The 144179-nt window shown below is 44.2% G+C and overlaps 1 protein-coding gene, 1 non-coding gene and 2 pseudogenes across 2 annotated transcripts; 2 read left to right on the forward strand and 2 right to left on the reverse strand.

Annotated features, from left to right (window-relative positions):
• Nucleotides 1-8702: 8702 nt before the first annotated feature.
• Nucleotides 8703-8821, forward strand: LOC133388163 (5S ribosomal RNA). The gene has a single exon (XR_009763665.1). It is a non-coding gene; the product is annotated as a 5S ribosomal RNA (ribosomal RNA).
• A 23314-nt stretch (nucleotides 8822-32135) lies between these two features.
• On the reverse strand, nucleotides 32136-111517 carry SLCO4A1 (solute carrier organic anion transporter family member 4A1). The gene is made up of 12 exons (XM_061631051.1): nucleotides 111435-111517; nucleotides 72803-73792; nucleotides 68796-68886; nucleotides 65511-65632; nucleotides 62079-62190; nucleotides 50013-50167; nucleotides 47580-47775; nucleotides 44773-44938; nucleotides 42473-42645; nucleotides 41421-41485; nucleotides 38460-38608; nucleotides 32136-36221 (listed from the first exon to the last, which is right to left on the reverse strand). The coding sequence occupies exons 2-12, from the start codon at nucleotides 73614-73616 to the stop codon at nucleotides 36051-36053; spliced, it is 2214 nt and encodes a 737-aa protein (XP_061487035.1). The 5' UTR covers nucleotides 73617-73792; nucleotides 111435-111517; the 3' UTR covers nucleotides 32136-36050.
• Nucleotides 111518-112940: 1423 nt separating this feature from the next.
• LOC133388214 (5S ribosomal RNA) lies at nucleotides 112941-113059 on the forward strand (annotated as a pseudogene).
• A 29934-nt stretch (nucleotides 113060-142993) lies between these two features.
• On the reverse strand, nucleotides 142994-143112 carry LOC133388264 (5S ribosomal RNA; annotated as a pseudogene).
• Nucleotides 143113-144179: the final 1067 nt, after the last annotated feature.

The raw sequence follows: 144179 nt of genomic DNA on the forward strand, positions 1-144179 counted from the left end.
TAGATTAAAAACACAAATAGATTAAAATGCCTGGGAGAATAAAAAGGTTTTAACCTGGCGCCAAAAAGATAAAAGTGTAGGCGCCAGGCACACCTCATCGGGAAGACTGTTCCATAAATCGGGGGCAACCACTGAAAAGGCCCTAGATTTTGTTACTACCCTCCGAGCTTCTCTGTGAGTCGGAGCTCGGAGGAGGGCCTTTGATGTTGAACGTAGTGAACGGGTAGGTTCGTATCGGGAGAGGCGTTCCGCTAGGTATTGTGGTCCCGCGCCATGTAAGGCTTTATAAGTCAAAACTAGCACTTTGAATTTGGCCCAGAAACAAATAGGTAGCCAGTGCAAACGAGCCAGAACAGGTGTTATATGTGTAGACCGCCTAGTCCTCGTCAGCAGTCTAGCAGCTGCGTTTTGCACTAGCTGTAGTTTCCGGATTGTCTTCAAAGGCAGCCCCACATAGAGCGCATTGCAGTAATCCAGTCTAGAGGTTACCAGAGCATGCACAACTGAAGCGAGGTCGTTGCTTTCCAGATAGGGACGTAGCTGGGCTACCAACCGAAGGTGGTAGAACGCATTTCTTGCCACCGAGGCCACCTGCGCCTCGAGAGACAGGAATGGATCTTGAAGGCCACAGACTATAGACTGTAAGCTCTGTAGGATGGGGGGGGGATCAGGAACTTTGGCTGTTAGTAAAATTCTGGTGCTGAATCAGAGACTGCAGGAAGATAATAGAACCAGTAATCACAGCAGCAGATGGGGGAATATATATCAACAACAAAAAAGAGACAAAGGTCAATCTTAGCACAACATTGCCAGTTTCGATAGCAACAAATGCAATTGCTTTAAAACATCCTGTGACTGATCCAAAGGGTGGGCAAACCAAGACTGGTCTCCCTCATAAGAAAGAAGAGAGTGGATGACCACCTCTTACGGATGCTGTAATTACATCCTACTTTGCAGATCCTGCATTGAGCAGGGGTTGGGCTCCAGGACCTCCAAGTAACCTTCCAACTCTACATTGTTCTGGTTTTGGTTGGATCGGTTTTATTATTTTACATGTTTTTATAACTGCATTCTATATCGTTGTAACTAGCCCTATATATATACATACAGACTATACATACAGACTATACATACATACTATATATTGTATATAGGCCACTTGAAGGCTTCTTCCAAAATGCATCCAGGGATGCCTGCCTTGCCTTCCTTGTCTTTTACCACCACCCTGTTCTTGCTCTCTCTCTCTCTCTCTCTCTCTCTGTGCCATCCTCCCCTACACTTGAGCAGATGCATCTGCAGTAAACAACACTTCCAGGGCACCCAAAGCACTGTTTACTGCTGAGGTGCTGCACTACCTGGCAAAGAGTGCTGTTCCAGACATTTGTGAGAGAGTTGCCTGCAGCAGCTGCAATCCAGTAGAGAAGAAGACACAGTCTGATTATGTCAGAGTGTGCCCCCAAGCCCCCCACACCCAAAAAAGACTTTGTTAAAAGAAACTTCTTTCCCTGAAGATTTGTTAACTGAGGTATTACTGTATAATAGGGTTGCTGTATAATAGAATTCTCCCTTCCCTTGGAAGGCCTCCCAGAGGTCTTCTGTATCTTTAAAAGTTGTGCAGGGGGAAGGGAAAATTCCACCTTGTGGTTTTTCCCATCACAGTGTTGCAAGAACACCTGCACTTGGCTGACTTTCTCTTCTCCTGAAGATACAGGATCAGTCTCAGGCCCTGAACCTGGCAACCCTACTGTATAATGATACTATGAAAACCAATGTTTGCCCTAGCATCTGCCTACAAAGAGTGAAACTGTATTTATACAGAGATCTTGACAGCTGTGTCTGTTCATTACATTCCTCAAATGGGAATAGATGACATCAGACTGCAGCCCTTTTCACATGTTCATTGAGTGTGTGGAGTTTGAGAATGGGTAGGATGATCCTGCTTATCCTAGTGTCCAACCTAAAGTGTTTGTCTTGATGTTTTAAAGGAGTCCCACATGCACATGAAACTCAATGAGCAGTTAAGACTCTAGCTTTTGTAGGGCTGTTCCCAGTCATCTGAAAAGAGTTCATGTATGTACACTTTTTCAAAAAAAGAGGCTCTGTTCAGACCTTCAGAGGGAGCTCCACGGAGTCCAACAACATCTTTAGGGCCATGGCTTTCCCACCCCAGACTCACAGGATGCTGGATGTGTTGTATTCAGACACGGTGAATACAATTTTGCTTTAAGTACAGCCCAACATCCAGGCTCCCCCTTCCCTGTCTACCTTTGGCCTAAGGGAAACCCTCTGCAGGCTTATATTAAAGAGCTCTACTGGGTGACTGAACAGAACCCAGTTTCATAAACCTGCTATGTTACCCAAACTTCTGTGGAGTGTGAATTCAGTAATCAACGTTCGACAAACAGTACCTTGCAGCAGCTAACATGGTTGACTGTCTGCCTTTTGTAACAATCAATGCTTGTTTTAAATTGAAGATACAGTTTGCTGCAAGAATGTGATCCTCCAGGAACGCTGTTATCTTATACAGTGGTGGTGAGATTACTGGCAGAGAAACCGAAACATTTCCTCGCAAACCCCAGACATAGACTTTGTACAGTTATTGGCAAGATTAATCATCTGGACCGTGGGGGAAGATGCATCTTAACTCCTAAACTACTTCCAAGGTGTCAGTGGAAGAATGATTACTTGTTGCAGAGGCACAGCAAAGTTCGCCTGGCACTGATCAAAGACAAGTGGCTGCTAAGTTGCCGGCTGGCTGTGGAGTCACAGTTGATTGCGATTTAGGAATCTCAGCCTGCCCAACATCCTCCCTGGAGAAAGCAGCTCTGGGATTGGGGGTGGAAGGGAAGTTCTACAGCCTGTACTGCAACTATCATTGCTTATTAGGGCCAGTCGTTCCTGCTTTCTGGTACCCATCCCAGGTGAATTGTCGTCCCTGTTTGGAGGAGAGTTGCTGCTTAAGGAGCCTACTCTTTAGGAGCTTAAGGTGGTATTCCACTAAACAATAGTGCTAGCTAGGGTTGCCAGGTTCAGGGCCTGAGACTGATCCTGTGTCTTTAGGAGAAGAGAAAGTCAGCCAAGTGCAGGTGTTCTTGCAATGCTGTAATGGGAAAAACCACAAGGTGGAATTCTCCCTTCCCCCTGCACAACATTTAAAGACACAGAAGACCTCCTGGAGGCTGGGCCTGGCAACCAAGAGGTCTTTTGTATCTTTAAAAGTTGTGCAGGGGGAAGGGAGAATTCCACCTTGTGGTTTTTCCCATTACAGGGTTGCAAGAACACCTGCACTTGTCTGACTTTCTTTTCTCCTAAAGATACAGGATCAGTCTCAGGGATTGAACCTGGCAACCCTAGTGCTAGCACAAGGATTAGCACTAGTGCAATGGGACTTCCCCCCTCCTTCCCCCATTGCATCTTCTAAATCTGTTCTGGGTTCCTCCACCCCCCCAATCCTCTGGGGCAGATTTTTGGCTTGTGCAAGGCACATGCAGGGGGGAATGTCCCATTGTGCCTGTGCTAATTCTTTAGCTAATGCTATTATTGAGTTGAATATAACCCTTTGAGTTGTATCAGCTAAGTCCTACTCAGCCCACTGAAATTAATTGACCTATGTTAGTTATGTCCATTATTTTCTTTTTTTTTTTTCAATAATTTTTATTCAGATTTTCATAAAACATACAAGACAAAATCATAAAACATTCAAAGACAAAAAACAAAATCAAAAATAGTTAAACAAAAAGAAAAAAAGAAAAGAAGAAAAAAAAAAAAAATAAAGAGTAAAATATTGACTTCCCATTTGTCAAAGATCAAATCAGTTATAAGTCTATAATATATAGCAATCCTGTCTCTTAAGTCATATTATAAAATCACTTTCCTCCAGTAGTTATCTTACTTAATCATCAAATCTCATAAACATTACTTTATTCTTTCCACAAAAAGTCAAAGAGAGGTTTCAATTCTTTAAGAAATATATCTATCAATTTTTTTTTCCAGATAAGCATATCGATTAATCCATCTCATTACTAATTATGATAATCTTATTGTCATAACCATAGTCAAAATAAACATTTCAATTAATCCATCACATCAGAATCTGTTAGGTTCAGTAATTTCAGTAGCCATTGTTCTATTATCTCTATTAGTTCCATTTTCCATCTTCCATCTTCAGTAGTCTTGTTAAGTCCAGTAATTTCAATATCCAATCTTCCATTATCAGTATTCCATAATAATCTTGCTGTCAAAGCCATAGTCATATAATAAGAGTCTGATGGGAATTACCTCTATCCCAAATATTTTCTTGCCATCCATTCTGAATAAGTTGCTGAAATACTGCTGTAAAATCATATCTCTGTTCTTTTTTTCAAAATACACTGGGTCATCTCTTAAAAGTTTTTCCATTGTCACATGGCTGCAGTTAATTCCATAGATTTTCTCTATATTGGGCTCCATCACATCATTCCAGTCCAGAAGATAATCCATGCCATTGATAACTTTATCTCTAGAATCTTCATTAATTTCTTCAGAGATAACATTGAGTTCCAAACAATAGATTTTATTTCTAAAGTCCATAGACTCCAAATCTTGTTCCTGTTCCACGTTTGTTCCAATCTCCGGGATCTCCTCTCTCACAGGGACCCCTATTCCAGTCTCCAGGGTCTCCTCTCTCACAGGGACCCCTATTCCAATCTCCGGGGTCTCCTCTCTCACAGGGACCCCTTCCAGGGTCACCTCTCTCACAGGGACCCTTATATCTTTAATCTCCTGCTTCATTTTACTCAATTCAATTTTCGTTATCTCAATCTCATTCATTATTCTCTGAAACATAGTTATTTCCAGATTCTCAGCCACTTTCTTAATTGCCATTTTAAAAGAAAAATATAGGAAAACCACTTCTTATTTCAGCAACAATTGGGTTAATACTCCAAACTTGGTGACATCACAGTATAAACAGAGCAGACAGCCTTATCTCTCCAATAGTTAAGTAAACAAAATGCAGTTCCCAGGATCGAAGCAATTAATGGCAATCGTCAAGAAACAGATTCGTCAAAATAAAATAGACCAAAAAGAGAGTAGTCTCAAAACAGTATAATATTTTTCAAAATAAAAATCTGGAATAGAAATCCCTCTTCTGTGTGTATCTTTAGAATGCAAATCCAAGACAGCTTTTTGCAACAAAAACAGAGATAAGCTATTAATTAGTGCGTAGCAGAGAGAAGTTACAGCTCCCCAGTGAGATGTCAAAAACCGATCAATCTGGCAAATCTCTTTTAAACAGCAACAATTTAAGTCAAGTAAAAGAAAAATATAGAAAGAAGGGTGCTTGCCTGTTAGTGCGTTCTCTCTTAGAAGATAAGATGAACGTTCGCTTTAACAGATAGAGCTTGCTGTTGAAAATCCGTCCCACCTTCGTCGGCTGGACCTCGTCCCATAAATTAATGAGATCTGGTCGTCCCAACAAAAATAGGCTTTGAGGTTAATCTCTTCGTTTCTCCCTACCCGGGAGAAGTTTAATCAGTCAAAAAAAAAGAAAAAACTGACTGATATATCTGAATAAGCTTCTTTTGAGGCAGGAGCCCGTCTCAAAAGCAGGCACAGGCTAAGTCACCCTTCCCGGAAGTCCAGTTATGTCCATTATTTTCAATGGGCTTACTCTGCAAAGGGTACAACCCTTTGGAAGCTGCCTTATACACATCAGCTTGACCCACAAGACCAGTATTGTCTGCCCTGATGACCAATAGCGACTCCCCTCCATAGTTTTGGCAAAGGTCCCTTGCTGCTTAATCCTTTTTTGAAAAATGGAGATTCCGGGGATTGAACCTGGGAATTTCTGCATGCAAACCACATGCTCTCCCTCTAAGTTACGATTCTTCCCCAAGGCAGCTGCAGTTTCAGTTTCCAGTGCTTTCACCCAGGTGTCTTGGTGTTAAATCTTTGAATGGAGAAAGGCAAGGATGCATGTATGTGCTTAATCCATTGATGAGGAACCTGTGGCCCTTCAAATGCCGTTGAAATACAACTCCCATCATCCATTGGCTGTGATGGCTGGGGCTGATGGGATTTGGAGTCCTAAAACTTCTAAAGGGCCACAGATCCTTCAGGCCTGCTCTGATTGCTAGAACTCTGGTATGTGTGTTCTGATGTGTGTGGCATGTGTGTGAGAGTGTGTGTAGGATGGTCTTGCCCACTTATTGGCCACCTTGCAGCTCCTGGAGAGGTTGCAATGGGTGATGCAATTGTTGGGTTGGAAAAGTTAGCTAACCCTGCTGTAATACATATACATGCAAGTGCATGCCCATGGACCCTGGGCTCCTACTGGGAGGAAAGGCGGGGTACAAATCTAATAAATAAATAATAATAAAAAATACTGATTGACTTCCCTGACCCCAATAACTGCCTATCTAGCCAGCAACGGTTGCTGAATGGAATCAGAATTCCAGCTATTCTATTACACAAGCATGTCCATTTAGGATTAAGCATTCCATTAAACAGTTTTAAATTAAAAAATGGTTATGGTCAATTTACTAGCTCAGTGTGCTTCAGAAGCCAGAGTAATGAGGATAGCACAGGCACAGCAGGTAGAGAAGTGATTTTAGTAACATATAATTGTGTGTGTGTGTGTGTGTGTGTGTGTGTGTGTGAGAGAGAGAGAGAGAGAGAGAGAGAGAGAGTATACATTCAGACAATGTTCCTTGATGTAAGAATATTATTTATTTATTTATTAAATTTATATCATGCCCTTCCTCCCAAAAGGAGCTGAGGGCAACAAACGGGTGATAAAACCACTAAAAAAACCACTACAAATAGGGGGTGTTACAACTAAGGATGGTGGAGAAATTCAATTCAGTTCACATTTAAAGGCAAACTTACCTAATTCACACTTTCTGAAACAATACAGGAGCCAAAACACAGGCATCCTTTGAAATTCTCTGCCAACTGGGAGGCAACTGGGCTCCTTGGGACCCTGCAGCTTGCCCACGGCTGCACAGGTGGCAGGGCACGTAACCCCTGAGCCACTCCCTGTGGGGGTGATCTTTAGCCGGCCCTTGATACCCAGGAGACATGAGCGGGGATTTGAACTCACAAACTGTGGACTCCCAGCCAGGCTCTCCTCCCCACTGTGCTATACCAGCTATGTTTTAGAGATAGATAGAGAAAGGGATATACAGATCAATATATCGTGAAGTCCTGTACTAGGGTTGGAAAGTTCTGTCAAGTTTGGTTCTCCCAGTTTCTCATTTTTCCAATATTAAATTCAGTTCTCCACATTTCTGCAGCAATTTGCATTTTTTTTAAAAAAAATCCTCATGAAAATTCTCTAGCATTTTAGTGCAAATTTCTCCTAATAATGGCGTTTCTGCTTCGTGCGGGGGCGTTTGCCGCCACCCCACTGTAGAGAAGGCTTGGGAAGGTTCCCGAAGGTTTCAGATTGGTCAGGTGGGGTAATTTGACCTATTAGATGAGGGATTGAGCAGCTATAAATAGTCTGCTCCTCCCTAAAAACTTGCCTTTTTTGCCTCGTGGCATCCCCCCCTTGTCAGTATGGGCTCTGCTAGTCACCAAATGGGGCTGAGTAGGAATTTTTTTTTGGACATCCTGATTTCAGAATCTCTTTGGTTTTGCCTACTCCATACTGCTTGGTTTGATTTGTTTGGCTTGCCTGGGGAGGGTGTTGTTGTGGTGATTCCAGTTTGGCTGGCATGGAATTCGGGCAGGTGAGGTAATTGGGGTTAAAAATTGAGGCGGCTGAGGCATTTTGGTAAAGGGCACTCCCTACGGAAACATCAGGGCGTAACGTCTGGTGTGGATCTGGGGAGTGTCCACATGGGACCGGCTTTTGCATCATGGTGAACGCCTGTACAGTGGGGCCAGGATGCGGAGGTTGGAACCGCATACCTGACTCCTATGGCAAGAAGGGATAAGTTTTCCCACATCCTTGACTGGGGAGATATAGTCCGACATGACTGACTTGACTTCTGGATTGGAGGGTCTATACCCTCCCAGATAGGTTGAGCCTCACCTGCCCGAAGTATTTGATGTACAATTAATTGGCTGGTTTGAATTTGATTGATTATGTGTTATATTTTAATAAATATAACATTGCTCCATATATGTGTCACGAGTCTTCTTTGGTGTGGTGGCAAACACATTTTAGCCTGGAGTTTTGACTAATTTATACATTTTTGCAAGCAATTACTCATAATATAATGCATTTTTGTAAACACTGTTCGTTTTTCAAATGTATTCATTTTTATGCACACTGTCCCCTAACATATGCATTTTGTAAACATTATTTGGCTGGTGAACTGCATTGCAAAATTAGAATGAGTGCGAAGTTTGAAGGATGGCTGTGTTTCAGTTTTCATATTCGTTTGGAAAGTGCAAATTTCATAAATTTGGCTTGAAATGCAAACGGAATTGAATTTCTCACCCATCCCTATCCTGTACCATGATGGTGAAACTTCACTTGTCACCATCATGATACAAAATCATGCAGATGGCCCTGGCTGTTTGGGTGGGAGATGAAGTGCCTGAAGACTTTAGGGTGCTGGGATGTAGCCTACTGGGCAAAGGTAAAAGACACAACCATTGTTCTGACCACTTTTGCCTTTGGCCCTGTTCTCCACTGGCATGTGGCTCCTGAAAGTTTCCCCACAAAGAAGAACAGCCCTCAGGATGGAAAAAAGTCTTTCCTCCCTTGCCCTGCCTACAGCCATACTACCCTGAACACGCCCAATCTCATCTGATCTCGGAAGCTAAGCAGGGTCAGGCCTGGTTAGTACTTGGATGGGAGACCACCTGGGAATACTGGGTGCCATAGGCCTAGAGGAAGGCAATGGTAAACCACCTCTGAATACCTCTTACCATGAAAACCCTATGAATATATCCAAAAAAGATTCATAGGATTGCTGTAAGTCATAATTGACTTGAAGGCATATAACAACAACAACCCTTGCCCTAGATAAAATTGAAATGATGGGTGTATCATCAAGGCTGTAGATGGGTATCTCAGCCAGTCACATCTGATCAACGCGAGCAGCCTTTGGTGCCTCAGTGAACTCTACTCCATCTGTTCTATTAAACAAACAAAATCTGCTGTTACTTGTTCGGAGGCAAATGTTCAAAGATGTCTGTGCAGACAAAGAGGAGGCAGAACAAACTCCTGGTGCATCATGTGCCTCTGATGTAAACACAGAACTTAAAACCAGCTATAAGAGCTCTTCTATTTCATTTTCCATTCCTCTACCAATGAAACATGGCCATGATGATGTGGGGGCAGCAACTTTGTCTTTGCATGGCTTTGTTTGCAGAGCAAATCAAAGAATCTCAGGTTGGCTATGAGGGGGCAGTACAATGCAATCGAAAGCACGGCATTCAAATATTTCCATTCTTCCTTCTGTTATTTTTAAAAATGTTTTATCTACATTGTACTGTCAGTTTAGATCAAACATGGGTGGAAAGGGTTTCCATCCACTGACTAATTTCCCTAGTGACTCTTGAGATTTTCCCTGCAGTATGAAAAAAAAAGAAAAGCCCCACTGGATTGGGTCAAAGGCCCATCTAGTCCAGCATCCTAGCAAGATGCCTTTGGGAAGCCCACAAGCAAGACCTGCGTGCAACAGCACTTTCCTCACTTGACCCAGGCATTTGGATCAAACTGAGTGCTGGTCGTTCAGGTATACAACTCTGCTGCTCCTGCTTCTTCTTCTGAGAGATAGTTGGATAGGACGTGATACGTTTTAGACTATAGGTATTTGCAATGCCTCCTTGATGGCTTTCCGCCGATCTTTGAAGACCTGGCTATTCAGGCAGGCCTCTGGGGTTTCTGGGGTGGGTTAGTTTTTAATGCTGCTGATTACATTTAAGAGTGGGCAGTTTAATTATTGAATGTTGTTGTGGTGGTTTTATATTGTATTTTATTGTGCTGTTGTACGTCGCCTAGAGTGGCCGTTAATTCAGTCAGATAGGCGACTCAAAAATAAAATTTTATTATTATTATTATTATTATTTTAAAACATTAGGCCACCCTGTGTTTCCTACTGGAGGAAGGGCAGGGTGCATCAATGATGTGTACATAAATAAATAATTTTAAAAAAATCATTTTTCTGTGTTGCACAACTTCCCACTAGTTTGGGAATCTTGTTATGAAATGCTTCTCAGGCAAGAAACAACAACTTTGCCTAATACACACATTTTTTCACAGTTTTTCACTAGTATGTGCATTTTTGTCTGCACTGATTTTTGTCTGCATTTTGGGGGGTTGGAAAACTGCATTGCAAAGTTATTGGTTTTTTATTTTATTTCCTTATTTAAGGTATTTATTACCTTTATATACCACCTTACCCCCAAGGAGTTCAAGCTGGGATACAAACATGGTTCTCTTCCCCTCTATTTTATCCTGAGAGGTAGATTAAGCTTTGAGAGAGTGACTGGCCAGTGAACTTCATGGCTGAGTGGGGATTTGAACCCAGGTCTCCCAGGTCATAGCCCAAGACTCTGGCAAAGGATAGCTGTGTTTTGGTCCACGTATTGGTTTGAGAAATGTGAATTAGGTAGGTCTGCATTCAGATGTGAACGGAATGCATTTCTTCTCCAGCCGTGATCCAACCACACCCCTTCCCATGACCTTCACTCAGCCAGCACCTCCACCTTCAGCCATTCAAAAGCCTCCTGCTCCTCAAACAACTCTGCCCTTCCTCTCTTGCTGCCTCAGATGCATTGACTTGCTGCCCAGAATAGTACCTTTTTTAACCCTTGAAACCCCTCCTCAAAAGCCAACTTTTGGGAAGGCCGTTGCTCAGTGGTAGAGCACATGCTTGGCATACAGAAGGTCCCAGCTTCAGTCACTGACATCTCCAGGTAGAACTGGGAGAGAACCTCACCTGAAACTCTGGACAGCTTCTGCCAGTCAGTGTAGACAGTACTGAGCTAGATGGACCTATGGCCTGACATGGTAAAAGGCAGGTTCCTGTGTTCCATGAAGTAACCCTCTAGACACCCGGACGCTACTGTAACTAAGTCAAAATGCTCTAACTCCAGTAATTGCAGGTTCATCCCCTGTTTCCCTCCACACCGTACGTTGTCTCCCTTGTGTCGTATTCTAGATTGTAAGCCCCTTGGGACAGAGACCTGTCCTCTCTTTCTTTACAAACACCACCTAGATGGATGCCACATAAATGAATACATCAGCCAGAAAAGTTGTCAACCGTGCCCACCCCCAATCCTCACCCCTAGAAGAAGAAAAGGTCCATTTGAAATGAATTAAGTGACACAGCTTCCCAAACCAGACCCATCCCACTCTGTACATTGTAATGAGGAATCAAAATATTGAGGATTTTTAATCTTTGATTCATCTCAGTGAACCAGAGTTTGAAAAGGCCTGCAACAGCAAAGATTCCTGGGAGACAGCCCCTCTGTGACCTCTGAGTACATATCTTGCAATGCCTGAAGGTATAGACTTCCTGACTCGTGGAAATTTGGGATTTGTCACCCAGTAAGAATAGCTCCTTTCAAACTAGGAGGTGTTGTGCATTTCTAAGCCTTTGGAGAAGACAGGATAACCTCCTGTGAAACAAAGAAACTGTTTTACACAAGGATTATGATAATCTTAACCTTGAGGAATCATTAGGAATCTACAGCAGGGAGATCACACCTATCATCCGGGAATTTATCAGGAAATGAGTGGGTTCCCACCTTCCTGATCACATTTACACTGGGTTTACTTTGGGGTCAGTTTTAGTTAGGAAAAGGTATAAAACATGAGGAGTGAGAAGGGGAGGTGGGTGCCTCTTCTGGAGGGCTCCAGCCGCTGCTTCACTTACCAACGCACTCTAGCATCTTTGGGACAAATTGCAGAGCTTCAGAGCTAAGGATTGGGTGAGATCTTTCAAATCTAGCGCTGGTTACACAAGGGCAGAGCTTTTGGCTCATTGGACTAGATACGAAAGGTCTCTCTCAGTTTTAGGCTTGCAGCCACTCTCCAGGAAAGGTATATGCAACTATCTGGGCCTTTTTCTGTCCCTTTTTTTTCTTTCTGTGTGGGTGAGCTTAATGTGAAAGTGTTCATAGGGTTAGTCTCTTTGCTTTAGTCTATCCAGTGTTGTTGAATGAATGAATGAATAATAGTTAGAAAGCTGCTCATTGTTAACTGCAATTGTATACTGCAATATTTTTTTCCTTGTTCCTTCTCTTAATAAATCCACTCTTTATTTTACTTTCAGTGTATGTGTTATTGGGTTAAGGGTAAAATTATACATGCTCTGGGGGTGATGTACAGGTAACTCCAGCAAAAAGATCCTGCTGCTCTTTTTTGGGGACTTGGATTTCTAGTGAGTTATGCTCATGAGGAAGTTCAAGGTCCTGTCGTAACAACATGTTACATTTGCCTTTATCCTAAAGGTATGTCCTGAGGATGATTCTGCAGTGCTTCTGATGCACTTCCAAGGCCTTCAATATGCACAAGCCATGAAGATGTAGGTATAAAGACAGAGACAGAGATTTAGGCCCTCTTTGTTGCTAAAGCCAAGAATGCAGCCATAAAGTTGTGCTCTAGTCTTGGGATCACTGCTTCAGAAAAAGCCCTCCTCAGTTGACAGCCACGTCCTGGAAATTCCTTACTATCAACCACTCCTCTTCCAAGGAACATCCCAAAGGGACCACCACTGAGAGTCCTCAGCTGATCCCCAAGTATCTTGTTGGTGCACAGGGACAGAAGGAGTCCCAAAGGAACATGCAGTAGCCGTATGGGTTGAATGTGTGGAGGAAAGCAAAGGGACTGCATCTGGATTCAGTTAATCCAATTAGACAATATACATATATATAGTAAGTGTTACTCTTACAAAAGGGGGAGCTTTGGTGACCCATGGGTAGGGTTACCAACTGTACTCTTTTAATGTACTCTTTTTGAGATGGTGCAACAGCATACTCTTACTTTTCACTTATCGAAGCCAAATGTACTCTTTTTGAAATGACAAAATGATGGTAACCCTATGCCATGGGGGGAGCTCTGGCAATCCCACTTTTGGGGTGGGGGGAACTCTGGTGACCTATGGGGCAGGGGGAGTTCTGGCAACCCATGGAAGAAGAGGGCTGCTTTGGTGGCCCATAGAGGGGAGGGGGCAGCTTTGGTGACTCATGGTGGGTTAGGAAGCTTTGTTGATGGTAGGTGGGGTTGGCAAGCAAAGTGAGTAGGGGTGGTAGCCCCTACTTTTGGTGTCGGTGTAGATGTGTGTAATTGTGATTAACAAAACAGGTTTCTATTCCTTCAGGTGTATTTAATGAGACAGTCTTTGTACAATGGGCTGAGAGTGGATGACCTCTTTCTTGAACACTTGACATATTGGATTGTTCTCTGGAATAAGACACCAGAATAAAGGACAACTATTCCTAAAACTGTTTTATGGTGTTAGAGACGAAGAACTGATGCCTTGTTTGGGTGTTCCCCCTCACAAGCTCCCCATCATGTAAGAGAGGAGAACAAGGAGGTGCTCGTTGGTTGTGCCCTCATTTCTGATGGCCTGCTGCTATCCCCAGTTGGTGCTGCACTGCTGCAGAAGGAAGGTCACCCTCTGACATTCTTCCTGTACAACTGAGCATCCTGAGCACGCAGGGTTCTCAAATGCAGAAGGAGCCTATATGAGCAGAGCAGGCTTCCCACTGCAGAAGCTCATACAGCAAGGTTGGGCCATCAGGAACACACCAGACAGTTGGGGCCAATAATCACATCCTTGCTCCCTCCACTTTCATGTAACGGGAGAAGTGTGAGGGGGGATGCTGGAACATGAAAACATAAGAAGAGCCCTGGTGGATCAGATTAAAGGCCCGTCACGTCCAGCATCCTATTCTCAGGGGGTAGATGGGAATTCTTATTTCTGAATATATGTTGATGACATATACATGCGGCCTATGTTTTATGCTTATTGAGCACCCATGTGCACTATACATTAAAAGCTGCATCATGCCACTTTAAACTGTCATGGCTAGTCCAAAAGCATGTTGGGAACTGTAGTGTGTTGGTGAAATTGTACATTGCTTCAGGCTTTAGTGAGCCTTCCAAAATGGCTAGGCCTCAATTTGTTTAGAATAAATGCTGAAAATGCTGTGCAAGGAACTAAGGCAACAGCTGAATAATATAAAGTATTAAAATGCTTGCTTGCTTGGCATATTTTGTCAAGAGAGTCATAAAGGAAATGAGGAGGGGTAAAGAGAGATCTTTGTTTGAAAGGAAGTGGAAAAGTCAACTTGACATTGCATATTTTCCTAGAATTGTACTTACTTGTTTATGCCAAGGATTGAGAAAGAATGCCAATGAGTGACATATTGTTATGTATTATCATGTGATAATTGTGTAATCATGTAACCTTGAAAAAGTATATAAGTTGGTTGAAAACTCATGTCGGGGGGCTTGTTTTGAGAATTGTATCTCTGGACAATGCTGTGATTAGTAGGAGCCAGCATGGGTTTGTCAAGAAAAAATCCTGTCAAACTAATCTCATCTCTTTTTTTGATCGGGTCACTAGCCTAGTAGATGGTGGAAATGCTGTAGATGTCATCTATCTAGATTTCAGCAAAGCGTTTGACAAAGTCCCCCACGACCTTTTGATTAGCAAACTGGTCAAATGTGGACTACATGGAAATACTGTCAGATGGATTCACAACTGGTTGGAAAACCGTACTCAAAGAGTGGTCGTTGGTGGCTCTGCTTCGGACTGGAAGGAGGTTTCGAGTGGAGTGCCACAGGGTTCTGTCCTGGGGCCGATACTCTTCAACATTTTTATCAGTGACTTAGATGATGGGGTGGAGGGAAGCCTTATGAAGTTTGCGGATGATACGAAACTGGGAGGGATAGCTAACACAATGGAAGACAGGAATAAAATCCAAAGGGACCCGGATATACTAGAAAATTGGGCTGAAATTAATAAAATGAAATTCAATAAAGACAAATGCAAGATTCTGCATTTAGGCCACAAAAACAAAATGCACGGGTACAGGATGGGAAATACCCGGCTTAGCAGTAGTGCGTGTGAGAAGGACCTTGGAATTGTAGTGGATCGCAAGTTGAACATGACCCAGCAGTGTGATGCTGCGGCAAAAAAGGCAAATGCGGTTTTGGGCTGCATAAACAGAGCTATAGTTTCCAGGTCAAGGGAAGTAATAGTCCCACTATATTCTGCATTAGTCAGACCTCATCTGGAATACTGCGTTCAGTTCTGGGTGCCTCATTTTAAGAAAGATATAGACAAGTTAGAGCGGGTTCAGAAGAGGGCGACGAGGATGATAGCCGGTATGGAGAACAAGTCTTATGAGGAAAGGTTGAAGGAACTTGGCATGTTCAGTCTGGTGAAGAGAAGGCTGAGGGGTGACATGATTGCACTCTTTAAGTACCTGAAGGGCTGTCACATAGAGGAGGGTACAGATTTGTTCTCTGCTGCCCCAGAGGGTAGGACTAGGTCTAATGGTTTTAAGTTGCAGGAGCGTAGATTCAGATTGGACATTAGAAGGAACTTCTTGACAGTAAGGGCAGTTCGGCAATGGAACCGACTGCCTAGGGAGGTTGTGGGATCCCCTTCGCTGGATGTCTTCAAGCAGAGGCTGGACAGCTATCTGCAGGAGATGCTCTAGCTGTGGATTTCCTGCTGTGAGCAGGGGGTTGGACTCGATGGCCTACAAGGCCCCTTCCAACTCTATGGTTCTATGATTCTATGGACAACCTCCCAAGCAGCTGCTTGAAATAAAGCTATCTAATCAAAGCATCAATTCTGTTTCTTGAGACTGTTGGTGGATAGGGCCTCCCAGCATTGAGCTTAGCAGGGGTAGCCCAGTTGGGCTCCTGCGTCAAGTGTGTTATGGATTCTGAGAGTCATTAAGAGATCCCTAATCTCCTTACAGAGCTACAATTCCCAGAATGGTTTAACAATCAATCTCTCCCCAGGGAACTCTGGGAATTGTAGTTATGTGAGGGAGTAACAACTGATAATTCTCAGAACTCTTAACAAACTACCATTCCCAGGATTCTCTGGTGGAATCCATGGCTGTTTACAGTGCTATGATACTGCTTTAAACGTATAGCGCAGATTGGGCCATAGTGTCCGCAGCCACGGCTTTCAAGCTTTCCATTTTCGTGGAGCTCTTTCTACTTTGACTTGTTTGACAGAGAACCTCAGGCTGTGGCATGTTCTTGCAGATGCATGCAGGCATTTCATGTGGGGCACTGTCCCGACCTGTTGGGTTTCACAGCTGCGTTCACGAACAGCATTTCCATGAACACATACAATGCTCGCCTATGACTGCAGATGGCAGGAGAAGATTGGTTGTGGTGAGTTAGCCATCTTCTGCGCATGTTTGTCTGTGGTGATTGACGTTCTCACTGAAGAACTCGGATAAGCTTCTGGGGAAACTGAGAGTTTCCAAGGACAGAGTTTGAAACCCTCTTATTCTATACAGAAACTTTACTCTTTTCTCGTTACAATTCATGCTCTTCTCCTACACAATAAAAAACCCTGCCATTGTGTTGGCTGATGCCTCATAAGCAAAGTCACTTTGCAAATTTCCTTTGGGTGAATTTAATGAGGGAGTCATGGGTGTGATTTTATTGGCAATATGTTGCGGTGGCATATAACCTTTGCAGACTTTCCGTTCCTCTGCATTATTTATCTTTGAGTTCCCTGCATTCACAGAAACATTGCTATTATGCTGAAGCTTACACCAGGGATGCTGTTCTGGAAGAAAAGCAAGGAAATCTGGGCTAGAATTAAATGTGGAATTTGAAAAGATTGTCTCAGGACACACAGGTCACACCCACACCATACATTTAAAGCACATGGATTCCCCCAAAGAATCCTAGGAACTGTTGTTTACCCCTGACACAGCTACAATTCCCGGCACACTTAACAAACTACAGTCACCTGAATTCTTGGGGGTAAGTCATATGCTTTAAACGTATGGTGTGGATGTGACCACAGATAACCAAATTACTCCAACAGGACCTGTAGAGCAGTTGTCATCTGTGTAATCTGACTAAGATGCAAGAGGGATTTTGCCACACATCATACACAGGTGTGCCATAACAGAGGTGGGAAACTGGATCTAGCTGATGAGTTATATCCTTATCTCCACACATCTCTGTGGTCCAGGTTTGACAGGTAGGCGGGATTATTGATATTTATTAATTAAATGTGTTCTTCACAAACACAAACTCAAAGGGACTTACAATCAATAAAAAAAGTTAAAAACAGTATAAAAACAAAAAATTAAAGACACATAAATATAACAATTGTAGAACACCCCACGCCCAAAAGAAGCTACCACATCAAGAGCCCTCCAAAATTAAGAGCCAAATGCCTGGGAGAAATGTTTTTGCCTGGTGCTTAAAAGTAGATAATGATGGCACCAGGTGTGTCTCCCTGGGGAGAGCATTCCATCAGTGGGGGCCACAACTTAGAAGGCTTGCTCTGTGTTGCCCCTACCGCATTTCCCTCAGAGGGGGCACACAAAGAATGGCCTCAGATGCTGAACACAGGCTGTCAGGTGAACATTTTTTGCTGGTGCAAAACTCCACAGGCAAAAAAGTGTGCTCAGTGCTTTCCAAGTGCTTACGATCAGGTTAAAGCAATGATAAGATAGTTGTCCATACGTATGTTTCTCTTGACAGACCAGAAGGAATGGAACTTATATACTCCTTATATACCCAGTCAATCACTACGGTCTGCAGGTGAGGGCCTCCAGCAGATACCATCTTTTCAGGAGTTGCGTTCCACACAACATAGGAAATGGACCTTTAGTGTAGTGGAACCAACCCTTTGTAATTCCCTCCCCTTGAATATTAGACAGGCGCTATCTCTGTTATCTTTTTGGTGCCTACCAAAGACTTTCCTTATTCAACAAGCCTTTTAAGTAGAGACCTTATCCCAGTCTGTGTCTGTGTTGGAATTGCTTTTTAAGAAGTTTTTAAAGCTTTTTTAAAATGCATTTTTAAAGATGTTTTGTTTTGATATGTTTTTAAAGGCTCTCGGTATCAGGGTAATTCAAAGAATAGAAATTACCTTTGTTGGGAATATAGAATAGCCATCTGCAACATGGCAGATGTCTCCATCATGGTGGCATGGATAGCTATAGTAAAGTGCATACTGAACTGCATGATGCAAAAATCAGAGTCAGTTACAGGAGCAAGGAAAGGATAGCTGCGTGGTCCACATGGCGATGCTCCTTTGCATTGTATTTCTAATAAGACCATCACAACACAATGTTGATTGGCTTGATGATCCAAGTCAAGTAGAGGAGCCAACACTATGCTTGTTGATCAGGTGTGGAACTTTTATCTTCCTGCTTTATTTTTCATGGGCTGCATGACATGACAGTTTGTTGGGGAGGATTGGATTACAGTGGATGCAAAGTTATTTGGCTATTTGAGGACTGATGTTGTTGGAGAGCTGTCTGACCTAGGTTGTATTGGGAATTAACATTTGTTCATCCTGCTTGGATGCTTTGGGTTTTGATGTACATGATTGTTTTGTTGTTGTTGTTGTTACGTGCTTTCAAGTCAATTACGACTTATGGCGACCCTATGAATCAGTGACCTCCAAGAGCATCTGTCATGAACCACCCTGTTCAGATCTTGTAACTTCAGGTCTGTGGCTTCCTTTATGGAATCAATCCATCTCTTGTTTGACCTTCCTCTTTTTCTACTCCCTTCTGTTTTTCCCAGCATTATTGTCTTTTCTAGTGAATCATGTCTTCTCATGATGTGTCCAAAGTATGATAACCTCAGTTTCATCATTTTAGCTTCTAGTGATAGTTCTGGTTTAATTTGTTCATAAAGGAAGCCACAGACCTGAGCTTACAAGATCTGAACAGGGTGGTTTATGACAGATGCTTTTGGAGGTCGCTGATTCATAGGGTCGCCATAAGTTGTAATTGACTTGAAGACACATAACAAGGTTTAGATATTGGCACACTGCACTTGCTCCTTTCATGGCTAGAGATGTTTTCTGGGCCAGAAGGTATATAATTAGTTAATGCCTAATATTCTGTGACTAGTTGCATTGCTATATAAGTGATGTATGCAATGTTTCCTATAGCACGTGTAGTTTATTTTATTTAGGGGCTTGCACCCATGCTTATAAGCCATTATATGAGGTTTATATTGTTAACCAGAGCTAGTAAGTAGAATGCCTTCCTTGAGCTAAATCAGTTTCTGCAGGTCTTCACAGTGCTGTCCTGTGATCTGCAAGCTCAGCACTCAGCTTGAGAGACAGTGCCAGATAGCAGGTGTCTCATCAGTATGTTATGACTACAGCAGTGTGAGAGCTGGGACAATAAGGTAAATAACGAGGAAATGTCCCCTTTTGCTGCCTCCCTTTGATGTAGACCATTTGACCCTTTCAGATGTGAGCTCATTTTCTCATGCTCTGCACACGTTGTTTAGAAGTGGCGAGAATCACTAGTCAGCTACAGATCTTAGCTACTTTTCATGAGTTAACATAAGCATGGTTACAATAATCCAGACAGCAGGTGTGGCTTATGAGCATCTAAGAGTATAAAAAGCCCTGAGAAACCATCCCATAGTGGAAGTCAGTGTAGACAGAAGATCCTAAGATGGCATGCTGATTACCAAAGCTCCGACAAGGGACTGCTTCACTTTCTGTATCTCTATACATTGCTTAGTAGTTAATAAACCCGTCACTTTTTATCCCATTTGTGTTGTTATTGTATCAAAATCCACAAAATCCCTTGCCCTTGGGCATTACATGTTGGCCTGGATAAGCATAATACCCAGTTTAATAGGCTCAATATGACTGCAATTCTACACATACCATTGAGCACAGTTGTGCTGACTTCTGACTGCATATGTTCAATTTGTAAAACACACTGAACTTTAACAAAAGTTCTTCAGCCAGCTCAGCTGCAATCTTTAGTGTTTGAATTAGAAATGGAAAAAAAAACTTGTAAAAATGTGTTACTATTTAAACTGCTACCATGAAGTAGAAACCGCATCAAAGGAAAGAAGTATCCTGTCTCTGTATGATTATTTTCCTCATCCTCTGACTTCCTCTAATGCTAATCTGTTATAAACTTGAAAGACTCACTTCATTCAAATTGCCAAAGTGAGGAATGTCCATCAATTACCCTGGTACTCCAGCAGCTGATGTCATTGCACCTACTCCGGAGCTGTGCTATACATGCCTCATTCTTGCTGCATTATGACACTGAGTAAAAAAAATGACATTCTGCATTTCAGGTACAGAAGCATTTCCTAGCAACATTAACAAAATCATTCTGCAGAGGATCCAGATGTCAGGACAGTTCATAACAAGCCGTACAAAGCTTAAGCATGTGGGCACCAGGTTTGCAGGTACTTGGATGGGAAGTGAGCCAAGGCATCATTGCAGCTAATTCTAACCTGTTGCTTGCACCCAGTCATAGGCACATTCCTTCCTATTTTTTGGTGAGCTTCTTTGAACGAATGCACAAAAAGTTCAAATTTACATTTGTGTGCACTATTCACGTAAACTTCATGGGCTTCTGCCTGGAGGAAGGGCGGGATATAAATCAAATAATAAATAAATAAACTAATTAAATAAACACACACCTTTTTGATGTTTTTCAATGCATTTGTCCACAATAGTGGTTCTCAAACCTTCCCCACCCTCCCAGGGGCCACTTAAAAATTGCTGATGGTCTTGGTGGACCTCTTAATGATTTTTCTGCAATTGCAGTAGCAATTGTAATGTGCTATGCTAGATTCTGTATGATTCCATAGAATTCAAACTGCAATACAATAAAACACAATATGTGAAATCAAAGAAGCACTAAAAGTACAATTACAAATAAATATGAATATTTAATGCAGATATGCTGTGGACCACCTGAATGAAGCTCATGGACCACTGGTGGTCCATGGACCACAGTTTGGGAACCCTTGATCTGTAAAATAAGCATTTTGTGTACATCTTTTATGTAAAAGACATATGTTTGTATGTCCCTTTTGTGCACCGAAACCACATTGCAAATTCCGGAGAAGTGCATGACCTGATGGAGAGGTACTTTGCACAAGCAAGCTCCAGAGTGTCGAATGGGGTTGGTCCACTGCAGAAAGTAGACCTGACAAATTCCTCCTCCATCCTATATGCTTATCGCTGACCTACTTGCCTCCTCCCCCCCACAGAACATTAATGCTCTTAACTGTTGCCCTCCAATCAGCAGACTTCCATCAGCCCCCTGTGCGACCTGCAGTAATTAAATAGTCTGCCAAGTGCTCACATTGGCTATTATGGTAATCCATGCTTTCCACTCCACTTTCAGCCAAATCCGTTCCATTATCTCAATGAGATAATCTTATTTTGCCCTACAAGCAAGTCTTCTCCTTCTTCTCCAGAATATCACATTTCACAATGCTGAAAAAGAGGGATGCCAAAGCAAGCACCAAAATCTCAGTTGCAACATTGTTTTTAATGCTGTTTTGTTTTAATGTATTTTAAGATCTGTTTTTATGATGTTTTAAAGCGTTTTAGTGCTTTGTTTGCTGCCCTGGGCTCCTGCTGGGAGGAAGGGCGGGATACAAATTTAAATAAATAAATAAATAAATAAATAAATAAATGAATAAAATAAACTTAGCACTTGAATGCAACTATGGATTTTTGCAGCGTTTATCTATTGCTCTGAACATGCATATGTTATTCAGTGAAGAGCCTTTCCGGGTGTGTCGATGGCTATTCTCTATCTACTACCGCAGCGGTGAGTTTTAATGCTGCACGTTAGAGGAATCCAATGCAGCAGTTGTGCTAGGAGAAACTTGTTGCATAACAGATTGCGCAGTCTATTGTGCAAGCCAAGTTACCAGTAAACTGCTTGTGCATTCTCGCACCCAGCAGTGTACCACCGGCGTGAATCATTTCTCCAGTGGAACGAGCATACTGCTAAGTAACTTTAACGTGGTGCTTTGTTGGCTGCAACCCAAAGAAGAGTAAAAACAAGCAAACCCACAAATGCATAAAATTGTATTTTCATTGAAAGTTGTTATTGTTGCTTTTTAATAATGTTATTACCTCGTTAGTTTTTGTAAATTGTACAGTTTTTATTGATAAGTATTTCTATATTTGTGTTTATTTTTTGTATTTCTGTAAGCCACCTTGAGGGCCTTTGGGCCAAAAGGTGGCATAGAAATAAACCATGATGATGATGATGATGATGATGATGATAATAATAATAATAATATTCTGAACAAAACTTTTGAAATCAAAGGGTGCAGGCAAAAGAACACTTTCCCTGATGCCATGATTATGTCAGGTGATTGACAGGTGAGTGGCTCCACCCATCTCTGTAAGTGGCTCACAGGCTGACCTGCTGGCCAGATCCAATTTCCTACTCCTGGTGTAGGGAATACTGAGTATAAGGCCATGGTCTGATCTTAGAATAAGGCAACCTCCATTGTTCCACTTACTTAGCACTGAGCCAGAAATACAACAACCCTCCTTTGCAGCCCCATTCACAACTTGCAAAAATGTGGTGAGGCTTTCATTTCTTCTTCTTGTTCTTGTTCTTCTTGTTCTTCTTGTTCTTCTTCTTCTTCTTGTTCTTCTTCTTCTTCTTCTTCTTCTTCTTCTTCTTCTTCTTCTTCTTCTTCTTCTTCTTCTTCTTCTCCTCCTCCTCCTCCTCCTCCTCCTCCAGGAGAGTGAAAACAGAGACATTTTCAAGGGATGGTGGTGCCAGTACAAGTAGCAAAATGGAAATGGCCTGCCTTCAAGTCGATCCCGACTTATGGCGACCCTATGAATAGGGTTTTCCTGATAAGTGGTATTCAGAGGGGGTTTACCATTGCCTTCCTCTGAGGCTGAGAGGCAGTGACTGGCCCAAGGTCACCCAGTGAGCTTCATGGCCATGTGGGGATTCAAACCCCGGTCTCACAGGTCGTAGTCCAACACCTTAACCACTATGCCACACTGGCCCTCCAAGGGTAGCATTTCCCTCTCTATTTTATTTTTTATTATTTTTATTTTACCAAAATAAAATAAAAACAGAGATGGATGGCAACATTACAATGACAATACACAGTCCAAAAGCAAATTATGAGTCCCAGATTTTCCCTCTTCATTTTAAATAGTAGTTTGGCTTCTCCAACCTGAACAGCAACCTGAAGGCTGCCATTTTCCCTCACAACAACCTCTTTAGGAGCAATGCTACATCATCCTGGGACATGGGGTTTTTTTGGGGGGGGGGAGAATGGGGCCCCCCAGCAGGTGTTGCTATTTTTTCCAACAATGCCCCTGGGAGCTGCATCATCTACAAGGGGACATTGTGGGGGGGGAATGACACAGTCAAACTACAGATAAATAGGTAGGTAAAAGAAAAGGGTACTGGTACCTATGTGTCCTATATGTCTTGATTTTTCACCTGTCCCCTGGGGAGGGAAGACTAGATTTCCCCCCTCTCTTTTGCCACCACCCTCCTAACCCCACCCCCATTTCTGAAAAGTTCTGGATGGAACTCTCAGCTCATCAGCATGACTTGTTACTCACCCAGAATTGGTTCCATTCTAGAGGAAATGCAAAGGTTACACCAGACTTTCTTCCAACAAACACATAACAACAAACACATTTTTCATCATGCCGACACAGGCATCTTGAAATTTCTGTGTACATACATCTGAGACCTATGGTGCAATAACAGTGAAGGCTGGTCCATTAGGGCACATGGGACACTGGGCCACCACCTTCAATCTGCTCTTAACCAGCTCACACCTACCTGCCTTCTTGCTTATAACCATTCTGGAGAGTGGCCCTGGCTGTCGGCTTTCTCCGCCTTAGTGTTGCCATTGTACAATTCAGCAGAGGGGTGCAGGATGGGGACAAAACGAGAAGTAGTTGGCTCCGCTTGCCATTGGCCCTGGTTCCACCTGTCATTGGCTCTGGCACCACCTACTGTTGACCTCCCTGTCTTCTGCCCTACTAGTTTCAGTGCTCACCAGCCATCACTGCTCGATACCCAAGCATGCATGCACATGGGTGTTTAAAGAAATATATATATGTGCATCAAGTCCATGTGTTACACATTTTCTGCCAGAAATCATGGTTTAACATTATAACATGATGTTATTTAACATAACATTTAACATTATGTTTCCTGCAACAATTAACAAATGTGTAGAGCTGTTCTTTTGTCTCAATAAACTGATATCACCCAGGGTTCTAAAGCCCTAAACAGCCTTAACCAAATGTATCTGATGGACTGCAGACCCTAGTTAGAGGCAGTATGCTTCTGAAAACCAGTTGCCGGAAGCCTCAGGAAAGAAGAGTGTTCTTGCACTCGGGTCCTGCTTGCGGGCTTCCCCCAGGCACCTGGTTGGCCACTGTGAGAACAGGATGCTGGATGGGCCACTGGCCTGATCCAGCAGGCTCTTCTTATGTTGTTATGTTCTTATGATCCTCTGCCTTTATTTGGCTCTTTGGAATAAGTCTTGCTTTGGAGTCAACATGAGGTTAGAGCAACAGGGGCTTAGAAAGTGCTTGGTAGTGGCACCACATCCATGCAATTCTCTCCCCAGAGAAACCTACCTGGAACAACTTTATTAAGAGAAGGGCCTTGGATCATTGGCAGAGCATCTGCCTTGTGTGCAGAAGGTCCCAGGTTCAATCCCTGTTATCTCAAGGTAGGTCTGAAACCCGGAAGAGCTGCTGCCAGTCAGTGTAGAGAATACTGACCTAGATGGACCAATGGGTCTGACTCAGGATAAGGCAGCTTCCTATGAGCTGTTGCTTTTTAAGTCAAAGCTGACTTTTCAAAAAATTCACCAGGCTTTTGAGAGGCTGCTTTTATTTGCATGTATCCAGAAGGATTAACTTGGTTTTATGTGATGTAGGGATGAGGGAGAAATTTAAAAGCAAACTTATCTAGTTTGTACTTTTTGAATGAAACACTGCTATCTTTTGAAATTCACTCTACTCAGAATTTTGCAATGCAATGCCCTGGCAAAGTAATATTTACAAAATGCACAAAAGTGTGCATAAAAATACATATATTCAAAATAGAGCATAAACTATTCCAGTTTATGATTTTGCATTTCTACTCCTAATGCAGAGGAATACATACTTTACATATATTATGCAGCCAAAAGAGTGGCTGTATACTGTAGTCAGAATGGATTTTTTGCATTCCGCAATGTCAAATTGAAAATACCCCCATGCCATTCTGATGCTTCCCATAAGCTCATTTCAGAACAAAACCTTGCCACCACTCCCCATATGCTCAGAGGCACATGTTACCAAATTCTTCCAAGCTACACAGGCAGTGGGTCGGACTGTGAAAGAGCAACGCAAATTGTGTTTGCATTTTGACAAATTTGTAGGGCAGTACAATATCTCAGAAAGGCGGTCAGGTCTCTGGGTCCTCTTGTGCATTTACTATAGCCCAATTTCCGTGCTTTTTAAAGTGTGATAGAACTATCTGTTGGCTATAGGTACATTCTTAAACTGCCTATTAGTGAATTATACACACCCAGTTACCCAAATAGGACAATATGATGAAAACATTATATTTGCTGCCATCTTGTGGCAGCATGGAAGCACTGCAGGAATAGTATTCAAAGGTTTAGGTAGATTATACAGCTATGAGACTGGCTGTACTATAGCCAGCGTGGATTTTTCACATTTTGCAATGTTCAATTGAAAATACCCCACATGCCATTCTGATGCTTCCCATAAGCTCATTTCAAAACAAAACCTTACAAAACTGGAATCCTGCTGGGAGAAAGGGCGGAATCAAATAATAAATAAATAAATAAAAACTTATAGTCCTGAGCTCAGATACAGTTGCTTAACAATCCTCTAAATTTTCATGGCAATATACAAAACAGAGAGAATAAAAAGTTCAAAGTCTAAAAAGAGAGGAAAAAACCCAGACCCCTTTTGGACTTTTTTCTCTGAGAGTTCTCATAATCTGTTGAAATTCATTAAAAATCAGCCATGTTCATAGAGTACCTGTAATCCTGTTACTGACCTTGCCCCATACTCTGGCTTTCATCTTCTGCAGTTTAAAAGTTAAAAAAATGCCTGGCTGATTTTTAATTAATTTAAAAAGTTTTTCATTGAACTGAATGATAATGTCGGGCACACTCAGTAAGAACCAACTGTCAGTGTTCTAAAAGCCAAACTCACAGTTGCTTGGCTTGCCTATTCAGGGGGCCATACCCACATTAGACTTTGATTTCACTTTAGACAGTCATGGCTTCCCCCAAACAATCCCGAGAAGCATAGTTTGTGAAGGGTGCTGAGAGGAGACTCCTATTCCCTTCACAGTCAGCCACTCTGATTGAAGGTCTGTGAGGGGAACAAGGCACCTCCTAGCAACTCTCAGCACCCTTCACTAACTACACTTCCCAGGATTCTTTCAGAGAAGCCATTACTGTCTAAAGTGAAATCAAGGTCTGGTGTGGATGTGGCCAGGGGAAGCTTTGGTTTAAATTTGGGTGGGAGGCTACATGTGCCTGCTGCAGAATAAAATGGTGGGGGAAGTGCTGAAAAGGAATTATACTGTTCACAATATTTTCCTTTTGGAAAGAAAAGGGGCTTCCCCTCTGCCCAGTGCCCACCCACCCAATCTCCTCCCCTCCCCTCCCCTCCCCCTTCCTGCCCCTCTCCCAGGTTCATGTTGGACTACGACCTGGGAGACCAGGGTTCAAATCCCCACAGCCATGAAGCTCACTGGTAAAATCCCCTCTGAATACTGTTTACCATGAAAACCCTATTCACAGGGTCGCCATAAGTCGGGATCGACTTGAAGGCAGTCCATTTCCATTTTCAAACATGATTGCACAGAAATAAATCCCACTGAATCCAAAAAGTATACAAATGATCAAACCCACCCTCTCTTCTCCCTCCTATCCCCTCCCTCTTGCCCCTTCCCTCCCTATTCCTTTGCCCCTCTCTACCCATCCCCATCCCCTTCCAATCCCCTTGTTCCCCTTCCCCTTCCCCCTCCTCTTCCTCCTCCCCATGGTCAGTTTTACTTATCTTAAGCATGATTGCATGGGAGTAAATATCACTGAACTCTATAAGCATGCAAGTAATCAAACATGCCACCCCTCCCCTTCCTATACCCCCTCCAATCTGCTCCTTCCCCTTCCCCCTCCCCCTCCTCCTCCTCAGTAAGTTTTACCTATTCTAACCATGATTGCATAGAAGTAAATCCCACTGAACTCAATAAGCATGCAAATGATCAGATCTGGTTTTCCTCTCCTTCCCCTCTCCTCTCCCTTCCTCCTCCCCTCCCCGCTTCATTCTTCCTCCTCCCCTGCCCACTCCAGCCCTCCCTCCATTCCCCCGGGTCAGTTTTACCTATCCTAAGCATGATTGCTTGGGAGTAAATCCCACTGAACTCAATAAGCATGCAAATGATCAAACCTGTCCTTCTCCTCCCCTCCCCCTCCTGCCTGCTCCCCTCCCCCTCCTCCCCTCTGCCCCTCCTCCTCCTCCTCCTCTCCCCACCCCCTGTGGTCAGTTTCACCCACACTAAGCATGATTGCAGGGGAGTAAATCCAAGTAGAAAGGAAGGTGGAAGGCATTCAATGGCGTGCAGAAAAAAAGGGTGTAAACCCTGAATGCCTAAGGAGGGAGTTTCAATGTATTTATTGTATAAATTATTTGGTTTAAATTTGGGCATTTTATACTATAAGCTATTTCTTCAAATAATTTATACAATAAATACATTGAAACTCCCTCCTTAGGCATTCAGGGTTTACACCCTTTTTTTCTGCAGGGGAGTAAATCCCACTGAACTCGGTAAGCATGCAAATGATCAATCCATTCTCAGCAAACTTGCACAGGATCCCATTTCTTACCTCCTGGACTAAAAAGCAGAGAAATTCACTAATAGGCAAAACCCCTTGCGGTTTAAGAACATACCTGTAGTCCACAGATGTTTCTATCAAACTTTAAAAAGCAGGGAAATTGGGCAGCTATAGTGAATGCACCAGGGGAACAGGAGACCTGACCTCCTCTCTGAGATATTGTACTGCCCTACAAATTTGTCAAAATGCAAACAAAAAGGGAGGAAGTCCAATCACTTCCTGTGTAGCTTGGAAGAATTTGGTAACATGTGCCCCCAAAAGCAGTCGTTATGTAATTGGATGTAAGATTGTATCAGCATCTTGTGTGTGCATGTGGTGTTTTACCAGTGAGCAGGGCCATATGCCTGTATCAGGTTACCACTGTACCAAAAGCATCTTGATGCATTTATGAATACGATCACATCAAGATTGCTTGTTTCATTCCTTTCGGTGTTTCATCAGTGTCATACGCACATCAGGAAGACAGGAAGGGGAAACTTTGCAAAACAACCAAAGGCAATGAAATCTGCAACAAACTATAGACACACCCTCAACATCCCCACCTTGGAGCAGGTCTGGAGCAGGATTCTTCACCTGCTCAGCTGAATGCTCTTAGAATCATCTGTGTAATTGAGAGTTCTGATCATCCATGTTTCCCCAATCGCAGAAAGGCTTCTAAGCACATCCAGCCAAATAGGCTGGCAGTTCTTCTTCAGAGCTTCCTGTTCACTGCAGGAGTGTTAGGGAGGAGCAGGGTGGGGGTGATCAGGGTGGATGAGGAACATTGGTGGCAGGGCCCTATGCCTTTATATACATTATCCCTGCAGCTGCCCTTTTGGCATCCATAGAGGACTTTGGTAAACTCTAATTCCGAAATTAACATTTTATTTGTTTTTCTGCAAAAAAAGAGAGGCAAATTCTATTGTAGGCTACATTCACATAAGTATAGTTTCCCCATTGTGTGAAGTACTAGTTCCCCTCTATTCAGCACTGGTTAGGCCTCATCTTGAGTCCTGTGTCCAGTTCTGGATACTACACTTTAAGAAGGATGCAGACAAATTGGAATAGGTTCAGAGGAGGGCAACAAGGATGATCAGGGGACTGGAAACAAAGCCCTATGAGGAGAGACTGAAAGAACTGGGCATGTTTAGCCTGGAGAAGAGAAGACTGAGGGGAGATATGATAGCACTCTTCAAGGACATGAAAGGTTGTCACACAGAGGAGGGCCGGGACCTCTTCTTGATCATCCCAGAGTGCAGGATACGGAATAATGGGCTCAAGTTGCAGGAAGCCACATTTTGGCTGAACATCAGGAAAAACTTCCTAACTGTTAGAGCAGCATGAGAATGGAACCAAATATTTGGGGAGGTGACGGTCCAAACATGTAAAACCGATTCTGGCCCGCTTGCACTGGCTGCCTTTATGTTTCCGAGCTCGATTCAAGGTGCTGGTATTGACCTATAAAGCCTTACACGGCTTGGGACCACAATACCTGATGGAACGCCTCTCCCGATACGAACCCACCCATACACTATGTTCAAGAGCAAAGGCCCTCCTCCGGGTGCCTACTCCGAGGGAAGCTCGGAGAATGGCAACAAGGGAGACGGCCTTCTCAGTAGTGGCCCCCAAATTATGGAATGATGTTTCTGACGAGGTGCGCCTGGCACCAACACTGCTATCTTTTCAACGCCAGGTCAAGACTTTTCTCTTCTCCCAGGCATTTTAGCATGTGCTCTATATTGTTTTAATTTTTAAAATTGTGTTTTAAATTGTTTTTTAAAAGATGTATTTTAAATTGTATTTGTTTTTAGTTATTGTAAACTGCCCAGAGAGCTTTGGCTATGGGGCAGTATACAAGTTTAATAAATAAATAAGTAAATAAATAAATAAATAAATGGGCTCTCCAACACTGGAGGCCTTCAAGAAGCAGCTGGACAGCCGCCCTTCGGGTATGGTTTAAGCTGGATTCCTGCATTGAGCAGGGTGTTGGACTCAATGGCCTTATAAACCTCTTCCAAGTCTACTATTCTACAATTCTATCCAGGGATTCAGACAAGGGACTTTCCCAGTCTTAACTTGGAAATGCCAGGAAATGAACCTTTTGCATGCAAAACAGATACTTGACCACTGAGCCACTGCCCTTCCCTGTAAACATGTTTGTACAACACATATATATAGAAGAGACTTTTATAAAAGGAGAAGTTAAATAGCTAAAACTATTACAATTATAAAACACATACAATTCAAAATGGAGCAGAACAATGTAAAATCAGGAAAAGGCGCGAGTCCCACAAAACAAAATGCCACAACTGTAAAAGGCCAGGGAATTGCAGCGCATGCACCCCAAAATGTATGTATGTCTGGGGTGGGGATGCTCAGGCACAGGGACCAAATGCTGCCCTCTGGGCCTCTCCCTGGGCCACACCCCTCACTGGCCTTGATCTGCACTTTCCTCAAGTACCTTCGTCTGGCTGGCAGTAGTGCAGTGGCAAATTCAGAAGTGCAGGGTCCCTTCACGATAGTCACAGCCATGCCCCTGCCCCTCCCTCTCCTTTTTTGCTGCAGGATTGACAATGAGATCCTTGCTAATGCCTTCTCCTACAACAACAGACATCCCTAGGAGCCAATAAGCATGAAAGAGAAGTGTGTTAGCTACTGAGAAGGGTCTTCTCGATGGCTGACACTTCTTTTCAATCTGATTGGCTCCATTCAGCAAGAAAGGACAAGGAAGCATGTTAAAAGACTCTTCTCAATGGCTAACACTCTCCCCTTTCATATTGATTGGCTTATAGGATGCTGGAGTCTTAGATACCTTTCTGGGACCCTGCTCCTAAAAAAGTAAGGGGTCTAAGACCCCCGCCCCTACAAGATCCTGGGTGACTACACACCTTCTGGCTGGAACATGTCCTTGAATTGTAATAATGCCTGTTTGCTTGCCTGGATGGAGGTGTGTTTATGGAAACCTCTTGCTGGCTGCCATTCTCTCCCCCACCCCGGCAAAGTCTTCAGAGAACATTGCTCCCATCAGGGCTTACAAGCAACCCACCATTTTTTCTCTCTCAGAAGCAATGTGTAAGAGTAATGTAGGCATTTAGCATAATTCCTGTGAACTTTGGGGCAGAATGGCTGCTGGGAGAAGAGCCCCACTACACAGGTGAGCTTTTCCCCCCCCCTTGCAAATGAGGCTGCAAAATGGAGGGTAGGGATCTGGGGGGCCCTTTAGGATGCCCACCTTAAAGTGATGAAGGGGTTTGAGAGTGTTGAAGAAGCTGAGAGCAATGCCGTCAGGAGTCTAGACCAAGAGGCTAGACTCCTAGCAGGTGCACCCAAGGCAGAATGGTCAAAGCTGAGACACCAGACTAAGATGCATCCAAACTCAGAGGAAGGCAATGGTAAACCGCCTCTGAATGCCTCTTACCACAAAAAACCCTATGAACAGAGTATCCAAAAAAAAAGTGGATAAGAGAAAAATAAACTCATTTGAAATGTGGTGTTGGAGGAGAGCTTTGCGGATACCATGGACTGCAAAAAAGACAAATAATTGGGTGTTAGAACAAATTAAACCAAAACTGTCACTAGAAGCTAAATGATGAAACTGAGATTATCATACTTTGGACACATAATCAGAAGACCTGATTCACTAGAAAAGACAATAATGCTGGGGAAAACAGAAGGGAGTAGAAAAAGAGGAAGGCCAAACAAGAGATGGATTGATTCCATCAAGGAAGTCACAAACAAGATCTGAACAGGGTGGTTCATGACAGATGCTGTTGGAGGTCACTGATTCATAGGGTCATCATAAGTTGTAATCGACTTGAAGGCACATAACAACAACAGAGGGATCTGGGGCAAGCCTTACACTAGTGTTCATATTGAGTGTACAAAAATGCATAGAAAGTGTGCATTACAATGCATCTTAAGTGGAAAAATGTGTTACATGAGGAGAAATGGCTTGCAAAATGTGTATATGAGGCAAAATTGCATATAAAAAAGGGCTATATCATCAGATATGCACGCTAAAATGCTGAGGAATTTTTGCGAGGGCTTTTTGAAAAATGTAAACTGGTGTGAACATGTGGCAAGACTGGAAAAATGAGAAAGTGAGAAAATGGAAACTGACAGCTTTGTTCATCCCAACGCCCAGCCACTCCTCCCTCTTGCCTTTGTGACAGGAATGTGGCTCGTTTAGCATTAATCCCCAGTGGAAGAAAAAAAAAATCCACAACCATTCTGATTTTTTTCCATGTATCTAAAAACACTTTCTTTACAGAGTAGAGCAAGCCAAACATTGCATAGATCCATGTTTGTTACATGTTCCCCAGTCGAAACGTCAGCATAGGTGACCGCACAATCACAACAAAGCCCACCCTTTGTTACAGTACATTAAAACCAGGTGTCCTCCTTAAAATAGGAGGACAAAAGCAGATTGTGGCTACAGATGGTTGTTGTTTTCGAGAGTCCTGGGAGAGGGAACCGGGATCAGAATCAGAAGTGGAAGACCTAAAAGCACTTTGCTGGGAAGTGGGTGAAAACAACGACCACTGGCATTCAAGTTTTTTGAGAGGGTGGCATTGTGCAGGAGCTTCTGACCGGCTGGCCAGAGAACCCTCCCCCTTCTCTCACACTTCTTCCATTGCAATGCAACACGAAACGATTGCGATTATATGTACAATATAAACAAAGAGCTTAACACCGGTGGAGGAAAAACAAAGGCGGTTGCCGGAGTGTGGAAAGAAGGGAGGCAATTTCATTCATCCCTTTTTGCATATTGGGAGGCAGAAGCTTTGCAGTCCAGAAGGTTAGCCTGATACAGGGATGCCTGCTCAGACCTAACGCTGCCTGGTGAGCACCCTATATAGGTCCTGCTCTTGTAAGGGCCTGCAAAGATGGTTGTATGGCTCACCAGGAGACCCGGGCCACATCCACACCATGCATTCAAACCACTGTCATACCCCTTTAAACAGCTAAGGCTTCCCCCAAAGAATCCTGGGAGCTGCAGTTTGTAAAAGGTGCTGAGAGTTGTCAGAAGACCTTTTCCCCCCTTATAGAGCTATGATCCCCCAGGTTCCCTGGAAAGAAAGATTGATTGTTAAACCAAACTGGGAATTGTACTCTGGGAAGGGAACAGGGATCTCCTACCAACTTTCGCCATCCTTAACAAACTACAGTTCCCAAGATTCCATTACTGTTTAAAGTGGTATAATAGAGCTTTAAATGTATGGTGCAGATGTGAACCTCAACTGGGTGGTTTTAATCTATGGACCAATTACTGACACCATCAGCGTAACTGTGTGCTAAAGTATTATCTGCTCTGACTGGCAGCAGCTGCCCAGGGCCTCAGGCAAAAGGGCCTTCTCATCATCTGCTATCTGACTGTTTTAACCAGAGATGCTGCGAAGGACAGAGCCTAGGCCCCTTTGCATGCAAAGAATGAGTGCTACCACCAAACTAAGGTCCCACCTCCATATGCAAACCCTAAGCATCTTTCATTGCTTCCCTGCATATGGAAAAGTAACATGTCAAAGGGAAAGGGCTCAGCCTAGCCTTCTCCCTGCCATGCTAGTTACAGGCAAAGTTTTGTTTTTTAAAAAGAAAACTGAGGAGTATTTAAACATGCCACCCCCTATAGTCTGAGGAAGGAGAGTCCAGCATAGTTTTATCACATGGTTTGGCTGTTTGTGTAAACTAAGTCATTGCAAACACCTGATCCTAGTTAAAGCAAACAAACAAAATAAACAAGATGGAAACACTCCCTTTAAAAAATAAAATAAAATTGGCAGTTCTGAGGGTGGGCTACTTCTGAAAGAATTCAGCCCGCTCATCTTTTCTCCCACAACTCTGAATCCCCACTGAAATGGGGCTTGGCACAATTTCACCTAGTTTTGAAATTCACTGTGGTATTTTTGAGCTGTGAAGTACAATACCCATTATGTTCTCTTACCTAATCTTGTGAGGAAGAGAAGCTGGGGCGTGAGTGGGTGGATCCCTCACAAAACTTTATTCTTCACCATGATCTACTCCAGGTGTGGGGAACCTGTGGCCAGATGTTGCTGATCTACAACTCCCATCATCCTTGGCCATTGGCCATGCTTGCTGGGGCTGATAGGACTTGTAGATCAGCAACATCTGGAGGGCCAACGATTCCCCAGCTCTGATCTACTCTGTCTCTTGAGAGATGTCATGGGTGTTCATGCTGTTTCACAGAACACAGAGCGAACAACAGTACCAGCTCCTGGTTGGAGGGGGGCCTCCGCAATGTGTCCTTTGATGAGCCTCCTCCTATGTCAGTGGGGGCCCCTGGTGGGCTTAAATAGCAGTGGCAATGGGCAACAGTAGTCCTCTGATTAGCACCGGGCAGCAGGGCTTTGGGATCTGCCATTTTAATGTTTCACAATGCCCCAGGGCATCATGGGAGATTAAAATGATGGCTCTAAGACCCAGTGGCCTTGTGCTGATTGGAGAGCTGGAGAAAAATCATTGGAAAAAGGGGACCAGAGCAGGCATTGAATTGGAAGCTCAGCAGCTGCCTGGAAATGCAGTGTGCTGGTGGCCAGGCCTGCCTAAAACACTGAAATCCCAGAGGAGGTAAAATCCCAGAGAAGTGGAAAAAATGGCCATGGAAATGTGAGAGGGAAGGATTTGTCCTAGTGCTTCTTCTCACACCAACAACAGTTGTACATAAAGCCGAAGCCTGAAAGGGAACTGTGTGGTATCCAACCAACAGGTCCTGTCACCGCAAGGGATTGCCACTAGCGCAATGGGACTTTTCCGCCTCTCCTCCTGCTGTGCAGGCCCCGTGCCCTCCCCAAATCTGCTCCAGAGGATTGGGTAAATTCCTAGAACAGATTTAGGGGGTGCAGGGGGAAAGTCCCATATTGCTAGCGGTAATGCTTGCACAGGTGGGATCCTGACTTAGCACTGTGTTAGATATAGCCCACATTGGATTCAAGCCTGCCTCTCTGCTCATTCTCTTTCTCTCTCTCACACACACGGGAGTGAACAGGGTGGGAACAGGCGTACAGAAGCCATAAAATGGGAATGGGATGCCACCTCCAACCACCCAGAGGACTTATCAGCGGACAACTATTATAAGGCCTTCCTTTGCATACAGAGCCATTCCGGTGAGCTGCCTTTCTGTGGAGTGTTTCCAGGTGAGGATGACTGCGTGGGAAGCCACTCTCTGAATGAGCACCAAGAGGCTTATTCAAGGTCAAGAAAGGGGCAATTCATCACACATGTCTGTCCATCACTCAGTGACTCAGGGTTAAACATATGAATGGCTTCCATTGGAAATGAGAGTGTTTTGAGGTGCTACATAGTGATATGAAAGGTCTGTGTTATTTGATCTATGGGAGCTGATACACACATACACATACGCATATGCGAGTCACCACAATGCTGCAGCCCTTGAGTGATGAACAGGAAGAAAAAAGGAAGGGGATCTAAGAAAGCTCTCAGAGCTTCCTGTCAAGGAGTAGCAAGAGGCCAGCCAAATTTCATTTACACCAGAGAAGAGCTTGCCCCAGCTTGGGTGCATAATCCACAGGGTGAACTCTAGTTGCCTTTTTTAAGTGCTTTATACTTAGGAATGGTCTGAAGCTTTGTCAAGCCCTTCTTTACATAAATTAAATTAACACTGTGATGTTGGTAAAGTTGACGCTACAAATCTTTGATGCTAGGGTCGTGTTGGTGTCTAAATGCAAGGTTGGGCCACCTCATGAACTGAGTGTCCCTCACTTGGACTAAGAAGGGAAAGAACACATCCCAACGCCCCACAGAAGCTGCCATCTTGATTTTTTTTAAAAAAAAATAAATCCAAAATGGTGGTGCTCCATTCCAAAATGGCAGCACTATATTCCAAAATGGTGGCACTCCATTCCAAAATGGTGGCACTATATTCCAAAATGGTGGTGCTCTATTCCAAAACTTCAGCAACTGTATGTGGGAAACATTTGAGACTGTGGCCATGCCCCCTCTAAGATCCTGGCATCTCCATCCACCTTGTGGGAAAAAGTTCCCAAAAACTAGCAACATACCTGCTTCAAGATGGAAAGGCCAGTGCACAAGTTTTGGAGTGTGCTTTTGCTGTTCATAAAATACTAAATTATATACCAAAACTTCATTAAATTCTTCTTCCCTGAAGGGGGAAAATGTGAACAAAAACCATATCAAAAATAAACATAGAGAGACTTAATACATGTTCTTTTGACATGGTATCTTGGAGACTGTGTGAAAGTCACTTGTCGTATCCATCATGCTCCACATCATCTTGAGACTGATGTGGACATTTACTCTCTTGGAGGTCACAGTTGCCGTTTTCAGAGGCATCAGAGCTGCCCGGAACAGATTCAGGTGGCGGCGGTTTGTAGAGCACACAGGCAAACAAGAAGAAGAAGGTTCCAATGACCTGCAAATATGGGGGGGGGAGGGCAGAGAAATTCAGTGCGGTTCACATTTAAAACCCCAATTTATCATATTCACACTTTCTGAAGCAACATGAGAAATGAAACACAGCCATCTTTCAAAATGTGCACTTTCCTGAATTTTGTGAGGCAGTTCAACCATTGCTTACAAAAATGCATGTATTAGAGGAAAGTGTGCATAAAAATGAGTATATTTGTGAAAATAACATACAAAAATGCATTTTATTAGGGAAATTGCTTGTACATTAGTCAAAACTGCATACAAAAAATACAAAAATATGTTTTATTAGGAGAAATTCACACTAAAATGCTGAAGAATTTTTCATGAGGATTTAAAAAAACCAATCAGTCACAAATTGTTGCAGTAACCCGGAGAAATGAATTTAAGATAGGATAAATAAGAACATAAAAAAAAACATAAGAAGAGCCTGCTGGATCCTGTTCTCACAGGGGCCAACCAGATGCCCATGGGAAGCCTGGAAGCTGGACTTGAGCACAAGAGCACTCTCCCCTCCTGTGGTTTCCAGTAACTGGTATTCAGAAGCATCCTACTTCTAACTATGGAAACTCAGAGAACCAAAGTTGACAGATTCTTCCATCCCTATCTGCAAGACACTGAGACTCGGGTTTGTGAAACTTTCAGCTTAAAGCACTTTTCCACTTTGTCCTGATCTTCTCAGGACAGGACAAAAATAAAGAACACTTGACCTGTGATCTGTTGCCCCACAGCAGCCTTTCTCAACCCAGTGACCTCCAGATGTTTTGGACTACAACTCCTATCATCCCAGATGATAGGCTCCCATGCTGGCTGGGGCTGATGGGAGTTGTAGCCTACATCATCTGGAAGGTACCAGGTTGAAAAAGTCTGCTGGAGAGAAATGGCTCAAACAGTTATTGCTTGTCCAAGTTTCAGCAAATCTCTTACCTTTGGTTCCTCCTGGTCATGGCTGCCAAAACTTCCATGCCTGGCATGGGGTCCTTGCCTGGTCAACAATCTAATTATGGCTTTGCCTGGTTTTGTGCCTCCAACTACTTGCAGTCCTTATAACCCCTGCCTATTCCCCAATTTCTGTCTGCCTGACTTCTCTGTCCTGTTCACATCTCTTGGTAACTGTGCCATTGCAATTCTTTTGTTTTCAACCTGTGGTCTCTTGGACTTTTAATTCTAGCATTCCTGCCCGTCTACATCCCAGTGATGGCACATTTAAATTTGTGCAAGTCTTTGCAGTCATCACTGCTAGGAGTCATCATTGCTAGAGAAAGTCAGCCTCTGAGTACCCCAATGCTACAGTAGTGGTGGTGGTGGTAACCAGGGACTAGGTATTACTTTCAAGCTCTGCTTTTGAGTTTCCTACTGAAGGACCAACGAATGACCAAGGATACAGGAAGCAAGCTCAAGAAAGGCTCAGCGGGAACAGGAAACTCATTATAGTCCTCTGTGTCCAGGAGGATCTAGTCACCATGCTGGGTGGACAGAGCCTGGGTGAGCAAAGTCACTCCAGGGCCTGAAGGTACTTAGCTGGGAAGCTACCACCAGCTGTTTGGTGCGTCACCACACAGGAGAGCTGCATCTAGATCCATGGCTTCATCCACCAAGGACATTTTTGTGCTCTTAACTCTAGGATGTAGTGCAGCTTTTAATATTTCAGCTGAAGGATCACATATGTGTGAAGGCACACCTTAGGCTTCTAGGTTGTAGACTGGAGAAGTCTTCCACTGGGCTCTCCTTCCAATAAATACTGCTAAAACACCTGGTATGTTGTTCAGTGGGAGACGTTCAAGCTTTGATGCTGTCTGATTTTCCACAGAAGTTGGAGCACATGACCTGGGCCTGTTTCTCACACAGGTGGACTCTACCACTTCAGTCAGCAGCTGGGGGACAATACTCCATCATACATTAAAAAAAAAGGCTTTGCTCTTGGAAAACTGGCAGCTCAGTGAGAAGGGTGGGTGAGAACCCATTTCTCACTGAGCCAGACCATTGGTCCATCTAGCTCAGCACTGTTTACACTGACTGTCAGCAGCTCTCCAGGTTTTCAGACTGAAGTCTCTCCCAGCCCTACCTGGAGATGCCGGGATTGGACCTGGGATCTTCTGCATGTAAAAGTGGTGTTCAGCCAACCTATGTGACCAGTCCACATGGCCTCCATCCCTACAGAAGCAGGATGGAACAGAAAGCTGGGAAAGTTCATTAAGTGCGAGAGAGGATAATTTGGGACTACCTTGTATGTAAGACCAGCGATCAGGGTGTATCGACTCATGGCAAAGTTCTGGTAGACATAGCAAGATCCTTGTTCACCACACTGGTCCTGCCAAAGGAGACATGACTGGTCAATCATTGACCCAAAAGCAATTGGTCCTGGAATGCCACCTATACAAAAAGAGAAATGAAAGAGACATCTGCTGCCATATACACATCAGACTCATCATGTCCCACCCAAACGGATTCTTGCATATCTGGAAATGCTGGTTCCCTAGAACTCTGCAGGATGCTTTCCATTGTGTGTGTTGGAGTCTGATTTGTTCTGAAAGGTCCTCTTCAGTGATTAAATGTAAATAATTACTGGGGAAGACTTAAGTAGACAATACCTGCTTGGGTCATTTTATGTTATCTTTAAAAATACTCCTTACAAGACCAGTTTTTATATGTATACAAGCACACTCCCTTGAATAACAGCATAAATGAGTATTCCTCGGGTGAATTAAAGTTCCCAATCTGCTCATCTTTAACCCAGCACAGGGATCTCTTCTCAGCACATTAAAGTGTCTGAAATGCAATAATGCTGACTAGGAATACAATGAACGTAGAGTGAGCTGAACTCTAGGTCCGAGTAACCCAATCTAGGGAGACCTCTAAGGCATCGCTGTTTCAGAAGGGGGGCAAGTATGCTATGAAGACTGGCCCAGTGCTCAGCTAAGCATGGGCACCGTGCATCAAAGGCTGCTGCTGTGCACCTCCCACTCGCTCCATGATGATTCGTGGCGCTCAAGGAGAATGTGTAGCTGCTCATGGTGAAGCGTTTCAAGATGTAGGCCACCTCCGCACCATACATTTCAAGCATGCTAAGCAGTCATGGCTTTCCCCTAAAGAATCCTGGGAACTATAGTTTGTGAAGGGCGCTGAGAGTTGTTAGGACACTTCTATTCCCCCCCCCCCAGAGCTAAACATCCCAGAGTTGTCTGGAAACAGGATTTATTGTTAAACCTCTCTGGGGAATAAGAACCATTTGTTCCTACGATGGTGGTGAGGAAACTGTGAGGGTAAAATTGGAGAGTGGGGGCTGAATGCCAGCCCACTATAGATGACTTGTATGGGTTGCTTTTGGCCTCCCCAAAATTTTGACTCCGCAGCATCTGATTCCTGCTTCATAGGAACTAATGGAACCAATATGGGGAGTATAAAAACATTCTGTGGGTGGAATCTGGGGCTGAGGTTGGGCCTTTTCCCCACAACTCCCAATTCTGTCCATGGTGGTTATTTTCCAGCAAATGCAAATGAATGAAGCTGCTTCACTTTATTAGTTTGCATTGGCGTGTGTGTGTGGTGGGGGGAGGAGATAGATTTTGAGCATTCAGAAAGTAGTTTTGAGGTCTGAAGCTTCATATCCAGTTTGGAGTCAGTTCTTTCAAATCCTCTGGATTTATAAATCGGTTAAGTGTGGCGTAGTGGTTAAGGTGTTGGACTACGACCTGGGAGACCAGGGTTCGAATCCCCACATAGCCATGAAGCTCACTGGGTGACCTTGGGACAGTCACTGCCTCTTGGCCTCATGAAAACCCTATTCATAGGGTCGCCATAAGTCAGAATCAACTTGAAGGCAGCACATTTACATTTAAGTTCCCTTGAGTGAATTTACTTGGCCTGTGAATGAATTACTTGAGTGAATTTAGAGGGACCCTTGACTTGACAGGATGTGCAAAAACTGGGCAGGGTCAATATAAGAACTTAAGAAGAGACCTATAGCTGGATCAGGCCAGTGGCCCATCTAGTCCAGCATCCTGTCCTCACAGTGGCCAACCAGAGGCTCATGGAAGCCCACAAGCAGGAGCCAAGTGCAACAGCACTTTCCTCACTTCGGATTCCCATTGGATGGGTGGCCACACAGATGATCAAGTTTGGTTATGTGATGATGTCATAAAGCCAATACATGCAGCCCCTGTTTCCCTCTTCTTCTTCCTCCTCCTCCTGGGAGAAAAAGCCTGGAACCCGGACTACATTCTGCACTTTATCTGCTGGTATAATAATCTTCAACTGGTGGGTCACGACTCATTACTGGGCAGCAGCCTGACCTATTTATTTCTTTATTATCTCCCACTCGCCCCCCCCAAAGAGCTCAAGGTGGTGTATGTGTTTCTCCCCTCTTCATTGTATCCTCACAACATCCCTGTGAGGTAGGTTAGGCGAAGAACCTGCAACTGGCCCAAGGTCATGCAGTGAGCTTCATGGCTGAGTGGGGATTTGAACCCTGGTCTCTCAGGTCCTAACCACTATGCCACAATGGCCAAGTTGGGTCCCAACAGCAGCACCATCACCATACAGACTATCAGTGGCTACTGGCCATGATGGCTGTGCTCTGCTACCATCATCAGATGCTTCGGAAAACCAGTTGCTGGAAGCCACAGGAGGGGAGGGTGCTCTTGCACTCAGGTCATGCTTGTGGGCTTTTCATAGTGGGCATCTGGTTGGCCACCGTGAGAACAGGATTTTGGACTAGATGGGCCACTGTCCTAATCCAGCAGGCTCTTACTTACTTACTTACTTACTAAGCTTATATCCCGCTCTTCCTCACAGTAGGAGCCCATGCTCTTAGGCACTGACCTGATCCAGCTGGCTCTTCTTATGTTCTTAAAAGATTTTTTTTTAAGTGGGTAATCAAAGCCATGGTTGGAGTTTAAAGTGAGTAGGTCTGAAAAGGCTGAATAATTCTTTTCTTGTATATTTCTCAGTTACCTTCTCAGTTACCTTGTTTATTTGAAGTAGTTAGCAATTTTATAAGAAAGCCAAAGTCAAAGCATGCCAGTTGCCTTCTAAGAGGCTGTGGCATTGTTGTGTGCGTATATTAATACTGCTGTAGACATCTAGAACTGCTTCATAACCTACATGATTTTATCTCAAGGAAGAAATACGCCAATAAACATCATATGTAAGGGGATGATGATTAGATCTTGGCTGTATACTGTACCTAGTGTCCTCACTACGATCCACTGGATTCCTAGAGCAAATGATCGCTGTCTGTCCGAAACACACCTAAGATGCATGAAACAAACATTTAGGAATGAAGGCAAGCAGGGACAACTCTGGAGCAATTCATAGTGCAGCAGTTCTGTATCCATTATAATCGCCAAATTGTAGGTCTCAACAATTAAGGGCACAGTTGTCTACTTCAGGTTAAATATTAAAATGCCTCTAAAATTTTAGTTTTAAAATACATGATTATTCAAAGTCATGGTAGTTGCATCCATCTACCAGAACAAACACAACACAGATATTTGGTCCAACATGTGATCCAAAATTCTGGAAGTTGCATCTTTCAAGTTACACAGAACTCAGAAAATGCCCCCTGCGGTGCTGAGTCTCTCTGGCTTGGTTGCACATAGTCTTGCAGCCAACGTTAAACTGGAATGTTAAATCAGGGTGGGGAGTCTGTGTCCCTCAAGATGTTGGACCCCAACTCCCAACAGCCCAACCAGCATGGTGAATGGACAGGGATGATGGGAGTTGCAATCCGAGAACATCTGAAGGTTCACATGTACTCCATCCCCAGGTTAGGTAATGTGCATATCAGCTGGGCCTCATCATAGTGGAGGGACATTGTGATTCAGGCGGGAATCAAATTACAGAAAAATCAACTCATTTGAAATGTGGTGTTGGAGAAGAGCTTTGCACATACCATGGACTGAGAAAAAGACAAATAATTGGGTGCTAGAACAAATTAAACCAGAACTGTCATTAGAAGCTAAAATGATGAAACTAAGGTTATCATACTTTGGACACATAATGAGAAGTTGTGATTCACTAGAAAAGACAATAATGCTGGGAAAAACAGAAGGGAATAGAAAAAGAGGAAGGCCAAACAAGAGATGGATTGATTCCATCAAGGAAGCCACAGACCTGAACTTACAAGATCTGAACAGGGTGGTACATGACAGATGCTATTGGAGGTCACTGATTCTTAGGGTCACCATAAATCGTAATCAACTTGAAGGCACATAACAACAACAACCCATGCCTTACCGTAAAGTGGCTGTCAGAGCAGGGATACTGCTTAGGAATGTGAAGAGGATAACCACAAACATGAAAAGCAGGAGGAGGGTCCTTCTTTCACATGAAGATGTACACTTTCCTGTGGTCGCCAAGCCAGATTCAGTGGGAGCATACACAAGGATGCAGCTGCACTCGTGGTAAACCTTGTCAAGCATACAACAACAGCAGATATGATTTAGAATCAGTCTGCACAACCTGGCAAAGCATGCTACTTTTCCATATGCTGGGAAGCAAACAAGGATGTTTTTTGTTTGCATGTTGAGGTGGGACCACAGTCTGGTGGTAGAGTCCACACTTTGTATGCAAAAAGTCCCAGGTTCAATCCCTGACACCTCCAAGTGGGACTTGGAAAGCCCTCTGCCTAAAACCCCAGAGAGCCACCTCCAAGCAGCATGTACAGATGTTTTGGACTACAACTCCTATCAGCTCCAGAATATCTGGAGGGCACCAGGTTGGGGAAAGCTGATATTGACAATGCTAAGGTAGCAGGACCAATGATGCGACTTGGTATTCCTATAATAATTCCACCCTCTCCCCCCCCACACATACCATGGCTCATTGTATCCTTTGTGTTAACCAAACGGAATGAAAATTAAACACGTATACAAGGGGAAATGTGCTTGAGACTCCCACTCTCTCCTAGAAGAGGCCCTCCCTGGACCCAAAAAATCTTAATAACTATAGGCCAGTAGCAAATGTTCCATTCCTGGGCAAGGTCCTGGAACGAGTGGTTGCAGGCCAGCTCCAGACACTCTTGGATGAGACCGATTATCTGGATCCATTTCAGTCGGGTTTCAGGCCTGGTTTTGGCATGGAAACAGCCTTGGTCGCTCTGTATGATGACCTTTGTCGGGAGAGAGACAGGGGGAGTGTGACTCTGTTGATTCTCCTTGATCTCTCAGCGGCTTTCGATACCATCGACCATGGTATTCTTCTGGGGAGACTAGCTGAGTTGGGAGTGGGAGGTACTGCATTGCGGTGGTTCCACTCCTACTTGGCAGGTCGCCTCCAGAAGGTGGTGCTTGGGGAACATTGCTCGGCACCCTGGACTCTCCAGTATGGGGTTCCGCAGGGGTCAGTTCTGTCCCCCATGCTGTTCAACATCTACATGAAACCGTTGGGTGTGGTCATCCGGAGCTTTGGAGTGCATTGCCATCAGTATGCTGATGACACGCAGCTCTATTTCTCCTTTTCATCTTCTTCAGGTGAGGCTGTTGATGTGCTGAACCAGTGCCTGGCTGCAACAATGGACTGGATGAGGGCTAATAAACTGAGGCTCAATCCAGACAAGACTGAGATGCTGCTAGTGGGTGGTTCTTCTGACCAGATGGTGGATGTCCAACCTGTTCTGGATGGGGTTGCACTCCCCCTGAAGGAGCAGGTTCGTAGCTTGGGGGTTCTCCTAGAACCATCTCTGTCACTTGAGGCTCAGGTAGCCTCAGTGGCACGGAGTGCCTTCTACCAACTTCGGTTGATGGACCAACTGCGTCCCTATCTGGACAGGGATAACCTGGCTTCAGTTGTCCATGCTCTGGTAACCTCCAAGTTAGATTACTGCAATGCACTCTACAGGGGGCTGCCTTTGAAGATGGTTTGGAAACTGCAGCTTGTGCAAAATGCAGCGGCCAGATTGGTAACAGGGACCAGACGGTCCGAACATATAAAACCGATTCTGGCCCACTTGCATTGGCTGCCTGTTTGTTTCTGAGCTCGATTCAAGGGGCTGGTTTTGACCTATAAAGCTTTACACGGCTTGGGACCACAATACCTGATGGAACGCCTCTCCCGATACGAACCCACCCGTACACTACATTCAAGATCAAAGACCCTCCTCCGGGTGCCTACTCCAAGGGAAGCTCGAAGGGTGGCAACAAGGGAGAGGGCCTTCTCAGTGGTGGCCCCCAAATTATGGAATGATGTTCCTGAGGTGCGCCTGGCGCCAACACTATTACCTTTTCGGCGCCAGGTCAAGACTTTCCTCTTCTCCCAGGCATTTTAGCATGTGTTTTTAAATTGTTTTTATATTGTTTTGAATTTTAAAATTGTTTTTTAAATTGTTTTTAAAATATGTGTTTTAAATTGTATATTTGTTTTAATGTTTCTGATTGCTGTAAACCGCCCAGAGAGCTTCAGCTATGGGGCGGTATACAAGTGCAATAAATAAATAAATAAATAAATAGTTCATTTTAGCTCTATTCACAGTCTGACCAGATGTGAACTGGGCTTAATGGCATTAACAAGACAGAGCAGATGTTCTCTGCAGAACACACCTTTTTCCCACTGTTGCGGCTGGTCGATACCTTCTTGCATCCAGCATGGCAGGGGGAGTAATACATGATGCCATCGTTTCCGCACACAGGACTGTACATCTCTCGCAAACAATCACACTCCACGTTGCAGGGGGCAGACAGGTTAAGACGTCCTTCAGGTAAGACGCTGAGCAAAACACAGAATTGGCCAACACATATTACATTTAGCCTCTTGAAGACTCCGTGGATGTCTCAACTTGGTATTCATAGAGAATCTGATACAATGATATTACCACTAAGCAGACCCACAGAACTAGGGGGTATTAATGCATCCCATTGGTCTTCAGCTGTGAGTTGGGACCAACAAGTAGATCACACCACATTTGGTGCCACTATGCAGCATCTTCAGATGGTTACCAAGTTCCCAGCACCATGACAGCATTCACCTGCCATTGGCCCCACTAGAACTTATTTATAAGCAGTCATCACCAGACAGAGACCATTTTAATGTTCCACAGTGCCCTAAACATGGCATTGCTTTATGGCAGGGGTAGCCAATCTAGTCTCCTCCAGAAGTGGTTGGACTCCAAATCCAGTCATCAGTGACTTAGGGATGGAAGGATCTGTTCATTTTGGTCCTCTTAGTTAAGAACATAAGAACATAAGAAGAGCCTGCTGGATCAGGCCAGTGGCCCATCTAGTCCAGCATCCTGTTCTCACAGTGGCCAACCAGGTGCCTGGGGGAAGCCCGCAAGCAGGACCCGAGTGCAAGAACACTCTCCCCTCCTGAGGCTTCCGGCAACTGGTCTTCAGAAGCATGCTGCCTCATCTTCCCAATCTTAAATTCAGTTCTGTACATTTCTGCAGTAATTAGCTTTTTAAATAATAATAAAAAAATCCTCATGAAAATTCTTCAGCATCTTAGAGCACATTTCTCCTAATAAATACATTTTTGTCACAGTTTTCACTAATGTATACCTTTTTGTGTGCGGTTTCTCCTAGCATAATGCATTTTGTATGTTATTATCACTGATATATTCATTTTGATGCACCCTTTCCCCTATTATATGCATTTTTGTAAACATTGTTCGGTTGGAGAATCACATCACAAAATTTGGATAAGTGTGAATTTCAAAGGATGACTCTCTTTCAGTTATCATATTGTTTCCGAAAGTGCGAATTTGACAGATTCAGCTTTAAATGCTGAATTGCATAATTTCTCCCCTGTCCCTATCCACGACCATTGGCCATGCCGGCTGGGGATAATGGGAGCTAGAGTCCAACAGCTCCTGAAGGACACCAGACTGGATATTTCTGCTCTGGGGCAGTAAGCAGGAATTAAAAGTGGGGTCCGCTGCACACTATTCGAAGAAGCATCATCACCGGGTAAACTCCATTGGGGGGCAGCACTAACGTACGAGAGAATCCAGTGCCATGGGTCCTGCCATTGTGATGGTAGATGGGTTACACCAGCGGCAGAATTACCATCTTATTTTTGCTGTTGTTTAGCTTTATTGGGAAAAAAACAGAAGAGCAAAAGAAAAGTGTCAGATGCAAAGTAGGTTCGGGCTCCTGTGTCTTAGGAGCTGTGTAGAAGAAATGATTTCAGCAAGTCTACTCTTTCTTATTTTTGCAGAGCAAGTTGCAGAAATTCCTTCATTTACGCAACTGTCAAAGGTACAGGAGCCCTGCCATCCTCTTTTGAAATGAATCATTCTAGGACAGAGATGGGGAGCCTTTTTCAGCCTGAGGGCCACATTCCCTTCTGGGGGCCACATGCCAGTGGTGGGGAGAGCCGGAGGCAAAAGTGGGGAGAGCAATGAACGCAAATTTGACCCTTTGTACAGTAGGCGAGTTTCTCCACACACCCCGCTCTATCAGTAGTGCAGTGGTACATTCGGAAGTGCGGGGTCCGTTCATGATAGTCACAGCTACACCCCTCCCCCTTTTTTTGCTGCTGGGTTGAGAATGAGATCTTTGTTAATGCCTTCTCCCACAACAGACATCCCTAGGAGCCAATAAGCATGCAAAGGGAGAGTGTTAGCTACTGAAAAGAGCCTTCTCAGTGGCTGACTCACCTCCCTTACACTCTGATTGGCTCCAAACAGCATGAAAGGACAAGGAAGCATGTTAGAAGACTCTTCTCAATAGCTAACACACTCCTGTTATGCTGATTGGCTCATAGGATGCTGGAGACATAGGGTCCCTACTGGGACCCTGGTCCTATAAAAGTAAGGGGTCTAAGACCCTCTGAGACCCTGGACGACTACACCGCTGCTCTCTATCCTTCATCCAGGCAAACCAGAAGCATCATGGGAGTTCAAGGCATGGGAGTTCAGGCAAAAAACACTCAAGGAGGACGTAGAGCAAGGCTGGAGAAGAGGTGTGGCTGGGGAGGGGGTATAGCCGAAGGGGAAACTCTTTGGGCGAAGAAGAAAACGTAGCAATTGGGTTGAAAAAGGTTTCCCACCCTTGCTTCAGACCATCCAGAGAGCTTCCAGCCTGTACGTAATGCTCTTCCCGAAGTTCTACATCAGCTCTCCCAAAGCAAAATACCAGCCTGATCCTAAACAGGTTAACTTGGAAGTAAGACCCAGTGATCGGACTTCTTAGTAAACGTGAATGGTACTTTAGCACTATTGTGTTAAATACAGAGCAACGTAACATTACATGGATCACTAGCAATAAGAAAACCATAGTGGAAGTATACGGGTCTAAACTGGGCAGGATCATACTCCTGGCAGCTTTGTCCTGGATGTTTTTCCATGCTGCATCTTCAGGAGCAACGGCTTCAGCAAAGCAAGATGGTCTGTTATCATGCCGCTTACCTTCTGTCATACATCTGGGTCACTCCAGCCATGGGCATATTGGGGCAGTCAATCAAAAAGATGAAAATTGCCAGCAGACTTGACAGGGTGCAAAACAAACAGAACTTGATGATTCCCGAGCAGCGGAGCTTAAATTTGTTCACAAGGAACCCTCCGAGGAAGGTGCCTCCTCCTCCTGCTGGTACCACGAGGTAACCTTCCGAGGAAAAAGAAAGAGGCAAGGTCACATATGTGATTAAGGTGTGTCCCTTGTCTTTGCAATCACCAGCCTGAAAAGACAGAGGAGGATAGTGACAGCACAGGCCACGGCTCATGCAAACAAGCAAACAAACATTTCGCGATAGGACAGACCTCCTTTTGATCTTGAACACACACTGCAAGAGATTGCAAAAATACCGAAAGGCAGGAGAGTTTCTGTTCAATAAAACAAATGGCTGAGAAGGCTTGTGAAACTTTTGGGTCCTTCCAGGCTGGTGGCTTTTTTTGGGGTGGTGGTGGTGTTGCAACATGTCATTGATGCAATAATAGTGCATGAGTGGTGGGTTTATACGGGACCATTCAAACATCATTCTGCTTTATGAGTTGTTCTGTGATGCTTTCCCAATGTAGGCTAGAACCAAGAACCCTTGAATTGGCACTCTGCTGCCCCAAACCCCAGGCTGGGGGCAGGAAGGTTCCTCCAACGGAGCTCCTAGATTCTGGAGTAACTCTGTCCAAGCCAGGCAGCCCTTCCTGAGCTGGTAGGGTGACATAGGCTTCCAGTTAGGGGGTGGTATTCAGTGTTAGTCCTACCCAGAGTAGACCCATTGAAGTTAATGGATACGGCTAACTTAGATTCATTCATTTGTAAGGTCTACTCTGAGAAGGACTTCATTAAATACAACCCCTTAAGGTGACCCCTTAAAATGTAAAGGTAAAGGTGTCCCCGCACTTGTAGTGCAAGTCATTTCTGACTCTTAGGGTGATGTCTTGCGACATTTACTAGGCAGACCGTATATATGGGGTGGGATTGCCAGTTCCTTCCCCGGCCTTTCTTTACCCCCCAGCATATGCCGGGTACTCATTTTACTGACCACGGGTGGATGGAAGGCTGAGTGGACCTTGACCTCGACCCCTTTTACCGGAGATTCGACTTCCTCCTTCCGTTGGAATCGAACTCTGGCCGTGAGCAGAGCTTTGGCTGCGTTACCGCTGCTTACCACTCTGCTCCACAGAGGATCTTAAGGTCACCCCTTAAGCATTAGCAAAAAGGGAAATAGAGAATTCATCATCCCCCACCACCACCAAGAACTAAGTCCTATTCAGGGTAGACCCACTGAAATTAATGAAACTAAGTTAGTCATTTCCATTAACAGCAGTGGGCCTACTCTGACTAGGACTAGTGTTGAATACAAGCCATAATATTTCAAACTATTCCAGGCTATTAGGAATCTGCCAGAATTCCGCCCAATTCAGATTTGGTACAGAATTTTCCATTAATTCACTTATTCACAATTGCTGAGGATCAGATTTCAATGTAGTGAATTCCCGTGGCTATTTTTGAAAACAGTCTTTTTTTTTTTTTTAAATCTGCCTCTAAAACATTGATTGTAAGAATATTTCCTTTTAAAATATTAACATTTCCTTATATCAATATTTTTAAAGGAAATATTAATATTTCCTTCAAAATATTGTTATTTCCTTTAAAATATCAGTATTAATATCCATATTTTTATCTGAGTGAAAAAAAACAGATTGGTAAAAGTAGCGGCTAACGAATACAGAACAAACTTGAATAGATGCCAGCCTGTGAGATCCACAAAATACTTTCAGATTGGCACCAACCAACGGATCCGATCCCTACAGACTGTTACTCACCACTTTCCCCTTCAAAGTCCAGACCAGGCTTGCTGTTTCACTTCCATCCTAACCTAGTGCCCTTTAGTTCTCCAGTTAAAACACACACCTGGAGAGCAACCATGAGGTTTGATCTTGGTTGCGAGCACATGGTTGGTGAGGAGAGAGCTTAATCATGAGCCCCGGCTGGACAACACACTAAGTCAAACCTTGCCTTAGGTCAGCACAACATGGTAGCAAAACGGACTGGGGAATAGCAAAGTGGCTGCAAGCTCCTCTCCAGAGACCCACACTCATACCATCTTACCAATAGGCTCCCGCTGGGAGGAAGGGCGGGATACAAATCAAATAATAAATAAATAAATGGAGACTGGTGACTCCAATGTCCATGGGACAGTGAATCCGATCCACGTTTTAGCTCAAACTTTGAAGGAGCTGTCTAAGATGGATTCTACCGCCTGCTAACATCAGAGCCACCTGTCTCCACTATGTCTCACTAAGCCAAAGGTTGGCTTAGCATGGTTGTACATACACACCCAGCCGTTTAAGAAGCTGTAAACAACCCAGAGCACCAGCTATTATCAAATGTTTCCTTACCGAACAAGGTTGCAGCTTCTGAGGCACTTAAGCTAAACTGGGATTCGAGAAACTTGGGACCAAAGGTGGACATCCCAGCAATGAGTGTGGCCTCTGTTGCTCCAGCTAAGCAAAGAAAGATGAAGGTTGGGTTCTTCAGCAGCAACAGTACTGACCTGCAGGATCCAGGAACAGAAGGAAACAAGCATGCTGAAACAAACTCACTTTCAATTGTTTGAAGGGGCCATATTTATTCTAAATGCTTTCCCAGCTAATTCTACATGACCATCTGATTTCTCCCAATTTCTTGTTTTTTAAAAAAATCTTTTTATTTATTCCATTTTTTTCCTATTTTTCTTCCAAGGAGCTTGGTCCTTCCCCTACAGAACAGGCTTGCGAGGTATGCTAGGCTGAAAGACTTTGATTGAGTTTTCATGGCTGAGCTGGGATTTGAACTTGGGTCTCCCCAGTCACAGGCCCTATCTGCACTTGTTTAAAGCACAGAAATGGCTTCCCCCAAAGAATCCTGGGAACTGTAGTTCATTAAGGTTGCTCAGAGTTGTTGGAAGACTCCCTATTCCCTCACAGAGCTACAAATTCCAGAGTGGTTCAACAATCAATCCCTATCACACTCCAAATGTTACACCATACTGTCTTTCCATCACGATTATCTTCCATCATTTTGATGTTCTGAGCGACACCTGACATTCTGCTGGGAAATCTCAGAGCCACTGAGACATATATGAGGGAATCCATGAAGTGCTGGTGCTGATGCTATCCACCAGCTGCTCAGCAAGGAACATTGAGAAGGAGATGGGCTTTGATGTTGTGCAAAGTGTGCAGTTGCAGTTCCTTCCTCTGCAAGAATTTCTGCAGCGAAATGGTCAAAGTAGAGGGGGAAATATCTCAGCAAAGAGGGAGGCTTGTGTTCTTTGTTGTGCACCAAAAGTCATCCATGCATTTTGTAACTGCATGCATGCAAATCTGGGGATGTAATTATATTTTGAAGCTTAAAGTTTTGGATAGCAGGGCTAGCAGTGTTCCTTGATCATATTTGCATTCTTCTACAGGTATTTCTTAGGGGTTTTGTTTCGTTTACTTTTGCACCTCCAGGAAAGATAAAGAGTTTTTAAACAAGCAAGCAAACAAGCAAACAAACTCAGTTTGGGGGGAAAAGGTGGTGGAACTTAAGTGAATTTACTAAGAATTAAATATATCATCACCATCATTTATTACCTGCTCTTCACCCGAAGATCCCAGGATGGGTTGTAACAAATTTAAAATACAGCATTAAAAAAAATTAAGAACAGCCTAAAATCACAAAATAGGGTGTGTCCTAAAAATATATGTCTCTGTTTCGATGGAAAATAGGGTTTTTTGCATGTACATGTGTCTGAGTTAAGAATGTATGGTTATGTTTGAGTCTGGCCCCTCACACTTTTTGGTTTGACTACTAGTATGTGGACCATGACAGCTTTTCATCCTGGTAATGTGGCTCTCTGCCCCCCCAAAGGTTCCTCACCCCCAATTCAAAAAAAAGAGAGAAGAAAATACAGAATTACAGATCAGTTAACCTGACTTCACTACCTGAGGAAATCAGCACAAATAATTAAACAATACCCAGAAACAAAAGCCACGAATAAGCCCTGCAACAGGATGGGTGCTGAAAGATATTTGAGCATATATGACATGTGGCAATGATTTGTCTATTTTTCTTCAGAAAGTGGTTCAAGCTGTGACCTTTTCTCCTGAGTACAGAAAAGGCCTTGGGGGACGAAGATGCTCCTAATTATCCATCCATCTCTAGGATATTAAGGCCAAGCCCAAATTCACTGGTATTCCTTCTGGACCAAGTTGAATCTCTTGGTTGTACAACTTTATGAAGTCCTATGCCCCCTTTGCAATGAAAGGGACAACTCAGTTCCAGCCCAAGGAAAACCACTCACCAGATGTTCAGAGGCCCATGTTACCAAATTCTTCCAAGGTACACAGAAAGTGGATTGGACTATGAAAGACCAACCCAAGGGGATTGGACTGTGAACAACCAACCCAAATTGTGTTTGCATTTTTATACATTTGTAGGGCAGTCCAATATCTTAGAGAGGGGGTCAGGTCTCCTGCTCCCCTGGTGCATTCACTATAGCCGTCCAGTTTCCCTGCTTTTTAAAGTTTGATAGAAATACCTATTGGCTGTAGTTATGTTCTTAAACCACAAAGGTTTTTTGCGTATTAATGAATATACTCAATGGTAATGTGAACTGGCTGTTGCTCTAGAATAATGGCAGAAGAAGAGGTAGGCAAGGCAGATCTACATGAACTAATACATATTTGTGTGTGTGTGTGTGTTTTCAGTATGAAACCATTATTTGATTACCAGCCTTAATGGCCATGGGCATTGTATTGGGCACGAACCATAAAGTTTTGGTCACAAACTATACAATCAAGCACATGTAAATCCTTCTGATTTCCAGAGTAATGATTTGTAGAACTGGTTAACATGAAAATGCTAAACTTTGGCAAGACAAGAGTAGTGGCCAGTAGGACAGAATGGAGTAGGGCAGCATTGTTGAGCTGGCTTCTCAACATGGAAGTCGCTGCTGGCAACTGAGAAGGGAAAGGGGTAAGGTGGGGGAGGTCACAGTGTGGATGCAGTAGGGGAGCCAAGCTGATGTTCCCGCCACTGTGCCTGCACCATAGTCTGGCTGTCTCGCTTCTCCCTCTCTTCCTCTCTGTTACTTATAGTGACTTCCATGTTGGGAAGCCAGGTGAACAACGCCACTCCGCCCCACTGGCCGTTACTGCTAGATAGCTTTCCTCAACCAGGTGCCATCCAGATGTTTTAGACTACAGCTCCCCATCAGCCCCAGCCAGCATGTTTTGGAGATGTAGTCCAAAACATCTGGAGGGCACCAGGTTGGGGAAGGCTGGGCTAGATCATGCCCATTGTTATTAATGTAAAAATGTGCAACAATGACTCCCTTCTGTGTCATTTTTGTCTGCTCCGGTAGACACCATGTGCAGGAAAATGAAAGGAAAGATAATGTCAGGTTTTTGGTGATCAGCTGAGAAAAAGCTGGGAGGCGGCTGACCTTCTCCAGGACTTTATGATGATCTTCTGTAGCAACAATTGTTGAACTATTCTCTCTCCTCAGGCATTCTCCCAGAGACATGTGTGGCTTAGGAACATAGCATCTGGTGAGAATCTAACCAGTTAAATCTGCAGAAAACTAATCTTGTTCTTAACTGTTACTTTGAGAACGAGATTAGTTTGTATCCGATTTAACTGGTTATTTGTGCTTTTGTGGATTGTGCTTTGTGATGTTTCAGTTTCGTAGGAATTAGCAGTGTGAGGCATGTTTCAGTCAAAGCAGAGAAGGTGACCAGAGTGTGAGGATGTTGTAACATGTGGGCACAATATGGCATGTTGCCATTAGCATAGAGCAGGGGTAGGGAAACTTTTTCAGCTCAAGGACCACTTTCTTTTCTGGGCAAACTTCTGGGGGCCACATGCCAGTAGACCCCCTGTGTCTGGAAGCCAGAAGAGCAATGGAGCCCTACCCACACTGCCTCACCAGCAGTTCTGTACATCCACCCCTACACATACTTTTCTTGGGAAAGCACAAAAGCAGGACTACAGCTGAACATCAAGAAGACTACAGTAATGACAACAGAAGATTTATGTCACTTTAAAGTCAACAATGAGGACATTGAACTTGCCAAGGATTATCAATACCTTGGCACATTCATTAACCAAAATTCAGACAATAGTCAAGAAATCAGAAGAAGGCTAGGACTGGGGAGGGCAGCTGTGAGAGAACTAGAAAAGGTCCTCAAATGCAAAGATGTATCACTGAACACTAAAGTCAGGATCATTCAGACTATGGTATTCCCAATCTCTATGTATGGATGTGAAAGTTGGACAGTGAAAAAAAGGGATAAGAGAAAAATCAACTCATTAGAAATGTGGTGTTGGAGGAGAGCTTTGAGCACACCATGGACCACGAAAAAGACAAATAATTGGGTGTCAGAACAAATTAAACCAGACCTGTCACTAGAAGCTAAAATGATGATACTTTGGACACATAATGAGAAGACATGATTCGCTAGAAAAGACAATAATGCTGGGAAAAACAGAAGGGAGTAGAAAAAGAGGAAGGCCAAACAAGTGATGGATTGATTCCATAAAGGAAGCCACAGACCCGAACATACAAGTTCTGAACAGGGTGGTTTATAACAGATGCTATTGGAGGTCACTGATTCATAGGGTCGCCATAAGTCGTGATCAACTTGAAGGCACATCACACACACAATATTTTTGCTTATCCCCAGGTGAGGTTTATATTTCACTATTTTATTTTGCCAACCTTTCCCATTAATCTGCATTCTTTCTGTTGGATCCTGCAGTCATCTCCCAACAATTTCTCAATCCCACAGATTCCTGCTTGGATAGGTAGCGATAATATTCCCTCTCTTTCTTAATATTTAGGATAAATTACTACATAGTAACATAGCAAATCTTTTAGCTAGTTTGTACTGGTGGATGTTTTAGGGCCGGGGCAAATGAAAGTAGAAACAAATAACATTTTAAAATATTACTAGTTTTGCATGCACTAATTATTGTTTGTAATAGTTAAGTTGCATATTGTTCCCGTGAGTAAAGTTTAAAAGTTAGGGTGCATATTAATGTTCTATTTTGTTTTCCAAGTAATCATTACTTGCACATACTGTTCTTTTTATTTCTCCCTTCCCAAAGATTAATTAATGTGTAATAAGCTGTTGATTTCTCTTTGATATTATTAAGCTTATATCTTTTATAAACTGAAATGCATTCCCTGGTCTTCTGCTGATGTATTTAAAATAAGTCTTTCCAAATGGATCCTAGCCACTTTGCTCATGTTTCGTCAACACCCCCTTGTCCACTGAAGTAAATCAAGAACCTCACTTTCATGGGAAAGATAGGAACAGAACTCATTCCATCAGCTCTCCAGAAAGGTAAGCTCCATCAGGCACTTCCTGCCCATGAATTGCAACCTAATCTTCCACCTGAACTTTATAAGAACTACTATTTAAGGATTGGTGCCCGAGTCTGCTTTTTTCCTCTTCCCTTCTTGTCTCCATTTGAGCCATATCTTTTGGACTGTTCTAGTTTTAATTGATTGTATGCAAGCCACTCTGGGAGAGTTTTTGGCTGAAGAGCGGGGTACAAATGACCTAAATAATTTATTTATTTATTTATTTATTTTATTCAGCTTATATCCCGCCCGACTAGCAAACAGCTCTCTGGGCGGCAAACATAGAAACATATACAATAATAAAATTACAAGATCAATATAACAAATATAAAAGTACATCATCTAAAATACCAATTACAACATTTACATAAATAACTTAGATTAAAATGCCTCAGAGAAGAGAAAGGTTTTAACCTGGCGCTGAAAAGATAATAGTGTCGGCGCCAGGCGTACCTCCTCGGGGAGATTATTCCACAATTCGGGGGCCACCACTGAGAAGGCCCTAGATCTTGTTACTACCCTCCGGGCCTCCCTATGGGTCGGGACCCGGAAGAGGGCCTTCGTAGTAGACCGTAGTGTACGAGCCGGTTCATAACGGGAGAGGCGTTCCTGCAGGTATCGTGGTCCCACGCCGTATAAGGCTTTATAGGTTAACACCAACACTTTGAATCTGGCCCGGTAGCATATTGGAAGCCAGTGCAGGCGAGCCAGAACAGGTGTTATATGCTCAGACCGCTTAGTTCTTGTTAGCAGTCTGGCCGCCGTATTTTGCACTAGCTGTAGCTTCCGAACCGTCTTCAGAGGTAGCCCTACGTAGAGCGCGTTGCAGTAGTCCAAACGTGAGGTTACCAGAGCATGAACCACTGATGTAAGGTCCTCCTTACTCAGATAGGGACGTAGCTGGGCTACCAACCGAAGTTGGTAAAACGCATTCCGTGCCACCGAGGCTACATGGGCCTTGAGTGATAGGGAAGAGTCTAAAACGACTCCCAAACTACGAACCTGATCCTTTAGGGGGAGTGTAACCCCGTCCAGGACAGGGTATGTATCCACCATCTGACCAGAGAAACCATCCACCAGCAGCATCTCAGTCTTATCCGGATTGAGTCTCAGTTTGTTAGTTCTCATCCAGTCCATTGTCGTGTCCAGACAACGGTTCAGCACATCGACCGCCTCACCTGAAGAAGATGAAAAGGAGAAGTAGAGCTGCGTGTCATCAGCGTACTGATGACAACGCACTCCAAAACTCCGGATGACTGCACCCAACGGCTTCATATAGATATTAAAGAGCATGGGAGACAAGACCGAACCCTGCGGGACCCCATATTGGAGAACCCACGAGGTCGAGCGATGTTCCCCAAGTATTATCTTCTGGAGACGGCCCGCCAAGTAGGAGCGGAACCACTGCCAAGCAGTGCCTCCAACACCCAACTCCGCAAGTCTCTCCAGAAGGATACCATGGTCGATGGTATCAAAAGCCGCTGAGAGATCAAGGAGAATCAACAGAGTTACACTCCCTCTGTCTCTCTCCCGATATAGGTCATCACACAGGGCGACCAAGGCCGTCTCAGTGCCAAAACCAGGTCTGAAACCCGACTGAAATGGATCTAGATAATCGGTTTCATCCAATAGCGCCTGGAGCTGGTCAGCAACCACTCGTTCCAAGACCTTGCCCAAGAATGGAACATTTGCCACTGGTCTATAGTTGTTAAAGTCCTCTGGGTCCAAGGAAGGTTTTTTCAGGAGTGGTCTCACCGCCGCTTCTTTCAGACAGCCAGGGACCACTCCCTCTCGTAAAGAGGCATTTATTACTTCCTTGGCCCAGCCAGCTGTTCCATCCTTGCTAGTTTTTATAAGCCAAGAGGGGCAAGGATCAAGTACCAAAGTGGTTGCACGTACCTGTCCAAGCACCTTGTCCACGTCCTCGAACTGAACCGACTGAAACTCATCCAACAAAACATGACTAGACTGTGTTCCAGACACCTCATTAGGACTGTCATAAAATGGGAATCTAGGTCCCGACGAATGCATAAGATCTTATGCTGGAAGTGCTTAGCAAACTCATTACAGCGGGCTACCAATGTATCTACCATGTCCTGTGGGCCAGGGTGGAGTAGCCCTCGGACAACTCTAAAAAGCTCCGCTGGGCGGGAGAGAGATGACTTAATAGCGGCGGCGAAATGTTGTTTCTTCGCCACCCTCACCGCACCTACATACCGCTTGGTAGAAGCACAAACCAGCGCATAATTGCATTCGTCGGGAGTTCGTCTCCAACTCCGCTCAAGCCGTCTCCTATCTTGCTTCATCACTCTTAGCTCCGGAGTATACCAAGGAGCTGTATGAGCTCTACAAAGGAGAGGGCACGCAGGAGTGATCGTGTCCACTGCCTGGGTCATCTCTGCATTCCACAGATTAGCCAGGGCTTCGACAGGAGCGCCAGTCCTATCAGCCGGAAAATCCCCCAGAGCCCTTTGAAAAGCATAAGGATTCATTAGTCTCCGGAGGCGGACCATTTTAATAGGTCCCCCACCCTTGCAGAGGGAAAAGGCCACTGAAAGTCTAAACTTCAGCAAGCAGTGATCTGACCATGACAAAGGGAGAGATGTAAGACTCCCCACATCCAGATTACTATCCCCATGTCCAGTAGTAAAAACAAGGTCGAGAGTATGCCCCGATGTATGTGTTGGGCCACTAACACGTTGAGACAGCCCCATGGTTGTCATGGCGTCCATGAAGTCCTGAGCCGCCCCAGACAAAGAAGCCTCGGCATGGATGTTGACATCCCCCAGTACTAATAGTCTGGGGGATCTCAACAATACCTCCGAGACCACTTCCGTCAGCTCAGTTAGGGAAGCCATTGGGCAGCAAGGTGGGCGGTACACCAAAAGAATTCCCAGTCTGTCCCTCTGGCCCAACACAAGGTGCAAACACTCCAGACCCGTAACTGCATGGACATGGTGCTTGGTGAGTGAGATGGAACTCTTATAGACCACAGCAACCCCACCTCCCCGACCCTCAGATCTCCCATGATGCTGAACCAAATACCGCGGTGGGCAGAGCTGGGAGAGACTAACTCCACCCTGCTCGCTTACCCAGGTCTCGGTTATGCATGCCAGATCGGTTGCCTCATCCATAATCAAATCATGGATGAGGGAGGTTTTATTTTGTACCGATCTGGCATTAAGAAGCAGCAACTGGAGATCTGAGGGTTGGCTGAGAGGACAACCAACAACCCTGTGGATATGAGAGGGACCGGAACAAGGCACAGCCACTACATGTCTGGGCCACGTTCCCCTTACCTGGCATGTCCCTCTCATAACACCATACCTCCCTCTGCCTGTCACTATGGCAATTGGGGCCCCCTCTAGTCTCCCCACTTGATAGAAAGATCTCTTCCCCAGGCACATTGTAAACTATAATACAAAAATACAAACAACCATATATACAAACATACACACTCACACACAACACACACTCACTATACTCACTATATACTCACTATACTCACTATATACTCACTATACTCACTATATACTCACTATAAAATAAATTGTGAGGAAAACTCCCAGAGGCTAGAATGTTTGTAAATCATTGGTGTCATGGTAGCTGAATAAGCACTTAAAGAAAATCTAGAGTGAAAAGTAAAATAAAATTGAGTTGTCAGCTTTTTTCACGTCCTTTGGTTTGGTCTTAGCATGGCCAGCATTTAAATGCTATTTTTGAATTTAATTTCCTTATAGAAAAATTGAGTCGTAATCTTGGAAAGTGGCACAAAGTCAAGAATTTCACTCAATAACCAGGCAGAAATTTCTTCAGTATACTCATTCGGCATAATTCATACAAATTGCCTGGCTACCAATGCAGGATGGCCACAGGCCAACGCAGGCTTACATGTGCTTAAGCCCACTGGCACCCTACCTTATCCTCTGCTATTACTTATTTCATTAAGGAACAGGGTGGTTCATGGCAGATGCTCTTGGAGGTCACTGATTGATAGGGTTGCCATAAGTTGTAATCGACTTGAAGGCACATAACAACAACAACAAATTTCATTAAGTCAACCAAGACCTAGAATGTAATTCCCTATATCTGTTTTAAAAGTTTTACCGATTTTCATCTGTGTTTTAAGGTCACTTATTGTGTGTAGATTTGAGTCTGGGTTTTGTTTTTGTTTTTAAATAGCTATTGTGAATTTTAGCTGTTTTGTCTACAGTTTTATGATGTACACCCAGTGGTGGCTGCAGCTTATTGAAACCAGAAGGGTGGAATTCAGGGTGGCCAACAGGAGGAGGAACCAGAGCCGGTAACAGGCAGAGCCAGAACCAATGTCACTGAGACACAACCAATGACAGGCAGAGCCAAATAACATCATTTTGTCCCCCCATCATCTTCCTATCTGAGATCTAAAAGGGCAACACTGAGAGTATGAAGGAGGAAGCTGACAGCCAGTGCCACCCCTGGACTGGTCGCAAGCAGAAAGACAGGTACGTGTGGGCTGGCTGAGGGCAGACTGATGGTGGTAGGGCAGGGCCCCATTGCCTCTAATGGATCAGCCTCCACTGTGTACACTGTTTAGAGATCTCTTTGACTAGGGGGTTTATGCAGCTTTCTAAATAAATGAATAATATGGGGCATTATTCAACTAAAAATGTCCAAAATGGAGACAATAGTCAAGAAATCAGAAGAAGGCTAGGACTGGGGACGGCAGCTGTGAGAGAACTAGAAAAGGTCCTCAAATGCAAAAATGTATCACTGAACACTAAAGTCAGGATCATTCAGACCATGGTATTCCCAATCTCTATGTATGGAGGTTAAAGTTGGACAGTGAAAAAAGGGGATAAGAGAAAAATCAACATTTGAAATGTGGTGTTGGAGGATAGCTTTGTGCATACCATGGACTGCAAACAATACAAATAATTGGGTGCTGAAAAAATTAAACCATAACTATCACTAGAAGCTAAAATGATGAAACTGAGGTTATCATACTTTGGACACATAATGAGAAGACATGTCACTAGAAAAGACCATAATGCTGGGAAAAACAGAAGGGAGTAGAAAAAGAGGAAGGCCAAACAAGAGATGGATTGATTGCATAAAGGAAGCTACAGCCCTGAACTTACAAGATCTGAACAGGGTGGTTCATGACAGATGCTCTTGGAGGTCACTGATTCATAGGGTTGCCATAAGTTGTAATTGACTTGAAGACACATAACAAGAACAACAAAGTGCAACAGGATTTCCCCACCTTGCCTCCCCTCCAACCTCATGCACGTCCTGTACTATACCCAACTTTGCTCTGGAGGGTTGGGGGAATCCCCAGAACAGATTTGGGGGTGGGGTGGGAATGGGGGAGATTGTTCTGTTGCTGAAGGAGAAATCCTTGCATTGTGGGAATGATCTGCTTAACACTATGTTGAATACAACCCAAAATAAGCAAGGTGCCTGAGACAAGTTAGCTCTGCATGGGAGTGTGGGTGTGGTCACGTAGGCATCTAAAGAATGGTTTATATGCTCAACTACACTGTCAAGCATCATTTTTGGTATGCCACCCAGTGCTTCAATGTGAGGGATGGATCAACTGGCACATTAGGGATATGCTAGAATTTCAGATTTGGTACCGAATTTTCCATTAATTTGCTTATTTGCTATAATTGCAGATCAGATTTTTATGTAGTATTTTCCACTGCTATTTTCAGAAGCTTTTTCTTAAAAAAATCCACAGCTAAACTATTTTTATCAATATTTCCTTCAATTTATTGCTATTTCCTTCTATTTATTGTCATTTCCTTCAATTTATCAACATTTCCTTTAACAATATCGACATTTCCTTTTAAAATATCAATATTAATATTGCTTACCAACCCAATTCAAGGTGTTGGCTTTGACCTTTAAAACCCTATACGGTTTTGGACCAATCTATCTGAAGGAGCGCCTCCAACATCGTCAGGGATGCCACTCAACAAGATCAGCCTCAGAAGACCTTCTCTTGATCTCACCAGTTAAAACAGCTAGACTGGTGAGGACCAGAGAGAGGGCTTTTTCAATAGTGGCCCCCACCCTATGGAACTCTCTCCCAAATGATCTCCGTCATGCCCCTTCTATGATGAGCTTCCGCCGGACCCTGAAGACTTGGCTCTTCAGGAAGGCCTTTGGGATGGTCTAGGCTTTTATTGTAGGTTTTTAACTTTACTGTTTAATGTATTGTTTTTATCCTGTACGTCGCCCAGAGTGGCTGGTCTACCAGCCAGATGGGCGACTAATAATAATAATAATAATAATAATAATAATAATAATAATAATAATAATAATAATAATAACAACTATTTTTTCAGGAGGGGGGGAGAACCTGAATAGTAAAAGCAGCAATTTGCAGACAAAAGAATGAACTCAAATCAATACCAGTCTGTTAGGTTTGACAGACTGTTTTCGAACCAGCACCAGCCAACAGATTCCATTCCTATAGTATATATATGGAGCCTCTTCACATAATGGCCAAAAGTACAGAGAAGCAGATGGACTACTTGCAGAGTCTGGTGACCCCTCTCACATGTTCTCTCACTGTGTTTTGCCCCAGGGTCATCCAAATTCCCGTCATGTCCAGGGATTATGCGCCTTGCTTATCTTGCTAGTCAATGCCTCTCTGAAGCTCTGGCATCACTTAGCCCAGGCTTTACCAACCTGGTGCCCTCCAGATGTTCCGGACTACAGTTCCCATCAGCCCCAGCCAGGATGTGTTTGTAAAATCCTATACTGCATTAAAGGTTTATAAATAGTCATGCAAATAAAGGTCCTCTGCTTAAGACAGGCTTTCCCAACTTGGGATCCTCTAGATGTTATGGATTACATCATCCCCAGTCATCAACATGGCCAATGGTCAGGGATGATGACAGTTGTAGTCCAAAACACATGGACGGCACCAGGTTGGCAAATGATAAGTAACAGAACAATCTTAATTTTAACAAGGCTGTTACAGCATTTGAAGACAGTTAAGAAATACAATGTTAGGAAAATCTGTCCACCATCACCACCAATCCAGTGCAGAGTTATTTGAGTAACAGGTACAAGAAGTTCTCACCGTGGCAGGTCTTTCACCGTCTTTCCAAAATCAGGATCTGAGGCTGTTTTGTGGCTACCATCTTTGAGCTGATGGGCTTCCGAGACCCTCATGACTATGTAACGCTGGGATCCTGAAAGCAAACATTGCATCACAAAAGTCAATATGTGATTTACAGCCAGAGGATTTGACACGATTGAGTGCTCACCTCAAACGGCATTCAGAAATGCCCTCCATGCAGCCCTTGAATGGGTGGAATGACAAATGCCACTTCCGACCTCTGACTTATGTGCTTTTTGAACCAGTGTGGTGTAGAGGCAAGAGTATCCAACTGGGACTGGGGAAATTAGGGTTCAAATCCCCACTTGACCATGAATCTTATTGGGAGACTTTAGACCAGTCACTATCTCTCAGCCTAGCCTACCTCTCAAAGTACAACTGGGCTTCAAGACAAGAGAGATTTAAAAAATCAGCTATATATGGTGGTCCAACAGGGACTCAGCCAAAGTCCTGGTTTTGCTAAATACAGAAAATGTGTGTGTGAACCATCAGATAAGCTATAGTACATTGCTGATGAGATATATTTGACTTAGTGGGTCACAACTAATGCAGACCTAGGCTGGATTGGATTAAAAATTAGCAAGATTATGTTTTTCATTTGTGCACATTTGTATTAGTGAAAACATATGTAAAGTTTTTACATCATACATGGGCAGCTGCCATACTGAGTCAGCCCATTGGTCCATCTGCGCGGTGATGTACACCAGAGATGGTTAACCTGTGGCCTTCAATATGTTGTTGGACTCCAGCTCCCACAGTTTTAGTCCAACAACGTATGGAAGGCCACAGGTCTCTCTTTCACTGTCTCCTAGTCTACACCACCTGACAGACGCACTCCAGGGTTTCATGAAGGGCCCTTTCCTAGCTCTACTTGAAAATGCCAGGGATTGAACTTGGGATACTTTTGCTTGCAAAGCATGTGCTCTGCCACAGTGTTCTTCAACCTTGGGTCTCCAGATGCTGTTGGACAACAACTCCCATCATCCTCAGTCAGCTTAACCAATGGTGAGGGATGATGGGAGTTGTAGTCCAGCAACATCTGGGGATGCAAAGTTGAAGAACAATGCTCTACCACAAAGTTACAGCCCTTCCCTATATAGTTCACCATCACACAGAAGAGTTCCGATGAAACGTTCTCTGAAACTCTGGAGTTTGCATGTGTTCCAGCAGTCCAAAGCAAGGTACTGACACACCAAATTTACAAATCAGAAGAAGGTTAGCAGAGAAAAGTGGAACAGAAGGCAGCAGCAGGGAAGGTCCAAAGAAGAGTTGAGCATTTCCATGCCTTGACAGTTCTAAGCTTGGATACTCTTGTGTCTATCCAAAAGTACTGCAAAAATTAAAAGGGAGGGTGGGGAACTCTTGGGACAGCATGTGTCATCAGAAAAGTTATAAAAATCCTGCCGTTTGTTTCAGGGTGTTCATAATTATTTGGGGCAAGGCCCCAAAGGGACACAAAGGCAAACAAACAAAAGAGTCACCAGAGGAGGAAGATGCATGGAGAGAATTTGCATTGTCTTCATTTCCACTTGCATAGGCAAATATGCACAGCATGACAGAGGCCCACATGATAACACAAAGGAGATAACTATAACAGATCAACAAAGACATACTGTATTGAAAATTCTCTATCCTTTCCCCTCCCATCTTCCAGGCTCCTGTACTCTGTCGGTCTAATACACCAGCCTGTGTCATGGTGAACTGGGATGCAGTTTTTATAATCGTGATATAGGAGCTCGATTTTGTTGACGAAAATGGGGTATGGCCAATGTTTGGAGAGGGAGTCAGGATCACTCCTGCTGGCCCCATCCCTCACCTCCACACATCTATCTCAGCTCTGCAGTACCAAAACCTGTAAGTTAGAAGTAGTCAACATGGTGCCCTCTAGATGTTGTTGGACTACAACTCCCATCAGCTCCAGCCAGGATGGACAACGCTAAGGAATGACTGGAGTTGGAGTCCAACCACATGTGGAGAGCACCAAGTTAGCTATCCCTCCTTGTAAGTCTGGGGAGGTCTTGATGGTAGTGTCATCTGTGAAAGAAGCTCAACTATAGCACCCTGGTTATGGAACACACTCCCTCATAAGAAGAGCCCTGCTAGATCAGTCCAGCAAGTCCCATCTAGTCCATCATTCTGTACTCACAGCGGCCAACCAGATGCCTAAGGGAACCCCATGAGCTGCACCTGACTGAAACAGCACTCCTCTCCCCCTTATGATTCCCAGCAATTGTTAATCAAAGGCATGCTGTCTCTGGCTGTGGAGGTAAAGCATAGCCATCATGGCTAGTAGCCACTGGTAGCTCTATCCACCATGAATTTGTCTAATCTTCTTTTAAAGCCACCCAAACTGGTGGCCATCACTGCCTCTTGTGGGAGCAAATCCCATAGTTTCACTATGTTCTGCATGAGGAAGTCCTTTCTTTTGTCTCTCCTGAATCTTCCACTATTTGGCTTCATCGGATAGAATCATAGAATCATAGAGTTGGAAGGAGCCTTACTCGTGGATGTCCACGAGTTCTAGTGTTATGAGAGAGGGAGAAAAACTTTTCTCTGTCCACTTTCTCCATGCCATGCATAATTTTATACATCTCTGTCCTGTCTCCTCTTATTCACCTTTTTGAAAATTTGGTTGGCTCCAACCAGGTCTAACTTTAGACCCCAACTGAAAACATGCAACTTTCAAGAGGCCTGCGATACACAATATGCCTGGGCCACAGAACGTAGCGAACTAGCAGTTTGTATTAGGGTTTGTCCTATGGTTTTATGGCTTGCGAGTTGTTTGGGAAAGCTAAACCGTATGCTCGGGTTCAGATGGCATGTTAAGCCAGGCTTTGCTGAGTGCAGCAGCAAAATTATTGGAGAGGAGCTTGTGCATTTGCACTAAGCCATGGTTTCACTTAATGTATCTTGCCAAGAAGGCCATTGATTATACTGTATTTTGGTTGAATGATAAGTAGAACCAACTCTTTCCCAAGCCTCACCTTGAAAGGCATGCCACTGTTTGTTATGCTGACAGTATCTACATTATCTAGCCACATAATAAAAGAGAATGTGACCACATATTTAGAAGCATCATGGAAAACTGTCTTAGACTGGGTCAGACTATTTGTTAGTCCAATATTGCCTACACTGGCTGGCATCACCGCTCTGAAGTTTCAGTCTGGAGACACTCCCAGCCCTACCTGGAGATGCTGGAGAAGTAAACCTGGGACCTTCTGCAAGCAAAACAGATGCGCTATCGCTGTGCTATGGTCTCTTCTAATTAGGAAGCAGTTGAGGGGTACAACACAAGTCTCCTTGCCAGTTGACATCTCCCCCCAGTCTCATTGGGGGTGGGGAGAGGGCATGGCTGCTTCTCTAGTGAGTTTGGTTGGGACACTGTTGACCTACCTGGCAGGCGGTGAGGGTAACCCAAGATTGGGATTGCAATCAAAAGGGAACCAGCCCCTGCCCCCAAGAATCCAATCCACCAAGCTCCAACCCATAGCGTATTGTCTGGCGTGAGATCAATTCTGCAAGTAAAGCAAAGAGGAGAAAGGTTACTCTTTTATGAAAATTAAACCATTCAGGTCTCTTCCGGTATTCTGACAAACTGGTGCTAATCAGGGCAGATCTACACAAGAATGTTGAGTTTGTCGTGGTGCCCCTTCTTCCCTAACATTGGGAGGGGATGGCAGCATTTTACAATGGTTAGAAATTGGGAAGGGGGAGGAATTTGTTGCCATACTTTGAACAAAGAGATAGCCTCCGCTGCTGGAATACAACTCCCATCATTCCCAGCCAGCATAGCCAATGATCAGGGATGATGGGAACTGTAGTCCAGCAGCATCTGGAGAGACACAAGTTCCCCACCCCTGCCCTAATGGGAAATAAAAGACATAACAACCAATGCTGTCCTGAAATAGGCTGATTGACCAAACTCCTGTTGAGAAGCGACTTCTCCCATCAGATGGAGAACTCAACACATATGTTTAGATCAGGGGTTCCCAAACTGTTATCTGCAAGCTTCATTCAGGTGGTCCATGGCACATCCAAATTAAATATTTGCATTGATTTTTAACTGTGTTTTGATTGCTTCTCTTGTTTTTAGTTTATTTTATTGTATTACAATTTGAGGTCTACAGAATGCAAACCGGAATACTATAAAGTACAATGTAAGAAATAAGAAAACACTCAAAATGCAATTAAAAGTCATGCAGCACCCAGCACAGCGCATTACAATTGCTACAATGGGCAGAAAAATTGTGAAGTGGTCTGTCAAGACAATCAATCGTCTTCAAGCAATTACCTAGTGGTGTGGGGGGGGAGTTTTGAAACCCCTGGTTTAGATACAATGTACAATGTTGTATGCCCATAGAATGATAGAATCATAGAGTAGTAGCGTTGGAAGGGGGCTATAAGGCCATCAGGAATTGGAATTTCTGTGTCCCAATGCAAGAATAGAACTTAAAAGTATACCCGACAGGTGGCTGTCCAGCTGCCTCTTGAATGCCTCCAGTACTGGAGAGCCCACCACTTCGCCTAGGTCATTGGTTCCATTGTTGTGCCACTCTAACAGTTAGGAAGTTTTTGCTGATGTTCAGCTGAAATCTGGCTTCCTGTAACTTGAGCCCACTATTCCTTGTCCTGCACTCTGGGATGATCGAGAAGAGATCCCGGCCCTCCTCTGTGTGACAGCCTTTCAAGTACTTGAAGAGTGCTATCCTATCTCCCCTCAGTCTTCTCTTCTCAAAGCTAAACATGCCCAGTTCTTTCAGTCTCTCTCATAGGGACAATGTGTTGATTTTTCACATTTGCCATTGTTTATTGAAACCTACTAAATATTTACAATTCATATATTATCATTTTACCATTTCCAGTCTCAAGGCTGGAGAAACAACAGAGTGCTTGGTCAAAAAAAGCGGAGGGGCTCCAATGAAAGCAGTGTGGGTTTTGGTAATTCAAACCCCAACTTCAGCGCATGATTCTGCTGTCCCAGAACCACAAAATCAATTCTGAATTCCACTTTAGATGGAACTCAGCAGCAACCCTATGCTGGTAGAGCTGTGCTCACTTCAAAGCTCAAAGGCCCACTCCAGGCTTCAAGATTAAATTGCAAGCTTACTTGCTTAAATTAATTTAAGATTAAAGATTCTATTCAAGATTAAAGCAACGAAAGAGAGAGGGAGGGAGGGAGAGACAGAGGGAGCAAGGTTTTTTAAAGCACTGATTGCAGTTATAATACCTGCCAATAACTTTAGCAAAATTATCAGCACAGGTCAAACAGTCTCTCTTTCTTTTTAAATGCAAGGGCAATTTAATTGCCTTTAATGCAAAGGACCATTTAACCGTGTACTACTGCAGTAATCACTGTGTGCAGCGTGCTGGCAAGAGATAAAAGTACTCCTGAAAAATAACAAGACTTAGTTCTCTTGCCTTCCCTATTAGGTGCCCCTGACCCCAGGCCAAACCTCTACATCACCCTTAACTTGCACTAAAATTTTGGATAGGACAACCAAGCCATATGAACAGATAACCCTATCAGAGGGAACCATTTGCCCCTCTAGACAAATATTTCCAAGCTTTTGACTGGTGGCTCTCCAGGGACACAGGCAAGTCTTTCACTGCCCAACTAGCTAGAAATGCCAACCACTGCATATGTAACCTTCTGCATCTAAATCATGTGCTCTGCTACAGAATAATGGTCCCTCTTTTAGCATCTGAAGAAGGTGAAGGTGTCCCCGCACTTGTAGTGTGAGTCGTTTCCGACTCTTAGGGTGACGTCTTGCGACGTTTACAAGGCAGACCGTATATATAGGGTGGGATTGCCAGTTCCTTCCCTGGCCTTTCTTTACTCCCCAGCATATGCCAGGTACTCATTTTACCAACCATGGATGGATGGAAGGCTGAGTGGACCTCAACCCCTTTTACCGGAGATTTGACTTCCTCCTTCCATTGGAATCAAACTCCGGTCGTGAGTAGAGCTTCGGCTGCGTTACTGCCACTTACCACTCTGCGCCACAGAGGATCTTCTTTTAGCATCTAGAATACCACAATTCCACTGTCATGATTAGGATTCCATAGTAGCTGGAGTCTATCTGAACAATGATGTTTCTGATCCTGATTTGTCTGCTTATCCTGATGGCTCTCCAGTCCTGATGTTCTCCAGTCCTGCTTTCTGCTTTATCCTATGATCTTGATTGCTCTTCATTCTGGCCTGATACAAGGACTGACCCTAGGACTTTCTGCAAGGAACATAAGAAAAGCCCTGCTGGATCAGGCCAAAGGTCTGACTAGTTCTCACAGTGGCCAACCAGATGTCTGTGGGAAGCCTGCAAGCAGGACCTGAGTGCAACAGCAGTCTTCCTGCCTGTGATTTCCGGCAAGTGGTGGAGGAAGAACACAGCCATCATGGCTAGCCATCATGGCAAGCATATGCCCCATCACTAAACTACTGGGGCTAGAAAGATGCTTTTGGGTGAGTGCATCTGTATCATATCTGAGCTTACACATAATGTGTGAAGCGATTCTCTGAAAATGCTGGAGTTGAGCTTCTTTCACGTTTGAAACCTCTTTTGACTCCAGCAGGACGTCAGCACATTCCAGGTTTCCTTCTTTTTTTAAAAAAACAAACACAACCCTAGATAAAAGGCTGAACATGAATTTGCTGTGCCAGATAAGGAATGATAAACTCACTGTCTTCCAATTTCGGTGTAAATGTTCAGAAAGACTCCTCCGACAAGGTAGCCAGCTGCAGGGCCCAATATGGCAGCAGTGTAGAAAATAGCTGGAAAAGAAAGGCATGGAGAGTGACCCTTGGAAAGGTTCAAAGTTCAAAAAGTCAATTCTGAATTCTGAAGTTCTCCTCAAGTTTAGATTTATGCAAAAACAACAGTCATTGCAGCTGTACTGAGCAACAGATGTCCATTTGCCCACCTCAGTGCTGCAAAGAGAGAACATTTCCTTGTGCTTCTGCAACATGACTTATGACATTTTTGCCATAGGTGGATCTCTAGAATCATAGGAAGCCACCTTATACCAAGTCAGACCATTGGTCCATCTAGCTCAGTATTGTCTACACGGCTGGGCAGCAGCATTCCAGGATTTCAGGTAGGAGTATTTCCCAAACCTGCTTCAAGATGCCAGGGATTGATTCTGGGACCTTCTGCATGCAAGGCAGATGCTCCAGCACTGATCTCTGGATGTTCATAGAGCAACGATCGCCAGCTCTTTCAGTCTGGCAGGTTGGATTGTTCTTGGCAACCTACCAAGAGGTTACACTCCACACACACACACCCTTGATCATACATTGCCTCTGGGCTAATTTATCTTGGTTAAATTTCCCAACGGGGAATATTAATGTAGAAAAGCAAGATGCAAATTATCTCCTTAGAGAAGGGACGGGGAGCCCTTTTTGTCTAGTAGGCCAGATCTTTATCTGTTCCCACCCCCTTGGGGCAACTTTGACAGGTTGTCCCACCTACCTGCCAAACTTCCCTGCGCAGTGCTTCCCAAGCCCCTGACAGCCTGCTGGTTGGGGTGGTGGAAGTGTGCTCAGGGAACACCAAGCACAGGGCTGGCAAAATTGCTTTCCGTCAGGATGACTGAGTTTCCTGTGGGGAACTCAGCCGTGCAGCCGGTACAACCATTTCTCTACCTACCCCGCCCTTGACATCACATCACATCTGACATCAGGTGTGGGGCAGGTGGGCATGATTGGAGAAAACGGCCTCATGGGGGAAATTGGGATCTGGGCTGGGCCACCTTTAGCACACAGGCCAGAGGTTCACCAGCCCAGCTTTAAAGTATTGATTTCCCCACCTATTGGCCAAAGTTCTTAAGGCAGCTTACAATATATTTAAGATTCAACAAAATAGACAAGAGTTATTATGGAAGGACAAAAGGGGCTGTCCAGATTCCAGATGTTACCCACTGCAACCCTGTTCCTAAATCTCTAAATAGCTGCCATAGCAGCTGGGCATTAGGTCACACAGGATGGGACCTACTGCTGCTGCTGCTGCTATTATTATTATTATTATTATTATTATTATTATTATTCCCTTCTCCTTGAGGCCCCAGGATAAGTTACAACAGTTTAAAATACAACATAAAAAGAATTAGAACCAACTTAAAATCACAACACCACACACACAAAATAAGATGGGTCCTAAAAATATACATCTCAAGATGCTAGAGGCACTGCTCCTCAGAATGGGGTGGGCAACATTTTTCAGCACGAGGGCCGCATTCCCCTCTGGGCAACCTTCTGAGGGCCAGATGCCAGTAGTGTTGCGGCCAGAGGCAACAGTGAGTAAACAAATGAATTTAAAATTTCACCTCTGTACAGCATCTAGTTTCAACACAGACTCACACACATCTCTCTATCCTTCATCCAGGCAAAGGGAGGCATTTGTAGAGTTCCAGGACACATTCTGGCCAGGGAAAAATACTCAGTAAGGATACAAAGAATGGCCTGGAAAGAGTGGTGATCCCTGAGAAGAGGGATTGATTGATAAACTACTCTGGGACTTGTAGCTTTATGGGGGAATAGGGGTCTCCTAACAACTCTCATCACCCTTAACAAACTACTGTTCCCAGGATGGTTTGGGGAAGCCATGATAGTTTAAAGTGGCATGATGCTGCTTTAAATGTATAGTGCAGATGGGGGCCTAGAAATTGGGTGCTAAATGTCAATGGTCCCATGCTGTGGAATATTCTTCCCTGGAGATTTGGCATATTTTCTGGTTACAATTTTCAGGTGTCTCTTGAAGAGTTTTTTTATGCTGACAGGCGTATTAAATTGTTTAAACTTTTTCAAGATGAGCCAGTTTTTTAAATCATTATTACTGTTGTTGTTGTTGATGATGATGATAATAAGGTCCTCAAATGCAAAGTTGTATCACTGAACACTAAAGTCAGGATCATACAGACCATGGTATTCCCGATCTCTATGTATGGATGTGAAAGTTGGACAGTAAAAAAAGCAGGTAAGAGAAAAATCAACTCATTTGAAATGTGGTGTTGGAGGAGAGCTTTGCAGATACCATGGACCGTGAAAAAGACAAATAATATCCGTTAGAACAAATTAAACCAGAACTATAATTAGAAGCTAAAATGATGAAACTGAGGTTACCATACTTTGGACACATAATGAGAAGACATGATTCACTAGGCAAGACAATAACACTGGGAAAAACAGATGGGAGTAGAAAAAGAGGAAGGCCAAACAAGAGATGGATTGATTCCATAAAGGAAGCCACAGACCTGAACTTACAAGATCTGAACAGGGTGGTTTATGACAGATGCTCTTGGAGGTCGCTGATTCATGGGGTCGCCATAAGTCGTGATCGACTTGAAGGCGAAGAAGAAGAAGAAGAAGAAGAAGAAGAAGAAGAATTGTGTTTATGATATTTTATGTTTATTGTACTGGCAATTTTATATGATAAAATATAGTCTATATGAGGGGCGGTCTATAAATATATATACAAAACTAAACAAAACAAAACAGGGTTTCTTCTCCTAGTCCAGTGAATGGGCGGGGTGGATGTAGAATCTGAAAGCTAGGGGGAACTGCACAGTTAATTCATTGTGCCTGAATATCCAAGGGTTTGCCCTATCTGTTGATAACAAGAGGAAGGATGCGTCTTGTCTACAGTATGTGCTAGTGAATGACGTGGAGGCAATCTCAGAGGGAAAACCATTAACTGCTTTGCATTATGCACCTGGCTAATAGCTACACCTGTGACTGATGCTTCCTTTTTTGTGTAGTATAATTAAATGAGATATAAAAGAAGAGCTGTGTGTAACAGGGGTGCAAGGTTCAGGCTTGACACAGGCCACGAGATGCCTTTTGGTGCACACACAGGAGTAGGTAACAGAATTGATTGGGTGAGTACCTGTATTTTGCATGTGCCACTCCTTCAGAAATGTGGTAAAGTCAGCTTTGGAGGCCTGAAGGCCCAAAAGTGGTTTATAGACAAATAGTAATAATAATAATTTTATAAGGAAGAAGTACAGATTGAAATAACTTTTTAAAGTAAGTGCAGTCGGCAAAGGTGACATTTGACAAAACACAGTTGAAATAAATGCTACTATTAAGCAGTTCTACAGCCGCACTCCCATCACATTTATTCCACTATTATTCCACTTTAAACAGCCATGACTTCTCCCCAAGAATCGTGGGAAGTGTGTTTTGTGAAGGATGCTGAGAGTTAGGAGATGCCCTGATCTCCTCACAAACCTACAATTCCCTAAGTGGTTTAGTAGTCAGATCCTCTTCCTAAAGAACTCTGAGAATTGCAGCTCTGTGAGGGGAATAGAGGTCTCCTAACAGCTCTCAGCACCCTTAATTGTACTTATTTATTTATTTATTTATTTATATCCCACCTTTCCTCCCTGTAGGAGCCCAGGGCGGCACAAGCTACACTTTCCAGGATACTTCAGGGGAAGCCATGGCTGTTTAAAGTGGAATAAATGTCTGGGGTATATATAATGATATACATCTGACCTATTTTTATAGGGTTGTATGAAAATAATTCTTACTCAGAGTAGACCCATTAAAACTAATGAGTCTAAGTTAGTCATGTCTATTAACTTCAATGGGTCTACTCTGAGTAGGACTAGCACTGAATACCACCCATAACCTTTTTGTATAGGGGGGGGGGAAGAGAGAGACCAGTCCTGACATGGATTATACAACTTACCAATATACACAGGGGAATAGTTGGACTTGACATTTTCATCCAAATAGGTCACTCCAAGAGTATAAAGCGGTGTTGCTCCGATCCCATGTAGGAACTGTCCGAGCATGAAGACAAACCGATAATTCGACAGGCTGGAGACCCTTTCCGTGCACCCTGCACTCTGATTGGAGGAGCACGTGCCAATCGCCTCCGAGAAATGTACTTCATATTGGCTGGTGGTGAACTGGGGCAATGCAAAGACAATGGACCCAATCCCCATGACCAACACTCCCCACCCAAGCCACCGCAGTTTATGCCCATTCCCCCCAAAGTAACTGACAAATGTCAAGCACACACAGGCGGCAATGTCATACGAGCTGGCAATTAGTCCACTCTCATAGCTCCGCAGGTCGAAGCGTCGTTCTATTGAGGTGATGACCGTATTAATAAAGCCATTCACAGTCATCCCTTGCAGGAAGGAAGCCACACAGAGGAAGAACAAGACCCCCTTTGGCGTATTGAAAAATTGTAAACAATTCGGAGTGAAGGCTCCCCATCCGCACACAAGCACCTCTCCTTCCGAGGAGACGTATTTAATGCCTTTGCTGAACTGGCTCTGATCTTCAGATCCCCCCTTGCAGAGGGGCTTAATGCAAGAGTCTGAAGGGCTGTTTGCATTGGAGTATAAAGTGCCATTGCACACAGAAGTGTCACAAGAGTCCTTAGAACTGGTTGTATCAAAATTAAGGCTGTTCTCCACTGGGTTGGATGTGCTAGAAAAAATAAGTTTCTGGGTAAAGTTGAAGCCATTTTCTCCTGCCAACTTGTGAGGCATTTCCGTCAAAGAGGTGCTAGTTGCTAAGTTGTGCTTTCTCTCTGCCCCCAACTTCCCAAAGGCTGGTTTGGGTCCTTGTAACAGTGGGTCGAGGTCTTGGCTTTCAGAAGGAGAAAATTTGCTATAAGTGCATAAAGGAGTAGATAGACAACACTGAGACTCTGAACCGCTTCATTCTGGGAAAAGATCATCAAAAGGAATTAGCAGGCATATTTTTATTTTATTTTAATGCATTTTTATCTTGCTTTTCCTCCAGACAGCCCAGGGAAATGTGCACATTTATCCCCTGCAACACACACATACACTTTATCCTTACAACCTTCTGGCTGGAAGTATATGACTGGCCCAAGCTCACTGGTGAGCGGTCACCAGCTTGGATGGCTTTGAGAGAGGGTTAGAAACATTCAAGGAGGATAAGCCTATCAATGGGCGCTAGCCATGGATGGCTATGTTTTATCTCCACTGACAGAGTACCTCCTCTGAATACCTGTTGGTGGGAACTGCATGTGGGAAGTGTGTTCGAACTCAGGTCCTGCTTGCAGGCTTTCCATGAGCATCTGCTTGGATGCTGCGAGGACAGAGCGCTGGACTAGATAAGCCTTTGGCCCAAACCAGCATGTGGACTGAGATGGCATTTGAATCTACAGTCACATTCACACCATACATTTAAAGTACATTTAAGCACATGGCTTTCCCCAAGGAATCCTGGCAATTGTAGTTTATTAAGGGTGCTGGGAACTGCAGCTCTGTGAGCAGTCAACTACACTTCCTAGGATTCTTTGGGGGAAGCCATGTGCTTTAAATGTGTGTCAAATGTGGATGTGATGTTGGTCTGCCCAGTTCTAGTCTACCACCACACCACAACAGTTCTAGCATATATTATATGCCAGGGCCGGTGCCAGGCATCCCAGGGCCCTTGGGTACCAGCCTGCCCTGAGCCCTGGCACCTGCACTCATGCCCCACCTACCTTTCCCTTGAAGTTAATGCTGCCTGCGCTGTAAACGCATGCTTGCCATCAACCAAGATGGCGGCCGAGGTTTCCCTAAGGGGCTGATGCCTTTGCCACCATCTTGGTTGATGGTGCACATACCTGTCATCAACCAAGATAGCAGCAAGGGCATCAGCCCCTTAGGGAAACTTCGGCCTCCATCTTGGTTGATGGCAGGCATGTGCCTGCAGCGCAGCCAGCATTTACTTCAAGGGAAAGGTAAGTGGGGCATGCAGGTGGGTGTTGCAGGCCTGCGTGGTAGTGTGGGAGTGCCTGGGGGCTCCCTCTCTGCAATCCGCAGCAGGATCTGGAGCCGATGCTGCCGTGGATCAGTGAAGGGAGCACTATCCACTCACCCTAAGGAGGCGCCCTTCAGGGGCTCTTAGCCAGGGCCCGGCCTGGCCATTCTCTGGCGCCAGCCCTACATGCTGTGCTAGAGTTGCTAACCTTTTTCCCCCAGCCCCAGCTCTTATGCCTTTAGTAGCACCTTGATTCATAATGGTGTTTTTCAACCTTTGGTGCCCACATGTTGTTGAGCTACAACTCCCATTATCCCCAACCTGTGGCTAAGCTGGTGGGGGCTGATGGGTTTTCTCTGTACAAAACATGTGCTCTACCACAGACCTATGGTTCTTCCCTTATGCTGAGTTGTTAATATTTTGATGCTTAATTTCTGCACATTACCTGCATAGGTCAGATCTAATAAATGCTTGCTATCAGTCAAATCTGTCCCTGCAGGCTAAGGCAGATAAGTCTAGAACTGGGCTGAAATAATTCTTCTCAAATACGCCTCTTCTTTCTTTAAGATCCCTGCATTTCCGAAGTCTGCAGAAGGCCCTATGCTATTCTCTCTCCCTCCCTCTATGAGGCTTAAGAGCTCCTTATCATTGTCACGAGGTGTTCCTACTGTCTGAACAATTTTATTCTGGATGTTCATATCTGAGCTGAGAATGAGCTGAGGTTAGTGAGGGATGCCAAAAGCAACAAGAAAGCTTTCTTCAGGTACATCCATAATAAAAGACCGAGAAAAGAAACAGTGGAACAGTGACTCAATGAGGATGGCAAAATTATAACAGATGATAAAGAAAAGGCAGAAGTGCTCAATTCCAACTTTGGCTCAGTCTTCTCCCAAAAGAGGGTCTATGACCCTCCTGGCAAACATGAAGTTGAAGAGGCAGGATTGCAGCTTGAGATTGATGGACAAATGGTCAAGGAATACCTAAATCACTTTGAATGAGTTCAAATCTGCAGGGCCTGATGAACTGCATCCTAGAGTATTGAAGGAACTGGCAAAAGAATTCTCATAACCACTGTCTATTATCTTTGCAAAATAGTGGAAGATGGGTGAAGTGCCAGATGACTGGAGGAGGGCTAATGTCCCTATGTTCAAAAAGGGCAAAAAGAAGGAACCTGAGAACTACATACCAGTCAGGCTGGGAGAATTCTGGAGCAGATTATAATCACAATCTGTAAATTCCTTGAAAACAATGCAGTGATTACAAGAAACCAACATGGATTTATCAAGAACAAATCCTGCCAGATTAATCTTATCTCATTTTTTTATTGGGTAACCTCTCTGGTAGACTGTGGGAATGCTGTGGACATAATATATCTCAACTTCAGCAAAGCTTTTGACAAAGTACCCCATGATATTCTGATTAGCAAGCTAGCTAAATATGGGCAAGATGGAACAACTATCAGGTGGATTCACAGTTGGCTACAGAATCATACTCAAAGAGTGCTTATCAATGGTTCCTTCTCAAACTGGGGAGAAGTAATGAGCAGGGTACCGCAGGGCTCGGTCCTTCGCCCAGTGCTCTTCAACATTTTTATTAATGATTTGGATGAGGAGGTGTAGGGAATGCTTATCAAATATGCAGATGATACAAAATTGGGAGGGATAGCTAATACCCAGGAAGACAGAAAGAAAATTCAAAGAGATCTTGATAGGCTGGAGCATTGGGTTGAAACCAACAGAATGAAATTTAATAGGGATAAGTGCAAAGTTCTACACCTAGAAAAAAGAAACCAAATACACAGTTATAAGATGGGGGATACTTGGCTCAGCAATACTACATGCGATAATGATCTTAGAATTGTTGTTGATCACAAGCTGAATATGAGCCAACAGTGCAATGTAACTGCAAATAAGGCAAAAGCTATTTTAGGCTGCATTAACAGAAGTATAGTTTCTAAATCATGTGAAGTACTAGTTCCCCTCTCTTTGGCCCTGGTTAGGCCTCATCTTGAGTACTGCATCCAGTTCTGGACATTGCACTTTAAGAAGAATGCAGACAATCTGGAACGAGTTCAGAGAAGGGCAACAAGGATGATCAGGGTACTAGAAGCAAAGCCCTATGAGGAGAGACTGAAAGAACTGGGCATGGTTAGCCTTGAGAAGAGAAGACTGAGGGAAGATATGATAGCACTTTTCAAGTACTTGAAAAGTTTTCACACAGAGGCGGGCCAAGATTTCTTCTTTTACTTCTGCCCCTAACATCATGTCTGCTTCCTTCCACAACTGTGTTGTGCATGCTTGTCTCTTAAAAAACCCAAATGTAACAGGTCCTGTGAAGAACGTATGCATTGCAGAACACTGGCTGATGGAAAGGAGAGCTGCTATGCTAGCTCATATTTGGGATCATTTTATTAAGGATGTTTCTACTTTGAACTAGGTCAAGCTAATCCTACGGGGACTCTTCTAATACAAGGACACTGTCAGTAGAAGCATTTCTTTTGCCCAGAAGGAGAATGATGAAAGAAATGTTGGAAGGAAAAAATAACATTTAGAAGAGAACCCTAGATGGAATAAATACATTCCATGGGTATGCATTATTGTTGAAAAAAGGCCGTCTATAATGGATCACTCTCCAGGCTAGGCTTTTTAACTGGCTTCAGAATTGAAAGCATTCACGTTGTTGAATGTTCTGATTATTACTAATAAGTTAACTCTCTCTTCCATCTCAAAGCTGCAAACACTGCAAGACTAGGGAGCAAATAAATGTTGTAGTAATTTGCATGACTTTATTACAATACTTCTGAGAGGTTGCAGAACAGCCAAAGATGAAGCTGCCTTATACCGAGTTGTGGATACTGCACTTTAAGAAGGATGCAGACAAACTGGAAAGGGGTTCAGAGGAGGGCAACAAGGATGATCAGGGGACTGGAAACAAAGCCCTGTGAGGAGAGACTGAAAGAACTGGGCATATTTAGCTTTGAGAACAGAAGACTGAGGGGAGATATGATAGCACTCTTCAAGTACTTGTCACACAGAGGAGGGCCAAGATCTCTTCTCGATCATCCCAGAGTGCAGGACACGGAATGATGACTCAAGTCCCAGGAAGCCAGATTTCAAATGAATATCAAGAAAAACTTCCTGTTAGAGGGGTACAACAATGGAACCAATTACCTGGGGAAGTGGTGGGCTCTCCAACACTGGAGGCATTCAAGAGGCAGCTGGACAGCCACCTGTTGGGGATGCTTTAAGTTGGATTCCTGCACTGAGCAGGGGTTGGACTTGATGGCCTTATAGGCCCCTTCCAACTCTACTATTCTATGATTCTATGATTCAGACCATTACTGACAAGCTCAGCATTGTCTATACTGACTGGCCAGGGTTTCAGGCCATGATCTTTCCCAGCCCAACCTGGAGGTGCCAGGGAGTCAATCTGAGACATTCTGCATGCACAATCCCAGCTGCTGTACAATGCAGATGGAAATAGGTGCAGAGCTTTGAAAAGTTACTTTTTTGAACTACAACTCCCATCAGCCCCAGCCAGCATGGCCACTGCTGGATTGGGCTTATGGGAGTTGTAGTTCAAAAAAGTAACTTTTCAAAGCTCTGAATTATAGGTGCCACCGGCTGATATGCACACAACAACATAGCTATGCAAAATCCTAATTTTAAAAAAGTTATTAGAGTGCACTTTACAATAAAATACACAAGGTACAATAAAAAACATATCAAATTAATTTACAAAGCCAAACACATAAACAATATCCATATACATAAACATGAATGAAACCTTAATCTTTAAACAACTAGTTTAAATAGTCTCAGAGCTTCAAGGGAAATACAGCTGTGTTACCAATACAAAGCAAGAACTAAAAGGAGTCACAAAAAGTTTTTTACATATTTGAAATTTTCTGCTAGAGAATTAAGAGTTACTGAATATATATTTAAAGGTTTTGGGTTAATCATATTTAAAATGTACTGTTATGTCAATAATGATTTCAAAGTTTGCCATTTTCAAATGAAATGCCAAAACGTGAGAACTACAACTCAAGGCATTAAAATTATCACTATTTTAAAAGTGTTTTCAGGATCATCAGTAGCTTTCCTGTGAATAGAGATGTCAACAGAGATGCATAGTTTTACCATATTGGCCTGCACTCTCTTGCCATTCCTGGAACCCCTTTCATAGATATATTTTCCAGCTTGATTAGATCCCACAAAGCTGATGGCTTTGATATCAGGATGGGCACAAATAAAATTCACAGCTGCCTGTTGTCCATGGATGATGTTCAGTGTCCCATCAGGGGCTCCAGCATCCTACAGCAGCTTGGCAAGGAACATGAGGGCTCCTGGCACACCCAACAATCAGTAGTATAGCTGAGCAGGGAGGGGCATTAGAGGAAGATCTGAATATTTTGAGAAAGCAAGTGAGCTGTTCAAGGGAAATGTATGAGATGTAAAATTCTATTGCTCAAATTCTTTGGGGAAATGTATCTTTGCCATGTAACCATGCTCACTACCATGTTAGCAGAACTGCTGATGAAACTTAGCTTAAAGCAAAACTTTCTTAATCAAAACACTTTGAAGAATTTCAGAAGGAGGCCAAGCACAGTAATTAAATTTCTCAAGGTCCCCCCGCCCCCCCCACTACTTTCCCCCAAAAATATTTGGGGGGGGATCTCAACCTGGCCATGGTCCTGCACACCAGCTAGCTTCTGCAGAAATTAGCACATAGAGACTTTCCCAACATGGAAATGATGCATTATCAACAGTTAATGCCTTCATTTAAGCTGCCATTAAAGGTATAGGTGCAGGATTTTTAAAAAAGTAGGTCGCTTTAGTTCTCACACAACAACCAACTCTCTTCCTTTTCTCAAACAAGATAAATGTGTATAGACAACCCATTAGAATAGGGGGTCTGTGGGCACATTTGGATTTTTGAGCAACTGTCGTGAGTGTCACCCCCTCTGGTCACTCCTTTGCTTCTCCTGAGAGACAGAAAGGGAGAAAGTGGATCCAATGGATCCAGGTAAAAATTAGATCCAGTAGAATTAATCTGACCCCTGAAGATGACATGAAACTGAAAGAGGAAGGGGGAAAGCGCACCACTCTTCCAATTTTCTCTTTCAACTTTATGTAATTTTCAAGGATGAAAAAGGTAACCATTTTCACCCCATCAGCGGCCAAGGGGGCAGTGGGGGGGAGCTTTGTGGGTTCAATAAGAAGATCTGAAGGGTGCCATTGTGCCCATGGGCATCTCATTATTATTATTATTATTATTATTATTTGATTGATATCCCGCCCTTCCTCCAGCAGGAGCCCAGGGAGGCATTAGCAATCCCTGTTTTAGAATGAAGTATCAGCATAAAGACAAGCATAATGTTGTTGCACAAACTTGACACATTGAGAACTCAGTGAATATTTTTTTAAAAAAAACAACTCCCACCCAGTACGAGAGCAGAGAAGAAACCAAAGGTTTTGCTTCCCACTTGATGGGGTGATCTGCAAAGTTGCTGCCTTCAAAAGCAAGTTTTAAAGAAGCACTATACGACAAAGCTATTCATCAGAGATTATCGTTTTAACCAGCATAACAAGTCACAGGGCCAATTAAAAGCGCTTTGTGGAAACTCAGCTGCAACTACTCAGCACAATGCATGTTATGACTTAGCTGCCAAATGGCATGTAAAATAATCCTGTTTTCCAAAGCATTGCTCAGTGGTAGCTAATCTTCTCTTTCACTCTCTCTGCCTTTGTCGCTTTGATAAGGAATTACTATAGCAAATGAGATTCACTCTTATCTTGCGTTTTCTCATAGCCCGGAGAGGCTGATGCCATGCAAAGTGAAATTAGTGACTGTGTTTTTACGATACTGCAGAATGTAAGGGGAGGCCTGAATGGGAGGAGGAAAGTGAGGTATAATTATCTGCAAAACTACCACAGAGGAATGGCTCAGATTCGCAGCTTGGTAGCCATCAAAAACATGGAACTATATGGATACCACGACATTGGAGCCAATGCAGCTCTTTGCAAGGCCACAAGCTTTCTTGGGCCCAAGAATCTTATCAGGTAATTGCCCTGTCCTCATCATGAGTGGTCCATGTTCACTGCTGCCTCTCTATAGCTTCACTTTCTTGACAATAGATTTTGGCTGTGCAACAAAGCACTGAATCGTCTCATCTCTCAGACCAACAATTTTCAGCTACTTGTCAGCTCACAGCACGGTGCCTACAGTCAGTGATGGCTGGTGGTGACACTTCCTCAGAGGAACATAGGAAGTTGTCTTATACTAAATCAGACACAATCAATAATCAGAGCCACAAATATGGAAATATCCTTGTAATGTACTCCAAAAAAACTCAAACATATAACGGACAATGAACGACACTACAGATAGGACATTGAACAACAATACTACGGAGCAACCAGTTATAGATCAATTTTGACCATTAAGTCTGTTTTGTCTTGTCCTGGAAAGAAAGGGTGAACGACCAATTTTTGTAAATAAAGAAAAAATCCCATCTACATCTCTGAGAACAGCCTCTCAAGAAAAAGAAGACTTCTCAGCTCAAAGACTTTTTATCAGCCACCGATGCACAAGTGGAATATTGTGCAAACATTCCAAAAAGAAGATTGTTTAGAAATTCTTCCCCAAGGACTTACGACACATTTGAAAAAAGACTTAATGATTGAAAAGGATCTATAACTGGTTGTTCTGTAGTATTGTTCATTGTCTTTCTTCATATGTTTGTTTTTCCCCAGCACATTACTAATATATTGTTGTGTGCACCCCATTCTCTGAGTGGTGCAAAACTTCCAGGGGTTCCTACACTTACCCCAGGGTTTTGTTTCCTTGGATTGAAAGCCAGCGGAGGCATGTCTTTCTGATATACGGTTTATTTACACACATATATACAACCTAAGTGTAAGATGCAAGGGGCTTACAGCATTAACCCCCCCAACAGATCTTGCTTCCCCACCATGTTTCTAGGGGAATCCCCAAAGCCATAGCTTGGAGTTCAGCACAGAGAGCAAGGGCTCTTTCTTTGCATTTCCAGCTCCCAGCTCCATGCCAGATTAGCTCAGAATCTACCTCCTGCCCCAGCCAGGTGAGGAGGCAAGGAAACCCTCATTCCTATGGCAACACCCTGCTCTCTTGACAGAGTTCCTATAGCATCCTTTGGCATATAGATCAGCCACTTAACAGGCCCATTGATTCACATACTTGCCTGGCCCAAACTATTAGTGTATGAAATGAAATAATCTGAGTAGTTCAACAGGTCTCTCCAACACAAACTGTATTTTTTACAGGCACAGGATTATAGGGTGGGAGGATACCAGTAGAAACCATCCATTTCAACTCCACAATCCTATACCACTATTTTCATATTTGTGGGTCAAATAATGTTACTGCTGATTGTGTTTGATATATACAAACCCTTATTGCGTATTGTACTTATATTGAGTCAGATCATTGATCCATCTCACTCAGTATTGTCTACATTAACTGGCAGTGTAGTTCAGTCACTTGGCACCTCTGGGTAGGGCTGGAAAAGATGCCCAGAGAGTCACTAGCTCTACCAGTCACTGTATTATTAACTTATTATTTTATTAACTTTATTTATACCCCGCCGTTTTTCCAAATTGGAACTCATGGCGGCTTCCAGATAAAAGACACATACAATTAAAAACCTATCAAAAATAAAAGCATAAAATACATAAATGAATAAGTATAAACAAATATAATTTAAAAATGAACTCTAGTTTAAAATAGCATTAAACTGTTTCTAATAATTAAAAAACATAATCATGAAATCAGAATAATTAAAAAATAAACTGGCAAGAACAATATAACATCTTTTTGGGCCTATCCTTGGCCGCCTTCGGAATCAAAGGCTTGCTGAAATAAGAAAGTTTTTAACTGTTGGTGAAAGGACTGCAGGGAAGGGGTCATTCTTATCTCCCTAGGGAGGGAATTCCAAAGCCTAGGGGCCACCACCGAGAAGGCCCTATCTCGTATTCCCACGAGTTGTACTTGTGCGGATGTAGATATTGAAAGAAGGGCCTCTCCTGAAGATCTCAGGGTCCGGGCAGGCGCATAGAGGGCAATGCAATCTGACAAATAGCCTGGATCCAAGCTGTATAGGGCTTTATAGGTCAGCACCAGCACTTTGAATTGTGTCCGGAAACAAACTGGCAGCCAGTGGAGCTTTTTTAACAGGGGAGTTCTATGGTCCCTGTAATCAGCCCTAGTTAACATTCTGGCTGCAGCATGTTGTACCAGCTGAAGTTTCCGAGCAGTCTTCAGAGGCAGCCCCACATAGAGCGCGTTACAGTAATCTAAACGGGATGTGACTAAGGCATGTGTCACTGTGGTCAAATCGGACGGGTCAAAGAACGGGCGCAGTTGGCGCACTAATCTCAAATGTACAAAAGCTCTCCTGGCCACTGCAGAAACCTGGGAATCCAAATTTAAAGCTGAGTCCAGGAGGACACCCAAACTGCGAACCTGTGTCTTCAGGGGGAGTATAACCCCATCCAGCACAGGCTGTATCCCTATTCCCTGATCTGCCTTACGACTGACCAGGAGCACCTCTGTCTTGTCTGGATTAAGCTTCAATTTGTTCACCCTCATCCAATCCACCACTGATGCCAGACACTGGTTTAAAACCAAGACATCTTCCTTGGAAGAAGGTGGAAAGGAGAAATAGAGTTGGGTGTCATCAGCGTACTGGTGGCACCAAACTCCAAACGCCCGAACAACCTCTACCAGCAGTTTCATGTAGATATTAAATAGCATGGGGGACAAAACTGAGCCCTGAGGGACTCCACAGGCCAGCGGCCAAGGAGTCGAACAGGAGTCCCCCAATACCACCTTCTGGGTTCGCCCCTCCAGGAAGGATCGGAGCCACTGCAAAACAGTGCCCCCAAGTCCCATCCCAGCTAAGCGGTCCAGGAGGATACCATGGTCGATGGTATCGAAAGCCGCTGAGAGGTCCAGCAGAACCAACAGGGACACACTCCCCCTGTCCAGTTCTCTGCGTAGGTCGTCCGCCAAGGCGACCAAAGCCCTCTCTGTCCCATACCCAGGCCTGAAACCAGATTGAAATGGATCTAGATACTCTGTTTCATCCAGGAATCCCTGGAGCTGAGAGGCCACCACACGCTCTATTACTTTACCCAAGAATGGAATATTGGACACTGGCCGGTAGTTATCCATGTTTAAGGGGTCCAGGGAGGGCTTTTTCAACAAAGGTCTCACAACTGCCTCCTTTAGGCGCATTGGAATTCTGCCTTGTTGTAAGGAGGCATTGACCACTCCTTTCACCCACTCAGCCAGTCCTTCTCTGGCCTTTTTTATAAGCCAGGAAGGGCAAGGGTCGATAGATGAATGGCTTGAGTTGGTATAAGGATGCTTTCTAGGTTCCTATGCTGCCCAGAGCTCTGTGGAAGGAGGCTGGGATTAAGATGTAATGAATACACAAGTAGCCACTGCATGACTTTCTGATTGTCTGAATCAAACCAAGGTATTGAAAATGAGAAGAGACAATTGCCATCTTGGTTATCATACAAACCGGGAGAGACTGTGTCTCAGCCACACAGCCACTTCTCTGATCTCCAAAGCCCTGTAAGGTACATTTGAAGCCACAGAACGGCTGAGATGAGTCAGGTCCCAATTTCTGTTATTACATTGCTCACTTCAGTAGAGCATTCCCAAGTTTCCCACAAGTAATGAAGTGGCTCAAAGAGTCATCTAAATGAATCTTTAGTATTGGGGGAGGGCACATTTGCAGACCAGAAAAACTGTAATGGGCACCACATAAACACTGCAACCTATTCTATCGGCTACCATAAAACACTGCTTTCAAGCCTAATTTCAGTGCAGGGAGGGGCAGGGTCTCTATGGGGGCTAGGGAAAGTCTCTGTAGGCACATGCACATCCCCAGGCACCATGCTGGCAATCCTTGTTTTAGGAAGTGAACAGCAGATTCTCTTCCACAGAGCTCTGGGCATCCCAAAATAACTAAAATCATCAGGGAAAAATCCTCCACAAATTGCCAAACCCAAATCCTAAATGACAGAGCCCAAACCTTCCAAAGCGTTCATCTCAACCCTGGTGGTCACCCATCTTTGACAAAGTGGGCAAATTAACGCCAACCCCATCCTGCTAACATTGGTATCATGGACAGTCCCCCCCCCTCCAAGAAGCTATGAAGATTATCTATATTATTTCTATCAGAGATGGATAAATTCCATCTGGAAAGATGTAATCCCATCTTTCACTCTTGAAAGTGTGTATGCGGGAGGGGGGCAGAACTTCCCAGGAATGTCACTAGAAGTCCACAGGAAAAATGGAATGGATGGAATGTGTGTGGTCATAAATCAAGGACATAATTTCCATACACGAAAACAAATGAGCATTTCTTCATTTTTTTTAAAAAAAGAAACACAAATTCCACCTATTAAGACCTGTTTGCCCATTTTGCACAGGTGTGTGGCCACTATGTACCTGGAGCCCTGGGCTATGTTTCATGCTGGTGGCAAAGAGGGGAAAATGGGGGGAAAGGGGGGTTGAGAGAGGAGGGCAGACAGAGAGAGGGAAAAGGGGGTGGCGATTGAAAGAGAGAGAGAATGGGTGGCCCCATTGACCTTTGACTCTAGCCCTGCCCACTGTTCACCACCCCCACCCCCAGTGGCGGCTGGTGGCTCCATGTCCGTGGGGCAGTGGAATCCGCTCCGGGTTTTAGTCCGAACTTTCAAGGAGCTTTTTGGACAGCATTAAATACCTTTCCCTGTATTCTTTATTGATGTTTTAAAAATTGTTCTCTTGAGACAACCTGACACCAAACCTGATGGACTAGGCAGGAAGGATGTTATGAATTTATGGGTTGATTTATTTAAACATTTATTAGCCAATGCCCTATTCCTGCTTTTCTTCTACCAAAGAAGATGTATGGCCACCATCCAACTAAAGACATCTTACAATGCAGTCCTATGTATATCTACTCAAAATAAGTTTCCATTCAGTTTAATGGGGCTTACTCCCAGGTATGTAGCCCCCCAGGACTCTCCCCAGGCCACCCCCTTCACTGGCCCTGCTCTGCACCCTCCTCTGACTCTCTTTTAAGAACATAAGAACATAAGAAGAGCCTGCTGGATCAGGCCAGTGGCCCATCTAGTCCGGCATCCTGTTCTCACAGTGGCCAACCAGGTGCCTGGGGGAAGCCCGCAAGCAGGACCCGAGTGCAAGAACACTCTCTTTTCTGGCTGGATGAATGAATCCATATTGCTGCAGCAATTTGCAATTTCATCCTCATGACAATTTGTTAGCATTTTAATGCACATTTCTCCTAATATACACATTTTGCAGTTTAGTCAAACATACATTTTTGCAACCAATTTTCTCTAATACATTTGTGCAGCTTATTTTCACTAACATGTGCATTTTAATGCAAACTGTCCCCTAATATAAGCATTTTTGCACACACTGGTTGGTTGCAAAAATTGGAAAAGTATGAATTTTGAAGAATGATTGTGTTTCAGTTTGTGTATTGGTTCAGAAAGCGTGAATTAGATACTTTCTCATTAAAACGTGAACAAAATCGAATTTCTCCTCCATCCGTTGCTGGAATGTGTCCTTGAACTGAAACTGAAATAACTGGAAAGATGGCGGAGGTGCAACAACTACGGATGAGGGAGCTCTACTACTGACGTCTTTTTTCACATAAATTTCCCTTGCTGGAGGCTACAACATATTGGAAATACGCGGCAGCCTCCTCCCTCTCTATGCCGTCTCTCTCGTACCTGACCGGGACACCAGTGGTCAGTATGGCCTGGGACGTGGCTTGGTGCTTACATCTGCACCAGGCTGCCGCTGCCATTGCTACCTTTGTGAATGGGGGCATCGAGCCAGGCTGGAGCTGAAGCTGGGCTGGGGCTGCAGCCTTTCGGCGGGCCTGGCGCCGTGGCCTGTCCCTGGGAGATGCCGCGCTTTTGCTATGATCTTTCAGTGAATGCTGGGGTCAGGGGAGCGCCCCTGCAGCCGCCACTGTTCTGCCATCCGACCTCTGTCTGCTTCGCCTTGATGTCGGCAGTGTTTACATCCTAGCGCCTTCGTTTTTGGCTTCTCCGAAGAGCACTTTCCTGTTAGTCGTGACTTCAAGGGGTCTGTTTGCTGCGCCCCACTCTCCGCTGAATGTACTGGACGCTGGATGCCGAGATCAAGAGGGGGTGTCGTTTTTCGGCCTTGCAAATGGACTATCACCCACACCGGTCTTTGGGCTAGGGTGGGAAGACTCACACCAGGAGTCTCCATCTAAAGGCGCACTTTTTGGACTATACAGACAAGAAGTTAGTCTCTATGTTATTGTTCAGCTCTTTTGCTTAGTTTTTTGATGTCCTTGATGTTTTATATGTTTTTGCTTTGTACGTCGCTCCGAGTGGCTGGGTAACCAGCCAGATGAGCGACTAATAAATCGAATAAATAAATAAATAAATAAATTGAACTGTAAGAATGCCTCTTGTTTGCTTGAAAGGAGAAATGTGCATGTAGTGCACGTGTACTTTTGCATATCTGGACTGGACTGTAGGCTACTGTTAAGGATGGAAAGATCTGTCAACTTTGGCTCTCCCGGATTCTCATTTTTCCACTCTTAAATTCAGTTCTCCACATTTCTGCAGCAATGCACTTTTTATATTAAAAAAATCCTCATGAAAATTCTCCAGCATTTTAGTGTGAATTTCTCCTAATAAACACATTTGGTATTATGCAAGTCGTTTCTTGTCATATAACTCATTTTTGCACTTTATTTTCACCAGTATATTTATTTTGTGCACACTTTCCCCCGACATAGGCATTTTTGTAAATATTGTCTGGTTGGCAAACTGCACTGCAAAATTCAAATAAGTGCACATTTTGAAGGATGGCTGTGTTTCAGTTCTCATATAGTTTCAGAAAATGCCAATTTGATAAATTCGGCTTGAAATGTGAACTGAATCTAAATTCTCGCCCATCCCTAGCTACTGTACAAAGATAAAAGTCATACCAGTTGCCCGAACCTCTACTAGCATGCAGGCTCTGAAAGGTTGCCCACTAGCGAAGGCAGCCCGTGGTCTGAAAAAAAAGTTCCCCACCCTTGGTATATAGGACTGCAGTCTCATTTGTTTAATCAGCTGATTAAATTGGTATATTTTTGCATATGAGTAAAATAATATGTCTAAAGGGGGAAAATTATTTACTTGCTTTTAGATTATGCCCGCATATGGTGCAGGATCTGCATGCACTGAGAAAAAGGCTTTCCTTTGTATGGGAGAAAAGAGGGAATGGCTTTTCCCAAATGATGACCCCTCCCCCAGCTGTCCCTGGTTTTGTATTTAAATAAAATAAAAAGTTAAGGAAAATTATACCAAAGATCTGCAGGCTGATTAACTTGGGACACCTTTTTAAACAATCAAAAGGATTTTTCTAACTGAGTAAGCTAACTAATTAATCAATTAACTGCTGCAGACCTAAATAGATTTAACTATTTTTTAAAAAAAATACTTTGAAAGCTGTCACGGAAATCCTACCCATCTCTTCTCAGAAGCAAGTCTCATTAGATCCAATGAGGTTTATTCTCAGGTAAGTGAGTATAGACTGCAGCTGAAGTTATTTCTTTGAAAGCTGGTTTCTTTTTGTTGGATGTTCTCAGAGAACTGCTTCTTAGAGGCAACACCAAGCGTGCTATTTTTGGATGTGCTTATGAAGATCCTGAGTGAGACCGGTGAGAGCTGGCAGCCTGTTTTTGCTATATCAAGGGCTGTGATTTGATCTGCCAGATGTATTAAAAGCCATTACTGCTTTGGGGCAACTAATGTACTTTTGCTAGAAGAAGTGAGGATTAGCAATTTGTTGCAAGCAATTTCTCATAGTATCATGCATTTGTGTGTGTTATCTTCACGAATATATTCATCGTTATGCACATTTCACCCTAATACATACATTTTGTAAACATTGTTTGGTTGGAGAGTTGCACTGCAAAATAAAAGAGGCCAGAGTACCTAAAACCTGTAGATTAAGGGCTGAACATTGGAGTAAAAGGAACCATTTTTGCCCGGCACTTAAAATTCACAGCGATGGAACCAGGTGTGCCTCCCTGGGGAGAGCATTCCACAAGGTGGAGCCACCATTGAAAAGGCCCATTCTCATGTTGCCACCCTCTGCAACACCCTTGAAGGGGGCTCATAAGGAAGGGTCTTAGATGATGAATACAGAGTCCGGCTGACAGTCATAGCACAGCGCCCTGGCAAAGGGAGGTGTAGTGGCTAGCATGTTGGGATTTGGTTGGGGAGAGCTGGGTTCACACACCCCTGATCCACCACGTGGCATGACTGCAATCTTTCTCATAGTTACCTGGAAGTAAGCTCCACTGAAGTCAGTGGTGCTTACTGCTGACTGCACAGTCTCAAGGCTGGGCTTACAGGAAGCCATTTGTTTTCGGAATAATTAGCTTGACTTGACAAGAAAGTAACTCTAGAGTTTAAATAGTCTGAAATTAATGATCTTTGGCCTTATTGAATGGTTGGGTACCTGGAAAGTAATACTTAACTTGCATGCTTGTAACTATCCTATTAATATCCATCCATCTCAGCTAAGTATCTGGCCTTTGTAATGAAAGAACCACAGAGATACATTTATCTCCACGATGCTCAGGAGAACTGAAAGCAGAACCAGACCTTGGTTGAAGAAATGAAATAAAAAGAGACTAAACGCTTGTTCACTCTTATCTCTTAACTTTTGAGAAAAGAGGTCCACCACCCAGATGCTCACTCGTAATTGATTCTTTATCAGCAGCAATGCACACCTCATTCATTATGAAAATTAATTCTCAGTATCTGGGTTTGTCAAATAATTCCAAAGGGATTGTGGCAGAGGCACATGTAAGGATCTTTCTGGGGCATACAGATAGGCCTAGAAAAGGTTCATGGGTGCTGGGGAGCTTCATGTCTGTGTTACTCTCCTGAAAAACCATAAATAGCCACAAAAATGGCAAGGGGAAAGGGCTGATGCAGAAAGGCATTGTCTTGTTTTGAAAGGTTTTGCCTGATATTGATGGACAAGATATTGACAGACTTGACAAAAAGATAGCTACGTTCAATTGGGCACGATGGAAAAGTGATGCGTTATCACCTCAGAGTCAATTACAGTTAGTGCTGCCATTTCTTAAATCACAGTAGAATTCCTTGGTTTCTACTATAGGTTTGAGAATGTTGGCTTAAGTGACTCATAGGCTGCATGAAATGCTAAACCAGGGATGGGGAACCTCCAGCCTTCCAGATATTGGTGGACTCCAACTTCCATCAGCTCCAGCCAGCAAGGCCATTGGTCAGGGATGACAAGAGTTATAGTCCAACAACATCTGGACGGCCTGAGGTTCCTTCATCTCTGTGCTAAACCAGTGTTAGTGTTATGAGGACAAGCCTGTGCAAGGACTTGCATGCTCTCCTCTCCTCTCTACCTGCAAAGCCACAAGGAGATTTTATATTAGCCAAAATTTAGCATTGCGTCCAAACTCTAAACAGTGGTTAATTTGAGCAGTTGTTTACTGAAATAAAATGGAGTTTGAAATTGACTTCTTGTAGCAACCCATAGTTAAGACTAACAGCCATTTGTCAATGCTCATATATCAGAACAAGCTGTGGTTAGCCTAGAACAGAAGGAAAAGCTTCCAAACACCTCTTTGCAACCTTGCTGGAGAATGGAGGGGGGAGGTATGTGCTAGCACATGCTTGCCCTTGTAACAGTAAACCATAGTTTAGTATTGCATGTAAATGTAGTCATAAGTTCCAAGGTGGAATATAACTGTAAAATACTACTCTTCCTTAGGTTAGGGTACTTTGCAGGTCACAGCCATAGCTCAGTGGCTTAGCCATAGCCTAAATTGTGGGCAAAAAGTGGAATGGTGAGCACTTTTCACAGAAGGAAACTCTAAACAATTGCACTACAGCAGGAGTTGGGAACCTGATGCCCTCCAAATGTTTTTCGATTTCAGCACCTTTGAACTACAACTCTCATCAGTCTCAGTCAGCATCAACCTCTTCCAGGGATAATGGAAACTGTGTGCAAACCATCAGGCGGGTGGGGGGCACCAGGATGGTGCAAGCTGCACTATAACCCACTGTGTGGGTTCAAGATGGAGGCAAGATTTTACGTGACTTAACAGCGCACCGTCCTCTGAAGTGCAGCCTCTAGGTTCCCCTTCCCTCTCCGCCCTTGAGTTAGGAGAAACCCTGTGACAAGCCTGCATTAATAGCCCTGCCAGGGAGCTGTACGCTGAACCCTGCTAACAAATCTGTTTAGCTATTAAGGTGTCTGAAGAAAAAGCCCTGTACAAATGGCTAAGTGTGTTTATATTTAAGTGCTACTATCCCCAATCAGGGTAACTAACAAAACCTAACACTAGCAGTAGTATAATTTCTATCATGCCTTCCATTCTGGTATGGCTTCAAGGCAACTTTCAATAAAAAAAAATGATTCTAAGCAACATGCACCCAAATTAAAATGTAAGCAATAAAAACAGCTGCTGAATGCTCTCAGCTAGGAAAAATTCAGACACAATTTATTGTCACCAAGCATGAACGATGCACTTGTTTTTAAAATACTGGGTAAGAAGAGTTGAATGATGACACCCCAGCCCTATTCTTTGTTCTGTTTCCAATCTGTAAGCAATAGATTTATTTTGGCAGGATGCAATAAGAAAAGATTCAGGATCCATTTCTGGCTTCACTCCATGTGCAGAAGGTGATAAAGTTAACATCACATTCATTGAACTAGAACTGTGTATCAAATATTGGTTTAACATGTATAGGCCCACACTGATGTAAGCTGATGCAACTAGTCCAACTGCTAGAGCCGCATTGAGTTTTGCATAACTTGTGACCTACAAAGCAGAACACAGTCCACACCAAACATCTATAGTTAGTGGCCCATCAGGGGCACAATAAACCTCATGGTTTTGCTTCCTGCCTGGGACTGCAAATGAAGGAGGAACATTCAAGCATCTGGTAGGCCACAACAAATGACTCGGGTAGGCTGCATTTGGCTTGATGGGTCACAGGTTGTGCATGGCTGCTTTACTATTGCCAGTTCAGTTCCCACGACAATGCGGCTGAAAGTGGGCATCTTCATTTGGTCTTCTGGATCAAGGCTGGGGAACCTGTGGACCTCCAGATTATGATAGACTCCAATTCCCATCAGTCCCAGTGAGCACGGCCAATGGTCAAGAACAATGGGAGTTGGGGCAGATCCACGCCATAGATTTAAAGTACATCCAACACACATTTAAAGCACATGGCTTCCTCCAAAAGAATCATGGGAATTGTAATTTGATAAGGGTGGTGGGAAGTTGTAGGTCTGCCAGGAGGAAACCAAAGTTCCCAGGATTCTTTGGGGAAAATCAAATGTTTTCCATGTATGGTGTGGATCTGCTCTTGGAGCAACAACGTCTGGAGGGACACAGGTTTTCCATCCCTGTTCTAGAACTTTTGAGAAATCCTGGCCTATAGCTACAAAAAATGCAGACATTACAAAGTGGTATGTGGTGGGATGGGGTAGGGTGAATTTGGGGGGGTGCATCAGTTCTGTGTTGGGGATGAACAGAGCAATTCAGGGGTCTTTCTCCCACTTCTGAGTTGAAGCACGTTATCAATCACCATCATCACCCAAAGTTGGATCAGGGCTCACACAAAGCCTCTGTGGTTTCTGTGCTTTCCTGAACCATATGGTTATTTTACACCACCCTTCATCCCATAGGATCCCAAGGTGGTGTACAAAATAACCAAATCCAACACAAAACCATAACCAACAGTATAATCATTAAAAAAATTAAAACCAACAGCATTCCAATCAAAATATACCACCATTCCAGCAGTTTGGCCATGGCAAGAAAAATCCCCCCCCCCAAAAATGTGGGTGAAAATATGCATCTTAAACTGACACCAAAAGATCATTAATGAGAGAGACCTATGCTTTGGGGGGGGAGTTCCACAGACAGGGTATCATTACAGAGAAGGCCTTGTCCTAGATTCCTACACAATGGGTGATTCCCATCAGCAAAATTATGAGAGGGGCCTCTCCTGCAGCTCTCAAGATCCAGGCCAGCAGATATAGGCAGAGGCATTTGTTCAAGTATTTGGGTCCCCAAGTCATGCAGGGCTTTATAAGATGAATTCAACACCTTCAATTGAGCCCAGTGGTATATAGGCAGCCAGTGCTGTTTTGACCCTGCCTTCCACTTTTGACCGCTTCTGTTTGCAAAGAAAGCTTTTTTATACATTTGAAAACATGGACAAAGAACAGCCACTAATTGAATCATTATTTTTGGCTCTCTTCCCAGGAAAAGCAAATTAAAGGAATAATGATTCACCATTCTCATGTAATAAAGTATCAGCTTTGTGGAAACATTTGCATTATTAGATGGAAAGTAGACATACTTATAAATTGCATTGCATAGTGGCTCATTTCAGACACTGCACCAATTCCAAACAGTGGTTAAAAACAAATTAACTATGGCGTGGGGCAATGTCTGAATTGCACGACATGGCCAACCAGAATTGGAAACCATGGTTGGAAATGGTTTGCAAAACATGGGTTGCACCCAGTATGATTTGGTGTGATATTTCACATTTACAAGCCACCTTTAAGGCAGATGCTCTGCCCCGGAAGGTATTGCATCTAGAAACTAGAGTGCTGAGTAAGTAGGAAATGGAAACAGTCGAGCAGCTCTCAACTATGGATAGTCTGTACATTTAGACCCTCAAAGCACAGTATGGGTGGTAAACTATAGTTAGCACAAACCATGCTTTGGTGTGATGTTCAAAACATGGCACTGGAATGGACCAGGGTGAAAATGAGGTGAATGAACAAGCTGCAGCTATTTGGGAGTGTGTTTGTCTTACAGTTTCCAGATTACCTCACAGTCAATACTTATTGGGATCATCCATATACAATCACCCATTTCAGCATGGTCCTATAAATCCCTTTTCCTCCACTCGATTAGACCCTTCTGGCCTTCTCTTCTTCCTCTAGTAATTAAAATGGAAGAGGGGGACAGAGAAAGTGGAGGCTTGACGTATGTTCCGAACTTTACAGATCTGGGATCTTCAAGCTCTGTTATTTAGTGATGATGCCTTTGCCAACTGTTGAGATTTAGATGCCTCTGGGCAGGCCAAACTTGCCCAAGACCCTTTTCTAGATCTACATCTAATTAGAGGCATTTCAGACAATCTACCCAGGTCAGTGCCCAGAATGGGTCCAATATTACACATCCTAAAGGATCTGGCTGAAAATCCAGACACTTTCTGAGCCCGCCACCATGGGACCTAGTCACACAAAAGCAATTACCATTGCACAATGGAAAGCTAGGAATGAATAATTTTTAAGATTCTATATCAAAGTGAGGAATCCAGGAACCAACTAGCAGAACATATAGTTTGAGCTCATGTCTAGTGTAGAGCAAAAGTGCAGTGTATACCACAAAATTATGCACACGGTGAGAAGAAAAATTCCAACAGTCATAAGAGGAGGCTATGAGGATGCAGGACGCTTTGACAGAGACCTCTTTTTTAAAAACCACATTGTCTGGCTTCCAGAGAACACCTAAACGATCTGTTCAAATTCACTGGAAGGAGGCTTGCCACAAAATAAGAAAAGGGTTATTTGAGCCTTCCAGAATGCACGACTGCCAAAACATTTGTGCCCCAAATATTATCAATGGGCCTGATAACCAATCGTCTTTGCATACAAAAGCCAACTACAGACTCCACTCACAGCAACTTTCCCCCAATTCTTCCCAGGAGCAACAACCTGGGTGAAGAACTAAACAGTCTTGTCAGCTAAATGAGCATGGAAAAATGATTTTTGACACGCAAAGCTTTTCACATGTGAAATTTTCTGCCCAAATGTCTCCACCTCCGTGCCCGTGTGTGAGTATGCTTGCACAATGAAATTTGGCTTATCAATCAAACCTGACACAACCAAAAACAAATGCAGGGTTGAGTCACTTTGTCCACTGTGTAAATGAGAATTAGGATTTCATTCTTTCTTGCACAGAGTTGTCCACAGCCCTTAGGGTTGCCTCATTCTTGCCTCAATCAGCACCTATGCCTTTGAATGCTCTAGGACAATATATTTCCACTGATTCTCACCCCACCTTCTCTGACTTCTGTAGCGTGCTGGGGAGGAACAGAAATAGACAGTGTGCATAATGGTTAGAGAGCTGAACTAAGACTAAGGAGCTCCAGGTTCATGTCCACACTCAACTATGAAGCTTACTGGATGATTTAGGGCCAGCAACTATCTCACAGCCAAATCCTACCTCACAGGATTGTTGTGAGGATGAATGGGGAGGGAGAGAAAGTGACCCCTGAGCTCCTTGGAGGAAGGGTAGGCCAAGACGGTAATTAAGCGAACAAGGCAGAAAATACAGTGCCTTGGTCAGAGATTCAGAACACTGAAAAGTGCAAGCACCAACAAGCATCTGGCTACTAATGGCTCTTGCATTCATCTTCTTCACAGATGTATAGCATCAGGTTGAGGCACAAGGGAGTTTTAGACAATTCTTTCATCATCCTGCTTCATTTTACACTTAAAGTGACTTATACTGTCTTATACCAGGTCACTCCATTGATCAGTCTATCTGTCTCATCTTGAGCCTGCAGGGCCTAATCAGGCCTGCCGGAACTCCCCATTTGGCCCACTCACCTGTCCTATTGGCCTGCTTCCCATTTGGCCTGCTCACTTGTCCTATATATGATGTCAGGTGCGGGACAGGTAAAAAGAGGCGGCTGGGCCTAAACGGTGCTTGCAGACACCACTGATCAGTCAGTTGTGTGCAGGCCCGCATGCAGCATTTTGCAAGCCCCAATAAGCAGCTGCCTCAAGAGCTCTGCACAAACGGCCTTCCCAAATGTCCCACCTTAATTGTGGCAGAGTAATGGGAGAGGGCGTGTCATGGCACAGCATGTCGGGAGGGGGGCACATCATTAGCAGTGGTGGTAGCACAGCTTCTTTCTTTTTTCCTAACAATTCCTAACAATTAATTATGATAATTTTCTGTCATTGCAGCAACAGAAACAGTAACTGTGCTGGCAATCTGGGCACCATTTTGCATCCTCCACAGTGCCATGGATTGTTCAAGGCACTAGGAACATAGGAAGCTGTCTTATACCGAATTGACCCACCTACTTCAGTATTGTCTACACTGACCGGCAGCGGCTCGCCAAGGAGCTTCTCCTAGCCATACCTGGACAAGCCAGGGATTGGATTTGGGACTGTCTGTGTGCAAAACAGATCCCTGCCAGTGAACTGTGGTCCTTCCTCTCACTTTTGCATGCCTAGATTATAGCTAACATCCATTTCTCCACCCACTTTTGCTTCTGGCCACAACCACCACTGGCACGTGGCCCCTGGAACCCTTGAAGCCCTTGAAGGCAGCTGCAGTGTGGCGGCAGCTTAAATAGGCCTGGTTGTGTCAGCATACTGAGCACACATGCCAGCCATCACCTAAGACGGCAGGAGGCATGACGACGGTGGAAAAGTGACCACAGGGTCTGTTAACCTTCCCAGGATGCCTTTCTGTAACAAAGATCACAGCCACACCATACATTTAAAGCACTATCCTACTGCCTTAATAGGAATGGCTTCCCCAAAGAATCCTGGGAACTATGGATTGTGAAGGCTGCTGAGAGTTGTTAGGAGGCCCCTGTTCCCCTCACAGAGCTACAATTCCCAAAATGGTTTAACAATCTCTCTCTCCCTCCCCAGAGAAGGGTGGGAATTGTAGCTCTGTGAGAGGAATAAGAGTCCCCTCTCGGCACCCTTCACAAACTGCAGTACCCAGGATTCTTTAGGGGAAGCCGTGACTGTTAAAGTGGCATAACAGTGCTTTAAATGTATGGTGTGGATGTGGCCAGTGAGAAGTCAATTGGGACACGAATTTGTTCCCAGTGCCAAGGAACAAAGCTTAAAAACAAAAAGAAAACCCACTGCCCAAGGGACATGGCCTTTCTTCCCAAGATAAAGGGAGAAAGGGGTATATAATGTTTCCATTGTCAGGCACAGACATCTGTTGGCATTCCAAGTGGCTCATTTTCCAGCAGTGGGAGAGATGGCCATTTAGCCAAATCAGCTCTTATACTCCTGAGAAACGCCAGCATTGCACGGCAGCTGTCACGGAGCGATACGTTTCCTCGGAAATCACAAATCCTTCAAAAGGAGTTTGCCTTACCATGAAACTACAGCAGATTTTGCAGCTTTGATTGGAAAACCCTCATTTTCTTTCTTTTCTTATTGCAAAGAACTGCTTTGCCCTCCCCTGGCTGCTTCCTTTTTCTGCCCTAACCCATGCAGCTCATGGCCAGGGAAGAAATAACATGATCACCTGGTTGTTTTGACATCCAATCTTTCAGACCAGTTTAGTGGCTAATAACGGGTGGGGTCCAGAAAGCTGCTTATGTGATATGAAGGCACTTCTGCTCATGCAAAGTGTCTGTTTGGGTGGGGGTGGTTCTGCCCATTTCCTCCTCCAGATGTAGCCCCTCTCATTTCACTGGGCTCCTGCTGGGAGCAAGGGTGGGATATAAATCAAATAACATATAAATAAATAATTCCATGCCATTCTGGAAGTTCCTGTGAGCTTCAGGCATAGCTTGGGGATGGGCACACAAAAGGTCACAGGTGGAAAGAGGAGGCAGGAAAGTCCCATTTTCTGGATCCAAGCCAGTATTAGTAGATATATGTTATCTATCTAAGGCAGTTGGCTCAGTTCTATCATGTTGCAACACTTCTGCCTTGCTTAGAGGACCAAGAGTGACACAACCGAATAATCGCAGAGAGTTGAGAAGTCAAGGGTTAAATATTAGACAATGCATATAAAGATTGGCCATTTGCTACACCCATACCCTGCAGTCCCTTCTTATGCCCCCCCTTCCTGAGAAGGCAACATTTCACATTAACCTTTGTTTCACTCCCATCTAATATCCCCAGTTACAGCTTGCCATTATGTCAATTTTACAAGCTTCAGCAACTTGGACAGCTCTTGGAAAGTTTGGACAAAAACCCGGAACAGATTCCACTGATATGGAGCCACTCAGCTACTGAATGAAGTGTGGGCATGTTTAAAGAAGCACGTGCAGTGTAGGAGAGGCTGAGCCAATGCAAACAGGAACAGAGCAGGAAGAGCTACCAGTCTCTCATGTACGGCAATTGTTTGAGGGGGCCTTTCGCTGAGACATTGAGCAGGTGCCATAGAAAGGACTGGTGGACACTGAATTGGCAAGCTATTCGCTAGTACAGCCTTTCCCAACTAGTGGGCCACCAGCTGCTGTTGGACCACAATTCCCATCTTTCCTGACCATTGGCAATGCTGGCTGAGGCTGATGGGAGTTGTGGTCCAACAACATCCAGAGGCCCACTAGTTGGGAAAGGCTGCTCTAGTACATACATGATGGCTCCTAGGCAGCCTCCCATACAGGCTCTGACCAGACCAAAAGGCGCTCAGCTTCAGCAAGGTGGTGCATCATGTGTCTTGAAGACCATGTCCCCTTGGGGGGCTCAGTCTTGTGTTAGCTCACTCTGGCATGTCAAAACATACACAAGACACCGTCTATGTTGGCAAAAAGCTGAGGTTGCTCCTGTTCCCTTTCCTGCACCAGGACTGGCAGGTGCAGTACCAGCAGGACACCCCAGGGGCACCACGCTGTGATATCAACGCATCGATGTGCGCACTAGTAGACATCGTCAAAACGTTAGGAAAGTGCTGGTTGTTATTGCATTGTTACTGAAAGATGTTGCTGTTGCTTTTTTAACACTGTTAATATTTTTATTTAAATTTTTGTAAACTGTATTGTTCTTTTCTAAAGTATTTTTTATTTGGGTTTCATTTTTGTGAGCCGCCTTGAGGGCCTTTTTGGCCAAAAGTTGGCATAGAAATCAACTGGGGAAAAAAAAAGACTACAGGAGCTTTCTTTGGATGGGTGGGATTTAGAGTAGGGATATTGTGAAGAGGGAAAAAGTGCCAACCCATTCCTCGCCTGCTGTTTCATCACTCTCGATTGCTCCCCTGGAGTAATGTCCTCCCAACGTTCCAAAAGAATGTTGCTATCTCTTAAAACTTGCCCAGTTAGATAGGGCCAAGGTCCATCCATCCTTTCTTGTATTTCATTCTCAAAAGTTGCCAGCCAGATCAACCAGGGCATGAAAATAATGGCCAGCTGCTCCTCCACCTCTGCTCTGACCATAGGATATAAGTGAAAGATAGGGATTTACAGAAATATTTTTTTTACCAGCTACACCTAATCCATAGAACACAGCAACTCTTGACAGTGACACCTGAATTCTTACAAAAATAACAGAGAACTAGTTCCATTCATTCTCAAGCCACAGATGCAAAGTGGCATGTTTACTGAAGCAGCTCATTTTTTGGTCGGGGATACAGAAGGAGGGGAGGGAGGCTTGTATTAGGGGAGCCCTGCTAGGAAGTTATCTATAAGCTTATCAATAAACCAATTAAGTTGCCTATACCTGCATGAAACCTGAATTACATAGTACAGGTTCAATAGAAAATGCCTTGGGGACACCACAGTCTGCTGGGGATGGTGGGAGAGGAAGGCCAGAGGGAAAGGCACTCTGCATATGCATTGGGGGATTTTATTTTTACTCCATATTTCCGGGACTTGGTATTGAAAACAGGTTCTAGTGTTGGGCCTTGACACAAAATTAAATCTTCTATATTAAGTTCAAAATGTTTTGCTGCACAAGTGTGATAAGCAGAGGCCAGGCAAAAAGCAGATTTTTCTTCTTTATATTGCTTGTGTGCATTAAGAATCCTGCCACAGACCTATGTGCAACTAACATCACCTGCATGGGTGAAAGGAGACGTTGTGGTCCAACACATACATATGCCATAGCTGGGAAGGATGAATGAGTCAGTCTAGTGTTGTCGCTGAAATGTTGCCTAAAGCAAAATCCAACATGAATTTGGGGGTCTCTCCACTTGGGCAAAGACATTAGCAGAATTGGGAAAAATGGCAGAGCATTTTCAATTTTTCAATGTTTCAATTCTGCACAATTCTTTTGTTTATGGCACGTATGCTGCTCCATAAGAAAAGGTTCTCTGGGGGGACTTCCGGGAAGGGTGACTTCGCTTGTGCCTGCTTTTTGAGACGAGCTCTCGTCTCAGAAGAACCTTTTTCAGTTTTAAAATCAGTCAGAACGTTCTTTTTGACTGGTAAAGATTTTCTCCCGGGCAGGGAGAAACGTAGAGATTAACCACAAAAGCCTGTTTTTGTTGGGAGGACTGGATTTCATTAATTTATGAGAGACGGTTCAGCCAGCAAATGCCGGACGGACTTCCAACAAGCTCTAACTGATTAAGCGACACGTTTATCTTTTCTTCAAAGAAAAACGGACTTTAACAGGCAAACATCCTTCTTTCTATTTTTTTTTTCACTTGGTTTAAATTGTTGCAGCAAAAAGAGATTTGTCAATGAATCAGCTATAAAGAATTTCTGGGTGAGTTATAACTCTTCTCTTTTATTCATGAAATTAAGGAGGAAAGAAATTGAAAAAGCTTATCTTTGTTTTTATTGCAAAAAGCTGGCCTAGAAGTGCATTCTAAAGATACAAACGGAAGAGGGATTTCTATTTCGAGGAGGGAAAAAAAATAAATAAATTTGATTTATGAACTTTGGAGTATTATATGTCCGGGACTATTTTCTTTTTGGTCTATTTCATTTTGACGAATCTACTTGTTCACAACGCCACTAACTGTTTTGAAGCTGGGAACTAAATTTGTTTTGTATTCCTGAATAAATAAGAGATAAGGCAGGCTGTACTGTCTACACTGTGATGTCATCAAGCCTGGAATATTAACCCAATTGTGGCTGAAATAATTTTTGTTTTCGTGGTCTTAAGAATGGCAATCAGGAAAGTGGCTGAGACCATGGAAGAAATTATGCTTCAGAAAATAATGGATGAGATTGAGATAACGAAACAAACCCTGAGACAGGGTAGACAGGAGATGAAAATTGAATTAGGCAAAATGAGGAGCTTAAAGAAATAGGGGATCTTGTGAGAGAGGAGATTGATGAGATTAGAGATGAGAAAAGAAAAACTAAAGGGAAGATACAAGCCCTGGAGATTGGAACAAATGTGGAATTGGAAAAAGATCTGGAGTTTATGGATATTAGAAACAAAGTTTACTGTTTGGAATTCAACATTGTCTCTGAAGAAATTAATGAAGATATTAGAGATAAAGTTATTAATGTCTTGGATAATTTTCTGGACTGGAATGATGTGATGGAGCTTGACATAGAAAAAATCTATGGAATTAACTACAGATATGTGACAATGGAAAAATTCTCAAGCGATGAGCCAGTGCATTTTGTAAAAAAGAACAGAGATATGACTTTACAACAATATTTCAGCAACATATTCAGAACTGATGGCAAGGAAATATTTGTGATAAAGGAAATTCCCATCAGACTCTTATATGACTATGGCTATGACAGCAAGATTAATATGGGATACTGATAATGGAAGAATGGATACTGAAATTACTGGACTGAACAGGACTATTGAAGATGGAAGATGGAATTAATATTGATAATGGAAGAATGGCTATTGAAATTATTGGATCTAACAGGTTTGATGAGATGGATTAATCTATATGTTTATTTGGACTATGGCTATGACAACAAGATTATTATGGGATACTGATAATGGAAGAATGGCTACTGAAATTACTGGATTTAACAGGATTATTGATAATGGAAGAATGGCTACTGAAATTACTGGACTTAACAGGATTATTGAAGATGGAAGATGGAATTAACATTGATAATGGAAGAATGGCTATTGAAATTATTGGACCTAACAGATTTGAACGAGATGGATTAATCGACATGTTTATTTGGAGAAAAATTGAAAGATATATCTCTCAAGGAATTGAAACCTCTCTTTGACTTTTTGTGGAAAGAATAAAGTAATGTTTATGAGATTTGATGATTAATTAAGATAACTACTGGAGGAAAGTGATTTTATAATATAATTTAAGAGACAGGATTGTTATATATTGTAGACCTATAACTGATCTGCAACAAATCGGAAGTCAACATTTTATTTTATTGTTTAATTATTTTTGTTTTGTTTTGTTTTTTGTCTTTGAAAATTTGAATAAAAATTAATGATAAAAAAAAGAAAAGGTTCTCTGGGCAGTTAACAATAAATAAGGAAATAAACAATTGTTAAGTACAACATAAACACATTACACCATAAAAGCAACATAAAAACAAAAACTGGGTGTGAAAGTTGGACAGTGAAAGTATAAGAGAAAAATCAACTCATTTGGAATGTGGTGTTGGAGGAGAGCTTTGTGCATCCCATGGACTGTGAAAAAGACAAATAATTGGGTGTTAGAACAAATTAAACCAGAACTATCACTAGAAACTAAAATGATGAAACTGAGGTTATCAATGAGAAGACACAATTCACTTGAAAAGCAATAATGCTGGGAAAAACAGAAGGGAGCAGAAAAAGAGATGGATTGATTCCACAAAGGAAGCCACAGACCTGAACTTACAAGATCTGAACAGGGTGGTTCATGACAGACGCTCTTGCAGGTCACTGATTCATAGGGCCGCCATAAGTCAAAATCAACTTGAAGGCACATAACAAACAACAAAAAAGCAAAAGCAAAGTGCATTGCATCCCCCCAAATTAAAAGTCAGATTTCAAACAAAGGGCCCAGCTCTGCCAGATGACCCATTTGTTGAACGTTCATCCTGATTTGCTTATACAAAGCTTACACAGAGGCTAGACTATGTCTGGTCTTTATCGAGCATTGGTTCTGATTTGTTTGCAGGGAGGTTATATGACAATGAGCATGCATCCTGATTTGCTTTGTGCGGTGTTTAAACATCTTCCCAGTAATCATTTGCTCATTCCACACTTTTCAATTCATTTCCAGGTCTCTGTCCTAATGGCAAAGAGCAATTTTTTAAAAAGTGGATTTGTTACACTTGGGTGACAGAATGTTTGAATCCACTTTTAACAGTGAAAACGTAAATTTCTGGAATGTGGAATCTCACAAAATGCTGGTGGTCTGGAGTCGACCTACACCACATGGCACCAGATGAGCCTCCCTGTGATGGCTGTGCTATAACTGAGGTGCCACGGCTGAAACAGCCCTCTCCCTGGGGGTTGCCTGCCTCACTTCATACATTGGTGGCACTCAGAGCAGAGCCCTCCAACCCTTGGCTGCCACCCCATTTCATTAAGATTTATGAAAACATTCTGGGTGGGATGAGGGGAGCGGAGAGAATTTTAATGGCAAGGAAAATTTCTCAGGAGAGTTGGCATTCCAAACCTACAAGGTAAGGTGGGTGGTAATCTGGCAGAATCTCACTGTTTGCAATGCGGGGATAAGATAAGGTTTGAGCCATTCATGGTAACATTGTAGTTAAGGTCAAGCCGATGACAGAAGCTCTCTGTCAGCTTCCATTGTGCATGACCAGCAGAGATCATGAGACTGATTGAGAACAGAGAGTGATTTCTCTGAAGCTTTAGGCATGTTTCCACCAGAGGCTTGCTCCTAGGACTGGTTTTTAAATAAATAAATAAATGACTCCATTTTGCTACTGTTCTTGGGTGGGGGGAGGTATTAGGAAGGGGGGAATCTGTGCAGGGAGAAGCTTCCCTCCAACTGTGTATGTGTCAGGGGTGTAGTCATGTAGGGTCTCGGGGGGGGGTCTTAGTCCCTTTACTTTTTGGGGAGCAGGGTCCCAGTAGGGTCCCTATTTCTCCAGTATCCTACAAGCCAATCAGCATGAAAAGGGAGTGTGTTAGCCATTGTAAAGAATCTTCTAACATGCTTCCTTGGCCTTTCCTGCTGATTGGAGCCAATCAGAGCAAAAGGATGCGAGTTAAACACTGAGAAGACTCTTCTCAGTGGTAACACTCCCCTCTTTCATGCTAATTGGTTCCTAGGCATTAACAAGGATCACGTGTAGGCAGTTCATAAGCAAAGCTGGTTGATGTGCCCAGGATTACTGGTATAGCCAGAACAGTGGATGGTATAACAGAGTCAGCTCATGACATTTTGGTGCCTAAAGTACAAAATTGTCTGTTTTTAACAATGTTGTAAGTCACTTGGAGAGAGCCAGTGTGGTGTAGTAGTTAGAGTGTTGGACTATGACCTGGGAGATCAGGGTTCGAATACCCACACAGCCATGAAGCTCACTGGGTGACCTTGGGCCAGTCACTGCCTCTTAGCCTCAGAGGAAGGTAATGGTAAACCACCTCTGAATACTGCTTACCATGAAAACCCTATTCATAGGGTCGCCATAAGTTGGGATCAACTTGGAGGCAGTCCATTTCCATTTTTCCAAGTCACTTGGAGAACTTTGTACAAGCAAAGTTATATTATTATTATTAGTAGTAGTAGTAGTAGTAGTAGTAATAGTAATAGTAATGCAGTAACCTTTTTGAACCCAAGCTGGTCTGGGTCTGGTCTGTAGCTGGATGGGAGACCACTTGGAATATAAACTCCAAATTGTGCCTCCCCAGCTACACACAAACATGTTAAAACTAAATAATTGACAACCTGCAGTCCTTTAATGGTAAAGGTCGTGATAACCTTGCTATTTCCAGATATAGGTGCATGGTGTTTTATTAATAGTTTCATGTAAGTGCTTTTATCCCTACAGATGACGATTTCTGGGAATTTTTCATTTTCCTGTAACAGATTTTTTAAAATGCTTTTACTGTGTAAGATATTGACTGCATTAGTCTCATGACCACTGCCATCTCAAGCACAATTATTGTAGAAGGAATCCTAAGCTCCTGGGGAGGGCAGCTGAGGGGCTACTGCGTGCTGTGGATCTCCTCGCCACTGACAAAGAGGGAGGTCTAGGGGGAAGAGATCTCCCTGACATGGCAGTGGGCAGCTCTGCCAACAGGGCAGTATCACTACCAGTGTTCCATGAAGTGGTCTTGTTGGGGACATGTTGGGAGAGATCTTGGATCCACCTGATCCAAAGCCCCCTCATTCCTCTCTGGCATATCCTCACAAACCCCAAAAGATACACCAGCCTCACAGCTGGCACAAACATTTCCCCTCTCATTGGTGTAAAAGAAAAAAGAAAGACTGAATGGGGGAAAAAAACCCTGACCCCTCCCCAACCTCAGGAAGTGGCAGCATTTCTCACCCTCCCACACCCTTTAGGAATGCTTTGCCTATGTCCAGTGGTGGCTGGTGCACAATTGACAGTGGTGGGGCAGAAGGCAAAGAGGCCCAACAGTAGGCAGAGCCTGAGCCAATGACAGGCTTTCTACTTTTGCTCCCATCCTCCTCCCTGTGCAAGGGCAACACTGAGACTAAGAGAAGGAGGAAGCTGACAGCCAGGACCACCCCCTGGCTTGGTTATAAGTAAGGAGGCAGGCAGCGGGGGGGGGCACTGTCCCATTAGCCCCAATGGACCAGTCTCCAGGGTCCATCTCTTAACGTCCCACTGGGTATTGTCTGAACTTAAGCTCACCACATGCACAAATCGCTCAGTTTTTCCACACCGATAAACTGATCTCACTTGAGGTTCTGTCATTTCAATCTGAATGAAATGGAGACCTCTAGTGAGTCACTTCTAGCTCCCACCTACCCACTGGCAATTAGTGACAAGAATTAGCCATGCGTAAGGGCCTGGGAAACCCCCCCCCCACACTGCCTATGTGATGAGGTTGTTTGTTAGATGAATCTCCTGAAAGTTTCCCTCTCAAGCGAGGACAGGAAAATCCTCCTCCCCCCTTGCAGAGTTAAGTGCACTTAAGCACGTTGATTTGAATGGGCTTCTGCAGGCCTGATTCTGCAGAGGATCCGGCTGTTTACTGCTGCCTAACTCCAAACTACGCTTTAAAGCAAAACTCATCGAGAATTGCCAACTTTTTAGTGGCAAGGCTTCTGTGCCCATAACTGCTGAAGCACAGGCAAAATATAAAAATTACCAATACAACTTTTCCTTGCATAGAATTGACAGGATGGGATAGAGCATCGCACACTACATTGGTTCTTGCATTTTGGGTAGCTCTTAAAGACACAAGAGCCCTACCAGAAAAAACATTGACCTCCATTACACCATGGGGAGTAACAAAATATGGAGAATATGGAGAAATATGGAGAATATGAAGAGCAAAATTACCACAGGCCTAACCACAAGTGCCAAAGACACTTGAAGAGAGACACTGCTTACAAGTGCCTGTACGCTAATGCTAGGAGCCTCCGAACCAAGATGGGAGAACTGGAGTGCTTGGTCTTAGAAAAGAGCATTGATATAGTGAGCATAACCGAGACCTGGTGGAATGGAGAAAACCAGTGGGATACGGTTATCCCTGGATATAAACTATATCGGAAGGACAGGGAAGGACGTATTGGTGGCGGAGTCGCTCTATACGTGAAAGAAGGCATTGAATCCAGCAAGCTCGAAACCCCAAAAGAGGCAGACTCCTCCACAGAATCGTTGTGGGTGGTGATACCGTGCCCCAGGAGGGACTTAATACTGGGAACGATCTATCGTCCCCCTGATCAAAATGCTCAGGGAGACCTGGAGATGAGATATGAAATTGAGGAAGCATCCAAACTAGGAAATGTGGTAGTAATGGGTGACTTCAACTACCCGGACATAGACTGGCTGCATATGTGTTCCAGTCATGACAAAGAAGCAAAGTTTCTAGATATTCCAAATGACTATTCCCTAGATCAGTTGGTCATGGAACCGACCAGAGGGACGGCAACCCTGGACTTAATCCTCAGTGGGGACCGGGACCTGGTGCGAGATGTAAGTGTTGTTGAACCGATTGGGAGCAGTGACCACAGTGCTATTAAATTAAACATACATGTAACTGGCCAATTGCCAAGAAAATCCAACACGGTCACATTTGACTTCAAAAGAGGAAACTTCACAAAAATGAGGGGATTGGTAAAAAGAAAGCTGAAAAACAAAGTCCAGAGGGTCACATCACTCGAAAATGCTTGGAAGTTGTTGAAAAACTCTGTATTAGAAGCTCAACTGGAGTGCATACCGCAGATCAGAAAAGGTACCGCCAGGGCCAAGAAGATGCCAGCATGGTTAACAAGCAAAGTCAAGGAAGCTCTTAGAGGCAAAAAGTCTTCCTTCAGAAAATGGAAGTCTTGTCCAAATGAAGAAAATAAAAAAGAACACAAACTCTGGCAAAAGAAATGCAAGAAGACAATAAGGGATGCTAAAAAAGAATTTGAGGAGCACATTGCTAAGAACATAAAAACCAACAACAAAAAATTCTATAAATACATTCAAAGCAGGAGACCATCTAGGGAGACAATTGGACCCTTGGATGATAAGGGAGTCAAAGGTGTACTAAAGAACGATAAGGAGATTGCAGAGAAGCTAAATGAATTCTTTGCATCTGTCTTCACAGTGGAAGATATAGGGCAGATCCTTGAACCTGAACTAACATTTGCAGGAAGGGATTCTGAGGAACTAAGACAAATAGTGGTAACGAGAGAGGAAGTTCTAAGCTTAATGGACAATATAAAAACTGACAAATCACCGGGCCCGGATGGCATCCACCCGAGAGTTCTCAAAGAACTCAAAGGTGAAATTGCTGATCTGCTAACTAAAATATGTAACTTGTCCCTCGGGTCCTCCTCCGTGCCTGAGGACTGGAAAGTGGCAAATGTAACACCAATCTTCAAAAAGGGATCCAGAGGGGATCCCGGAAATTACAGGCCAGTTAGCTTAACTTCTGTCCCTGGAAAACTGGTAGAAAGTATTATTAAAGCTAGATTAACTAAGCACATAGAAGAACAAGCCTTGCTGAAGCAGAGCCAGCATGGCTTCTGCAAGGGAAAGTCCTGTCTCAGTAACCTATTAGAATTCTTTGAGAGTGTCAACAAGCATATAGATAGAGGTGATCCAGTGGACATAGTGTACTTAGACTTTCAAAAAGCGTTTGACAAGGTACCTCACCAAAGGCTTCTGAGGAAGCTTAGCAGTCATGGAATAAGAGGAGAGGTCCTCTTGTGGATAAGGAATTGGTTAAGAAGCAGAAAGCAGAGAGTAGGAATAAACAGACAGTTCTCCCAATGGAGGGCTGTAGAAAGTGGAGTCCCTCAAGGATCAGTATTGGGACCTGTACTTTTCAACTTGTTCATTAATGACCTAGAATTAGGAGTGAGCAGTGAAGTGGCCAAGTTTGCTGACGACACTAAATTGTTCAGGGTTGTTAAAACAAAAAGGGATTGCGAAGAGCTCCAAAAAGACCTCTCCAAACTGAGTGAATGGGTGGAAAAATGGCAAATGCAATTCAATATAAACAAGTGTAAAATTATGTATATTGGAGCAAAAAATCTTAATTTCACATATATGCTCATGGGGTCTGAACTGGCGGTGACCGACCAGGAGAGAGACCTCGGGGTTGTAGTGGACAGCACGATGAAAATGTCGACCCAGTGTGCGGCAGCTGTGAAAAAGGCAAATTCCATGCTAGCGATAATTAGGAAAGGTATTGAAAATAAAACAGCCGATATCATAATGCCGTTGTATAAATCTATGGTGCGGCCACATTTGGAATACTGTGTACAGTTCTGGTTGCCTCATCTCAAAAAGGATATTATAGAGTTGGAAAAGGTTCAGAAGAGGGCAACCGGAATGATCAAGGGGATGGAGCGACTCCCTTACGAGGAAAGGTTGCAGCATTTGGGGCTTCTTAGTTTAGAGAAAAGGCGGGTCAGAGGAGACATGATAGAAGTGTATAAAATTATGCATGGCATTGAGAAAGTGGATAGAGAAAAGTTCTTCTCCCTCTCTCATAATACTAGAACTCATGGACATTCAAAGAAGCTGAATGTTGGAAGATTCAGGACAGACAAAAGGAAGTACTTCTTTACTCAGCGCATAGTTAAACTATGGAATTTGCTCCCACAAGATGCAGTAATGGCCACCAGCTTGGATGGCTTTAAAAGAAGATTAGACAAATTCATGGAGGACAGGGCTATCAATGGCTACTAGCCATGATGGCTGTGCTCTGCCACCCTAGTCAGAGGCAGCATGCTTCTGAAAACCAGTTGCCGGAAGCCTCAGGAGGGGAGAGTGTTCTTGCACTCGGGTCCTGCTTGCGGGCTTCCCCCAGGCACCTGGTTGGCCACTGTGAGAACAGGATGCTGGACTAGATGGGCCACTGGCCTGATCCAGCAGGCTCTTCTTATGTTCTTATGTTCTTATGGAGTCCTCCATCTTCAGTTTGCAAAGGTGGGCTCCAAGAACCTTCTTATAAAGGTATAGGAGAGCCAGTGTGATGTAATGGTGAAGGTGTTGTACTAGGACCTGGAAGACCAGGGTTCAAATCTCCACTCAGCCATAAAGCTCACTGGGTGACCTTGGGCCAGTCACCAAGTCTCAGCCTAACCTACCTCACAGGGTTGATTTGAGAATGAAATAGGTAGGGGGGAACCATGTACACCACCTTGATCTTCTTGGGGGAAAGGTAGAATATATATGTAAGAAAGAAATCATAATAAACACATAAATATATCAGTGCTTCATTTCTTCAGAGTTCAGCGGGCTTTTCCAAACTCTTTCCTGGCTACAGAGGAACCGGGGTGCAAAGACCCAGGCACCTACTGGCTTTAGAGGGCCACATTAACATCTCTACCACTTGCCGTGTCCTCCCGATCTTCTCTAACCTCTTCGCTCGAGAGAAATTACGCACATAGCTCCAGACTGCCGACTGATGAGTCAAATCCCCGGCCGCTCCAAATTACAGAAGCGCAAGCTAGAAACAGCGGTTTCCTGTGCGTGTCGGCAAATCAGCCTGAGCCGCAGAAACGGCAGGTGGATGACCGAATATAACCCCAGGCAGGCAGGAGGAGGCGCCTCCCGCCTCGCCGCAATTCGATCAAGCCATTAAGCTCCCCCGCCCACATATCAATCTCTCTCTCTCGCTCGCTTTCCAGAATCACAAAGCGTTCCCCAGCTGCATTCAGCAGCTCCCAAGCGAGGCAGGGGTGCCCCCAGTACAATGGGGCCGCGCGTTTGCTTCCCGCTCTCCCACGTGGGCAGGTCTACGCAGCGAATTCGGATTGTCTGAGCCCGGTGAAGGCACATCCCCTCCATCTGTCCCAGCGCAGCCTTCGGAGAAGGGTGTCCCGTCTTTACGCTGGTGCTGATGACGATTGCTTAATCACCACTGAGGGCGCATCCTTGTCAATTTCCTTAACCTTATCAATTTCCAAAGAGAGGGAGCGAGATTGCTCTTGCTTTTACAGATCAGTTCTCTCCAGACCCTCACAATCAGAGGCCATTCCGCGCGTTCTGTAGTAAATTTGATTTTATTTTTTTTACCAAAAAACATGGTAACCTTCTCTCCCCCGCCACTTCGAGCCCTGTTTTTCAAAATATGGTCCCTCACACCCTGGAGAGAAACGCGGCGTTTATGGTTCTTCTCGGTCCCTTCCCTTTTCTCCAGTCAGGCAGGGACTCGGGAGTTTGCAGAATGATCCCTCAGTGGTTTAAACCCCACAGGCTTTCTTTAAAAATGTTGCGTTTCAATCCTGGAAGGTGTAAAGCACCAAACAAGACAGCATTTCTGAGCATGTGCAGAGTGCATCTTGCTGAGTAGTCAGAACCAGCCCGCACACCTGCGATTAGGAATAAAGGCAAAAAAGTGCGACTTTGAAAAGGTAGATTTTTTGTTTCAGCCGCTCTCCTAGTTTCTCGCAAAAGGATTTACGTGCAGAGTGCTCTCTCTCGCCCTCACCAGAAATGTCTGTTGCACAAAGACAGACCGGGTGGGAGATAATTGGCTTGTAGAGAAAACGCCCACCCCCATTCATTCATTCATTCTTCCTTTCTCATCACCTTACATCTGCGTCAGTCGCCACACCGTCTGCCCAACAGCAGTTTACTGGTCAATGCTGAATCATTTCAGGGTTTCTTCATTTTTGCCGTGCAGATGTGTGGCGCACTCACTAGATGCACCCCACCCCACGCCTTCTCCATAGAGCAGCGCATTCTCAGACACAACCCAAATCCCCATCAGGGCACAGTTAGGCTGACGCTCATAATAAGATGTGACAAAGGAACAGCCGGCGAGCTCCTTATTCAATCTGAACTCAGTCTATATACCCACGACCATAGTCCCGTGGGCGCAAAATAAATAAAAGGAGTCGACTTCTCACGTGTGAATTTCCTCCTGATCATTGCAAAGCCTCTTCCCCCGCGCCCTTCCCGCGCCCCTGCCGCCTCTTTGATTCCAACGACGGTTCCCGATTCATCTTGCACCTTGCCTTATTGGTCTGACTTTAGACAATTAAAAAACACACACCGCCCGCGTGCGTGTGTGTAGGGGGCAGCATTACATCTTCGATCCTTCGAAATATAGCAAGAAGGCAGCCTGGTCAACATACACCTGCATAATTTTATTTATTATTAAACCCACGACTAAGAATGGGATATGCACAGTCACGTTGCGCCTGCTTATTCTTTGTATTGTTCTAACAATGCCACCCGTTTCATTCTCCACCCCACAAGTACCTGCTTTTTTGGACCGCGGCGACGCTGCTCCTCTCTCCCTTAATCGGCTTTCCATCTCTCTCTCTCCCTCCCTCTCTCCCATTCAGTCCTTCGGTAATCCCACCCACCTGCCATGACTGATGCTTTCCCCAGCCAACCCAGGCGCCGCTAAGGTGGTGGCCTTATCACAGCTGAGCCAATCGCGGGAAAAGCCGCGCACACCTTAGAACCGAAAGTGACTGCTTCAACCGTGAGCGGCTGCACATAGCAAATATTGTAGAGGCAGGCCTGGGAGGGGCGGAAAAGGGAGAGGTTGTTATCTGCCTTCAAGTCGATCACGACTTATGGCGACCCTGTGAATCAGTGACCTCCAAGAGCATCTGTCGTGAACCACCCTGTTCAGATCTTGTAAGTTCAGGTCTGTGGCTTCCTTTATGGAATCAATCCAACTCTTGTTTGGCCTTCCTCTTTTTCTACTCCCTTCTGTTCTCCCCAGCATTACTGTCTTTTCTAGTGAATCAGGTCTTCTCATTATGCGTCCAAAGTATGATAACCTCAGTTTCATCATTTTAGCTTCTAGTGACAGTTCTGGTTTAATTTGTTCTAACACCCAAATATTTGTCTTTTTCACAGTCTGTGGTATGCTCAAAGCTCTCCTCCAACACCACATTTCGAATTAGCTGGTTTTTCTCTTATCTGCTTTTTTCACTGTCCAACTTTCACATCCGTACATAGAGATTGGGAATACCATAGTCTGAATGATCCAGAAGAAGGGGAAAAAATAGGGCAGGGTGGAGAGGAAGGGCCTTAGCTCAGTGGCAGAGCATCCGCCTTGCATGCAGAAGGTCCTAAGTTCAGTCCCTGACATCCCAGGTAGGGCTGGGAGAGACTCCCTGCCTGAAACTCTGGAGAGCTGCTGCCAGTCAGTGTAGACAATACTGAGCTAGATGGACCAATGGTCTGGCTTGGTATAAGGCAGCTTCCTATGCACCAATGTTGAGGTGATGGTGGGAGGGAAAGAGTGTATGAGCAGTAGGTTCAGGACAGGCACAACATTAACATGTGGAACTCTCTGCCACAAGATTTGGTGCTAGTGCCCATCATTAATTACAGTGAGTGCGGCTGAGTCAGTGTGGTATAGTGGCTAGAGTGTCAGACGAGGACCTGGGAGACCAGGGTTCAGATTCCCACTTAGCCCATGAAGCTTGTTGGCTGACTTTCGGCTGGTCACTGTCTCTCAGCCTAATCCACCTCACAGGGTGGTTGTGAGGATAAACTGAAGAGAGGGAGGAGAACCATGTATGCCACCTTGAGCTCCTTGGATGAAAGGCGGGATATAAATATCATAAATGAAATTATACAATGTGCATGAGTCTAGGCATAATGAGACCATTTGGTGCCCAGTATTAGTTCCAGTGGTGGGGTTGACTTAGCATTTGCCTCTAACCAGTTTGCTGGTTGAGATTATTTTAAGGGGGGGTGTCAGAATAAATGCACAGAGATTTATTAATGGCTATGCACCATATTGCCTATGGCCATACTACCCTAAACACACCCGATCTCGTCTGATCTGGGAAACTAAGCAGGGTCAGGCCTGGTAAGTACTTGGATGGGAGACCGCTTGGGAATACCGGGTGCTGTAGGCTTAGAGGAAGGCAACGGTAAGCCACCTCCGAGTACCCCTTACCATGAAAACCCTATGAATATATTCAGAAAAGATTCACAGGGTCGCCATAAGTTGTAATTGACTTGAAGGCATATAACAACAACAACAATGCACTATATTAACTAATATATTCCTCCAGGGCAGAGTATAACTGAATTCTGGTTGCTGGCAGTGGGAGGCTCTTGCCTTCTAGATTTGCTTATAGGCATCCTGGAACGATCTGACTGTCCAGTGTTGGAAACAAGATGCTTGGCAAGATGGGCCTTCGGTCTGATCCAGCAGGGCTTGCCTTCTGTTCTTAATGTATAAACTAAATATCAAATTCACTACCGTAGGATGTGGGGCTGGAGGCATGAGGTACATAGCCAAAAGTGTTACAGAGCAAATATGTGTGGTCCTCTAGGTGCTGTGACAGTCCAACACCCATCAGCCCCAGCTAGCCGGGTCAATGATCAGGGATAATGGGAGATAGGGTCCAACAACATCCGGAGGGTCAAAGGGCCCCCATCCTTTGTAGAGGAATGTTCTGCTGCGAAAAATTGACCGCATCATCATGGTCTCATCGTGTGACAGGAATTACAAAATGAAGATACCCTTGAAAAGGGACAGTAAGCACTTTTGGAAAGGAACATAGGAAGCTGCTCTCTGGAGTCAGACCATTGGTCCATCTAGCTCAGTATTGTCTACCCTGACTGGCAGCAGCTCTCCAGGGTTTCAGGCAAGGGTCTCTCCTATTCTGACTTGAAGATGCTGGGGATTGAACCTGGGATCTCTTCCATGCAAAATGCGTTCTCCATTCCTGATTGTGGCCCTTCTCCTCTACTGGGGCACGCCCCCTCCTCTTTTCATTTCCTTTTTTTAAAAAGCAAGCAAATGGGCAACCACTTGCCATGGATCTAAATGAAGCTTTCATGTTCAGAAGCTGTACACTCTTGTTTCAATACAAACTACTGGGGACAAAGAGATTAGGTGGTTGCCTTTCTTACCTTGCTTAGCTGCAGTTGTTGTTGTTGTTTTTAAATGCTAGGTATTACACCTAGCATTTATATCAATTTTTGAACGTTTAGACCAGCCTTTCCCAACTAGTGGGCCACCAGATGTTGTTGGGCCACAACTCCCATCAGCCTCAGCCAGCATTGCCAATGGTCAGGAAAGATGGGGATTGCGGTCCAACAACATCTGGTGGCCAACTAGTTGGGAAAGGCTGGTTTAGACAGTTCACATATTTCTTGCTTTACCTCAGTAATCCATAAAACATTCCTGTAAGGTAGGCCAACAGTATTAACCCCATATTGGAAATGTAGGAAATGAGGTAGAGAGAATAGTGGGTTGTTGAGTGTCACCTGTTGAGTTAATGCACAGGTAAGATTTGAACTGGGGACTTTGTAGTTCACAGCTCAATCTCTCTTGGGACCAAACTACAAATAATCTGGGAAATCTGTCTAAGAATCTGTGTTCCCTTCTCCTTGGGATAGCTAACACTCTGTGTGTGAGTGAGTGAGTCAGTGAGAGAGAGATCACAATTTAAAGCACGGAAAGTGCAGGGAACAAAGTACTTAGAGCCAAATTAAAGTGATGTTAAATGAGTCTTGCATTTAATGCACAGGTTTGGAAAAAGGCAAATTGCATCAGCTGGAAAGGGGATCAACGTTAATGGGAACAGAGGAGCTTGAAGAGAGAATTTAACCCTTTTGTCTTTGCTGTGGTCCTGAGGAAAATCTCTCATTTGGAGATGTTCTTTGCATTCAGGGGAAATCCCCCATTTGTGCCAGTGGGGGATCCCACCCCAAGCAAACACCAGCTTCAGAAGAGTTCCCCCCCCCAGGATCAAAGCAAGGAAGGAAAGGGTTAAATCCCTTCTCCACACCTGTATTCAGTTGGGGTGCTGGCTGTGAGCATGCAGTACACTTACAAAGCCATGTTTAAATTGCATTCTCCCATGTTTAGACTATTCCAGTTAGGCTGTCTTGGACTGTCTCATCTCCTTTCTTTTCAACGTTCAGGCATGAATGCCTCTGCCTATGTAGCCACAAAGTAGTGATGGCCACCAATGTGGACGGATTTAAAAAAAGATTAGACAGATTTGGGGGGGATAAGTCCCTAGCCACAATGGCTGTGTCCTGCCTCTAACTGCCAGTTGCTGGGAATCACAAGTTGGTAGAGTGCCGTGGCACTCTGATCCTGCTCTTGAGCTTCTCCTTGGCATTTGGTTGGCCACTGGGAGTGCAGACTCTCCGACTACATGGGCTACTGGCCTGCTCCAGCCGCCTCTTCTTGTGTTCTTAAGCAGGAGCGATCAGAAGGCTTGGAGGACCCTTTTGCAGAAGTGCAAAATAATCATTGGGAGGCAAATCCCCTAAGGGGCAGGGGGACACCCAAAACAACCCAAGGAGGAGTGAGCGTGCTCTGGGCATGGAATACTGGGTAGGATGGAAAACCGGGTGGGAGGGGAAATTGAGTGTTCTGGAAGAGGGCATGGCTGGCTGGAACCCTGGAATGCTCCACACAGGTCCTACTTGTGTTCACTATGATTCAGTTTGAATCTTGTGAAGTATAGTGATGCATTAATAATATTATTGTCTCTATGCTTGCTTCTGTACTCCACCTCTTCCCATTTTTATGCAATTTTTATATGATTGGGAATGCCTATTTTTCTCCCCCTATTCTACTTGTGTATGCATATGCTTTTTCCTCAAATGCAAATATATATCACTGAACACTAAGGTCAGGATCATTCAGACCATGGTATTCCCGATCTCTATGTATGGATGTGAAAGTTGGATAGTGAAAAAAGTGGATAAGAGAAAAATCAACTCATTTGAAATGTGGTGTTGGAGGAGAGCTTTGCGCATACCATGGACTGTGAAAAAGACAAATAATTGGGTGTCGGAACAAATATTGTTTTAAAATTTTAAATTGTGTTTTAAATTGTTTTTTAAAAGATGTATTTTTAAATTGTATATGTTTTTAGTTACTGTAAACCGCTCAGAAAGCTTCGGCTATGGGGCGGTATACAAGTATAATAAATAAATAAATAAAACCAGACCTGATTCATGAGAAGACCTGATTCACTAGAAAAGACAATAATGCTTGGAAAAATAGAAGGGAGTAGAAAAAGAGGAAGACCAAACAAGAGATGAATTAATTCCATAAAGGAAGCCACAGACCTGAATTTACAAGATCTGAACAGGGTGGTTCACGACAGATGCTACTGGAAGTTGCTGATTCATAGGGTCGCCATAAATCATAGACTTGAAGGCACATAACAACAAAAACATATGGGGGGGAAGGCAAAATGGATAATTTCCTGTCCTAGCGAAGAACAAAACTGAACTGTGCCATGGGCATCTGCAGAGTGTAACTCTGCAGCTGCTTTAATCCAGTTCAGGCTGATGGGGGATGGGGAAAGCAAGCAAGATCATGCCAAGATTGAGAAAAAGGGCCCACTCCAGTTTAGGGGAAGGAGGAAGCTTGGAGGAATTGCTCTTAATTTACCACTAGCAGAGAGGGAAGCAGCCTCCATTAACACACACATTAACAGGGTCTGCCATACGCTCCGTGTGCACACAACAAAAGAGGATGTGTACAAGACTACTCTGGGCAAATTAGCTACTCCTTATCCTTTGTTACTCAGGGCTACAGCAGCCACTGTATAATGCTGGAAGGATGCTTGTTGGCAAGCTGCCAACACAAGCGCCTGGGAGACACTGCACTCTAGGACTGTCCAAATGGTTTTTAAAAATGGCTTCAGTTCAGTTCAGTTCAGTTTGTAACAAATGCAAGGAGGCTGCTGCAGGCCTGACGGTAGAATATTTGTGACCTCAGTGGAGGTGATGTTATAGGTTATATCCATAGGATACAGCTACCGGAAATGCAGTCAAATCAGTTATTATTAATGATACGATTGTTAGTCACTTCTTACCCGAAGGACTCTGAGTAATTTGCAACACTGTTAAGAACACATATATGTGTGTGTTATGTGCCTTCAGGTTGGTTATGACTTATGGTGACCCTATGAGCCAGCGACCTCCAAGAGCATTTGTTGTAAACCACCCTGCTCAGATCTTGTAAGGTCAGGTCTGTGGCTTCCTTTATGGAATCAATCTATTGTTTGGCCTTCCTCTTTTTCTACTCCCTTCTGTTTTTCCCAGCATTATTGTCTTTTCTAGTGAATCATTTCTTCTCATTATGTGTCCAAAGTATGATAACCTCAGTTTCATCATTTCAGCTTCTAGTGACAGTTCTGGTTTAATTTGTTCTAACACCCAATTATTTATTTATTATTTATTTTAGTTATTTATTATTTGATTTATATCCCACCCTTCCTCCCAGCAGGAGCCCAGGGCGGCAAACAGAAGCGCTAAAAACACTTTAAAACATCATAAAAACAGACCTTAAAATACATTAAAAGAAAACGTTAAAAACATTTTTTAAAAAAGCTTTAAAAATATCTTTTTAAAAGGGTTAAAAACATTATTAAAAACATATTAAAAGCAATTCTAACACAGATGCAGACTGGGATAGGTCTCAACTTAAAAGGCTTGTTGAAAGAGGAAAGTCTTCAAATGGCGCCAAAAAGATAGCAGAGATGGCGCCAGCTTAATATTCAAAGGGAGGGAGTTCCACAGGGTAGGTGCCACCACACTAAAGGTCAGTTTATTGTGCAGAACGAACCTCCTGATAAGATGGTATCTGCAGGAGGCCCTCACCTGCAGAGTGCAGTGATCGACTTGAGTATATAAGGGGTAAGACGGTCTTTCAGGTATCCTGGTCCCTAGCTGTATAGGCCTTTGTACACCAAGACTAGAACCTTGAACTTGGTCTGGTAGCAAATGGGCAGCCAGTGCAATTCTTTCAGCAGCTGGGTGACATGTTGGCGATACCCTGCCCCAGTGAACAGTCTCGCCGCTGCATTTTGCACCAACTGCAGCTTCCGGACCAACCTCAAGGGCAGCCCCACATAGAGCGCATTATAGTAATCCAGCCTGGAGGTTACCAGTGTGTGGACAACAGTGGTCAGGCTTTCCCGGTCCAGAAATGGCCACAGCTGTCTCACCAGCCAAAGCTGGTAAAAGGCACTCCTAGCCACAGAGGTCACCTGGGCCTCTAGCAACAAAGATGAATCCAGGAGCACCCCCAGACTACGGACCTGCTTTTTCAGAGGGAGTACGACCCCATCCAAAGCAGGCGACCAATTATCCAAACTCAGGAACCACCAACCCACAGTGCCTCTGTCTTGCTAGGATTCAGACTCAGTTTATTGGCCCTCATCAAGCCCACCACCGAGTCCAGGCAGTGGTCCAGGACTTGCACAGCCTCTCCTGATTCAGATGTTTCAGAGAAATAGAGCTGGGTATCATCAGCATACTGCTGACACCTCACCCCAAAGCTCCTGATGACTGCTCCCAACGGCTTCATATAGATGTTAAACAGGATGGGGGACAAGATGGTACCCTGCGGCACCCCACAGCACAACTGACAGGGGGCCGAAAGACAGTCACCCAATTCTATTTTCTGAGAGTGACCCTGGAGATAGGATCGGAACCCCTGTAAAACAGTGCTTCCAATACACATCTCACCAAGTCAGCCCAGAAGGATGCCATGGTCAATGGTATCAAAAGCAGCTGAGAGATCAAGTAAGAATAACAGGGTCACACTCCCCCCGTCCTTCTCCCGATAAAGGTCATCCATCAGGGCGACCAAGGCCGATTCAGTCCTATAACCAGGCCTGAACCCAGGCTGGAATCTGGAAGATAATCTGTTTCATCCAAGAGTACTTGCAATTGCTGCGCCACAACCCTCTCAATCACCTTCCCTAAAAAGGGGGTATTTGCAATCGTCCGGTAGTTGTCACAAACCAATGGGTCCAGGGCAGGCTTTTTCAGGAGCGGTAAGATCACCGTCTCTTTCAAGGTGGCTGGAACCACTCCCTCCCGCAATGATGCGTTGACTAAACCCTGGATCCACTTGGTCAAACCCCCTCGGCAATCTTTAATAAGCCAAGAAGGTCAAGGGTCAAGAGTACACATTACTGGCTGCATCATCACAAGCACGTTGTCCACATCATCAGGCCAGATCAACTGAAACCATTTCCAAGAAGTTGCAGCAGACGTTGCACTGGATACCTCCTTGGGGACTACAGTAGATGTGGATGGGCCATCAAGCCTGCTACGGAGGCGAGCAACTTTACCTGCAAAGTGCCTTGCAAACAATCCACAGTGGGCCTTTGAAGGGTCTAAGACTCCATTTCCTGGAGTTGATGTCAACAGACCCCTGACAATACAGAAAAGTTCCATTGGACAGCTACTTGAGGATGCAAAGGAGGCATAGAAGTGGGCCTTCTTCACCATCCTCACCGCCGCACAGTAGGCACGGTTATGATGTTTTACTCGTGCCCGATCAGCCTCACAGCACGTCTTTTGCCACTTGTGCTCTAGCCGTCATCCAGCCTGTTTCATTGCCCTTAGCTCACTGGTGCACCAAGGTGTAAGCTGGGCTCCACAGTGCCGGAGAGGGCACTTGAGGGCAACCGTGTCAAAAGCCCAACGTGCCTCACTGTTCCACAGCGTGACAAGGGCTTCAACAGGGTCACCTGCTCTATCTCCTGGGAACTCCCTCAGGGCATTCAGGAATCCTATGGATTCCATTAGGCTCCAGGGGTGGATCATCTTAATCTGTCCACCACCCCTGCAGGGAAGGATCAGAGCCATAAGTCTAAACTTCACCAGGAAGTGATCTGACCATGACAATGGGGTGACATCCCCCCCCTATCTCCAGACCATCCCTTGCTCCATCTGGAGCAAATAGTAAGTTGAGGGTGTGCCCTGCCCTATGTGTTGGGCCAGTATCAACTTGAGACAGCCCCATGGTCGTCATGCAGGCCATGCAGTCCAGAGCCGGAACACTAGAGACAGCCTCAGCATGGACATTGAAATCACCCAGCACTATCATTCTGGGCTTGTCCAACACTACAGCCGAGATGACCTCCACCAGCTCCGTCAGAGAAGCTGCCGGGCAGCAGGGTGGACGATACACCAGCAGCAACCCTAGTTTACTGTCTCTTCATCCCAATACCAGGTGCAGGCCCTCACAGCCAGCTCCAAGACAGAGTGGTTTCCTGGTGACAGAGATGGAAGTTCTGTAGACCACAGCAACTCCCCCCCCCCATCCCTACAGCCTGTGCTGGTGTTGCACTGGGTATCCAGGTGGGCAAAGCTGGGTCAGATCAACTCCTCCAAGCTCACCCACCCAGGTCTTGGTAATGCACACTAAATCAGCAACTTAATCCACAATCAAATCATGGATGAGAGTGGTCTTATTGTGTACCGATCTGGCATTAAACAACAATACACACAGGCCAGTGGGCACAGCAGATGAGCAATGAGGAACCCATCCATGATAGGAGTGGCAGCAAGGAACAAGGCGCAGATAGCCTTGCCCTCGTCTTCTACGGTAATTCACCACATCCCCTTGGCTATATTTCCCTCTGCCCGTAATCACTGAAACTGGGGTGGCATCACCCATGTTCCTCTGTACTAAGACTCCTCCTAAAGACCTGATATGGACCCAACACGAGCCCACCAACAAAACCTGCTGGAGCCAATTATCCCAGAAGGCCTCTGTGAGGATTGAGAACAGTCTTACCCATTCAAAGTTTTTTACACAGGGCCCATCTACTCCCCCTCCTGTCTCACACCCAGGGAGGGCCAGCCTTCTGCCAGTTACAGACTCTCACTCTGAAGGCATCTAGCGACTCTCTCCTATCATTCAGTTCACTGCACAGGCTCCCACCCTGTGCAGGAACTACACATGCACCACACGCCCTCCCCACTACCAATCTCCTCTAGACTGGTTTAACAGAAAACAAATTTAAAAAGAAAAGGTAATAGAAGGGGGGTAGTGCCCTTGCCCTCGGGACTCCCTAAGGGCAGCTGGGCTTTTATGCGTCCTGACCCAGCCAGCAGCTGATGCAAGAGGGTTCAAGATTAACTGCAGCCTCTCTCTGGAGCAAGGGTCAGGCAGGGCGTCCCAGTCCTTGCAGCACTTATCAGGGACTTCAGCTGTCTTGAGAGACAGCAACCCAAAGGAGCGAGCAGCAAGTACCCAGATGCTCAGAGACTCACTCCCAGGGCAGGTCTTCTTCAGTCCCCTAGTGCTGCAGCTGTTTGTCTTTTTGCAGTCCATGGTATGCACAAAGCTCTCCTCCAACACCACCTTTCAAATCAGTTGATTTTTCTCTTATCCACTTTTTTTTACTGTCCAACTTTCACATCCATACATAGAGATCGGGAATACCATGGTCTGAATGATCCTTACTTTGGTGTTCAGTGATACATCTTTGCATTTGAGGACCTTTTCTAGTTCTCTCACAGCTGCCCTCCCCAGTCCTAGCCTTCTCATTTCTTGACTATTGTCTCCATTTTGGTTAAGGACTGTGCCAAGGTATTGATAATCCTTGACACATTCAGTGTCCTCGTTGTCAACTTTAAACTCCATAACATAAACTCCATAACAGCCACAGGAAGCATTAGCAACACTAACAGCAAACAATATTGTCTTAGTCTATGAAAAGCCTGGGGAAAAGGTAACTCTTTAGCTGATGCTGGGGATGGAAGGCCCTGGCTGTCTTGGTTCTCTCAGTTTCTCATTTTTCCATTTGTAAATTCAGTTCACCAAGTTTCTGCAGCAATTTGAGATTCTTTTTTAAATCCTCATGAAAATTCTTCAGCTTTTTAGAGCAAATAAACACATTTTTGTCTGCAGTTTTGACTAATGATCAAATTTTTGCAAGCTATTCTTCCTAAAATGATGCATTTTGTATGTTATTTTCACTACTATACCCATTTTATGTACATTTCTCCCTAATATATGCATTTTTGTAAACATCGTTTGGTTGGAGAACTGCATTGCAAAATTCAGCTAAGCGTAAATTTTGAACAATGGCCACGCTTCTCATGCTGTGTTGCGCCTCAAGGCCCTTGAGCTGTGGGTAGTAGGGTTGCCAGGCTCAGGGCCTGAGAATGATTCTGTATCTTTAGGAGAAAAGAAAGTCAGCCAAGGGCAGGTTTTCTTGCAACTCTGTAATGGGAAAAACCACACAGTGAAATTCTCCCTTCCCTCTGCACAACTTTTAAAGATACAGAAGACCTCTTGGTTGCCAGACCCGGCCTCCACGAGGTCTTCTGTATCTTTAAAAGTTGTGCAGGGGGAAGGGAGAATTCCACCTTGTGGTTTTTCCCATTACAGTGTTGCAAGAACACCTGCACGTGGCTGACTTTCTCTTCTCCTAAAGATACAGAAACATTCTCAGGCCCTGAGCCTGGCAACCCTAGTGGGTAGGGATGGAAAGATCTGTCAGTTTCAGTTCTCTCAGTTTCTCATTTTTCCAGTGTTAAATTCAGTTCTGTACATTTCTGCAGTGATCAGCTACTTTTTTTTAGAAAAAATTCCTGATGAAAATTCTCCACTATTTTAGTGCGAATTTCTCCAAATAAACACATCTTTGTAGGCAGTTTTGACAAAGGTACACATTTTTGCAAGCCATTTCTCATCACATCATGCCTTTTTGCATGTCATTTTCACTCATATATTCATTTTTATGCACACTTCCCCCTAATATATGCATTTTTATAAATATTTTTTAGTTGGCGAACTGCATCCCAAAATTCTAATAAACACACATTTCGAAGGATGGCTGTGTTTCAATTCTCATATTGTTTCTGAAAGTGTGAATTTGACAAATTCTGCTTGAAATGCGAACTGAATTGAAATTCTCACCCATCTGTAGCTGTGGGTTGTCTGGTTCATCCTCTGAAGACTCTGAGGTGTCTGCCATCAGGTCAAGACTAGGCATGGCACCAACCCAGGATTTTTAACGTGCCCTACTTCAACTTCTTTAGGATTTCCCATTGGGGCTGGAAATGTATATTTGGCTCCCTAGCCCATCTTCTGGAGGTCCTTTTCCTACTTATCAGTTCCCTCTGTCTATCTTTGACTATGTGCAGGACTGTGTGCTTTTGGCTTCCTACCATTGAGTGTGTGTGACTTGTTGTAGAAGCCACCCTCTGGTTCTCCTGAACCCAGCTGTGCATGACTGAGACCTAGTCTACAAAGTGACCCTTCCTAAACAGCGCTGAACACCTTCCCCTCCTCTTACGCCATGTGTGTTTATTTGCAGTGTGTGTGTGTGTGTTAGTTTAGTTATGATTAGAATTAATTAGCTAATTCCCTCAAACCGCATAAATTCATATCCCCACTGATCATAGAATCATAGAATAGTAGAGTTGGAAGGGGCCTACAAGGCCATCAAGTCCAACCCGCTGCTCAGTGAGGAATCCAAGTTAAGGCATACCTGACAGGTGGCTGTCCAGCTGCCTCTTGAATGCCTCCAGCATTGGAGAGCCCACCACCTCTATAAGTAATTGGTCCCATTGTTGTACTGCTCCAACAGTCAGAAAATGTTTCCTGATGTTCAGTTGAGATCTAGCTTCCTGCAACGTGAGCCCATTATCCTGTGTCCTGTACCCTGAGATGATCGAGAAGAGATCCTGGCCCTCCTGCCATAACAAATATGTTTTCTTGCTGAGCTATCCCCTACTCAAGTGTTAAATGTGTGTATTTTGATTCTCTCTGTGTGTGCAATAAACACCCACATTTTAGGATTTGTGTGAGTGTAAGTTACTGGGTAAATCCACCAAAACACACTATTGTTACTGTCTAAACAGGGAACACCAACCTTTTTGGACCACTGGGCACATTTTGAATTATGAAAGAGTGCTGTGAACACCAGCCACAAAATGAATCTGGGGCCACTGTCTGGGTTTGCCAATGAAGGCCTTTGAGGGCAGGCGCTATGGCACCTGTAGGTACCAGGGTTGGTGACACCCAGTCTAAAGATCCTCATTCATGAGACTCCTGGAACATGTGTATGTGAAACACGTGTCTGATTAGGAGGCTTGCAAACATGCTAGGCTATGTAAAAAGCACTGGGTTTGGAGAGTCTTCTTTAGCAGGAATGAAGGTGGGGAACCTGTGGCCTTCCAGATCAGCTCTCATCAGCTCTAGCAGACATGGCCAATGGTCAGGGATGATGGGAATTGCCGTCCAGCAATATCTAGAGGGCCACAGATCCCCCATCCTTGTTCTTTAGGGAAAAGCAGAAACTCACATGTGCTTTGCATGCAGAAGGTCCCAGGTCTGATCGTCAGTGCTTCCACTTGAAAAGATCTCAAAATGTAGAACTGGGAGAAATCTCTTCCAGTCAGAATAGGCAGAACTAGGCAAGATGGACAAATGGCCTAACTCAGTGTAATATAAGCCAAAGTCATACATCCAAGGCAGAGTGACATGTCAGAAGATGCCAGCCTGGGCTTTTCTGCTATTGCACATTCTGTGATGGAGGGAATAATAGCTGCAAGGGACAATAACTGGATGGGAAAGGTCTGTGTCTTCCAGTTCTTTATGGGTTGTGTCCAACATTCGTCCTAGACAGAGTAAACTCACTGAAATTAATGAACATGACTCACGTAGGTCCATTAATTTCAATGGGTTTACCCTGTGTATAACTTGGCTTGATACTGTTGCTGGCAAGACTACCCCTTTGCCAGTGTGCGTATAGCGTCGATGGTCCTTGCTTTCTCCATTTCCCGTATCTACCCAGAGTCCTTGTATGTCAAACATTGTCTTTGTCCTTGTATGCCACCGAAGCTCACAGGTTATTCACAGCAGTCATCTAGGGTAGGCGGAAAATACAGGATACCCCACTCAAGAATTCTTGGGTCTTGTGAGGTACCAAAAATTTTCCATTTGCGTGTCAGACTTCAGACAGCAGAACAGTCTTTATAATATATGCTATCTATTCATATCTTGCACACTACAACTAATAAAATGCATTCTAGGTGGCCTTAGCCATCATAGCAGAAACAGAAAACAGAAATATATATATCTGCACAAAAGAAATTGCTGGATATCCATTTAACATCAAAGTATAAAACTCTGAAGGCACATCTTAATTCAAACAAGGTACCATGGTTGAAGGACTGAGTTAAACTCTAAGTCACATTGCAGAGCCAAGGTACAAAGGATGTAAGAATGCATGTCATGATACATCACCCATCTGATGTTATGGATGGAATTGATGGATGGTTCTCCTACATTCTTCGACCCCCCACTCTAGCAGATGTGAGGGGCCCTGAGTGCTATGTAACCTGTCTTTTCATACCCTTTCTTTTCTATGGAAGGCGGTCTTATCTGCGTTTTTGCTACTTCTAGTCAGGCTCTCACAGAAGCTCCAAAAGAATCTTTCTTTCTCAACTTGTCAGCTTCACTTCACCATATATGGATTTCCTCTTCCTTCCTATTGACAGTTCACATGATACACTGGCTGTTTGCCCAGACCTGCTATCTTGTACTGTACTCAACTTCATGAGAAGGTAATGCTTTGTCTATTCCAATTGTTTCTCAGGAAAATTACAGCTTTAGTCAGGAAGAGGAGTTTCAAACTATTCCTGTTTTACTGTTTGGCTCTTGTACCTATAGCAAACTTTATACACTAGTTCACTAAGTCTCAAGCATCTTCTGAGCAAATCTAAGCATGTGTAAATGATTTCAGCACATTATATGGATATTTTAAGCCATTATCTAGATCTCCCCATTACAATACAACACCATGTGCGAAGGGACAAAAATTTGTCCACCCTGATATTTCCCCCTAGCCCGGCTCCAAACATGGATGTGAGCCTTTGGGTCCCCTTCGGAGCAGCTGTTGGAGGGGGGGGCTACAGAAGACAGGAGTGGGCAGAGGAGTGTCATTGCACAAACTGTGTCTGTGAACATACTGGTCGCCAGATCAAAGCATTGCTGTTGGCCACACCTGGAGGGGGAAAGGGTTGATCTGCTGATCAGCTGCAAAATCTCTTTGAAGCTGAATTTTAAAAAATGCACTCAACCGGCTCCCACCAGGAGTGGAGTTTGACTAGTGTCATGTGTCCTGTTTTCAGAAGAGAGAGGTGGCGATGCTCTGTGACCTACAGCACAGTGTATTTCTACAGGGGCATCACTACCGGGGTGCGGAGGGTGCGGCCCTCACCCAGGTGTCACCATGAGGGGGGTGACACCCAGAGCCGCCCCGCCCCACGCCATTGCCCAGCAAGGCTGCTCCAACTCCTCCTCAGAGGTGGACGGGTGGGCGGGCGAGACCGGGAGCAGCGTCGGTGGGGCGAGGGAGGCGCGCCGGCATTCTCAGGCCTTCTCCAGCTGGGTGCCCCTCCGGCGCGTGCCCTCCCAGGGGCATGGATGGGGTGGCTGGCCTCGAGTACGTGCACACGCAAGCCCAGCCACCTCGTCCATGCCCCTGGGATGGCGCGCAACTGAGGTCCGCACCCCCCCGCACTCCCGCTAGTGACACCGCTGTATTTCTACCCTGAGTTTGCTCACATTTCCCTGAATCCAGCTCTTAGATCTTCTAATGAGAATAGAAGGAATTACGAGCCAGAGTACCAGGCTCTGTGTTTTATCTTGTTTTATATTAACAAAGGGGAAATCCTCTGTAAGTGATTAATTTCTTTCCCACACACCCCTCCTACTTTGGCTCCTAATCTTCCCCCCCCCATTTCCACAACAAAAACCTCCCTGGTCTAGTCTAGTGTGTTCATCTTCAGATCTTCTTGCAATGGATAGTCTGCCAGCCTCAGCCTGCCCTCACCCAACTCCACCAACCAGCCCAGGGGATGACCGTGGCTGTCAGGTTCCTCCTCAGTCCCAGTGTTGCCCCTTGTAGTCCTCAGCAGGAAAGAGGATGGGAACAAAGCTAGAATTCATTGGCTCCACCTATCATTGGCTCTGGCCCCACCTCTTTCTGCCTTCTCCCCATTAATCCAATGAACACCAGCTGCCACTGTCTTCTTGTCATCAATTTCAACATGCTAGTGCTCAAGAATGTTGTCAAATGCCCACCCGTTACACAGGATTTCTGGTGGTTTCGGTTAACTCGACACACCGTAATTGATCAGGATTAAATTGCTGGTTTGCAATGACGGAACCTTGCTCTTAGGAACAAGCCTATGGAGGAGGTGCCCTGAAAGGCACAGAGCAGCCTAAGAGAAAATACTCTAGTGTGAGACAAACTTTTCACAGGAAAACATACAGATTGCAAACACAAAGATATTGTCCAGCTAAGGAATGTGTCCACAGCTTGGGAGGACAGAAAATGTCCCACAGCAGAAACAGCACCACAATAAAGAGAGATATTCTGCCTGCCAAATGAAACAGTCCACAATAAGAAGTTTAGCAAATGACACTTTACCATTTAGGATATGAAGCTTCTTGGCTGAATCACCTAATGAATGAATCTGACAATTGGGTGAAATGCAATAATTAATTCAGGACTGGCATAAAGTGAAGATTTGCAAATAAACGAAGTGCTGTAGATTCCCCAGTTTTCCATTCAAAAATGCGAGTGAGAATTTTTCGAACAAAAGTTTTAATTTGCATCACAAAAGGGTCATCCCTCTGTGGTGGAACTTGTGCTTCATGTGCAGAACGTTCTAGGTCCAGCTTCTCTAGGTGAGGCAGGGGAAGACTTCAGCCTGTATCCCTGGAAAATTGCTGTCAATCTGTGAACCACTGAGCTAGATGATCGACCAACAGTCCGGTTCAGCATAAGGTAGCTTTTTTTTACATTCCCATGATACAGAAATCTTGTCCCTCTTTATCCCTCATGCAGACCAGGTCAAAAAAATCACGCTGGCTAACTTTGGGATATATTTGGACTCCAATGAGATTTCCAATGGAAGGATGGAGTCACTTGGCCCTCCAGAGCCCCCCCTTTTTTTGGTCAACACAAGTGTGCTTGACACTACCAAAGTACCTTGAGCCAAAAAGACACTCATGCAGAGGAGGTAGAATTTTTCTCAGCATTATAAGTTGGACCCTTCCCCATGCATATTGAGTAAATTGGGGTATTTTTTGACCCAGTATAGTGGTTAAGGTGTTGGACTACAACCTGGGAGACCTGGGTTCAAATCCACACATAGCCATGAAGCTCACTGGGTGTCCTTGGGCCAGTCACTGCCTCTCAGCCTCATGAAAACCCAATTCATAGGGTCGCCATAAGTCGGAATCGACTTGAAGGCAGTACATTTTTGTTTCCAGAAGAAAAACAATAAGCGTTAACTGGCTGAAACGTGGAAACATTGTACAGATTAAAATTTGCAACAATGTCGTAGAAGGACATTCCTGTAGGTGTACTTATTTGCAAATTCACTTTCCCAGGGACCTTGCCCATGGGCCAAGAAAGGGAGTGGCCTGGATCTCCATTGTTCCACACCCAGCACCCTTGGCTGCTTTTGAAGCATGGAGACTGTGGAAGCATTGAACCCAAGCAAGCAATAGAAGGAGTGCATGCATGTACATTTGGGCTACCTTCGAACAGCAGCAACAGTGGCAGCACCATGGACAGCCACACCTGGAGCCAAAGAGTGCCCCATAAGTCTGCTTCAGGGTTATATATGGTCACCCACTTTAAGGAGCCAACATTCCGCTTATGTATGGAGGGTGAGAATGGAACATTCCATTCTCTGGTGGGGAACTGGGAACAGTGCCACTGTGAGGATAATTACATTAAAGCCCTTTGTCCTGGTCTCCCTCCAGTGTGACTCTGACAGACAGGGCAGGGCTACATAGATAGAGGGGCAGGGCTATGCAGGAGCTGTCCTTGGATTGGTTCAGCCACTTGCCATTTTATAAAGCTAGAACAGCTTGGGGGTTTGGATAGTTGATAGTTAAAACACACACCTTGGTGTAAAGCACAGGGGTATAGTAATCCGGGATTGCGGGGAGTCGCAGACCCATTTCTTGTTTGGGAGCAGGGTCCCTGCCAGGCCCCTATGTATACGTCAAACAGCATGACAAGAGAGCATGTTAGCCACAGAGAAGAGTCCTTGTCCCTTTGTACTGATTGGAACCAATCAGAGTGAAAGGAGGTGAATCAACCACTGAGAAGACTCTTCTCAGAAGCTAACACACAGCTTTCCCCTTTCATGCTGATTGGCTCCTAGGGACATCTGTTGTAGTGGAATGTGGACTTGCAAGACGACGGGGGGGCAAGGGAGACAAGAGAAGTGTGTGTGAGGAAGTGTGGCGTGAGGAAAGGACCCTGCACTTCTGAATTTGTCACTACAATACTGGTCAAGTAGAAGCTGTCAGAACTAGCCCACAGCTCAGTGGAGCACATAGTTTGCAATGCATGCATCAGGTCCCCAGTTTATTTATTTACCACATGCACAGTCTGGCATTCCTTCAAGGAGTGCATTGTTCTCTCCGCTCCCATTTTAACCTGTGAGGTAGGTTAGGCTAAGAAGTAATAGCTGTCCAGGGTCACCCAGTGAACTTTATGGTTGAGTGGGGATTTGATTTGGGGCATCCCCAGTCATTGTCATTGTCCGTCTTACACCCCACTGATGAGCCGCTGCATAATTGAACTTCTTTGTGGATGCTAGGATTGGCTAGCCAATTGGAACCAAAACAAAAAAAAGCCTGACCAGGGTTTACTGTCATGTGCGCGTGCACATTTGTTTTGCGTTGAGGGCCATTGGCAGAAAAAGAAAGGGCTAGGCCATCTGTCACCCCCAATTTTGTTTTTTAGCAGTTTGCCTTAAATCAGGGAACCAGTGACACTCCAGATGTTGCTGGACTACATCTCCCATCATCCCTGACGATTGGTTATGCTGGCTGGAGCTGATGGGTGTTGCAGTCCAACAATATCTGAATGTTCCTCATTTTTCTGATCAAAGGTTTTTGAGCTGTAATCAGCCCCCAGAACCACCCTACGTATTAATAGTCCCTGTGTGTCCTCTCCACAAGCTCTGGGCAACCCCCCTCCCCATTGTGTAGGGGTGCCACCTAAGGTTCCATAATGTTTGTGTAAAAGAGGTGGCAGCTCTAGTGGAAGAGGAAGTAGGAAGGTGGAACCATGGTTGTTGGATTGTGGCCTGATGGATTAGCTTTGAGTTTTGCTAAGCTCCTGAAATAAAGAAGCTTCAAGTCCTTATCACTGGTAGCTTGTAATTCCTACAACGCAATCCCTTATATTTTTGTGGTGGGGGCAAACTTTGAGGCTGGTTACAGGCATGTGTTGTGGCATATGGAGGAGTGAAGGTGGGAAAGTGGCAAGGAGAGGATTGGGTGTGGAATGTGTTGGTTGGCTAGCTCCACTTTGTCCTCTTGAGGTCTGAAGAGAAGTTGGGCACCTTGTGAATGATGCGAGTAGCCCAGCAGCCCCGGAAGGGAAATTGATGGTCAATTTGATATGAAAGGTTATTTAAACCCAAGCGATTTCAATGATAATAAATCTTCTTAGTTCTCTCCAACATATTTAGAGGCCCCTCATAATGTGAAGAGAGCCAGTGTGGTGTAGTGGTTAAGGTGTTGGACTACAACCTGGGAGACCAGGGTTCGAATCCACACATAGCCATGAAGCTCACTGGGTGACCTTGGACCAGTCACTGCCTCTCAGCCTAAGAGGAGGGCAATAGTAAACCCCCTCTGAATACTGCTTACCATGAAAACCCTATTTTCTTAAGGTCACTATAAGTTGGAATCAACTTGAAGGCAGTCCATTTCATTTTCAGAGGGTCTCCATGGTAGAGGTTATCTACATGGTCATTGCAATGTCAGCTGACTGGCAGATTGATGGCCCCATTCACGCGCGAAATTGGGGGGCAGGAGTGGGGAAAATAAAGATCTGGTCCACTGTCAGGATTCTACCTCCTTTGTCAGAGGCAGTATGCTTCTGAATTCAGTTCCTGGAAACTGCAGAAGGGGAGAGTGCTCTTGTGCCTCCCAGGGGCATCTGGCTGGCCGTTGTGAGAACAGGATGCTGGACTAGATGGGCCGCTGGCCTGATCCAGCAGCCAGGCTCTTCTGATGATCCTATCCAGTTCCCTACCCCCGGCATTAAGGGATGCTGATTAATAAAAATGGAATGGATTCATTAAGAAACGCATGTATAAAGCGGCCTGGGCCTAAATTAGGTTGCTGTTCACATCCCTAGCTGAGCCATGACACATATTAAGTCTTTTATATAAACACAGAGCATTTTCCTGCGCAGCGTGGGTGCGCTGAAGTCAGCATTTTTTCCTTCTTCATGATGCTTGTGAGTTCTGCCTTGCACATTCCATTTCCTGTGCTGGTGGCTTGTAAAATTGGTCCAGCTTAACCAAAATACCTGCATAATGTGCCCAGGGGGTGTAAAGAGGCCTATGTTCATTTCTAACACCTGTTGGAAGTCCTTGCCAGCTTTGGGCTGCATGCCAAGTTTTCAGCTTGAGAGCCCCCCCCAAAAAAGCTCCTTTGCATTCCCCCCCCCCCCCGAGGGAACTCCTTAGGCTGCCTGCTGGCCAAAGAATTACAGAAGTTAAGCAAAAGAACAGCTTCTGTTTGGGTAGCCTTCACAACTCCATCAAGTGGAGGGAAAGAGAAAATACATCCAATGTTAAGGATTTATCTCTAAACACAGGAACAAAGGAGAGAGTCCCCAAATTGCACAAAAAGGACAAAGTCAATGGGACTGCCTCCAAAGAGTACAAGAAATAGTTGATGTTATAGATGGAAATGACAATACAGTATATTACACAATAACACATTAAAACACCTGTGAAAAACTCATGTAGGAACATATAACAACAATGATATGTAAAAACACACATGGGATTGACTCCTATTGTAGCTGAAAAACAATGTATAGACTGCAAAGACTTGGTGGAATCCATCCTAGCGCTTTGTTCCATCAGTGCAGGGATTTCTGCTTGTGCAATGGAATGTTTTGCCCCTCTCCTCCCTTGCACCCCCCTAAATTTGTTTTCCCAACCCTCTGGAGCAGATTTCGGGAGGGTGCTGGGCACATATGGGGGGACGAGAGGGGGGAAAGTCCCACTGTGCAAATGGGCCATCCTTGCGCTGATGGGCTGCGGTAGTTGAATATCACCCACAAAACTTCTCCTCTGAAGCTGAATCTAGAATGAATGTAGAGTTGCCAGAGCCCGGAAAAGTTACTTTTTTGAACTACAACTCTCATCAGCCCAATCCAGTGGCCATGCTGGCTGGGGCTGATGGGAGTTGTAGTTCAAAAAAAGTAACTTTTCCAAGCTCTGAGAGTTGCTGATGAGACCTTCTGATTATATCTCATTTCACTACTTCATCAGCACTAATTGCTGCTCCTGTGCCACTTTCCAGTTTTGATAACTTTGGTAATTGATGTTGCGTTGAAGCTTCTGGGGAACAATAAACCCCAATCTGGGGAGTTCTGCTGGTTAAGTTACTTGGGATAATGTGCATCAGCTAATATATATTTTTGGAAGAAACATGTAAGAGGCCAGAGGGTTATCTCTAGCTATTTACATGAGAAATTCCTCACTTCTGGGTTGATTTTGAGAAAGTAATTTTCCTCTGCTGTTTTTGAGGTCCCATTAACTTTCTGGCTTTTATGAAGGGCATATTTTCCTGCTTACAACATTTATATCAGCTTAACTGTCATGGCTTCCCACAAAGGATTCATGGATGCGTAGTTTGGTGATGACAGGAGGGGGGAAGAAAGTGGATTCAGTTTGTGTTTGAAACTGAATTTATTAAATTTTCACTTTCTGAGACAATATGAGAGCCAAAAACAAAATATGAGAACCCTTGAATATTAGGCAGGCACCATCTCTACTAACTTTTCGGTGCCTTTTGAAGACTTTCCTCTTTCAACAAGCCTTTTAAGTTGAGACCTATCTCAGTCTGCGTCTGCGTTAGAATTGCTTGTTAACGTGTTTTTTTTAATAATGTTTTTAACCTTTTTCTAAAAATGTTTTTAAAGCTTTTTTAAAAAATGTTTTTAACATTGTTTTAATGTATTTTAATGTATTAAAATATTTTAATGTATTTTAAGGTCTGTCTTTATGATGCTTTAAAGTGTTTTTAGCGCTTCTGTTTGCCACCCTGGGCTCCTGCTGGGAGGAAGGGTGGGATATAAATCAAATAATAAGTAAATAAATAAGAAATAAAACAGCCATCCTGCAAAATTTGCACTTATCTGAATATTGTGATGCAGTTTTCCATCCAAACAATGATTACAAAAATGCATATATTAGGGTGAAATGTGCATAAAAATGAATATATTAATGAAAATAACATACAAAATGCATTGTATTGGAAGGGTTTGCTTGCAAAAATGTGTATATTGGTCAAAACTGCATATGAAAAAGTGTTTGTTAACAGAAATTTTCACTAAAATGAGGAAGCATTTTCATGTGGATTTATTTATTTATTTTTGCAAATTGCTGCAGAAACATGAAGAACTGAATTTAAGATTGGAAACCTGAGAAATGGAGAGGACCAAAACTGACAGCATCTTCCATCCCTAGATCATGAGAATTTTTTGTCAGAAATCTCTAGCCCCCCCCCCCCTCGCAGAACTAACTTGCTTGATCTGCCTTCAAAAACTCCCGGCGTTCTCCCCTTCAAACCGGGAATTATTTAACAGAATTCTGCTTCCGGTGATCCAATGGAAATATGAGCTCATCAAAATGAACAGACTCATCCCATGCAATGTTTGAGAAAAATGCTGCCTTGATGGTTCTTCTACCACATTCTCAGCATCACCAGGCATAGTCGAGAAGTCATTTCCAATAACTAAATACCTCTCATCTTTTTCTGCTGTTGCTATTTAGCAGCACAAAGCTCTGCAGTGACTGCCACCTACTGGACAAGAAACCAATCACAGCTACTATACTATACTATACTATACTATACTATACTATACTATACCTTTAAAGCACATTCAAAGCACCCCCCAAGAATCCTGGGAGCTACATTTCCTAGAACCCTTAGAAAACTACAGTTCCCAGGATTCTTTCTTGGCGGGTGTGCTTTGAAAGTGCATTAAAGGTATGGTGTGTACCCACACTATACTATACTATACTATACTATACTATACTATACTATACTATACTATACTATACTATACTATACTATTCTGCTCAGTCTCAAACTAAAATAGCCTCCTTTTTTTGGTATTAAACCCAAAGCAATCTTATGTAGGCACTGGTGGCTGGTAACCATTAGAACCGGTAGCAGTGGTGGCTGGTGTCTCCATGTCAGTGGAGCAGTGGAATCCGCTCCAGATTTTAGTGCAAACTTCCAAGGAGCTAGCCAAGGTGTTTCCAGAACCCTGAACAATTCCTTGAAAGTTTGGACTAAAACCTGGAACAGCTTCACTGCCCCACTGACATGGAGACACCAGCTACAAGGAGGCCAAGTGGAGGAGGAGCCAGAGCAAATGTCAGGCAGAGCCAATGACAAGTAGAGCAAACCAATTCTAGTTTTGCTGCCATCCTCCTCCCTGCTGCATTCTCTAAGGGCAACTCTGAGACTATGGAGCAGGAAGCTGACAGGCAGTCCTGCCACTACCTGGACTGGATGTTTGTAAGAAAGCAGGTAGGTGGGGGCCGGCTGAAAGCAGAGTGAGGTTGTTTGGAATCAAGCTCCAGGCATTCTGAAGGAGTGGAAGGGGGTTTAGAAGAACAGAGATGTCAGGGGGTCTGTTTCTGCTTTGTAAGCAGCAGCAAAAGAGGGAGAAAGAAGGGCAGAGAACAGAGCAAACAAGAGCAGGAAGAAATCTTAAAGGAAGATGGTGAGGATGGTTAGTGTGTTTGAAGGAGGCAGAGTGGTCCTCAGTCCAACCCAATGATGACTTGGAGCTCTTAGGCTTGAGCAGAAACCATAAGCAGCTCTAAGGCCCCTCCTTCTGGTATTAAGGAAGGGCAAAGAAGACACAGAGGGCTGTGGTTTTGAGGTACCGTGTTCCTCTGTGTTGGGTTCCCAGATGCTATTGGGTTACAACTTGCATCATCCCTGACCCTCAGCTAAGCTGGCTAAGGATGATGGGAGTTGTAGTCCAGCAACATCCAAGGTTAAAGACCACTGCTGTGGAGAATATCACATCCATGAGCAATTGCTTCTGTGCTTTTCCGACCAACTATTTCATTGACCACCATCCCTACCTACCCGGGAATTCAAGCATTCCCCCCACCCTACAAAAAAAAAAAAACAGGTATTTTATTTATTTATTAACTTATGAATCACCTTTTAGATCTGTCTCCAAGTGTTTTGCAAACATACCATGAAAACAACTAAAACAGTATTAATAACAGTACAAGATATATTTTAAAAAATGAACACCTAAGGCAGAGACCTTTCCACCCAGACAGAAAAAGCTGATCAAAACAAACATGTTTTCAATTGTTTCCAGAAAGTACAGACAGTGGATGCCTGTCATATCTTGACAGGGATGTTGTTCCACAAAGCAGGGGCAGCCACACTGAAAGCCCTGCTCTGTTCTATGGTGGAGCGAGCTTCTGATATTTTGGGGGCTTGAAGGAGAAACTCTCCTGCAGAACTCAGTGACCTGCTGCATATACAAAGTATAACATGGTTCCTCAAGCAGCCTCAACCTCAGGACCATCCTCAAGGATAGCCCCATATAGAGTGCATTGTAGTACTCCATCCTTTCATGGAAAACAGGGGACAAGCTATCCTGATCCAGGAATAGCTGTCTTACCAACCAGAGCTGGTAAAAGGCACGCCCAGCCATGTCTCCAGTGACAGAGCTGGTTGTAGGGAGCACTCTCAGACTTCACACCTGCTTTTTCAGAGACAGTGGGACCCAATCCAGGGCAGGCAACTTCCTAATTTCTTGAGTCTCATAACCAACCACTAGGAATGAGGGAGAAATTCAGTCGGTTTGCATTTAAAGACAAATGTACCTAATCCTCACTTTCCAAAACAATGCATGCCCTGAAACACAGCCATCTTTTAACATTTGCAGTTCTCCAAATTTTGCAGAGGAGTGTAGCACAGTGGGGAGGAGAGCCTGGTTGGGAGTCCAGAGTCTGTGAGTTCAAATCCCTGCTCATGTCTCCTGGGTGTCAAGGGCCAGCTAAAGATTACTCCTGCAGGAGTGGCTCAGGGGTTACATGCCCTGCCACCTATGTAGCCATGGGCAAGCTGCATCGTCCCAAGGAGCCCAGTTGCCCCCCAGCTGGCAGTTGCGGACAAGGAAGGGGCTGGCTTGTGCAGCTGTGGCAAGCTGAGCAGGCCCTAGCCAGCTGGGGAGGACTAGCCTCAGAGGGAGGCAATGGTAAACTCCCTCTGAATACCGCTTACCATGAAATCCCTTTTCATAGGGTCGCCATAAGTCAGGATCGACTTGAAGGCAGTGCATTTCCATTTTTCTCTCCAGCCAAGTAGTGTCTACAAAAATGTAATGGGGAATTTTATATATCCATACATGTATTATCATAATTATTAAAAGGGGTATATATTTTACAATCATAGGGACCCGAGACTCATGCTAACAGGGAGTCCTGAATCTTAGCATTTTTTTCACGCTAACAGCAAAAACCTGTTGCGATGGAAACAGGTCACAGCAATCTCCTGTTTTCTTGCCAAATCGGCCAGGTACATGACTAGGCTGAGATTAATTACTTTATTGTTTGGAATCAAGAAGCGTTAAGACTGTGAGAGAAGCTGTGATTGATGAAATGAAGTAGGGATTGCCAATGTTTGATTCTTGAACGCCATCTAAAGGAGAAACGTTTTAATGAAGAGAAATAGTGAGATTTTAAATGTATTAAATTTACAACTTTATAAGTGAGTTTTCATAAAGAAAAGGGTACATCTGGGGTGGCCTGCTTGCCTGCCTCTATATTTCTGAGGCTGAAAAATATTAGTTAGCCAGAGTCATCCAGCTTTTTCCTTAGTCTATGTGGTTTCACAATGTAGCTCAGGGGTTTAAACAAAATCCTCTTTCATGAGCTATGTATTTTATAAGTAAGGAAATGGGATTTCTGAGAAAGTATAAAGACATAAGAACCCCTATGGCAAAGGAATAGAACTGGGGTTGCTCATACATTCACAAATGCCCTGAGTTAAGTTCCCAAACTTAACTCAAGGGAACTAGTCCAAATTTCTCTGATGTGCCTGGGTCAGCCTGACTGATCAGAAACAATGAAACAATGGCATATGGAATGTACTGGGTATGCTTGAAAACATTCACAGTAGTAACTGTTCCAACTAGTACCAAAATCCATTAGTCTTGAAGAGACAGTAGGACAATGGTAACATTTATGATATGGACAGAATTTTGGAATCACCACTGGAGTTAGCTAATGCTTTCTGATTGGTTTGGAATGATGTTATGTGGGCAAGGACTCATGAGATTGGTGAAATCATTGTCACATGCTGTAATTGTACTCTATAAAAGAGCTTGCACGCAGTGCCGCAGTGCAGTCTCTCCTGGATGTTTCTGAGGGGCTGACCCTGCATATTGCCCTGCATATGCTTGTAATAGAATAAAGGCCTACCTTTTTGCTTCAACCCTGTGTCCTCAAATATTTTTCTTTAAGGACCCCCTGCAAAAGATCCCAATGGAGAAAGAATTCTCCTACAAATGCATATGCTAAGGTAAAGTGGGCATGTAAATGCCTATGATAATGAACATAATATACAGAAATGCATTTTATTAGGGGAGATTGCTGAGCAAAATGTGTATATTAGGCTAAACTGCATGCAAAATTTTGCATATTCAGAAAAATTGTGTGTGTTTTCATGAGGACTTAGGTGGAAATACAAAGAACTGAACATAAGACTGGAAATATGAAAAAGTTGGAGAAACCGGAATAGACAGGTTTGCCCATTCCTACCACCCCCTCACAGAGCTTCCCTCTTGTCAGGATTCAAACTCATTTTATTAGTTCTCATGCAGCCCAGCACTGCTTCCATACATTGATTCAGGGCCATATAGTCGAGGGCCATAAAACATATCCAAATAGTTACATGCCAATGACAGAAACCAGCTCTCATTTACCACAAGATAACTCAGTTTAAGGTCTCTACGTAGGGATGGAAAAATTCTTGATTTTTCTAGAGTTCTGCACTTTTTTTAAAAAAAGGTGGGGTGTCTGGTGAATTTGCTGTTTGTGAATTCCAATATAATCTGACCTTTTCTTATATAGCATCAGCATTTTATAATTGTTTTTGCAATTTCATGAAAAACAAAGAAAGAAAATAGAAAAAAGAAGGGAAAATGGGGGGGGAATCCTGTCAGCTCACATTAATAAAACATTTAAACATCTATACATCTGTTTTAGTTTATACATATAGATCAATATATGCCACCTAAATATGTATCCGGATGAAGTTGGTGTTTATAGTGAGCACAAATGTAGAAATGGTGTTTAGGTCATCAACAATTGCCTAATAGTTGGTGGGTATTTGTTCTTCCAGGCTTGAAGTATATGTCACTTAGTGACCATTGAGGCACTTAAAGTCCATTCTTGTTGCCCTGCCATTAATCCCTGGCATCTGAGCTGTTCTGCTGCTCCACAACTAATGTAAAGATCAGAAAGTAGCTATCCGTTTGATCTTTCACCTCTCCAAATTTTATGGTGAGATTATCGGCTCAAAAGCATTTAAAAATACATATTTTGATAGAAAAAAATGATTAAAAGTGTGCATTTTGAAAGGATCCAAAGATACATATCTTTAATGTTATTTAAATGTGAATTTTTGTGTTGACTTTTTTTTTTTTAAAAAAAATGCAGATTAATGCAGAAATAGGACAAAACAGACTTAATGAACCCATGCAAAACCGACACCAAATGGAAACAAACTCTTCTCCAACTTGCAGGGAGGCTCAAGGAGGCTCTTTGCTTCCACGCTGTGGCAAGTGACAGGAATGACAAGGGAGGGCAGAGCCAGCATGCTCATCCTACGGCTGCCCCTCAGATGTTTACTGAACATACTGATGGAATGCCCGAAGAAGGCTATTGAATCAGATGGAACTACTGCTCTCTCAGGTCACACAACCAGATCCTCTGACACAGGGTTGCCAACCCAGTGCCCGTGGGCACCAGTACCACCTACAACATCCTTGAAAAGTCTCAGTAAATATTCCCTCAAAAATCCACAATGCACGAGAGATTGTTGGCTCTTCCTGCACAGTTCCTGTTTGCAGTGGCTTGGCCTCTCCTACAATGAACACACACCCTTAAACATGCCCACATTGCATTGGATACCAGGATAGGACACCCACCCTCCTGTCTATTCTGAAAAGAGGAGAGGTGTTGAAACACCTGGGACGGCTCCTTGAAAGTTCAGACTAAAGCCCGGAGCAGATTCACTGCCCCAATGACATTGGAGCCGTGAGCCTGCACTGGTGCAAGGCGTGGGAGGGCAAGGCACGGTGCAGTCGTGTTTGCAGAGCCAATGCTCCTGCTGCTGTGCGCACACCACATCTTGTTTCCTGGGCCTCACCCCTTGCCTTCTCCTTCTAGGTAAGCAGCAGTGAGACCCAGTCCCGAAGCCAGATACGCAATACTGCCCTGCCCCACTGACCACTACTGTCAGGAGGGGAGAGTGCTCTTGCACTCAGGTCCTGCTTGTGGGCTTCCCATGGGCATCTGGTTGTGAGAACAGGGTGCTGGACTAGATGTTGGTCTGATCCAGCAAGGCTCTTCTTATGTTCATACTGGAAGGGGATTTGTGGGTGGGTGGGTGGGTGCAAAACTTCCAAATCTGCTATGATTCCACAACCTAAATTTGCCGGTATGTGATTGAATCCCACCCGGAAATAGCGACAGTCTGGAAGAGCCCTTAAACCCTGTAAGAAACAATAATAAAACTTAATACCTAAACAAGTGTATGTCTTTTGAAACAGGGTTCTAACAAAAACAAAGTAGAACCTTGAAACCTGTCTTCCCTCCATCTCTAAAAGATCCATATACTTACTAGCATCTAAAGTCACTCACTCCATTAACTTAACTGAGATTGATCCTGGGCCAAAAGATAAATATTTGCAGGGGACCTGTCATTAGCAGCTGAATTCCAAGCAGCCTCTTCACTTCAGTCCGGAAGAAGCGGCTAGGCTGCGTTCAAGAGTACCTGCAATATCCTTAATGTGCCAGAAGAGGGCACCCTTGGCCATTACCAAAGCACACTGCAGCTAAGGAGAAGGTGTACCTCAAGGGCAGGCTTAGGACAGAAATGCCTACGACAAAGCACAGGCTGTGGGTCAAAGCAGATGTGACAAGTTGCACTTTCTGTGTGTTTCAGTACAGAGGAACTAGCCCAGCCTCGTACAAAGAGGGAGACGGAAGGTGATCCCATTGGAAAGGGCTGTAACTCAGCTGTCGCAGGTTTGGTCCCCGGCATCTCCAGGCAGGCCTGGGAGAGACCCCTGCCTAGAGCTCTGGAGAGCTGCTGCCAGTCAGTGTAGACAGTACTGAGCTAGATGGACCGATGGTATAAGGCAGCATCCTAACAGCAAGTGAGGTGCATGCGGGATAAGGGTGGCACACAGAAGTTTCCCCCTGATGTTGCCTCCTCGTAACCTCTCTCCCCAGGCTCTTTTCTCCCAGGTGAACGCCAGTGCCGGGACAGAAAAGCCTTTTGGGAGAGAGAAACCCTTGGAGGAAGGGGAAGGGTTGAAGCATCTTCTTGGCCCCCAGCCTGCTTGAATGTACGCTGTTTGGTGGGAAAGGGTGGAAGGAAAGTTACTGGCTGTTGTGTGGGGTAAGAAGCCATGATAATGGTGAACATAAGGTCCCTTTGGGTAAGAGTCAGGGTGGGAGGGTCTGTACTGCCCCAGGTAGGATATGGGGTGGTGCCCTTGGATGTTAAACACTGAGAGTGGTAGCCAACATACTTAGGAACATAGGAAGCTGCCTTACACTGAGTCAGACCATTGGTCCATCTAACTCAGTATTGTCTACACCGACTGGCAGCAGCTCTCCAGGTTTCCAGACAGGAGTCTCTCCCAGCCCTACCTGGAGATGCTGGAGATTGAACTTGGGACCTTCTGCACACAAGGCAGATGCTCTACCACTTTGCCCTCCCATAGTTCACAAGCTGAATATGAGCCAACAGTGTGATGTGGCTGCAAAAAAGGCAAGTGCTATTTTAGGCTGCATTAACAGAAGTATAGTTTCCAAATGGTGTGAAGTACTAGTTCCCCTCTAGTCAGCACTGGTTAGGCCTCATCTTGAGTACTGCGTCCAGTTCTGGTCTCTGCACTTCAAGAAGGATGCAGACAAGCTGGAACAGGTTCAGAGGAGGGCAAAGAGGATGATCAGGGAACTGGAAACAAAACCCTATAAGGAGAGATTGAAAGAACTGGGGATGTTTAGCCTGGAGAAGAGAAGATTAGGGGGAGATATGATAGCACTGTTCAAGTACATGAAAGGTTGTCACACAGAGGGCCGGGATCTCTTCTCGATCATCCCAGAGTGCAGGACATGGAACAATGGGCTCAAGTTGCAGGAAGCCATATTTCAGCTGAAAATTAGGAAAAGCTTCCTAACTGTTAGAGCGGTGCGACAATGGAACCAATGACCTAGGGAGGTGGTGGGGTCTCCAACCCTGGAGGCATTCAAGAGGCAGTTGGACAGCAACCTGCTGGGTATGCTTTAATTTGGATTCCTGCATTGAGCAGGGGGTTGGACTCTGTGGCCTCATAGGACCCTTCCAACTCTATGATTCTCTGATTCCCCTTAATGCAAGGACTGCAGAACATATCCTTGTCTCCCTCTCCTCCCCTGTGCACCCCCTAAATCTGTCTGGCCATTCAGGAGCATGTGGTGAGAGGACAGGGAAGGGAAATCCCATTTCACAAACAGAAGGACCTCTTTGGAGGCACTCCGAGCCTCAGAACCAAACCACCGGATACAGGTGCATCACCTGGGACATGGCATGTTTTTTTGTGTTACTTTCCTGTTTTGCATTGTTTTTTTCACTTCTGTTTTAGTTGCAGCTATTTAATCAGGCTAACCTATTCATATTGTTTTATACAGCGTTGATTAGTTTCAGCTGTTCAAATGCGGCCGGCTTATTTGTATTGTTTTACACAACGCTGTACGGATTGATTTTTATTGGCATCTATTGATATTATGATTTCTAATTATTTCTGATGTTTTTGAGTGGTCGTACTTGACTTGTTCATTGGATATGTTGTGAGCTACTTTTGGCACAATTTGGAAGGGAAAAAATTGATGACGACGATGCGATGATAAAAATGCTGCAGGTGCAGTCTGGAGGACCTGGGATGATGACAGCATTGGGAAGATCAGGTCCAGGACAAAGGCCTTGCTCAGATGATCCCTCTTCCCCATCTGGTACAAACACCAGACTTCTTCCTGACTGTTCTGTGTGAGTTCCCCACTCCCAGCATCCCTGCACGACGAGACAGAGACTTCAGGCTTGAATGCGCATTCTGCCTATAAAATCCAACTCCTACAGGCTTAGATTGTGCAGCTGATGACTGGGCTTTGTTCTGGAAAGAGATTGCCTTTGGCCCACTCACATTGGGTTTTACGAACAGGTTCTGTATCCAAATGTTACACCCTTGTGTGGGTGTGCAGGCACACTGAGCAGGTGAGGAGTGTGGACGCCAGCTTGATCCCCTCTACGTACGTGGGCTGGATTGAGGGAGCTATCATCCAGTTTGACCCAGAATAAGTACATAAGAAGAGCCTGCTGGATCAGGCCAGTGGCACATCTAGTCCAGCACCCTTTTCTCACAGGTGAAGAGAGGAGACAAAATGTCCTCAGATACATGGTAGAGATGTAACGCCACACAATCAAAAGGTCCAGGAATGTAAAGCCATAAAATTGGTGATTCTGTTTTCCCAGGGAGGCAACAGCTCAAGTCAAGCGAAGGCATTTAGCTGGTGCTGGTCCAGGACCCTGGATATACTACAGGTTGTTGTTATATGCCTTCAAGTCGATTACAACTTATGGCGACCCTATGAATCTTTTTTGGGTATATTCATAGGATTTTCATGGTAAAAGGCATTCAGAGGTGGTTTACCATTGCCTTCCTCTAAGCCTACGGCACCCGGTATTCCCACGCAGTCTCCCATCCAAGTACTAACCAGGCCTGACCCTGCTAAGCTTCCAAGATCAGATGAGATCGGGCGTGTTCAGGGTAGCATGGCTGTAGATACTACAGGTACTGACCTCCAAATTTGTGGAGTAAGTTCAGGACCATGGCTAGCAACTCTACGCCTAAGGTATAGGGTACATTACCTCAGTACAGCAGTGGTGAATCTTTGGCCTTCTGGATATTGCAAAACTACAACTTCTATCATCCCTGGCCATTGGCCATGCTTGCTCGGGCTGATGGGAATTGTAGTTCAGCAACACCTGACAGGCCAAAGGTTCCCCACACCTGCCCCAGCACAAAGCCTGGAGAAATTGTCAGGCTTTTATAGTCTTAGGAGAATCCTCCTTGAAGCTCCATCCCTTTCAAGCACTTCCTCTGGCTATACTAAACAGCCCATGTCTTGTTCTTCAGTTTCTGGCTCTTTCTAGGGGCGGTGAGTCAGAGTTGTGGGAACCTGATTGGGGCACACTCCTAGTGGCCTTTCATCTTACTGTAGGAGACAATGGTCCACTCCTGTGTGCATCCAGTTGGCTACCATGAGAACAGGATGCTGGACCGAATGGGCCCCCTTTGGCCTGATCCAGCAAGGGTCTTTTTATGCTTTTAATGCTGACATAGCCTAATCATGGGCAGATATGGCAGTTGCTCTTCATTCTTTGAAGTGCTATTCTTTATTCAAGGCTGATGTCCCCAAAAACAGCTGCCATTCAGCTAAGACTCCTTCTTTTTCAATGTAACCCTTAAAGGCCCAGGAACCTTGTGCTGCCAGCTGTTTCCAAAGTGATCATAATGGAGCGGTCAGTCCTTCACATGAGACTCCTGTACAGAAAGGGTTAATGTCATGCAACCTAATTGGCCTGTCCAAAGCCACCCCAGATGGCAGATTGCACAGAGGGAAGTGGGGGCAATTATTTTGGGCTCTTACTAACCCGATACGTTTAAAGTGATTAAGGGGGGGGAACCCTCCTCTCCCACTCCAACTCTGCAGTTGTGGAGCGTACATAGATAACACTCCATAAAATCATTAATGAGATTCCAGTACAAGCTGGCAGTATCAAAGGGGAAAAAAAAGATTGCTGAAATTGTTCTGAATGGGATACTCCAGAGAATGCAACAAGTCTCTAAC

The sequence above is a fragment of the Rhineura floridana genome, chromosome 6 (assembly GCF_030035675.1).
Source record: "Rhineura floridana isolate rRhiFlo1 chromosome 6, rRhiFlo1.hap2, whole genome shotgun sequence".
Lineage (NCBI taxonomy): Eukaryota > Metazoa > Chordata > Lepidosauria > Squamata > Rhineuridae > Rhineura > Rhineura floridana.

What these genes read in the sequence shown, in the direction of transcription:
- SLCO4A1 (XM_061631051.1), bottom strand. Translation starts at nt 73,616, where the DNA reads ATGCCTCACAAGTTGGCAGGAGAAAATGGCTTCAACTTTACCCAGAAA. An exon ending in GATCGTAGTGAGGACACTAG is followed by an intron (nt 38,609 to 41,420) that starts GTACAGTATACA and finishes CTTTTTGTATAG; the next exon opens with GTGGCATTCCAGGACCAATT. An exon ending in TCGCTGGTCTTACATACAAG is followed by an intron (nt 36,222 to 38,459) that starts GTAGTCCCAAAT and finishes CCATATTTGCAG; the next exon opens with GTCATTGGAACCTTCTTCTT.